The 142,287-nt window shown below is 44.6% G+C and overlaps 7 protein-coding genes and 1 pseudogene across 9 annotated transcripts in view; 1 reads left to right on the top strand and 7 right to left on the bottom strand.

Moving 5' to 3' along the window:
* LOC118077424 (keratin, type II cuticular Hb5-like) overlaps positions 1-10,930 on the bottom strand; it is a 19,023-nt gene extending 8,093 nt beyond the window's left edge. Inside the window, exons 1-5 of the mRNA XM_035101045.3 lie at positions 10,463-10,930; positions 3,827-4,035; positions 2,219-2,279; positions 1,471-1,566; positions 853-1,017 (exon numbers count right to left, since the gene is read on the bottom strand). Of these exons, the coding sequence (XP_034956936.3) occupies positions 853-1,017; positions 1,471-1,566; positions 2,219-2,279; positions 3,827-4,035; positions 10,463-10,930 (999 nt within the window). The remainder of the gene's footprint in view (positions 1-852; positions 1,018-1,470; positions 1,567-2,218; positions 2,280-3,826; positions 4,036-10,462) is intronic.
* An 18,071-nt stretch (positions 10,931-29,001) lies between these two features.
* On the bottom strand, positions 29,002-42,709 carry LOC118077375 (keratin, type II cytoskeletal cochleal-like). The gene is made up of 9 exons (XM_035101009.3): positions 42,239-42,709; positions 39,852-40,060; positions 37,379-37,439; positions 35,313-35,408; positions 33,277-33,441; positions 32,336-32,461; positions 30,873-31,093; positions 30,395-30,429; positions 29,002-30,293 (listed from the first exon to the last, which is right to left on the bottom strand). Exons 1-9 carry the CDS (start codon positions 42,707-42,709, stop codon positions 30,055-30,057), a joined length of 1,623 nt encoding a protein of 540 aa, XP_034956900.3. The 3' UTR covers positions 29,002-30,054.
* A 5,424-nt stretch (positions 42,710-48,133) lies between these two features.
* On the bottom strand, positions 48,134-58,457 carry LOC118077390 (keratin, type II cytoskeletal 75-like). Its single transcript, XM_088664379.1, is given in 9 exon segments — positions 48,134-48,360; positions 51,164-51,416; positions 51,657-51,782; positions 52,337-52,501; positions 54,399-54,494; positions 54,958-55,018; positions 56,565-56,773; positions 58,022-58,043; positions 58,045-58,457. Coding segments are annotated over 9 exon segments (1,572 nt in total).
* A 1,951-nt stretch (positions 58,458-60,408) lies between these two features.
* On the bottom strand, positions 60,409-74,964 carry LOC118077401 (keratin, type II cytoskeletal 75-like). The gene is made up of 9 exons (XM_035101026.3): positions 74,459-74,964; positions 71,099-71,307; positions 67,030-67,090; positions 66,471-66,566; positions 65,804-65,968; positions 65,123-65,248; positions 64,662-64,882; positions 63,018-63,052; positions 60,409-62,807 (listed from the first exon to the last, which is right to left on the bottom strand). Exons 1-9 carry the CDS (start codon positions 74,894-74,896, stop codon positions 62,581-62,583), a joined length of 1,578 nt encoding a protein of 525 aa, XP_034956917.2. The 5' UTR covers positions 74,897-74,964; the 3' UTR covers positions 60,409-62,580.
* Positions 74,965-80,775: 5,811 nt separating this feature from the next.
* Positions 80,776-93,362, top strand: ETAA1 (ETAA1 activator of ATR kinase). Of its 2 annotated transcripts, XM_035100938.3 has the most exons (6): positions 80,781-81,031; positions 83,959-84,096; positions 85,801-85,877; positions 87,757-87,875; positions 88,468-90,422; positions 92,595-93,362. In XM_035100938.3, exons 1-6 carry the CDS (start codon positions 80,869-80,871, stop codon positions 92,705-92,707), a joined length of 2,565 nt encoding a protein of 854 aa, XP_034956829.3. In that variant the 5' UTR covers positions 80,781-80,868; the 3' UTR covers positions 92,708-93,362. The 2 variants fall into 2 exon arrangements, with proteins under 2 accessions (XP_088517363.1, XP_034956829.3); XM_088661237.1 differs by lacking the exons at positions 87,757-87,875; positions 88,468-90,422; positions 92,595-93,362 and adding an exon at positions 86,638-87,686 and having other exon boundaries at positions 80,776-81,031.
* Positions 93,363-97,400: 4,038 nt separating this feature from the next.
* Positions 97,401-109,844, bottom strand: LOC118077358 (keratin, type II cytoskeletal 6A-like). The gene is made up of 9 exons (XM_035100989.3): positions 109,278-109,844; positions 105,153-105,367; positions 104,731-104,791; positions 104,106-104,201; positions 102,649-102,813; positions 101,668-101,793; positions 100,014-100,234; positions 98,953-98,987; positions 97,401-98,100 (listed from the first exon to the last, which is right to left on the bottom strand). Exons 1-9 carry the CDS (start codon positions 109,788-109,790, stop codon positions 97,808-97,810), a joined length of 1,725 nt encoding a protein of 574 aa, XP_034956880.2. The 5' UTR covers positions 109,791-109,844; the 3' UTR covers positions 97,401-97,807.
* Positions 109,845-120,370: 10,526 nt separating this feature from the next.
* Positions 120,371-123,754, bottom strand: LOC148686709 (uncharacterized; annotated as a pseudogene). Its single transcript, XR_015948610.1, has one exon. The product of XR_015948610.1 is annotated as an uncharacterized LOC148686709 (transcript).
* A 6,452-nt stretch (positions 123,755-130,206) lies between these two features.
* LOC148686708 (keratin, type II cytoskeletal cochleal-like) overlaps positions 130,207-142,287 on the bottom strand; it is a 17,529-nt gene continuing 5,448 nt past the window's right edge. Inside the window, exons 5-9 of the mRNA XM_088661238.1 lie at positions 138,588-138,752; positions 136,689-136,814; positions 134,207-134,427; positions 133,130-133,161; positions 130,207-131,466 (exon numbers count right to left, since the gene is read on the bottom strand). Of these exons, the coding sequence (XP_088517364.1) occupies positions 131,141-131,466; positions 133,130-133,161; positions 134,207-134,427; positions 136,689-136,814; positions 138,588-138,752 (870 nt within the window). The 3' untranslated portion in view covers positions 130,207-131,140. The remainder of the gene's footprint in view (positions 131,467-133,129; positions 133,162-134,206; positions 134,428-136,688; positions 136,815-138,587; positions 138,753-142,287) is intronic.

Below are 142,287 nucleotides of genomic sequence, written 5' to 3'. Positions count from 1 at the left end.
GAGCAAAATGCCAATACATCTGAAACCCATACGGATAAGTTGAACCTGCTTGCCAAACACATACTCTCTCACTGAGCTATAGATGCAGCCTATCACAGGCAAGTGTTCCTCTACACCCAGCTTCCTCCAACCTGAGGCCCTGTAGATGTTGCTGCGACTACAGCTCCCATCGTCCCTGACCATTGACCACATGGCTCAGGTTGAAGGGAGTTGGGGTCCAACAATATCTGATGGGCACCAGGCTGAGGAAGGCTGGCCTGCATTATGGAGCCAACGAGGAGAAGTTGACACAGGGGAGCTGTTTTAGGTGGTCATCCCATGGCATGCATACCAGGTGATTCCAGCCTTATTTTGTCTATCACCCAGAAAACTATTGTCGCTAGGTGACTAACACACCAATGTGGTGTAGTGGTTAAAGTGTCAGACTAGGACCTGGGTGGCCAAGATTAAAATCTCCACTCAACCACGAAGCTCATTGGGTGACCTCAGGCCAGTCACTGACTCTGCCTAACCTACCTCACAGAGTTATTGTGGGGAAGACCTTGGAGAAAATGCAACAAACAACCAGGAGGAGGAGGAGGAGGAGGAGGAGGAGCTGGCCCATCTAGTCCAGCATCCTCCTGTCATCGCAGTGGCCAACCAGAAGCCTTTGGGAAACCTACAAGCAGGATTTGATCACAAGAGTACTCTCCCTCTCCTATGTTTTCCAGCAACTGGTATTGAGAAGCATTGCTGCCTCCAGCTATTTAGGTGGAGCATAGTCATAATGGCTAGCATGGGGTACACACACACACACACACACACACACACACACACACACACAAAATATGGAGATCTTCAAGATCAATGAACCTGGCACTGGCACCAAGCCTCAGCCTCAGCTCGACTCCGGGAGGCAATGTCTTCGTACCGACGGTGGAACTCTTCAATGATGCAGCCCACATCCAGGCCTCGGCTGTTGTCCATTTTCACTGTGACACAAGTGTCTGAGATGCATGATTGCAACTCACATATTTCCTACGAATTACACAGAACACATTCAGCCTGTGGCTGTTGAATTTCCTTTTTTTTATGTCACAATCCTGAGTTGGATAGTAAATTGTTTTACTTGGGATAATTTTTTTTTTTAGTCTCAGAAAGAGATGCTTGTACCTAGACCTTAAACAGGTTTATGTCTACTTAAAGTGGTGTTCACACATAATATTCAACAAGTATACAATCTGAGTGCCTCTGTATACAAATAGTTGAGGTGTACATTTCGGTGTGACAATGACACTCTGTACCTGTGTACATATCAGTTGAGCTGTACAAGTCAAGAAGGGTACATTTATTTCCACTCATTTCAGGGGGTCTTAGGATGACAGGCTTCATCTTAAATAAGAGGGGCCTATGACCTTCCAGATGGGACCATGGGAACCATTTTGTGATGACAACCAAGCAGCATGATCAAATACAAACATTCCTTGTTACCTCTTCAAATGTATTTCTGTAAAAGCAGATGTCTTGCATTAAAGTTTCCACCTTTGCTTCTTTCTGTGACTTGTCCATGAAGACACAATCCACTTCCTAGGAGAAGGCAAAAAGGTACAGTGATGAAGCAGTGTTTCATCACAGCTCCTACTATCTGGGTTGCCTAGACAGCTAGTTGTTGTACATCACTTGCATGTTAGAAACTGATGTAACCGAGTGCTTTCTCAATAAAGAATTAAAAATCCAGTTGCTTATCCTCATTGTTCTGGTTGTGTTCAGGACATTTATGAATAATTTGCACTTTCTTAAAAGGTTTATCTAGCTGGTATACAACATGCAAAGCTATAATAAAATCAGCAAAAGCATCCATGAAGACATTATTAAAAATCAATAAAACATAAATAACTACTGATTTGCTTGAAGTGTTTCAAGTCAGGTCTCTTGAGTCTTCACCTAGATCAGGGAAGGAGAACCTAAGGCCTTTCAGATGTTGCTGGACTCTAGCTCCCATCAGCCCCAGTCAGCATGGACAATGGAGAAAGATGATGGAAATTGTAGTCGCTCGTCACATGGAAGGCCACCGATTAATCTCCTTTGGTCAAGTCACTACACTGCATTGGTTCTCCAGAACAAAGTGATCATATTCTTGTGATACTTCTTCTCTACATTTGATCCATTCTGATACCATACCAACAAACCACCAATAATTCTCTCAAGGTCTTAAGCAAAAATATGGCCCATCACTTGCCTTTTTAATTGCAACATATTCATTTTCAGCACAGGTCCTTCGACTGCATTCTTCCTCAAACCTGGGGAGGTTATAAAGACAGACTTTGTGCATTAGTGACTAATAATTAATATCACCATGTCGAACCACAAAGAAAGGAAGGCCTTTCTAAATAGAAGGTCATTATGTCCTCAAATGGCTAGCCCGATAGTGACTTGTTAAGGCTTGGGGTCTCATAGAAATAGTCCACTTATGGGTAGGCTGGACCACTTCCTAATAAAATATGCCCTAACATTAGGCAGAATGGTGGCAATGGCAAGGAGTGGCAACACGTTGTTGGAAGACAGAGCAGTGAGATTTGTGTGATCTGCCCTGCACTATCTAAGCTAGCCAGCTGTCCCATCACCAATGTTGAAATAAGATTCAACTGCCTGGCTGGCTGGTTTGTGTGCACAGAATGGTGGTGGTGTTGGGAAGCCACCATCATTCCTTTGCATCGGGCAGCAAAATGTATTGGGCAGGTCCTGTTGTTCATATTCCAGGCACAGGCCCCATGGTTCACATGACTCAAGGTGCCCCCATCACACAAAGGTCCCTGCATATAGAAAATGAGCAAGTTTTGACCATGCAGCCAGTTGGTGAAAAGTGGGAAATGAATGAATGAATGCCAGACAGAGGTTTGGGCCATTGGTCATCATGACCCACTACCAGGTTGTGGCCTGGTCTGATGTGGGTTGCAACAGCAGCACAGCCACCATACAAATATCTATTGGCACAACTAACCCAGAATGCGGCAGCTAGATTGGTGACTGGGAGCGGCCGCCGAGACCACATAACACCGGTCCTGAAAGACCTACATTGGCTCCCAGTACGTTTCCGAGCACAATTCAAAGTGTTGGTGTTGACCTTTAAAGCCCTAAACGGACTCAGTCCAGTATACCTGAAGGAGCGTCTCCACCCCCATCGTTCTGCCCGGACACTGAGGTCCAGCGCCGAGGGTCTTCTGGTGGTTCCCTCGCTACGAGAAGCCAAGTTACAGGGAACCAGGCAGAGGGCCTTCTCGGTAGTGGCACCCACCCTGTGAAATGCCCTCCCACCAGAGGTCAAAGAGAACAACAATTACCAGACCTTTAGAAGGCATCTCAAGGCAGCCCTGTTTAGGGAAACTTTTAATGTTTGATTTCTGTATTTTTATGTTTTGTTGGAAGCCACCCAGAGTGGCTGGGGAAACCTGGCCAGATGGGCGGGGTATAAATAATAAATTATTATTATTATTATTATTATTATTATTATTATTATTATTATTATTGGTGGGTGCTAGGTCTGAAAAAGTCGAAGGGTTCTCAATGTGAGCATGCAATCCTGCCAACACTCACCTGCTGCCAAGCAGTGCAACTCACACCACACGGCTTCCCACAAAGAATCAACCATCACATAGGTACAGTTCCCAGCACCCTTAACAAACTACCTCGAACCCAGATTTACCACTCTATTGAGGAAAACATGGTGGGCCTGATGCTATGGCTAACCCGCAGAGAATAACCCTGTTATTCAGCCATGCTGCTGTTGCGACCCACCTCAGACCAGGCCACTTAGAAGAAAAATGCTGAACCCAGCCCTGGAGGTCACCTCTTCTTGTTCCCTTCCATGCTTTCTCTCCAATTGTTCATTTCGACCTTCAGCTGATTCCTCTCCCATTCCAGGCACTCCAGCTCCTTCCTCAGCCTACTGATGTATTCGCTAAACAGGGGCTCCATGTGGCTTTTCTGGCGCTTCTTCTCCTTCAAGAAGTCCCACTTGGTCTTCAGCATCAGGTTGTGCTGCTCCAGGAACCGGACCTGAATGGAGAGCAAAAGCAGCTTAAGGAAGACCTTTTTAAAACAAACAAACAAAAGGGGTGTGTGTTGGTTGATCATGTTATTTATTCACATGCTATGTAAGAAACTAAACTGGAGAAAGAATGCTTGGCTGGAACATTCAACCATCCAAACCCCCATGCACTTTGAGCTGGTCCCCCATGTGCACTGTGATACAGACACAGGAAGGTCCTACATGTACTTCAGTTGAGAAGGCAGATATATGTGCAGATAAATGCTTCTGCTGATCTGCCTCCATACAATGTTGTTGTTGTTTAGTCGTTTAGTCGTGTGACCCCATGGACCAGAGCAAGACCAGGCACTCCTGTCTTCCACTGCCTCTTGCAGCTTGGTCAGACTCATGTTGGTAGCTTTGAGGACACTGTCCAACCATCTCATCCTCTGTCGTCCCCTTCTCCTAGTGCCCTCCATCTTTCCCAACATCAGGGTCTTTTCCAGGGAGTCTTCTCTCCTCATGAGGTGGCCAAAATATTGGAGCCTCAGCTTCAGGATCTGTCCTTCCAGTGAGCACTCAGGGCTGATTTCCTTCAGAATGGATAGGTTTGATCTTCTTGCAATCCATGGGACTCCCAAGAGTCTCCTCCAGCACCATAATTCAAAAGCATCAATTCTTCAGTGATCAGCCTTCTTTATGGTCCAGCTCTCACTTCCATACATCACTCCATACAATACAGAATGTCTATAAGGGCATAGATTGGGGATGAGGATTCCCATGTCCGGGGGGGGGGCACATGTGACCTTCTGGAGTTCCCTATCTGGCCCTTGACAGTCCCCCAGGTCACATCCAATTCTGAGCCACACCAGCCTTTCTTTGCACTTCCCTTGCATGTTTTTGCCTAGCTGGAATATGTTCTCGAACTCTGATAAAGCTGCTTGCTTGGCCGGGCAGAGGAAAGAGAGGGATGTGTGAGATATGAATAAACCAGGCTATGGCACAAAAGTCAAATTCCCATTCCTTGCTCTGCCCACTTTTGCTCTAACCTTCACTAACAGGTGACCCCTAGAACAGTGTTTCTCAACCGGTGTTCCGCGGCACACTACTGTGCCGCGAAACACTGGCTGGTGTGCCGCGACGAGAAGGGCGATTTGCACTGTCACGTCGCTGACCCGCCGGAAAGGAAGCCGGCCGGGTCACGACGCGAGGCGAGCGCCCGCGTCGTGACCCGGCCGGCTTCCTTTCCGGCGGGTCAGTGATGGTTATTGGCGGCCGCCAGGCACGTGACAATGCAAATCGCCCTCCTGGGGAGGAGGAGGCAGGCGGGGAAGGCTGTGCAGGGCTTCCTTTCGCCGGGCCAGAGCGGCGGCGGCTGCCTGGGGTGGCTGGGAGGGAGGCGGCGGCAGCTGCGTGCCCGTATCTGCCCGCCTGGGGTCTGTCCCCGCTCGCTCCGCAGGCTCTGTGCCTGGTGGGTCCGCCTGGCTACCGCGCAGCAGTTCTTCAGCGGCATGCTTTACCGGTACGTCTCCCCTCCAAACTAAACTAAATATAGGGCGGCACAGAGTTGGTGTGCTGCGGGATTTTTTTTCATAGAAAAGTGTGCCGTGGCCCAAAAAAGGTTGAGAAACACTGCCCTAGAAGGTTGCCAAGAAAGGAATGTCACCCTAGAGCTGAAAAAATGCCATCACCCCGAGATTATTGTTTCAGAGAGCATTATTTTCACTCTTTTTTTGTACCAGGTGACATAGAGGGCCACCCCTGACCATGCCTTTCTCCCATGTAGCTGATTTGGATGTATCCACGCGGAGGAAAACACATGCAAAGGGATTTCCCTGGGACTGAAACCCCCATATCAGTTTTGCAGAAAAGTTCTGCATGAGGACTAATGATCCTATCTGCCATTGCAACAGATCCTTACATATGTTGTCTCTGTATCCATTACAACAACCCTGTAAGGAAGGCAGATGAATATCCTTGTAGAGGGGAGCAGGGATTGACACTGAAAGAGCACTATCTCTAAGTTGAGAGAGGAACAGGGGGCATTTAAGTGCACAACGCCTATCCATTAGCTCCTGCCTGTAGCCAACAAGTGCCGTGCTAATGGAGTGATCCTGGGGGGAAAAAATCATTTTGTATTTTTATTTCTGGTGTCTGATTTCCCATTCACATTCTGCTACATGTATAAGTGTAAACATTAGTGCCAGGAACAGTATTTTGTGCTCTGGAAGAAGGAAAAGAAGGAAATTTCAAATAAACATTGACAGGGTTAATTTCTTCAGAACAGAATACATCAGAGGATCATTGTGCTTTTACAATAAGTAAAGTGGTATTGTTGCGAATGCATAGGGTATGTGACCAAGCATTATGGGAGAAAACAAAGAGCACCCATCTCTGCTTTCAAAAAGTGGGCAGTGCAGATTTAACATATAGAATAAGAGAACAAGAAGAATGTATGTTTAAAGAAGACTGGAAAATGTTTACTGAATATATGGGTGAAAATTGTGTTCATTGAAAAACGGTGGTAGCGTTAAGATAAATTCAACAGTGTAAATAAGTTTTGACAGATGTAACAATGGATTACTGAATGGTTTAGTTCATGTAAAATACGCAAGGATGTATGGTATGCAAAATGAACCACAGAAAGAGAAGAATGGAAGCCATTGATTTAAGGTTGTTTAAATGAATATTTTGAAATGTAAATTAGAAAATTTAATAAAAATTATATAAAAAACACACCAAAAAGTGGGCAGTGCTCTGATTTCACCCGATCTGCCAAGGCATCATCCTGCACCTGCTATCGGCTCCATGTAACCCCAATCTTCTCCTATCTGTCCCGCCCCACTTCCACTCATGGAAGCTTCTCTTCCTAGCCATGGCAGCGAAATGGAATTTCCATGCAGAGAGACAGTATACCTCTGAACATCAAGCGCTAAGGACAAATCAGGGAAATGCTTTCTGTACTTTCTTTTCTTTTCTTTTCTTTTCTGTACTGTACTTTCATGTGGTGTTTGCAGTAAGCTTCTCAAAAGCATCTCACAAGTTCACTGTTCAGGGACGATACTGGACAAGATGTGACTTGCCCAAGACAACAAACTGAATGCAAAGCAGATATGGGGGCTTATTCCCAAGCCTCACTTGATCCCCACAACCATTTCTGCTTCAGAAGGCAAATGTGTCAGACTTAGGAACAAGTGATTTGACTGAGACCACAAATTTCTAGCTTCTGCAAAACTAAACCATCGAGTTATTCAAATCCTGAAACATTGACTTCTAATAACCCAAGCCCCAAAACATTAATTTCCTTTCCATGTCTATCCAAAATCAATTCACCCCCCAATTTTCTCAACAACAACAGCAACAAAAAAAGTGTCGCCCCCCACCAAAAAAGAAGAAGACTGGTTTAGCTTCAGCAGGTTTTTAAATTGCTGCTGGAAGTGTTTTATTTCATTCCCTGGCATTTCCCCAACTGTTAATTTCCACATTATACTTGAGTATTCACATGATGTAAAAGCTGCTTCTGGAAAGCTAATGGAGTATAACTCATGTTTAGGGGTCATTTCTATGACATAATTTGGGGGTGGGGTGGAATCCCTATGCAGGCCCCTTAACCTGAAAAATTGTGAAAGTGGTGAAATTTGGGGCAGTATACCAGCATACAGCTGTTTCCATGCAAGGATCATGGGGAGACAAAATCAAACATGTGCAGAAATTGTGGGAGAGTAGTGTGTCACTGGTGATTTAATTCAACACACTGGTATATAAGCAGGGGGGAGGGAGACCACAGATCCATAATGCAACAGGCACTGAAGTGTGAAAGGAACATTAGCAAACATGAGAGAAGAACTAGCATTATAATCAGGAAAACCAACACAATATTCCACACTGAATTAACTCACTGTTGGCTCTTTTAAAACTGTTTTTATTGTATGCTGTGAATAGGTAAAGGTAAAGGGACCCTTGACCATTAGGTCCAGTCGTGACCGACTCTGGGGTTGCGTGCTCATCTCACATTATTGGCCAAGGGAGCCGGCGTATAGCTTCCAGGTCATGTGGCCAGCATGACAAAGCCGCTTCTGGCGAACCAGAGCAGCGCATGGAAACGCTGTTTACCTTCCCGCCGGAGTGGTCCCTATTTATCTACTTGCACTTTGATGTGCTTTCGAACTGCTAGGTGGGCAGGATCTGGGACCGAACAACAGGAGCTCACCCCATTGCAGGGATTTGAACCACCACCCTTCTGATCAGCAAGCCCTAGACTCTGTGGTTTAACCCACAGCACCACCTGGGTCAGCATTCTCTATCTACATACAAATACAGAACCAATGACCTGCAATTTTCACACTGTTAATGCTCGGGTCAAACAGAATTCCCCCTTTGTCTTCAACCACATACAATTATCTGACCACTGCTTGATTAGATAGAAAGCCCATTCAGCTCAGCATCCTGTGTCCATAGTGGCTAACCAGACACCTCTTAGAAGCCCACAAACACGCTATGAGTGCTACACCGCTCTCCTCCCTTGTTCTTCTGGACAATTTCTAATCTGGATTTTTCTGTTGGTATTGGCATGCTGAAAAAGTTGCTTCAGGTGCGCACAGGTCATTCTTGATGGTTTCCAGCGCCACAAATCCAATAAACTCTAAACAGACCAAAATCTAGTACAGTAGAGAGAGAAAAGAAAACTCCCAAACCTTTTGCTAATAAGCTATAGGAACTTGGGAAGCTGCCTTATGCTAAGTCAGACTCCTGGTCCATCTAGCTTAGTATTGTTTACACTAACCACCACTAACGCTCCTGGGTTTCAAGAAGGGGATGCTCCGAGTCCCATTTGGAGATGCCGGAGATTGAATTTGGGACCTTCTGCACACAAAGCAGATGCTCAACCAGTAAGCTGTGGCCCTTCCCATTTCATCCCCTTTTCTCCTTTCTGCATTTGATTCCTAGGGTAATCTGTTTCCACACACCCCAGGAACTGGCCATCAAAACAAGTAAGTTGAAAATGTGCTTCTCTTGCAGAGGGTGGTAGACCATTCAGCTTATTTGGTTATCAGTACCAGCTCCTGCATGGACTGAGTGTATCTCCCATAACCTTATGCAACTGCCCCTCTTTGTTTTCAAAACCCCAGCTTTCAAAATGTGTTTGGAACATGACTGAGTAACTTGCCAGTGAAGCCAAGAGAGCAGCTGGTGCCACTAGGGTAGGACTTCAGGGCAGAGGCCAAAGTGCCCATGCAGCAGAATGAACACACACTTTACATTGTGGGTGCCCTTTGCGGGATCGTGTGTGGTGCTACAATTCCCAGGAAACTTACTGGCAAACAGGGACTAGCCAGCCTCTCAGTGTTATTTTTTGGGATAAATGCCAAAGGCCTAAGCCAAGGTCTTCCTACATTTGGAAGTTTAATAAAGTTGTGGCCTAATTTTAATTCCATATAATGTTGTCAGAGTCTTTATTCCTTCCTTATGATCCCTGGGGGCTGTGGCTGTCGCTGCCTGGTAACACAATGACCAGGAGGGCTGTCAAATGCCTCAGGGGTGGCTTACCAGATTTCAAAGTAAGTGAAGTATTCCATGTTGCCATCTAAAGGGGTTGCAGAGGACAAGGCCATTAGGTCCAGAGTCTAAGATTATCTAATTTAGAGGATAATCTGGAGAGGAGAGGAGTCCGAATATGTACAAGAGAATCTCACACTAGATACTTCTTCTATATAATAGCCGTTGTTGTCCATGTGCTCTCAAAGTGAGTAAGGATGGGCAAACCAGTCCCTTCATGGTTTATGACACTTTTCCATGTGTTCAACCAGAAGTCTGCCCTGCCCTCTTTCCACATGCTCCCCCTGCCCCACAACAGCCACATGAAAACCCACATTTAAATATGTATTTAAAAAAACATTTTCTCTCCAAATATGCATCTCAAAACATTCTTTTCTTACAAAATACACATTTTTAAATGTATTCCAAAACTTTGTTTGCATAGAAAACTGGATCGGAACACTTGGGAAGTGTTGAAGCCAGTGGACAACAAAGTTCCAATCTGCACATTGGTCCAAGAGATGCAGATCAGTTTAGTGTCAGCTGGGAAGGGAGGGGGACAGAGAAAGGGCCTGTTCTCTCCTGAAGATGCCATTGCATTCACAGGAGAATTGGAAGCAGTTGCCATCTGTCTCTGGTCAGCAAAAGTCTCCCATCTCTGACATTTCCTTGCACAAGTTCATATTTTCCTATTTCATTTTGCTTTCTAGTATTTTTTTATGCAGTTGGAATTTAGGGGCTTTTAGGCAAATGACATGTAAATGATTGAACAGCAGGCTTTAAAGACACATGGTCAAAGCATCACATTGAATTTGTTGTTGTTTAGTCGTTTAGTCGTGTCCGACTCTTCGTGACCCCATGGACCATAGTACACCACATTGAATGCTGACCGCCACATTGAATGCTGACCTCTTAACTCACCTTGTCAATGAAACAGGCAAATTTGCTGTTCAGGCACTGGAGCTCGTTCTTCTCCTGGCATTTCATCGCTTGAGCCGCAGAGTTGATTTGCAGGTTGAGAGGTTGCAACAGAGACTCATTGCAAGTCACAGGAGTGATGAAGGGCGTCCCAGTTCCGCTGGCAATGGGTCGCCTAAACCCATATGAGCCATAAGGACTGTAACTGAATCCAGTGCCAGAATAGCCGACTCCCCGATAGCCATATCCATATCTAGCAGAGTGGTAGCCCCCACTGGAACTTCTGGATCCTCTTGAGCTGATGCCACCCAGACTTCTGCTGCTAAAGTAACCGGCTGCCCTGAACCCAGAGCTGGATCCCTTTGAAGGGCTGGGAGAGCTGATACGGTCTTTGCTCCCGATCGGCGGAAGGACAGCTGAGCAGGAAGTAAAGCTGCTGGGTCCGTTTCCAGGGCTCGGTGGAGAAGACATTGCTTCTGAAGTTAAATGCGTTCGGAAACTAGGAGAGTTAAAAAATTGCAGGAAGGGCCCACACAAACCAGCCTGATTCACTCTGAAAAGAGCTTGGCCTTTATATCTCTTTGGAGAACTGGGTTTGGCAGTCTCATAATGGGGAGATCAGAACGTTTCCAGCATTTATGAGCTTGGAATGCTGTGCTTAATTAAAAAAAGCAAAGTGTGGCTTATTGAGCCTATAAAATATACACAGCTACTAGTCATTGCCCAGAATGCACAACCTACAAAACTGTATTTTTCACTCTCCCTGGTTTCTGGTTTTTTAGATTGTTAATGGCAGGGGTGCCCACTTGAATAAAATATTGGGAGGGGGCAAGTAAGCCCCGCCTCATGTAACCAACCACAAGATGCTGCACTTACACTCCAAAATGCCCATCAACTTTGGGGGCAGCCCCCTTTCTTCTACACAAGTTGGAAAGCTAACGTTGATAGCTGTTGAAATGAAAAGTGCCATAACTATAAATAGGGCATATTCATTAATGTTAATGTTGTGTGTGTGTGTGTGTGTGTGTGTGTGTACCATACATTTTCCCCAACAAAGCATGTGCACAAAGCAGCTTATAAATAAAAAGCAAACATAAAACAATGATGAGCCAACCATTAAAAGACGACGACGACGACTATGACTAGTACTACTTTCAGTGATGGCTCCGACCTGGTGGAATGCTCTGTCCCACCAGACTAGGGCCCTGCAGGAATTGAGTTCCTTCCACTGGGCCTATAAGACAGAGCTATTCTGCCTCGCCTTCAATTTGAATTAGCCTGATCCTCTATTCCCTTTCCCCTTTCCTTTTTATGAAGAAACCCTTCTGGGACCCCACATTTAAGCTCATCCCTGGTCTCCTTGCTGGACTTGGCCAGTTAGCCCTGGTGATCACTTGATGTTTACTGACTGGGGTCCCCCCCCAAAAAAAATGATCCCTGAATTTTTGAATTTTATTGACATTGATGCTGCATTTATGTTATATTCTATGCTGTTTCTATGCTGTTTTTAAGTCACATTTTAATCAATGTTTTGTATTTGCTGTTAGCCACCCTGAGCCTGGTTTTTAAGCTGGGAAGGGTGGGGTATAAATAACACTTTATTACTATTTTTTATTATTATTATTATTATTATTATTAATAATAATAATAATAATAATAAGTCATACTCAGGATAGACCTATTGAAATCAATAGGCCAATATTTCAATGATCTATTCTGAGTATGACTAATTGAAAATAACAATAACAACCCAATAATAACAATAACAAAAACACATGATAATATTGTTAAAATATGCAATAGCTTGTACAATATTATTTCCTGATATACCTACTGAATGAGTGAAAGGTCTCTAGCATCTCAAGGAATGAAAATTTCAACTTACACATTTCTTCAAATATTTTCCAGAATTCAAATACAGGCAAACGCATCAATAAACACAGATAAAACTTGCATAGATTTAGATAGATTTCCATAAAAACATAAATTCACGTAAATTTATGCTCTTCCCTGAATTATGATCACAAGGGGAAAGTGGAATGGCTCAATGAGAATTAGCCAATCGGTTGTTTTCTGCTGCTCCAGAGAAGCGGACACGGAGCAATGGATTCAAACTACAAGAAAGAAGATTCCACTATTAGGAAGAACTTCCTGGGAGTAAGAGCTGTTCAACAGTGGAATTTGCTGCCAAGGAGTGTGGTGGAGTCTCCTTCTTTGGAGGTCTTTAAGCAGAGGCTTGACAGCCATATGTCAGGAATGCTTTGATGGTGTTTCCTGCTTGGCAGGGGGTTGGACTGGATGGCCCTTGTGGTCTCTTCCAACTCTATGATTCTATGGTGGCAGGCAGGGACACTATGCTGCATATCCAGCAGCAGCTGATGGATAGACCTGCAAATTTATCAGATAACAAAAGGAGGGAATGCTACGTGTGTTTTCTTTCACCCTTTTCTACTTTTTAAAAACCTTTTTTAGCATGCATATGACTAAGTGCATGCATGCATGTGTATCTCTTCCCTTACAATCACCCCTGCCATCGTAGCAACATCCCGTTCTGTAGCAAATTGGGTCATAAATTTTGGTGAAGGTACCGCCCCCTTCCCTCTTTCATCTGACTTTCACCACTATGGATCTTTCCTGACAACTGGTAGACAAATCTGTCGGTTTTGGTTTCTCTTAGTTTCTCACAAATTCAGTTCTCCACATTGCCACATCATTTTGCAATTGTTGTTGTTGTTGTGGTTGTGGTTGTTGTTGTTATTCAGATTCTGAAGCTGTGGCTCCAATACTTTGGCCACCTCATGAGAAGAGAAGACTCCCTGGAAAAGGAAAGGTGGAGGCCACAAGGAGAGGGGGACAACAGAGGACGAGATGGTTGGACAGTGTTCTCGAAGCTACTAACATGAGTTTGACCAAACTGCGGGAGGCGGTTGAAGACAGGAGTGCCTGGCGTGCTCTGGTCCATGGGGTCATGAAGAGTTGGACACAACTCAATGACTCATCATCATCATCATCATCATCATTAAAAGTCTTCTTGCAAATTCATCAGCATGCACATTTCTCCTAATATACCCTAATATACAAGTTGGTATGCAATTTTGCCTAACACAGAGACAGGGTTACAAAGCAAACACATTTTTCTTTTTGCTAATATATGAATTTATATGTACATTTTACCCCAGTGTATGCATTTTAGTAATTATTTCTTGGCAGAAGAACTGCATTACAAAATTCAGAGAAGTGTGAATTTTGAAGGACAGCTTGGCTTTGCTTCACATATCATTTCAGAAAGTGAAATAGATGAGCATGGGCAACTTTGGTTCATTAATTCCAGTGGGGCATCTCTGAGTAGCAGTTAGTTAAATTCAACCAGTTGTGACCCAGACATTTTCCTCTCTTTACAGGTGGGCTTAACTGACCCCGTCAGAAGACCCCCATAAATATATATTTTTTAAAAAAAATCAGGAGGGAGCTTGCCAAAGTCCCAGAAGTCTGGGTTCACTATAGACTCCCAGATACCCCAAACAAAACAGTAATATAGCTGCTATTTGTGGAGCAACCAGAGAAGAGAGAGAGACAAAGACAGAGAAACCCAAAGCTACTAATAATGGTTAAGCAAGCCTTCAAAAGGGTGGCAGCAACAGAACCTATAATCATAGTTTTTTATTGGTAGATGAAGCTGGGATGGCAACAAAAACACACGGTTAATTATGGCATCTGCTCGCTTCACTATCCCTCACAGGGGCCTAGATACTTGGCTTGAGCATCGTGATGGTCATCAGTGTGTAGTGTAGCCTGTTAAGCAAGCATCACGAAGCGTCCGCCACACTCAGGAATGTGCTTCTGGTGTGGTGATGTCATTTCTGCAAAAGCTTCCATGGTGGTTAATGAATGTTTAGTACTCAAGAGCCCTTCTTCCTGGATGTTTCCACTCACAATGAGCTAGTTAGCCAGCCTGCAGATTTTGTATTTAGGTTGCATGGAAAGGTTCAAAAATGCCCCCTTTTAGAAGGATGGGCAACTGGAGTGGCCCTGGCCTAATATTGTGTGACACAGATCCATGGCTGCTTTATACACTCAGAAGGGGAGCTGCCAGTGTTTTGCCTGGTTATTAAGCCCATCACATGAGAAGCCTATTGCCCCAAATTCCCAGCTCATAAATGCCTAGAAATTGCTATTCCTCCACAACGAAGCAGCCAAACCCAGCTTCCCAAAATGGATATAAAGGACGACTTGCCCTACTTAAACCCACAAAGCCTTTGCCTCTCCTCTCCCCCTCTCCTCCCCCCTGGTGTGCACATTTTGCAATTCCTTTCATCTGCTTTTTCTCCGGCTCCTCCAGGCAGCAATGTCTTCCCACTCTTATCACCCTGGTTCTGGATCTGATCCAAAAAATTACAGCTCTTATTCTGAGGTTCTGCCCACCAAAGGAAGCCAGGGCCTTATGAGCCAAACTCTTTGCCCTCCACTGGGTATTGGGATATATTATGGAGGAGCAGGTGGCTTTAGCAGCAAGAGTGTTGATGCTTATGGACCCAACCTTTCCACCAGTAGCAGAAGTGGCCGTCGTGGTGTTGTTGTTGAGCATAGCTATCATGGCACTGGATATAGCTGCAGCTTCATGGATACTGGAAGTACATCATGCACCATCGCTCCTGTGATTTGCAACAAGTCCTTGCTGCAACCTCTGAACCTGGGGATTGATTCCACAGCCCTAGCGGTGAAGTTTCAAGCAAAGAATGAGCTGCAGAGCCTCAATAGCAAATTGGCCTCTTTCATTGACAAGGTGAGTTGTGGGAGGGGTGCGGGGGAAATAGGTGTCAATCAGGATCCATGATCAGAGGAACACAGCTGAATGGTTATGGTGAAAGGGAGTCAGATTAGAATGAGATTCTTATGCCAAGTCTTAGGCAAAAGGCCTCGCAGAACAATCTGGAAGAGCTTGACATTCTTGACCTTACCCTTGCAAATACTACTGATGAAAAGGCTTTTATGTTCTCTCAGAGCAATTAAAAGGGAATTGGACAAATGTCTTGCACAAACATTGAACAAGGTTTCGTTATAGAAATGTTTGTCCCTAGACAGAAAAGGTGTTGACCTTTTTTTGGCCAAAGTTGTTGAGCGTTTCAGAGAGAAGTAGGCAAAAGTGACACTGCCAATATGGGCTGCCACACACCCGGATTTTCCCAGATATTTCTGCAATATTTCAGCCTGGACACTGCTTAGGGCTACAGTTTTCTGGATATGCTGGCAAATTCTGGATGTATGGCAACCCTATTTGGTTCATGTATGTGGCAAATGTACTGTACTGACCCTAGAGATAGCTGATGAGTGGGCCTTGAGCTACATAATCTCCTTTTCTGGGGTTGCAACAGCAAAACTGCCATGGGCACCTGCAATGCTCCTACACAGGCCTGACGCCCAAAATTGTCTAAGGGATAGGATAATCCCAATGGACCTATTTGAGACTAGAGGAAAATTCTGTTTGGGTATAAACTTTTTTCCAAGTGTGCCTCAAACTCATTTTCCATATGGCAATTGCCTACATGACTATCGCCTTCATGTAAGAGGTCAGCATGTGCAGGGCTGGCGCGTCCATTAAGGCAAACTAGGCAGTTGCCTAGGGCGCCAAAATGGAGGGGGCGCTGGCCAGCCTGCCCCCAGAGCCATCCTTCCCATTGGGTTTCAGGGTGCTGGGCACTGAAGGGCGCCCCAGCAAAACTGCGCTCGGGACCATGCTCAAAACCGCGCTCGGGACCCTGTCCCTCCCTCCCCTCAGCAACCGTCACTTTCCTGCCGTTGTCAGGCAGGGGAAGGCGAGCAAGCGGGCAAGGGATGTCGCCACCGCCGCCCGGCACTGGGTCCCTCCGCCGTGGCTCCCACTGCTGCCTCTGACCTCCTCTGGTTGTCTGCCTTCGTCTGCGTCTCTGGGGAGCCATTCTGGCACTGAAAAGGACCCGCTTGGCCGGGTGCGCCAGCCAGCCAGCCAGCTGTCTGCCCTTCTTAAGCCGCCTGAGAGCGATCGAGGAGGCGCCGCCATCCACTTTTGTTTCTTTCCCCCGCGTGCCCAGGAGAAGAGCTGGGAATGCCGAGCAGGCTGCAAAGGTGAGGGTGCGCCGCCTGCCTCTGCCCAGGCTGCCGTGTCCCCGCGCACCTTCTCCACTAGCTTGCCCGCCCCCCTAGTTTTGATCCTGGGTACACCCCTGTCTGTGTTTAAAATATGATTGGCCGGGGGGGCAGAAGGTGATCTAGCCTAGGGCGCAAAAAACCCTAGCACCGGCCCTGAGCATGTGGAGAACACTTGTTCACTACCATGATTCATGACAAATGCACACATGTCTATCCCACCTTTGACACATTCTATCAGCTCTATGAGAACTGCTTTGCCACGAGTTCACCCCAAAGCACTGCTATAGTGTTTAATGACCCACAACCACATGGGGAAAGCCATTCACATAGACCTTTCCCATGTAATTGACATCCTTCATCCCTTCAGAGTGCTGAGTCAATGGGTAAAGCACATATGAACAGTCTTGTTTTCATGGTTGCGAGCCTTTACTCATAGGATGAACACATGGTAGAGCAGCTCCCCCGTCACGGCTACTGTGTTTAACAAGTTTAACACAATGTATGTGCTATGTTTAGACACATTGAGCTACTGTGAGAAGTCATGAGGAAATGTTTTTTGTTTGCTTGTTCCATGTATTCATCATTCATCAATTCCACTGGGCATGCTACATTTAAATAAATAAAGCATCACCTAAAATACAAGTAATATTAATGATGCAGTAGTAGGATTGCAGGAGACCATCAATAGTGACTGGTGGAACATTGACTTGGCTCCCCACAAAAGGCTGTGGTTTTAGGCTTCACTGAGAAACAACAATGGTGCTTGCCTCATTTCAAGAAGGAGGGAATGCCATAACCAAGGTGCTACCACAGAGAAGGCTCTCTTTTGTGCCACCATGCCATGGGCCTCTCCTGGTGGTGGAACCACTAGGCAAGACTCTTCTACAAATATCAATGAATAGGCAGGCTGATATTGAACAACAGCTTGACACATGAGTAGTTGTCACATCTGTGACAGTGCACATGGTCTGCACACTAATCCACACAGGAAATTGTTGTGTGTGAAGTGCTGCTTAAGTCATTTACAGATAGTTTGGCTGGCAGTGCAAAATTATGGAATGTTTACTCTGGCCCTTGTTTCTTACATCACCATTGTGGCACACAGGCCTGTCGCCTCTGTCGTCCTACCCCATGGATTCTAGTAATGTCTGGATGGAGGTAGGGATGTCGGATAATTCTGAGGAAAATGGAAACGGCAGCAGGAATTGCTGGTGTTTGTTTATTTGTCCCATGTCTGGAAGAGCCACAAACATTTTCCTTTTGGGATTCAGGTCCGATTACTGGAGCAGCACAATCTGATGCTGAAGACTAAGTGGGATTTTGTGCAACAGAAGAAGCGTTGCAAGAGTAACATGGAGCCCCTCTTTAATGAACATGTTGGTCAATTCAAGAAGGAGCTGGAGTGTCTTGACCATGAGAGAGAGAAGCTGCAGGCTGAGCGCAACACTTTGGAGCACACTGTGGAGGGCTATAAAGCGAGGTGAGCTCTAAAGATGTCTCTAAAGATTTCAAATTCCATATTACGGTATATAGAGCACCTATAAAGAAATAAGAAGGTGTGCACGCACACACACACACACACACACCACTGAGAGGCATGGGAAAAACATTGTGGGGGAGAATTCAGATTTACTGTATAATGTAAAAATCACAACATGCACATGGATTTATACCCAGCTGAGGTCACAAGAAAGAATCGTCTAGTTACTCTAGTACAGGCATCCCCAAACTGCGGCCCTCCAGATGTTTTGGCCTACAACTCCCATGATCCCTAGCTAACAGGACCAGTGGTCGGGGAAGATGGGAATTGTAGTCCAAAACATCTGGAGGGCCGAAGTTTGGGGATGCCTGCTCTAGTACTCCCCTCATATTTCTGTAAGCCTCACAAGAATCCTCTAGCTTTCTCCCTCATCATATTACCCTTCCCCAAAATGATCTCCTTCAGATGTTAGAATCCAACTCCCATCAGCTCCAGACAACATGGCCAGTGGTCAGGGTTGATGACAATTGTTACCCCAAAATACCTGGAGGTTGCAGAAGACTGCCATGAAGTGTTGTATGGTTATAGATAGATTATATCCTTCGTAAAGCTTCTGTGTGGATTCTATAACTTCCCCTAAAAATGTATTTCCAATATCTAATTCTTTATGAATTGCTATTTTCTTTGATGTTTTGGTTTTAATGTTTTTCATTGATTAAAAAATATTTTCCCCTATTGGATTAGGTATGAAGAGGAATGCAACAGGCGAACGTCTACAGAGAATGAGTTTGTGCAACTGAAAAAGGTTATGTACAGCAACATTTTTGTCAGAAGTTGCAATTTTTATCTTACTGCCTATGTAATCACATTATTTAAAAACTCTGAAGTGTACTTATATAATCTCTGTGTTTGCCCTGAATTATTGAGGGTGATCTGGTTCATGATTATTTCACTTTTCCGATTGCACCATTAAGAAGGCATCTCAAGGCACACCAGGGATTCCCTAAGTTTCCAACTGGCCATTGCTATAAAAAACAAAATGCACAGCCATTCCTCTCAGGGAACAAAGCCAAGATAACTAGGGAAATGCCCAGAGTTCGTAACAGAAGCAGTGGATGTGTTGCGGGGGGATGGGGGGGACGGGACTTCTTTGTCACAGACAGGTCTAGCTTATAAAAACAGAGAAATATTTTCCGAGAGCACTCCAATTAAAAACTGTGCTTGTTTTCTTGTTTTTTACATGGATCTGTTTCAAGGGAGAGATCTCCATTGTATCACTGCAAATATGTGGGTGAGGGCAGAAGCATAGCTGCCAAGTTATCCCTTTTTTTAAGGGATTTTCCCTTATGCTGAATAGGCTTCCTCGCAAGAAAAGGGAAAACGTGGCAGCTATGGGCAGAAACTAATCCACACCAATGACTCTTGGGTTCCTTGGGGACCAATCACCACTTTTGCCTTTTGAGCTTCATGCCTCATCCCATTCCTTATCCCAGGTGGTAAATAAAATGTGGTACAAATCACTGTGGTTCCCTTTCTTTTGCAGGATTTGGACTGTGTCTATTCACACAAGGCAGAGCTAGAAGCCAAGGCAGAAAGTCATATGAAACAAATCAGCTTCTTGAAATGTGTATATAAACAGGTGATAAGATTTTCTGCTATTGTTGTGAAGCATTCTCACTCAGTTCTCTTAAAGAAAGGTCGAAAACAGTAAAACAGCAAGTTCTCTTGGCTCCCAGGATGTTACCAAGATACCTGCTATTGGAAGCAAAGGATGTGATGGTACCCCGTTCACCCATTCCAGAAGCTAATTGGACTGACAGGCCACATCTGCAGGGATAGATTTAAAGGACATATATATATATATATATATATATATATATATATATATATATATATATATGATTTCTGTATTTAAATATTTTGTTGGAAGCCGCCCAGAGTGGCAGGGGGAACCCGGCCAGATGGGTAGGGTATAAATAATATATTATTATTATTATTATTATTATTATTATTATTATTATTAAGCACTATTCCAGAACTTTAAAGGAAGGCCTAACATATTACAGAAGCTGTCTAGGCCTTGTGTTGTTTTGTGCCACTCCAGGCCCCTAAAATGCCCCTGCTTGCCTACCTACTAAATCTAATTTTGTTTGTTAGGTTAATGCCAGTATGATTTGTTAAAACCCAGGTTTGCTCAAAAGTTTCTAAACGTGAAGTTACTTCAGCACTTGTCTCAATTCCTGGTTACACATACATAACTGAGACATCACATTCTATGTCACTGCAGGAAATTTGTGAGCTCCAAAACTGCATTTCTGACACTTCTGTTATGGTGCGAATGGACAATAGTCGAGGCCTAGATATGGACCATGCGATTGAGGAGTTCCGGCGTCGATACGAAGCAATTGCTTCCAGAAGCCGAGCTGAGGCTGAGGCTTGGTTCCAGTGCAGGGTAAGGAATTGGACAGATTTGGTCCCAGTGAACCTTTCTCCTACATCAGTGGTGGGTAACCTGGAGCCCTTCAGATGTTGTTAGATTCCAGCTCCCATTAGCCCCAGCCAGCATGACCAACTGTCAGGGGTGAAAAGAATGATAGCCCTGCAACATCAGGAGAGCCACAGGTTCCTAACCCCTGTCCTTAGGAAACATGACAGAATTGTCGCCTGCTCCACTTCTTAACCAGTGATTTTGTTTTCCATGGTAGTATGACGAGCTCAGGACAACAGCAGCGAAACGCTGTGACGATCTGCATAATGTCAAGGAAGAACTTCAGGCTCTGACCCGTGTTGCGCACAGGCTGGAGTCAGAAATTGCAAGTGTCAAGGCTCAGGTGAGTTTAATGCAGGGACGGTGAATTTGTGGTCATCCAGGTATTGTTGGACTACAGCCCCATCGCCATCCCTGACCATTGGCCACATTGAATGGTGCTGGAGTTGGAGCCCAGGAACAACTGGAATGTGACAGGCTCTCCTCCTCTGGTCTATTGGTTTGTCCATTCAAAAGACAAGTTTGAGCAGCAAACCTGAATACCAAGTGCCACATAGAGGGGCATTTCTCAGGAAGCCCCTCACAAATTTCGAAAGGGCATGTACAAATGTTCCCCATGAAGATGTGTAAACTGTTCCCCTGTGATCCCTTCCCATTTCATCCCGATAACGTCTGGTTCCAGGAAACGTTGGGGTTGGATCCATACCTGCCAAGTTCCTCTCTGAAAAATAAGGGACTGGACCGAAAGTAGCATACCGGAAGTAGCTCGGTGGCCATTTTGAAACTGGGCGGAGCATGCTCAGAAGTGACTTTTGATGCTGCTGTGCCCAGTTCCAAAATGGCCACCGCACCAGAAGTCGCGCTGCAGCCATTTTGGAACTGGGCATAGCAGCATCAAAAGTCGCTTCTGAGCATGCTCCGCCCAGTTCCAAAATGGCCGCCGCGCCAGAATGAACCGGGCAGGAAAAAAACAAAAAAATCCGTTTTTTCGGCTGGGGACAGCTGGAAAAATGGGGGTTTCCCGGGGAAAATGGGCGACTTGGCAGCTATGGTTGGATCCACTTATTTTTTATTTGTTGCTTTCTTAAAAGCATTTCCTAAACCATTTAATATGTTACAAAATCTCAAAGTGGTGTACACTATGTACAATACAGAACAACACCCATGGAAACAAAAATGCAGCAAAAAAATGGTATAAAAAAGATAGAAAAGGAATTAATAAGCAAATGCCACCCTCTCTTACAGATGGCATTTCATTCACTTGCATGGGATCAGAACTTAAGGGATCATCTTACCTCATATGTTCTGACTTGATCACTTCAATCTGCAGAACTTGCACTTCTACGAGTGCCACACAATGTCTGTTTGCATTTCTGAGGAGGCGTACTTTGCAATTCCCGGACTGCTGGCAATAGGCAGGCACCATCACTGCATTATTTTAGATACCTGATGAAAATACTTCTGCTTCGGCAGACCTCTCCAGACACACGATTTGCTTATAATGTTTTATCGGGCATTTTTAATAGATGTTTTGAACAGTTTTGAAATGTATTTTAATGTGTTTTATTTTATCTGTAGTTTTAAAAAACTGAAGATATGTCTGCTGCCCTGAGGTTCTTTGGGAAGAAGGGAGGAGGAGGAGGAGGAGGAGGAGGAGGAAGAGGAGGAGGAGGAGGAGGAGGAGGAGGAGGAGGAGGAGGAGGAGGAGGAGGAGGAGGAGGAGGAGGAGGTTTCCCCAAAGTGTGTAGATTTAGATGAGGAAAATGACACTGGGAAAAGATTATCCCCTTTCTTCCCAGGGCAAATTTCCAAGTCAGCTCCTTTTTATTTATTATATTAATACCCCTCTGTTCAAATATGTCACCAGGGGAGCTTACAATAAAAGAATGCAAAACTCCATAAAACAGTACAGTGGTACCTCGGTTTACAAACACAACTGGTTCCGGAAGTCTGTACTTAACCTGAAGTGTACTTAACCTGAAGCGAACTTTCCCACTGAAAGTAATGGAAAGTGGATTAATCTGTTCCAGACGGGTCCGCGCAGTACTCAACCTGAAGCGTACTTAACCTGAGGTATTTGAGTGTAATTGGTTCCGGAAGTCTGTACTAACCTGAAGCGTACTTAACCTGAAGCGAACTTTCCCATTGAAAGTAATGGAAAGTGGATTAATCCATTCCAGACGGTCCGCGGAGTACTCAACCTGAAGCGTACTTAACCTGAGGTATGAGTGTAATTGGTTCTGGAAGTCCGTACTTAACCTGAAGCGTACTTAACCTGAAGCGAACTTTCCCATTGAAAGTAATGAAAAGTGGATTAATCCGTTCCAGACAGGTCTGCGGAGTACTTAAACTGAAAATACTCAAACCGAGGCGTACTTAAACCGAGATATGACTGTACATTGGAATCAGATACAAAGAACAAATCTCTTTACTCTGTGTATCTACGTAACTGCTTTTAAGTAGCAGTGAAGATGGCAGGAGATCTGATACAGTATATAGTCTGGCCCTGATTCGGAAGTTTTAGAAATAATAGCAATGCAGGATATTACAGCTCGCCAATGGCTCTCTTCATATGGAACAAAGGTTGACTTGGGTCAAACTTCCAAGCACACCAAGGAAGTACATAGGGAAATGTCCTGTGCATTCTGCATCGACAGCGTCGCAAACTGGAAGAGGAGGTGTCTGGAGCTGAAGAACGTGGGGAGATGGCGGTGAAGGATGCCAAATGCAAACTGGCAGATCTGGAGAAGGCCCTGCACAAAGCCAAACAGGACATGGCTTGCCAGCTACGGGAATACCATGAACTGATGAACATTAAGCTGGCTTTGGATATTGAGATTGCCACATACAGGAAGCTTCTAGAAGGAGAGGAAAGTTGGTGAGTGTAATTTAAGCTTGTTAAAAACATTCAGTGGGAAGAATCCCAAGCAATATGCCTTTTCCCAGTATGATTCCAACAAGGGCACTGGCTCCTGGTAGGCAGATTATTAATTTTTTTTAGGGGACTGGGCCCCCTCAGTGCTCAGAGGGCCCCCTGCATGATGTCAGGACATTGTGTCTGTTCTCCTCAATCCTCTGGAGAAGGTGGCACCTCTGCTTTCCAAACAATATGTTTGCTTTACCCCTTATGTTCAGATCAAAAATGAAGTTATTTGCACAAAATTCAACGTGTGGCAGGTTTCCAAGTCCGAAATAATTGGGTTCAGGCATTTGAATTTTGAAATATCAAAAGGAAAAGTTTCATTATGGAGATTAAAGTTAGGTGCTACAATATGAGGGCTGCTTGTTCTCTTACTAAAACAGACTCCCACTCCAGAATTCATCCAAGACAGGAGTCAGCAACGTTTTTCAGCAGGGGGCTGGTCCACTGTCCCCCAGACCATGTGGTGTACCAGACTGTAGTTTTTTTTTGGGGGGGATGAATGAATTCCTATGCCCCACAAATAACCCAGAGATGCATTCTAAATAAAAGCACACATTCTACTCATGTAAAAACACGCTGATTCCCGGACCGTCCGTGGGCTGGATTGAGAAGGCGATTGGGCCACATCTGGCCCCCAGGCCTTAGGTTGCCTACCCCTGATTTCAGGCTTTGAAATTGGACATTGAAATTTAGAATAGTTCCATTTTGAATGGTGCATCTTGACAAAATCTAGAGATAACATTTGAAAGGGGGAGGGATGCATTTATAACAAGTATTTCACTTCTGGTTTGACTTTTAGACCTTCGGGGTTTTTTCTTTTCTTTTTTTCTGGTATGGTACACATATTCTTTCATATGCTCGGAAACGGAACGGATTTTTAAGCAGTTTTAATACTTTAAAAGAAGCTGCAAAGGCTAATTCACATGTTGTCCACTCACTTATTGACTATAGTTATCAAGAAGTGACTTGTGTCTGTAAAACAGCCATCACAGGTAGGATATCTGCACAAGCTCATCGGGGGTGCCAACTTGAATAAAATATTGGGGGGCCAAGATGCACCCACACCATTTGAATGCCAATGTCCATCAACTTTGGGGAGGCCTGCCCCCCCTCAAATATTTTATTAGTGGGGGCATAGGAGTTGGCTCCCATGAAGCCCATTAGCAGCACCCAGCCTGGTAGGGCAGATGCTGTGGTCCATGGGCCCTGGACCACAGCTGGGGCTGGTCACTGGCTGCAGCCTCACTCAACTATTTGCTTAACAGTACCAGGCTGAGCACTAGTTACAGGTAGGTAGCCGTGTTGGTCTGAGTCGAAGCAAAATAGAAAAAAAATCCTTCAGTAGCACCTTAAAGACCAACTAAGTTTTTATTTTGGTATGAGCTTTCGTGTGCACTTGAAACAGAAGTGTCAGACCCTTATATATATACAGAGGGTGGTGGGAATGGATGATGGGCTGATGGGAGTGGTAAACCTGTAGATGGCTGTTAACGACTGCTGATGACTGCAATTAGTCCTGGGGGGGGGAGCAAGGGCTGAGGCGCTAAAGAAAGCTTGATCATGCATAATGAGATAAGAATCCGACAGGCTGAGCACTATCTGTCTCCTTAGTAAAAACAATTTTAAGGGATTACCAGCAAAGGGCCCACCAGAGTGTCATTGGGGTGGTCTGGAGGGTACCTTGCTCAGGGTCCCCCTCATTACCTGGCACCAGCCTTGCTTCCACATGATGGTTTTCAAAAGAGACATTTCAGTCATTTCACTGTGAGTCATCAAGTGACAGGTCATCAGGGATGACCACTGACACATCAGTGAGCCCTAAGAGGTGCCTCAAGCCAGCTGTTGAGCATAGACAGAGATCTGAAATGGTTCTCTTTTTTTTATTTCTCCCTAGGTTGAATGAAGGGGAGTGTGCTGTGAACATCTGTAAGTAGCTTATAAACTGAGATAACTATATGACTATGAGACTGTAGTCCACATCCTCTTGGTGCATACCTGCCAAGTCCCAGACTACAGAATCCGGGACCGGCAGCCGCGTGACACCGGATGTTGCGTAGACTCAATTTCCAGTGTCGCTTTGCCCATCTATGGGCACCCAAAATGGCCGGCGCCGACTTCGAAAGTCGCATCTACGCATGTCCGGAAGTGCGTAGGCGCAACTTCCGTTGTCGCTCTGACCATCTATGGGCACCAAAAATGGCCGCCGTCGACACCGGAAGTCGCATCTACGCACTTCTGGACATGTGTAGACGCGACTTTCGAAGCCGGTGCCGGCCATTTTCGGTGCCCATAGATGGGCAAATCAGAAAAGAAAAAAAAAGGCCGCCGGCAGGAGAATATTAGGGAGAATAATGGGAGACGAAGAGATATGGGGAACCGCCGGGAAACGGTATAAAAAAACGGGTTTCCCAGGGAAAACGGGGTACTTGGCAGCTATGTCTTGGTGGTTTAAAAAGGAGGGGTGCTACAGCACACACACACACAAATCCAGGGCTGTCTTACCCATAGGCGCGAGGGGTGCAGGGCACCAGGTGCTGGGCTCTCAGGGGAGCCAGCCCAAGAGTCCGGGCCCCGATAGTTGAGTCAGGGGAACAGCCTGTCTGTTGGTCAGAGCATCACGGCAGGCTCTTCTGCTGCTGGCGGCTCTTCACCGCGAGTTCCGTGGTGACCAAGCCAGCGAGAAGCTGAGGCGGCTGGCTGGCTCTGCCCTCCTATGTGTCTGGGACTGGACAACCTGGGGGGAGGGTGCGCCCGGGCCAATCTTTGCACCCCGGCACCTCATATACTTAAGACAGCCCTGCCCCAAATCCACATGTATTTGTAACCCAATCCTTTCCTGGACCCTCAAAATATCCTTCCCAGGGCTAAAATTTTGCTCAGTTGATTAATTAGATTATCGTCATCATCATCATCATCATTATCATTATAAATGTGCTGTTCTCTTTTCTTCCTCCTCAGCTGTTCAGAGAAGTGAGGGGGCAATAGTGAGTGATGGTGGCCCCCACCGTGGAGCAGGAGACACACATGGAAGCAGCCCTAGAAGTGAAGGTGTTTGCAGCCGTGATAGGGCCACCTCTGGCAGCGGCACAACCACAAGGAGCGTCCAGACAAGTGGTGGGGATGTTTCCGATTCTTCTTGCCCAGTGACACATGCCTCTGCTCAGGGCTTCAGTGGTGGAAGTACTAAGACCACCACATTGCGCTTTGTGTCTGCTAGTTACTTATGCGGGCCACCACATTGAAAATAAGGAGTAGAATGAAGCACAAATGTTTCTCAGCTCCTGAAATCAGAAAAAGAATGTCTGCTTCTGTCATTGCTGAGCAAGAAGCGGGGCCACTTGTTGATGATTTGGGGAACAATAACTGAGATATATAAATCTGCAAGTGGAAAAACACACACCTGTTTTCTCATTGTAGTCATTGTCTGATAAAAGGCCCTTTCTGATATCACCTCAGTAGGGTAGGAGGCTGCCGTCATCTGTCTCCCTCTGGGGCTGCTCTGATAACACTGGAAGCCCAAAATTATTTGGGAGGAATCTACAACACTTTCCCATAGCACCACTGCCTCAGCTTCTGACCAGAGAAGGTTTCATTTGTCATATTTATTCTTACATTTAGATCCCTCCACCTTTCCTCCAAGGCAGGGGTCAGCAAACTTTTTCAGCAGGGGGCCGGTCCACTGTCCCTCAGACCTTGTGGGTGGGCGGACTTTTTTGGGGGGGGGATTATGCAAGAGCACCACGAGCCCCGGTGGCTGCTTACCTGTGTCTTGTGAGCAGCAGGGGCTGGCAGCGGCGGAGGGACAATGAGCAGCACGCGAAAGGGCTCTGGAGAGGGGCTGCTAAAAATGGCAGCTGCTCGAGCACTGCTGCTGCCACCAACAAAGCCCAGCCCCTTTCTCCTCTAGGCAGGGCAGGGAGAAGCCAGGAGGAGGGAGGGAGGAGACACCGGCACCGTGTGAGGGAGAAGGAGGGAGAGGAAAAGAATGTTCACGCTGACGATCCACACGGCGATTCCCAGACCATCCTCGGGCCGGATCCAGAAGGCAATTGGGCCTGATCCGGCCCACGGGCCTTAGTTTGCCTACCCATGCTCCAAGGTGATTTACATGGTTCTTCTCCTTACTTCTTTATCCTCACACAACAACCCTCTGAGCTAGATTCAGCTGATAGACAGTGGCTGGCCCAGGGCCACGATGTGAACTTTATAGTTCATCTCCCAGGTCCTAGTCCAACAGTCCAACCACTATGGTACCTTGGCTTCAGCCACCTGGAGGCCTCTTGAGCTTCTCTTCATCTGGCAGGTGGTAAAGGGGCCTCACCTTATGGTTGTGGGGCTGGAAATGGGTCATGAGATCAGGTCCTTGGTAGGACTACCTGGTTTCCTCCTGGAGGGATCAGCACGTTGCCTCCTAACTTTGGCTGCTTCTCACCCATTCAGGACCTCAGCTTCCAGTACTCCATCCCTACCTTGTCACTCTGCTGTCCTTCCAGTGTTGGAAGAAATGGGCTGAGCTGTTACTTTTTGCATGCAAGACAAATAATCTACCATTGGCCTACAGACCCTCCCACAAGTGTGACTAGTGGCAAAGGCACGGGGAGAGTGGGGAGGGATGGCACACCTGGGCATGTGGGTTCTTGGACTTGGTTGTGGCACAGAATTGGATCCACCCACTTATCTGCCACCCAAAATTACTTCCCCCCCCCATGGGGGGGGGGGTAGTACCAGAAGCAAAACTATACCAGGCATGAGAGCAGCGAGAGGCTGCACACTAGTGTGACACTGTAGCCCCATAAAGACTGCCCTCCACTAAGCAGGTGTTTAGGGTTTTTTCTAGTACAGGAACATGATGCCAGCAGCCTTATAAGTAAGTGTTCATCAACTCTGAATTGTTGTAAGAAAGCAGCCAGTGACTAAAGAAAGGTGCACTCTGATCCTGAAAGGGTGTAGAAGATTGGCTGTGGTTACCTAAATTTGTGGGGAAAGAACTCTGCCTATCATGTGTTTTTAGACACAGAGGCATTTCACATATTCAAAGCTTTGAAAAAGGTTTGTGGATACTCTACTCGAAAGAGAATATGAAGAACCTACAACAAAATGTTGCAGTATGTTAGGCTCCTGTTCAGAATGCCACCCAGCAAGCCAAACTCTTTCCCCATGATTCTCCCATTCAATTCTCCCCTGCCCCTCCCCAACAGGCAGTCACCACTGCATACCCACTATGCATGCTCAGTCCTTACCAAAATGATTTTAGTCTCAACCCCCAGACTTGTTTTTCTGTACTTCTGCAAACCTTGGGATTTCCCCAAACTTGCAGATTACCTCCCTCTTGTGCATAGGTGGTGCTATTTTGGTTACATAAAGATTCACACCTTGAAGAATGACTTGCTATTAGTATATATTATAGGATCCGGCTGGGACTCGCATCACAAAAATATTATTATTATTATGGAGCCTTGCATCTTTTTCATAAAGCTAATATACCATCACACTGTAGGCCATGTGCTGCTGTATAGGTTTATTGGAAAATACAGAATTTAATCCAAGAGATACGCAAACCACGGGGACAGCAGGAGGAATATTCAGCAATGTCCCCACCTCTACTTGTACATTGAATAAAGGAATGCAGCTAGCTGACAGTGTGGCAAGCTAAAAAACGACAGTTTTTGCATGTGTGTAGTTGCTCCATTGGTGTGCATGAAATGATCTGAAGAAGTTAGCCACCACTTAGCATTCCTCTATCCAAGAGATCCCCACAAAATCAAATCCTTGCTTATTGCAAAGAACAATTGTTTTACATACTCTGCTCTTGAGGAACATCAGAGTTCCCCAGAAGCTTATCAAAAGCTCTCTTTTTTTAGCTGATTTGTAATGGTGGAAAACAGCTTGCCCACCAGGACCAAGTCAGCAAAGAAGTTTGGGGTGGGTATGTTCTGCATTATACTGTCAGTTGGGATCTTGTGAGTGGTAGTGGGGAAAGATGTGATTCCCTGCTGGAAGGCCAAAAAAAAAAAAAAGGGTGGAGTGCATAATACTACCACGCACTGTGCATATTTAACACAGTCCACATATATTTTGTAACTAGGTGATAGGGATAGGATCGTTTTGATTGGTCTCAGGTGTTCCCCCCCCCCTGCACCCAAAGTTCGTTCTTCCCATTTCTACACCACCAGTCTGCAACCCTTTTTAAAAAAACTAAACAAAAAAGACCTCCTGAAAATTAAGGTGCCTTTTCATCTGCATTTCACCTAATATATAACCCCAAGGAATGAAGTTTTGTGTGCACTTTCCCATAACACATGCTTTGTTGCATGCGCTGGAGAACAACATATCAAGACTCAGAGAAGTGCAGATTTTAAGGACAGCTGTGTTTCAATTCACATGTTGCTTCAAGAACTGTGAATTAGGTAGGTTTGCATTTTAATGTGAACGAATGTCTCACCCATCCCTACCAGGTGTGCATACCTGGCTAAAGAAAGGAGTATGCAGAGTAGCCCTAAATGCTCTTCTAGAAGGCTTAGGTGTCCCCGCTGAAGCACCGCGTTCCCCCTTCAGAATGCTCCTTTTTTGTTTTCGTTTTAATATTTTGTTCTAAAAGAAGTGGAAGTGGACACAAATTTGACATTAGAGCTTTTTGCACTTCCAGCACCGTGTGCCCCAACTGATAGGCAAGGGGCACCCAGTTCACTGCCACCAGCCATGATGCTTCTTCCAACAATCCCTCCTCCTCGGACTATGGTCCTGCTGCTGGAAGCATATCCCCCTCCGATACAAGGATCAGAATCATACGCAGCTCCTCCCTGGGTCCGACACACTGCTGCAACAATAACAAGGAAACACAACACAGACTTCGTTAGTTCAAAACTCGAGAGAGATCCACAACAAAAGTGAAAATATAGAAAGCAAGGTACAACTTACAAATATTCACGGGGCAGACCCCTTCACCACACAACCTGTTCAGAGAGAATGGGAAAGAATCATATTTCCATTGTATCATGGATGTTGAATTCTGAGCTGAAGTGATCCCCCCTTCTCTTGGTTCATGTGGCTCACCACATGTTGCAGTTGAAATCAGTTTCCAAATGGTGGCCCTCAAGAGTTGGTTCATGATGAGATAAGATCAGAACATGGGGTTCTCCAGATGTTGCTGGATTACAGCATCCAATCATCCCTGACCATTGGCCAGGCTTGCTGGGGATGGTGGATGTTGGAGCCCAGCAACATCCATAGGGCACCATGTTGGCTAGTCTGGCATAGACCTCAGGAAATCTATGGGACTTGTTACCGGTAGTAATGATTAGCAAAAGTCCCAGTGATTTCAGTGGGCCTATTCTACATGCGACGATCTCTGGATCCAACTCGGTGTGTGCACCTTGCATCGAAACAATCAACCCACCTGCTCTCCTCTCCTTCCAACAGCTTCCTGTAGGTGGCAATCTCAATATCCAGGGCCAACTTGACATTCATGAGCTCTTGGTATTCCCGCAGCTGTCGGGCCATGTCTCCTTTGGCCTTCATCAGGGCATCTTCTAGCTCTGTTAGCTTGCACTTAGCATCTTTGAGGGCCATCTCTCCACGATCTTCTGCTTCTGCAATGGCAGCCTCCAGTTTGCTGCGCTGCAGAGGCAAAACCCAGAGACATAATCCCGACACATTCTCATCCATTGGGCTGAACAATTTAAGCTACCGTGGATAAAGTTGACATTAGGGCTAAAGTTCTGAAGGAGACTTTTGCAGCCCAAGAACCACATCCCCTTCTGGGAAACAGTGGTGGATGGAGACAGAGGCAAAAGAAGGTTGTGCAAGGAGTGCAGATTTTATCTCTGTACAGTAGGGTAGTTTCTATGCACGTTTACACACCCTTCTGTATCCTCCATCCAGCCAACCAAGAGATCAAGGACACATTCAAGTCAGGCCAAAACAATCTTCAGCAGGATGCAAAGCATAGCCAGGGAGCAGATGTGGCCTGGGGAAAGTCCTGAGGGCCAGATGGAGAAGGCTGGATGGTCACTTTTGCCCCCCCCCAGGCCTGAGGTTCCCCATCCCTGCTCTAGAGGGACTGTAATGAGAGTGACTGATAGTGGAACCTAAAACTCTTCACATTGAAGTACTGGTATAGATATGAAATGAGTTCTGGAGATCCCAGAGAGGCAGCTATTGTATCATCTTTGCAAGAATTACTCAAGTCAAGTCAAGACTCTCTGTTGCGCCAGGCAGATTCCTCTTCATTTATACACTTTATAGCAGGAAACATGAAAATCCCCCCCCAAAAAAAATTCTTGCCTAGAGCAAAACTGGAAATTAATTCCGAGGATTCTGCTCAGGTGAAATATCTGTGGGAGGTTTCGGGGTAGTTAACAGAAAGTTGAACAGGCTTTTGCCAGGTTGTTTTTGTTTTTAATTAACCATATCTCTTCTTTCTGTCAATATAGTCCCAAATGTGTGATCTGAAAGCACGCGAAGCTGCAACTTTGCTGAAGTTAGGTAGCTCTGGAACTGCCCGGTGCCTGTTTATTAGCTAATAGACACTGTGGCTCCTATTCCTTCCGGTCCTCTTGCCTTCACCCTTTGCTTTCATCTATATATAAACAAACAATAGAGTTTCTTCAACATTAAGAGCTGGCTAAAAAAATTCCCAGAACATTATTTATTGAGAAACGAATATCACATCCCATGCCAACAATATTCAGCAAAGCACACCCCTCAATTTTCCTGCCCACGAATAGCATGGAGAATTGGAGGGTGAGGTTGCTCAGCCTTCATTTCTTCCCTCAGCTCACTGTGCATATCAGGAGTTTCTTCCAGGCACAAACTGGTATAACTGTGGCAGACACCCACACAAAAGTGGCCTAGAGTTACCTGCCCTTTGGCACTGTCAATTTCAGCCTTCAGTCTCTGCATCACGCGGTTCAACTCCATGATCTCGTTCTTTGTGTCACGTAGGTTGTCACAGTGCTTGCCAGCTGTTGCCCTCATCTCTTCATACTTAGAAAGAAAACATGACATGTGAAATACCTTCTGGAACAGTTAAAGGTAAAGGGTAAAGGGGCCCCTGACCATCAGGTCCAGTCGTGTCCGACTCTGGGGTTGTGGCGCTCATCTTGCTCTATAGGCCGAGGGAGCCGGCGTTTGTCCGCAGACAGCTTCCGGGTCATGTGGCCAGCATGACAAAGCTGCTTCTGGTGAACCAGAGCAGCGCACGGAAACGCCGTTTACCTTCCCGCCGGAGCGGTCCCTATTTATCTAATGCACTTGGATGTGCTTTCGAACTGCTAGGTGGGCAGGAGCTGGGACCAAGCAATGGAAGTTCACCCCATTGCAGGGATTCGAACCGCCGACCTTCTGATCAGCAAGCCCTAGGCTCTGTGGTTTAACCCACAGCGCCACCTGGGTCCTACCAAGTTAGACTTCATAATTATCCAAGCAACTCTTCCCTCTTAATAATCTATGGTTTACTAAAGTTCACTGAAGTTTCAGTAATGTTCATGTTAGGCAACAATTTACCACAGATGGCAACACATTTTTAAACACACCAATATTCCGATACATCTTAAAAATAAAATAAAAAAATAAAGCTTTATTAAAACATCATCTTAGAAAAAAGTTTTTATTTAAACATCAACAATGCAATCAGTATCTATCTGACTCTACCTGTGAACAGCATTCTCTTAGCCATCAAGACAGAAAATGTTTCAACAATGCTCCAGGAGCAGCTAGTGATTTCACTTGTGAACTTTCTCTGCTCACATATACAGTACAATATCATCTATCCTTTCCTCTCAGAGAAATCTAAATCTCACCTTGCACTGGTACCATGACTCTGCCTCAAAGCGGCTCCTGCTTGCGATGTCTTCATACTGGGCTTTGACCTCAGCAATAATGTCATCCAAATCTAGGGCTCGGCTGTTATCCATTTGCACAATAACAGAGGTATCTGAGATGCAGGCATGGAGTTCCTGGAGTTCCTGTAAGAAGCTAGGTATGAGATTCCTCTCCCACCTGTTATTACAGTCCCTCCGAGTGCCCCTAATTTCCTGGGACAGTCCCAGATTTGCAGAAGCTGTCCTGTTTTCTGATTTGACCCCAGAATGTCTCACTTTTCCTTAGGATGTCCCTATTGTCATTGGAGAAATGTTGGAGAGTATGGAGTTATCCAACCCCCAAGCCATCTAAAGGCAGCCCTGCATAGGGAAGGTTTTTTTTAATGGTCGATGTTTTGTTATGTTTTTATATATCTTGGAAGCCATCCAGAGTGACTGGTGAGTATTATTATTATTATTATTATTATTATTATTATTATTATTATTATTAAACAGGATGCTCCTATTTTCCTCAGAGAAATATTGGAGGATATGTTATTATTAGATGACCATTTTCTGTATTCTCAAGGCCCACTCTCTTATTCAGAAGCTGGGCCTGGGGGACTGGAACAAACCAGTCCCATCTTGGATTTCATTTGCATGACATAGCAGTATGGGATCCACATGTGTTGGGATGGTATAAGGTGGGGTGACTAACCCCCCAGGTCAAAGGCCTGGTGCACCCACCCATCCCCAATATACCACAATTTTTGCTGGCTGCAGAAAAAAAGGGGGAGGGGTGTTAAAGCAGACATAGTGGAGCCCAGAACCTTGATTCAGATCAAACATTTGATGAGTAGAGAGGGCAGTGATAGGCCTGCCTCCTCAGCTGTTCTGTATGAAATCAGCTGAGGATGGAAAGCTGCGTGCTTCTGTGTTTGTGTACATTTCTCTTTGTCTGTGTGTATCCTCTCTCTCTCTCTCTCTCTCTCTCTCTCTCTCTCTCTCTCTCTCTCTCTCTCTCTCTCTCTCTCTCTCTCTGTGTGTGTGTGTGTGTGTGTGTGCATGCAAGAAAATACATGTGGGCATGTGACGGGTACACCCCCTCTTGACCACACCAACTGCTGGCATGTGCCCATCCTGCCTGAAGTTTGGCCATGGGTGAATGTGGTCCTTGGTCCCAGTACATTTCCAAGCACAATTCAAAGTGTTGGTGCTGACCTTTAAATCCCTAAATGGCCTCGGCCTAGTATACCTGAAGGAGCGTCTCCACCCCCATCGTTCAGCCCAGACACTGAGGTCCAGCTCCGAGGGCCTTCTGGCGGTTCCCTCCCTGCGGGAAGTGAGGTTACAGGGAACCAGGCAGAGGGCCTTCTCAGTAGTGGAACGCCCTCCCATCAGATGTCAATGAAATAAACAACTATCTGACTTTTACAAGACATCTGAAGGCAGCCCTGTTTAGGGAAGTTTTTAAGCCTATCTTGGACTTCTTCCATGCTTGCCTGGGAGACTCCAGTAAGCTTCAGTCTCAAACAAGACAGACTGGATCTGGCCTGTGGGTTGCCAATTTTCACCATAGATGTGTGTGTGTGTGTGTGTGTGTGTGTGTGTGTGTGTGTGTGTGTGTGTGTAATCAGCTTCAGCTGCATAAGGTTGAATACTATGCATTGACTTAACATACCTGAAGTTTGGTCATGCTTCTGAAAAATCAAATGGGTTCATCAGACATATGTTAAAATGCATCTGTATAGTGCAGGCATCCCCAAACTGCGGCCCTCCAGATGTTTTGGCCTACAAGTCCCATGATCCCTAGCTAACAGGACCAGTGGTCAGGGATGATGGGAATTGTAGTCCAAAACATCTGGAGGGCCGAAGTTTGGGGATGCCTGGTATAGTGGCTAACTTAGACTTTCCCCCTCTTCTATTACCATACATTCTCATGGTTGCTGTTGCTGTTTAAAGGAATATAGACTTTACTAAATTAATCAATAAAAAGTGGGCTACAATGTGTATTGCAGATTAGGAAATGCCATTACCGCCTCGTACAAGCATCTCAGAAAGTTGATCTCCTCAATTAAGCTTTCCACTTTCGCTCCCAGGTCAGCCTTGTTCATGTATATGCAGTCAACATCCTAGGGACCAGTTAAACATATGGTAAGACAGGGTGTTTTTTTAAATTACAATTTCCCAGAACACAACAGTGGGCCATTGGTAGAGTACTTTGATAATGGCCCATACCCAGCATTTCATGCAGCAGAGCAGGAAGCCTGTTTGAAGCAGATACAAGTGGGACCTCCGACAGTGTAGAGTGCTTGTTGTTTAGGATTTCAGCCACTCCATTCCATTTCCCCCCCTTCAATACCCTATCAACATCCCATGGCCACTGAGCATGCTCAGTTCTCACTAGAGAATAGACCCTTGTTGGATCAGACCATTTTATGCAATTCAGTCTCCTCTTGTGCCATGGAGGGAACTGTCCTATCACCAGTGCTGAAGTCAGATACACCTGCCAATCTGGTTGGGTCCATGGGGAAGAACCACCTTGTTCTTCATTCTCAGGAAGCTTTGGCTCAGCCCTTGAGTATCATCTTCTGTCTGGAGAGGGCTAGAATTGTATTATCCTTCCGTGTCTCAACATGGCTTTGGTACCTCATTGGTTCCTTATGGCCTAGCTATGAATCATCACAGGTGAAGCCTGTTTTGTTTTTGTTTTTTAATCTGGGCAGCAGACTGTGTACCTCTTTAGATACTTCCCCGTTACCTGCACTTACCATCTTATTCTCCAATCTATTTGCCTGCCTGTATACTCAACATGTAATTCTGCTTCTCCCTCTGCTGTACCCCAGGACCATTAGACAGACCGAGGAAGCCACCTCATGAAGCAGGTCCTGAGCATCCCAACATTGCTGTGCCCACTGCTTTTTTTCTAAAAAAAAATAAATGTTTAGGGCTTACCTTCCAAGTCCCGGACTGCAGAATCCGGGACCGGCAGCCGTGTGACACTGGATGTTGCGTCGACGTAACTTCCGGTGTCACTTTGCCCTTCTACGGGCACCAAAAATGGCCGCCGGCGGCTTCAAAAGTCACTTCTACGCATGTCAGGAAGTGCGTCGGAGCAATTTCCGGTGTCGCTCTGCCCATCTATGGGCACCAAAAATGGCCGCCGCCGACACTGGAAGTAGCATCTATGCACTTCCGGACATGCGTAGATGCAACTTTTGAAGCCAGCGGTGGCCATTTTTGGTGCCCATAGAAGGGCAAATCAGAAAGAAAAAAAATGGCCGCCGGCAGGAGAAAATGACGGAGAAAAACAGGAGACGAAGTGATACGGGGGACCACTGGGAAAAGGTAAGTAAAAATGGGGGTTTCCCGGAGAAAACGGGGTACTTGGCAGCTATGGTTTAGGGGTACTCTCATTTTCCTACTCATATTGAAATACTGCCCCTCAATGAGGCCAAACTTAGATTCGCAAAAATGTTTAGGGCTATGCGTACCCCTGCGTACCCCCAGAAAAAAAGCACTGGCTGTGCCTGACTTATTCTTTCTCAAAAGCCTGCAAACCAATCTTTACAGCGTTGAAACTTGAAAAGAGGACCTCCAGTCACATTTCTGCCTTTAGATAAACCACTAGTAAATGGACACTTTTTACAGTGGTACCTCTACTTACAAATAACTCTACTTACGAATTTTTCTACTTACAAATGGAGCTCCGTCCGCCATCTTGGATGCGGTTTAGATAGGATTTTTTCTACTTACGAATTTTTAGATAGGGTTGCTTCGACTTACAAATTTTTTCTCCCAATGCATTCCTATGGGATTCGACTTACAAATTTTTTCGACTTACAAATGTGTGTTCGGAAGGCATTAAATTCGTAAGTAGAGGTACCACTGTATATCCAACACCAGAAAGAAGAGATGTCACTGGAGAAGGGCCATATCCACGGCATGATCTCAAGGTGGAGCTGGAAATGTCCTCTGCCTGCAACCCAAGGACAGCTGTTGCCAGTCAGTGTAGATGACATGGGCCAATGGTTTGACTTGGTACAAGGCAGCTTCCTCTGCCCCATGCTCATTTATTTCAATCAAGCTGTGCATCACTTACCTTTTTAAGTGTTACAAATTCGTTCTCAGCACGGGTTCGTCCGTTGCACTCCTCTTCATACCTGGAGAGAAAGTGGATCAGTTCTGGACAAGTGTACGGAGTATTCACCCTGATCTGATTGCACAAGATTTGCGCAGAGCTTATCCTATTTCCTACTGCGTATTGACATTCATTCTGAGTTGTTTGCACTGAGGGCATATGACATCACTCAACATTGTCTTCATCCCACCTTTCACAGTGCATTTTCCAATCGGTTTCCTTACTACATATTTTGTGTGAAGCAGATCCGTTGCCCAAGAGCACCAAATCCACTTTATTTGCGCAACTTGAATTTGCTGGCGCTTGATGGATTCATACTGCAAAATAGCAACGGTCCAAAACTGGCCCTATTCTTACACTGCAAAAAGGGTGTGACATTTGAACAGCACAGCAAATGGGTTTTTCCTATAGTTCAAAGAAGAGATATTGCGGGTTTGGTTCCAGACCACTGCAATACAGTGAATATCTCAACAAAGTCACACATTATATTTTTTGTTTCTCATTGCATATAAAAGTTATGTTTGCACTATACTGTAGTCTATTAAGTGGATGGCAGCTGCACCAGTGTCCTTGTAAGGTGCAGATCATGTCCTCGCTCAAAGAGGGCACGTGTTGTGGTGAGACCTGACAACCAAACCCTTGTGTTGTGGGTGGGTACAATTGGATAGCCACAACACCCGATTGGTAGGTCCCTTGTTGCCAGGTTTAATCTGACCAATGAGACACTAGCCAAATGGATCAAGGGACCTATATATGCCAATGCACATGACCCTGAGCTTTCTTTCTTGGTCAGTGCATCAGAACACACATACACCTCTCCCTATATTTAGGGTGTGCACACTTGACCTTGCTATGCCACCGTGTGCTGTCTGTCATTGGGACAGACGAACGGCAGGAATTTTCGCCACTTGGCTGATTGGCTGGTGCCATTTGGGTTTTGCCTGCCACATAGCAAATTGTCACAACTTGAAACGTTGCGATAGGCTCTGGTTCAGGTGATAGGGATGGGGGAACGCTCTCGCCATCCCTATGCGAAGGGTATTCCGTTAAAGGAATCCAGGGACTCAACTTGGTTTAGTCAACCCTGTGAGGGGGTTGTGCCCATGCCTGAATCCAGGGGGACAGCTGAGTGGTGGACATAACATGTCCCCAGCTTTCTACCATTCCAGGTGTTCATCCTTGGCTGACCTATGCTGGTGCCCTGGGTCAGCGCTACCTGCAATGGTGCAGGGAGCTAGTCGAACCAGAGCCTATGCAACCACTCACCTGATGTAATCAATAAAGTTGTGGCCTAAATTCTTCCAAAAACCGAACCAAAAATTTGAGTCTTGTGTGAATATATTTAAGGGGGAGGTTTAAAGGTCTGAACACGCAACAGGAGTAGCTGTGTGATGGGTACAGGTTCCTGCAGCCTTGTCTCCAACCCAGCAGCAACAGCTCTTCCAGTCCTTCAACTTGTAAAAGAACACCATTTCTGCAAAGTTCAGTAAATCAAGATGTACCAGTGCTATGTTCTTTGGCAGAGCTATCATCTAATTTCTTGTATGAGACTGGGAATGTAGCTTTGGCTAAGGGTTAGTTCTTTAATTTGGCGTGGGAATATGGATCCTTTTTAGACCAGGGGGGAAGAACCTGTGGCTCTCCAGAAGTAGCTGGACCACAGCTCCCACCATCCCTGACCATTGTCCATGCTGGAGTGCAACAGCAAGGACAAATGTTTCTCAAGTCAAGCTATCCCTATCGTAAAGACAGGAAGAGGATTACGCATGAAACGGGGGAATGGGCCTCCTGAACCTCCCATCAGAACACAGGAGCCAGGGAGAGGGATCTATCACACTTATGTATTTAGTTTTCTTATTATCCTGCTTTCCTTCCATCATGAGAACCCAAAGCAGCAGCGATGTGGTTTCCTGGTGGTCACCCAGACAGGTCTTAACTAGGCACAGACCTGCTCAGCTTCAGCAAGGTGGTGATCTCATGAACCTTCAGATCACACCCTGATATTAAATATACAGACCCAACAGATATCTATGCTGCACTGTATAAGCCTTGTGTGTCCTGGAGGGAAGGGTGAAGTCTTTGCAGGATAGCTTAATGCATTTGGCCTCACTCAGTGCATGTGGATCAATCAACTTTGCATGCAGAAACAGCGGCAAGTGGGGTTTATCTGGGCCTTTAAAATGGCTGCTTCTGAGGGAATACTTCACAGAAGCAACATCTTCAAACTTTGCATAAGCAAAATCTGTTGACTCAGAGTGGCAATAAAGAGATTTAATTCATTTCAATCAGCTATGTGTCACTAAACTTTGGAAGAGCTGCAAATATTAAGGGCCTGTTTGTAGGGTGTTCACATGTAGTAGAATACCCCACAAAAAATCTTTTTCTTCTTCAAATGAAGCTTATGCAACTTCAGAAAACATGCTGTCTCACTTACTTTCTCCTGTAATCTTCCAGTACATCTCTTGAGTTGGTCAGGTCAGTCTCCAGCTTACTTCGGTCGCATCCGAGGGCCTCCAGGTGCTTCCTCAGGTTATTGATAAAGGCATCAAACAAGGGCTCTATGTTGCTCCTTACTCGTTTCTGCTCTTGCAGTAAGCTCCATTTTGTCTCCAGCACCTTGTTTTGTTGCTCCAAGAAGCGCACCTAGCTCCCCCCCACCCACAAAACAACGGTTGTTATGATGAAACTTAGTAGACAAAAACCTGTGTATTTATTTGCACATGTCCTATTCCAACAGCCCTTCACCTTCCTACCACCTTAGGTATATCTCCCTCCAGCATGGAGACAGGATAATGGAGTATATGGAACACTCAAACCCTATCTACTCAAATTTGGCTTTGCAGCCACATCTCAAATAACTTTCTGTAGTTTGGTGTGTTGAGGTGCTGCTAGAGTGGTCTAATAATAAATCCCTCTTCCCAGGGAACTCTGGGAAATGTGAAGGGGAATAGGATTCTCCTTACAACTCTCAGCACCCCTAACAAACATTTTTAGAGGAAGCCATGACTGTTAAAGTGGTATAATAGTGCCCTAAATATATGGTATGGATGTGGCCGCAATGATCTATTTTCTAAGTTAAGCATACCTAACTCCTTCAACGTTTCCTCATAGGACTTGGTCTCCAGCATAGCTGCCAAGTTATCCCTTTTTTAAAGGGATTTTCCATTATGCTGAATAGGCTTCCTCGCGAGAAAAGGGAAAACGTGGCAGCTATGGTCTCCAGGCCCCATCCAAATGTTTCTTGCCCTCTCTTGGACATGTTCTAGTTTGTTAATGTCCTTAAACTGTGGTGCTCAGAACTATGCTGTATCATAGCTGAGTGGGATTTTGGACCCCTGGTCTTTGAGATCCTACCCTGACTATGTTTATAGTCTACTGCTTGGGCATATTAAATTGCTGCAAGCAATAAATAAATAAATATATTTTTTAATAAAAAAACTACTTCCCCTAATTCCTGATCTCCATGCCCAAAGCAATAGTTGCATGAGAACATTTCCCCCTCTTACAATGCTCTCTACCCACCAATCATATGGAAAAGTTCTGTGTCTACCCATGGGACAAAGTTGTACAGAATACTGGGATGTGTCCTCCAAATGTGTCAATTTGGGTGAGACATTTCCAGCTTTCTTCCAGTGATGTAGGACCTAATATTTTGGCCAGTGTGTACAGAAATCCAATGTTCTGAAATTGGGATTTGGATTTAAGTAGTAGAACCCATTCTACTACTTTGCGTACGGAAGACTCAAAGTTCAAGTTCCTCACATCTCTGCTCTTGTGAAAATGCCATAGCTTTATACTAAGGTTGTGTTATACCCTTTAGAGGGTGGATCAAGGTACTCCCTAGAACCATGGGCACTGGGAATACAGGTGTTAATTGCTTAGGTTTAACCTTTAGCAACCACTTGCACCCTAAGGCAATTGGGCTACAACTGCTGCCACATGCTAACCCACTGCCCTATCAGCACCAACATGGAATGGGTGGCAGAGAAGACCAAGAAGGCCATACCATAAAACTACAGAAAGTAGAGGAGAGAGACTGTAGCACAACAGAAAGTAACAGTGGATCGTAGCTCTGTAGTAGAGCAAGTGTTTTGTATCTGGCAGGCCCCAGGCTCAATTCCTGACATATCAATTTAAAGGATCACCCTCAGGTAAGCAAAGCGGGTAAAGAATTCTATCTGAGATCCTGGCAACACAGCAGGAACCTGTGGCCCTCCCTCCAGTTATTGTTGGACTACAACTCCCATTCATCCTTGACAATTGGTCTTGCTGGCTGGGGCTGAAGTCCAGCAGCCTCTGTTGGGTTCCACACCCCTGATTTAGATGGATGAGGCCACTTAATGTTCTTCCTCCCAAAGGTGCTTTGAGAGCTGTTATTGTTGTTGAAAAAAAGGCAGTCAGCGCCACTGGCTTCATGCCTTCTGTAGGGCAGTAGAATCAGAATCTGAAACCGCTGGAAGCATCTGGGGGATCCAAGCAATGTGTTGGTCGATAGAACCACTGAGCTAAGCTGGCTCACTTTGAGACTTTCAAAATAACCATCAGTCCAAAAGTAACATCCAATGTGTTTCGAGGTAGCAAGGCTCCTTACTAGGGAATTACGAATTACCCAAAATATTCCCATGTCAAAAAATTTCTGCTGTAAAACATGGTTTCATTCTCTTCTCCCCATTAGGACATGACTTGATGGTATTCAAATAAGTTTTCCTCAAAGTAGACCTGCTGAAATCAATAAGTCAGGTCCATTAACTTCATTGGGTATACTCCGAGTAAAACTTAGTTGAATACCACCAACCCCATGCTTTCTTGCTGATGACTCACCTTGTCAATGAATGAAGCAAACTTGTTGTTGAGGGTCTTCAGCTGCTCTTTCTCCTGTTGCTTCACCATTTGGACGCTGGGGTCAATGTCCAGGTGGAGAGGCTGGAGGAGGTGAGGGTTGACCGTGACAGGCGTGATGCCTGGTGAGCAAGTCCCGCTGACTCCGCCAACCCTGTAGCCAAAGCTGGAAGTACCATAGCCATATCCAAGACCAGGGGCCCCCAGACCGTATCCATATCTCACTGGGCGGTGGCTGCCAACAGCAATTCTGGGCCTGCAGGACGAAGCACCAGAAAGACTTCTGCTACCAAATCCTAGCCCTCGGGGGCCCACACTGCTGCCCCCTTTGTATGAGACGGTGCTAACGGCACTGTAGCGTTTCACGTTCCTTGGTACCACAGCTGAGGATGAGCTGTAATTCCTGACAGCACCACCCCCTCTAGTACTAGCACGGAATGACTGGCAAGACATAGCAGCTGTCGGATAGCGGAATGAAGGATGATGATGTGCCTTGTGTCTCTGTGTGCCGGAGCAGGCAGGGAAGTTATCCACAGGCGGTACCCTCAATCTGAAACCAGAATTGGAACTTTCCCCTCTTTTTATCTGTGCGGTGAGCAGCTCTCATCAGCCCTAAATCGCCATTTACACCCCGTTTATTAGCTTGGGGTGTTGCTTAACCAGTTCGCTTGCCCATTCTGCTGAGCAGAGATCTGAGCTATACTTAAAAGCACCTCTCCCGTAACTTCTAATTTAATGGCAGGGAAATCCAGTTTCATAAAAACTAGACTTGAAGGCCTCCCCTTTTTATAGTGATGATGAAAAGAGAAAAGCAAGAGAAAGGGACTCGTTTGATGTCCTCAGCATGTTCAGAGTTAGGAAAGAGGCGCTTGGTTCATTTTACAGGTGAGAAAAAGCAAACGTTGATACACAAGCCTGTGAGAATGCTTAGCTGGTGATGAACAGATGTGGTCAAAAATCTGAATTCAGATTATGCCAATGTAACTCTGGAGCTCCTTGTTGATTTACCTTGGGTCCAGGGCTTTTTTCAGGGGGAATTCACAGGAACTCAGTTCCAGCACTTCTCAGGTGGGTTCTGGCACCTCTCCATTGCCATTCTAAGAGAAAAAGAGAGAGTTCTGAGACCCCTTTTTCTAGAAAAACAACAACACTGCTTGGGTCCATTGAGCAAAGGCAGCATGGCTGGAACTAGATGTCTGGGTTGACAGCTGCACATGAACACTGACCCCATTGCACATCCTTGTCTATGTAATTTTTGATAGAGCCAAACACATGCTGTGCCATCAAGCTGAAATTCTGATCATCCCTGAAGTGGGAAGGGGGCTGAAAACTCACATTGCGATGGCATCATATTCTGATGGCATCATATTCTGTTCATTTATTTACTGGAAAGGTCTGTAAATTGCCTTTGGACCAAATGTCTCCAAGGTAGCTAACTTTCCGGCTTCTCTTTCCCCCAGTTATTTTTCTGTTTATTTTGCCACACTTCTGTTTTAGTTTATGATTAAAAACCTCACTGTAATTCATCAGAATTTTAGTGTTTATTTCTCCATCCTGAATCCCTGTTTTGCTCTTGGTTTTGCCAGCCATCACAAGATGAAAATGCAAGAGACCGGATAATATGCCCCCCTCGATGTTCTTTACCGAGAAGTCTTAACAATCCGAAACTAGGGTGGAACAGTAGGGCCTTTTAATGTTCCATCTGGCAACAGAACTGTGTTCATCACCATTCATTTCCTCAGCAGCCAACCCCAACTGTGGGGGTGCACATGTTGTCAAATGCCTATTTCTCATGGTGTCAAATGCCTATTTCTCATATTCCTACTTTACATTTTTAGGTGGACACTTTAACAAGAATCCTACATTATAGGTACAAAAGATAAAGTATGAAGAGGCCCCGAGTTGCATGGTCTGTAGAAAAGACAAATTCTGAAACACAAACATTTACATTTATGATGAATGGTTCCAAAAAAGATGTGCAAACTGATATGGAAATGTGGTGACCTGAACTTGAGATTGGAAAAATGAGAAACGGAGAGAAATTGAAATTTCGTACCACCTGGTACTTAACACTGGATAGACTGGCTAAAATAAATAAAACTAACCAAAACAAATGTTGGAGGTGCCAGAAACAGAAAGGAACATTTTACCATATGTGGTGGTCATGTCCGGAAATTGGAAAGTTTGGGGGCATGATACATGAAGAATTAAAGAAAATACTCAAGATTAATTATAGTAAAAGCCCAGAAATATTCTTATTGGGGAGAGTAAACAATGATATCCCAAAAGATAAAGTCAAAATTCTTTTATATGCAACAGCTGCGGCAAGAATATTGGTTGCGAAATTTTGGAAAGGGAAACAGATACCCACCAGAGAGGAATGGCTCCATAAAGTATGTGAATGTTTAGAATTAGCCAAATTAACAGATATAGTAAGACACAAACCTAAAAGCTTAGTGAAAAAAGAATGAGAATGTCTGAATGAGTACTTTAAGAAACAAGATTCAAAGCCGAGTATCTGGTTGAGTTTAGATTGAATTCATGAAGAGTCAAAAGGCTGAAGGATGATTTATGTTAAAATAAATTTAAGTAAAATATAGGGGGGGGGGCAGAAAACAGTTAGATGAACAAGATGGAAGTGAAGTGTTGTGCGGTTGGTGGAAGTCAATACAGTGGTACCTCTACTTACGAATGTTTCTACTTACGAATGGAGCTCCGTCCGCCATCTTGGATGCGGTTTAGATAGGATTTTTTCTACTTACGATTTTTTTCTCCCAATGCATTCCTACTTACAAATGTGCGTTTGGAACGCATTAAATTCGTAAGTAGAGGTACCACTGTACAGTATTTTGTTTGTATTTTTTGTATTGTGATAATGCAATGAGGATTACGGTGCTGTTTTGTTTTAAATTGTTTTATCTTTGCATTGTAAGATATATTAATTTTTTCCTTTCTTTTTTCTATCCTTTCTTTTCTCTTTTTTTCTTCTTTTGTCATCTTTTCTCTTGGTTTTGTGTACATGATTCAAAGTAGTTGAAATTGGAAATTTATTTTTTTAATTTGTTGTGATATTGTTTATTATAAATAAAGGCTTTTTAATTAAAAAGAAGAAGAAATCGACAGTTTGCTCATCCTTACTGTCTGAGTGGCGTGTGTAATGACATGGTGCAGATTTTGCAACTGAACCTTCCCACTTAATCAGAGGCAGATTTAGGGGAGCGCTAGCCGTTCGGTTGCACTGGGCGCAGAACTTCAGGGGCACTGGAACTATTCTTTAGAGTGGATTGTGAGAGGTACACCGAATTTTGGCATAGTACAAGGCACTGCTGAAATTTGAGAGCCCACTGACTTCATGCTTTCTGTAGCTGCTAGAATCAGAATTGGAGCTGCATTGTTTTAAATGATTTCTTTGCAGCTGGTTTTCTCAGAGCATATCAAAGCACTTTCAACTGGAGGCATGGCAGGGAGCATTAAATGCACGTTTGCATTCCATGTGCAGGTTTTGAAAATTGCATCAGGTGTAGGTGTATGCATGTGTGATGATAATTAGCGTGATCAGAACAGGCATGGAGGGGAAATTATTATTTTTTTCGCTGCTATTGAACCTTAGGAAAATTCCTCTTCAGTGCAGACAAAGGAAGGGCATTCTACGCATTCTCAAAGACATTTTTGAATAAACAAAGCTTACTACTCCAGTTCGCGCGGGGGCCATAGCTCTGCACTGAGGATCTGCTCTACATGCAGAAGATTCCAGGTTCAATTCTCAGCATCTCCCAGTAGGCCTGGTAAAGTCTCCTGCCCGAAGCTCTGCACAGCTGCTGCCAGCCAATGAGCTAGGTCAGGTATCTTCAGCCTTTTCAGACTCAGGACCAACATGCATTTGGGGACCCATATCTTTGTCTTTTACCAGAGGCAGATTTAGGGGAGTTTGGTCTCAATGGGCACGGAACTACAACTATGATTTAGAATGGAGTGTGAGAGGTGGAGGGGCACAAAAAATTGCTATTGTACATGGTGCTGTTGAAATGTGAGACCCTAAGGCCCATCACTGACCATATATTTGCATGGTATTGGTGCTCCTGTTGCAATTCATCTTGGATCAGGATGTGCCCCACTAGTAGGTTCTATCCCATCATTGAAAACCAGTGAGTTAGATGGACCAATGGTCTTAGTATGAGGCTGCTTCCTTTGGATGGTATTCAACTAAGTTTTACTCAGAGTAGACCCAGTGAAATTAATGAGCTTGACCAGGTTGGTTGAATACTATCTTATATTCCTAACGGTTCAGAGTTTAGCCTTCATGTTTCTTTTCCAAAGAGGTTGTAGAGCAGAACTTTGGTGAGCTCAAAGACTGATTAAGGTCTCTTGTGCAAATGAAATTCCGCCTTAAAGCAAATTGTATGAAAGGAGCCACACACAGTCAGAATCGATGCACACAGCTTAGATCAACAGCAGTTTTATTATGGAGATGGCATGAAATTGGAAAGACTTCAACATAAACACAAAAGTAACCCGGACAACACCATTACTGGCCCCCAACAACATCCAACATACCATCTCAGGACTATTTAATTGCTCATCTTCTAACATTGTGTATGCCATCAAATGCCAACAGTGCCATTCAGCTCTCTATATTGGACAAACAGGCCAAACCCTACGCCAAAGGATAAATGGACACAAATCTGACATCAGGAACCACAAGACAGAGAAACCAGTAGGAGAACACTTCAGTCTCCCAGGACATTCTATGCAAGATCTCAAAGCAGCTGTTTTATTACAGAAAAATTTCAGAAACAGACTGGAAAGAGAAGATGCTGAATTGCAACTCATTAGCAAGCTTAAAACCATGGATCCACCTGGAATGAACAAAGACATAGGATTCTTATCTCATTATACATGATCAAGCTTTCCTTAGCACCTCAGCCCTTGCTTCCCCCCCCCCCCGCAGTGTATCTGACGAAGTGTGCATGCACACGAAAGCTCATACCAAAATAAAAACTTAGTTGGTCTTTAAGGTGCTACTGAAGGATTTTTTTTTACAAAAGTAACAAGTAATTATTGCCAGAAATACATCTCCTTTCCTTACAAGGAGCCATTGGTCATGGAGCCAATAAACTGATATGACCCTTTTGCTTATTCCAGGTGATTCTGCTACATATTGATTATGCAAAGACCATTCTGGTGTTTATACTTGTTTCCAGACTCTTATACATAATGGCATAACATTCTGGGAATGTTACCCAAGGCCAGGATAAAACCAACTGAGCTGTAGATGTGTTGTTGTTTTAAAAACAGCAATGAATAACACAAAATAATGCTGCTATTTTTATTACAAACACTGAAACATTTTCTTTTTCTTTGTTACTGATTTCTGATTCCTAATCCCAAAGACTTTAGCTTGTTAGAAAACCCAGAATGTTCTCAATGAACCGCTGAAACATGTTTGTCTTTTGAAGAGCAATCAAATTTCCCGAATTTTAATTGGATAGGGTTTGTGTTTTCTGCATTATTCCAAAGAAAAACCTTCCAAGAAAAATGTTCATGGACCCAATATGTTTTATGGAAACCCAAATTACAAATGACAATTATTCTTTATTTCCTCTGGAAGATATTTCATATGGAAAGAATGAATGTCATCCCATGATGGTTGGCTTTTATGCAGCATTACCCAAACACTGCCATGCCTAGTTTGCTCCTGCAAGTCAGTATTGCCTAATTTGACTTCTTTCAGGGATGGGGAAACTGGTGGCCCTCCAGTTGTTGTCAGACTTCAACTCCCATGAACCCTCACTGCTGGCCATGCCAGATGGGAGTTGGGGTCTGGTGACACCTGGAGGACCACAGCTATCCCCACCCCTGACTTAGCCAAGGACACCTTTAGTTCTGGTAGCTCTTTCTGCTTGTGGAGGTTTTCGACACAATCTTCATACTGGAAATGCTCCCCCGGGCTGAACCAATGGTCCCAGATAGCGCCTTGCCACCAGCAGAGGTGAAACTGCTTCCTCCGGTGCTGAGGCCTCCTCTGTACCCAAGGCCAACACTGCCTGCAAGGCCCTTGGCACTTCCACCTCCGTAGCTCGTACCTCCAGATGAATGGACCACAGCTGCAAAGGGACCAGAGGAGAAGAGCAATCAAATTTCCCGAATTTTATATAGATAGGGTTCTTGGATTAACAGTCTTTGAGAAAAAGACTCAGTAATAACATGGGTAAAATGATAAGATGGGAGAGGGAGGGAAGATGGGAGGTACATGTCCACAGCTTTAGACTGTATGTATTATTAATCAATCAATCAATTAAATTTATATACCATCATTTATCTGCATATCTCAGGGCAGCTCACAGCATAAAAATACAAGATACAGTGGAACCTCAAAGGCCTCTGTAGTCAAACATTTCAGCTTTCAAATGCTGAAAACGTGGAAGTAACTGCTCCAGTTTTTGAACAATTTTCAGAAGCCGAACATGCTTCCGTTTTGAGTTTCCCTATTGTACTGAGTTTTTGGTTTTTTAATGTTTCGGAAGTCGAACGGTCTTCCGGAACGGATTACGTTTGAAAACCGAGGTTCCACTGTAGAAACATAACAAAAGCAAAACAAACCAATAGCATCTATGCATATGTAGGGGGGGGGCACTAAACTTCTTCCCCACACCTATCAACATACAACCCAATCCTCCACATGTTTACTCCCAAGTACATAATACTGCAACTATCCCACCCTGTCTTTGGGATTCCCTTCTAATTTCCTTCATCATCGGGGAGTCGCCGGGGATCAAGCGTGGGAGAAAGCAGTAGTGCTAAGGTCGTGTTGGTGGGCTCCTCAGAGGCATCTGGTTGGCCACTGTGGGAAGCAACCTTCTACATTAGATAGACCAGAGATGGGGGACCTGTGGCCCTTGAGATGTTCTTGGACTGCACCCTGACCATGTTGACTGAGGCTGATGAGAGCTAGAGCCCAACAACATCTGGAGGGCCACAGCTTCATTATCACTGAGACTGACCATTGGTCTGATCCAGCAGGCCTCTTCTTATTGCCATCTTGCCATCTTTTGGAGGCAGAGTGCTAGACTGGGTTGTACCTTTCTTATTTCTTTACCGCATTTCTAGTCCACCCTTTTCTCCAAGGACCTCAAGGTAGCATACATGGTTCTCCCATTTAATCCTTGCAGCAGGTCGGTGAGGTTGAGAGGCAGTGACTGGCCCAGGGTCACTCAGTGAGATTCATGGTCAAGTGGGGATTTGAACCCTGGTCTCCCAGTGCTCTAACAACTACACCGCACTGGCTCTGCTCACAATGGAACGTCTCTTCCCTGTCCTCTCCCTGCTCACACAGTATTCTCAAACCTGCCTACACAGCAGTGTGGACAAAGGCATGCAAGGGGAATGAGAATGAGGGATTCATTGTGCTAGCATCAGTCATTCTCCTAATGCAATGGTTTTGTTGAATTCAGCCCTGTGTTCTGACATCCTTAGGGCACCTGTGGAGGTTAGAGTGTCATTGAAATCTCACTTGAAGTGAAATGCTGAAGTGATTTTGTGGGTTCCTCTGCAGGGAAAATATTTCATGAAAGCAACAGGATTTCTGTGTACAAGTTAGGTTGGAATTTGATGTTACCTAAAGCAAAATGTGAAGTCTGAAACTCCCTCCGGCAAAATATCTCAGGTACATCAAAGAAGGCATACAGGATTCCACAACCTAATATTTCTGTATTGACACAATAACTATGCATTTCCTTGGGTATATTTTTTGCTGCTGAAAAATACTTTTGATCCTTTATTTCTTTAGATCAGTGGTATGAGATAATTCATTAGAGGATTGTGAGTTTCTGTGATTCACTTGTGTATTACTTACAGATATTTACGACACCAACTCCCTCTCCAGCAAGCCTTTTAAATGAGAGAGAGAGAACAAAGGAAGTCACTTTAATTGTTATGACCCAGCAGCTTGGGGAAAAAATAACAGTGGTTCAAATGCAATTCTGAAGAGCTAATAACTGCCAGTAAGATCACTGTTCTATTCAAGGGCATTAAGGCATTGGCAAGGCTTTAGTTTTCTGTGCATAGAGAAATCCCATTGGAAGCTGCAAACTTTTACTCATTTGCAACTTGCTATCCATGTGCAGGAAATGATCACTAGAATGAGGACAAGCAATCCTCTCTTCTTCCCCATCACCACCACCACAAAGTGATAGAGCAAAATGGTCTTTGGAGCTGTGGTATCCCAAGGGTTGTGTCCAGAGTCAAGGGGCTGTTTGGCAGAGAGTTGTCTGGTGGGGGCCCGAAAGCCATAGTTGTAGCTGTCATCTTTATTTTCCAAACTGCAGTGCCCAGGACATTGTGGGGTTTTTTTTTAAAAAAAAAAAACATGGCAGCTACCACGAACCCATGGCAGCATTCTTAGATTGAAACTGCAAACTCCACCCAGAACAGAGGCTTCAGCATCAGCAAGGGACCCAGTGACAGTGAGAGATTCCAGGTGGTAATGGTAGGCCTGGGTGCCCTCCTGCTAAACTTCTCCTCTTCCCAGAAGGCTGGCCAAAAAGTTTGCTTTAGCTTTCAGAGCCCATCAGCACAATGTAAACATTATGGCCAACAAAGGTCATAATTGACCACTGGTCAACAGAGGCCTATAGTAGATATGTGTGTTGTAGCCATGAACAGTTTTGACTGCTGTGGAGAGGCCCTCTAGATGTTGTTGAACTAAAACTCCCATCATCCTTGACCACTAGCCAATCTGGTGGGGACTGATGGCAATTGGAGTCCAATGACATCTGGAGGGCCACAGTTCCTCCATCCGTGGCGATATCTTGGTTGGCAAGAAGCCTGGTGGAGATCCAAGAGGAGGATGGGGTCTGTCCACACCAAGAGAGGGTGTTTTTCCACCGGCAGTCTAGCGGTGCATTTCACACTTCACCCCAGCCCACTTGGGTTCCACCAACCTGCTCTCCTCCCCTTCCAGCAGCTTCCTATAGGTGGCGATCTCAATATCCAGGGCCAGTTTGACGTTCATGAGCTCTTGGTAGTCCCGAAGCTGACGAGCCATGTCCGCCTTGGCCTTCATTAGAGCCTCCTCCAGTTCGGCCAACTTTATCCTGGCATCTTTAAGGGCAAGTTCTCCACGCTGTTCTGCATCGGCAATGGCTGCCTGCAGGCTGGCACACTAGGGGAGGGAGGGGAAGAAAAGGCAATGTTCTCAGCTCGGAGCAACTTAGGATAATTTAATTAGAATTAAGTAAAATATTTGTCATCAGCAAAACAGGTCATTTGAAGCCTAGTACAAAATAAAGTTTATGTTTCTTCCCTCTAGGTTCCCCCCCTACATAGCTCCCACTGCCCCTTGCCAGCTTTGCCATGAAATGCTCCTTTAGTTGAAATTTTCAGCAGCCCTGTGTGGCAATACCTGTTTTTTCACATTGTCGATCTCGGAATGGAGTCGTTGGATCATGCGGTTCAGCTCAGAGATCTCAGTCTTTGTATTGCGCAGATCATCTCCGTGCCTTCCAGCGGAAAGCTGCAATTCTTCATACTGAGAGGCAAAAAAGGGGCGAATTTATTTCGATTACTGAAGTGTAAACTTTGATGGAGGCAAACATAGGGTGGCCACTTTTAAATTGCCAAAAAGAGAGCAAATGCCTCACCCCTTCCTCAAAAAAAGAGAAAAAACTCCAAAGAGGAGAAAGGAGGACGCAGATTTGCATAAAATGTGCACATGCATATAGATGTAAATTTAGAAATAATTTATACAGCTCAAATAGGCACACAATACATCTCCCCATATTGGGAAGGCTGTGAGCAGGTGACCCTCATGCCTGCTCAGTCTGCAGCCCAGGTGCTCATTGGTGATGGGCAACTTCAAGATCCTCCATCTTTTCCTTTCTTAGGGTTCTTTATCTTTCAGGGGAGTTAGATCAGACAGCCTTTCAAACAGAGGATGCCTTGAGGTACAGGAATATCCTCCAACAGCTCTTCAAATAGGGACTGTCTTCTGCAAGTAAGATACACGGCCACTCTAGATACATGGCTTTGGAGCCCTGGCTCCTCCTTTCAAACCCATCTCCCCATCACTTAAGAACTGCTCACCTTGCTTTGATACCACGATTCTGCCTCAGACCTGCTTCTGTTGGCAATGTCTTCATACTGAGCCTTGACCTCGGCAATGATGCTGTTCAGGTCCAGGCTTCGGTTGTTGTCCATTTGGAGGACGACAGAGGTGTCAGAAATGTGGGCCTGCAACTGGGCTAATTCCTACAGAGGGGGAGGGTTAATGAAAGAGGGCTTACCGAGATGAACGACACCCACATCTCTACCACATTCAAGCACTAGTCCACACTGAGCAAGGAAACTTTGCAACATGAAGCTTATTTTAGAGATGGGGAACCTTTGGCTCTTCAGATGCTGCTGGACTCCAACTGCCATCATCCTAGCCGGCATGGCCAAGGGTCAGAGATTATGGGAGTGGTAGTCTAGCATCTCTACTATACTAGATGGAATAGTGAGTCCCTAGAACAGTCTACAACCCTGCTTGGAAAAAAACCCACGCCCAATTCTTGCTAATATTGAGGATGCAGTCACCTCAAGAGACTTCTTTGGGGCTTGGTTGGTTAGATCTCAGGCCTAACTCTTGGTATTTTGTCTATCCATTCATCTTTCAGTCCCGCTTGTATTTTATTATGGAATCTGAGCGACATATTAAGTAAGAAACAGTTTGAATTAAGCTGCATTCTGTTAACAGGTGCCAAGATTTCAGTAGTGAGCAAGAGGTATACTTCTGGGGCAGCTTCTCAAGCAGAACAGCCAAGATGCTGTTGGAAAAACTGCTGAAATGGCAGAACTGATTGAGCTGTGCAAGATTAAGCTCTGTGGCGACCGCATGGCAGTTGAAATTGCAGCCCAACCCTGTTGTGTGCATGCTCTAGTCTAGTGGGATAGCATTGAACTAGGAAAGCTTGATTTCAATTTTCATTCAAGATCCAATCAAGATAATTTTGATCCGTTTTTGCCGGACCCCCTAAAAGGCTTGGGGCCAATATGCCAATGCCAAACAGCCTATTTGGTACTCTAGCACTGTGATACAAAATAATAAAAGTCAGCAAAATACTGGGTATTTTGAAAGCCTATGGTTTCCTTCCATTAACTACTGGATTTCTTTTTTTAAAAAATGCATTCATAGAAAGAATGTTGGTGGAATTGTCTGGCTTTTACGTGATGGATTATTGCTTTTCTTTAAATCATGTTTGAAAAGTGTGTCTTTCTATGATAATATTTGCAACATTAATATCTTGAGATGTATATTATTATTACTTTTGTTCTTTTTAAAATTTGAATGTTTTCTAAAAAGGAGGAAAAATCAGAATCCAGACCTGATCCACATGTTAGCACAGGAGTGTGTGAACTGATTGCTTGTGCTCTTGTTTCAAGGCCTCCCAGTAATACAGTGGTACCTTGGTTTCCAAACGGCTTGGCTCCCAAACAACTCAGCTCCCGAACGTGGCAAAGTCAAAAGTAAGTGTTCTGGTTTGCGAACATTTTTTGGAAGTGAACATCCGACGTGGCTTCCGCGGCTTCCGCTTGAGTGCAGGAAGCTCCTGCAGCCAACCAGAAGCAGCTCCTTAGTTGTCAAACAGTTTCTGCAGTCAAACAGACTCCCAGAACGGATTAAGTTTGATAACCAAGGTCCCCCTGTATATGAAAAGAAGATCCATGCTAGTTTGAAAAATTATGCAATTCCTTCAAAGGCTAGTGTAGTCATGTGATGTTTGCATCCACTTTGCCGCACAGCTGCTTCCCTCTAGGATCAGGGCTGGGGAATCCTGTGGCTTTCCAGATAATGCTAGACTCCAGATGACATCAGTCACAGCCAGCATGGCCAATTGTGAGGGATGATGGAAGTTGTAGTCCAACAGTATCTGGAACGCCAGAGGTTTCTCATCCCTGATTTAGACTTCAGCAGGGTAGTGTGGGATTGAGCCACAAAGAGCTGGTTTCCTCTCTGTTAGGATGCGATATGAGTAGAGCCCTAGAGACTGAACTAATTGGTAGCAACCAATGCTTGAAGATGCAAAATGCAAACCAGAGCTGGTTTGGGCTCATGTTGCTAAATTCTTCTTTCTTTCTCCCTGAAAAGACTAGAAGGTGTTCTTACTTCTTCATAGATAGTTCTCAAAAAGTTGATTTCATCAGTCAGGGAATCTACTTCGGTTTGCAGCTCAACCTTGTTCATAAAGGAAGCATCCACATCCTGGAAAGAGAGAAAAAGATCAAAGACCTGAACCCCACAGCCAAAATGAAACCACAAGTTCCCCCTAAAAGTGCAAGGGTTAAAGCATGCATTCGTTTAAAGGGGTCGCCCCATCACTCTGTGCCGAATGTGCTGAAGTTACTGTTATGTATTCAGTGGTCTGTGTTTGCCTGACCTTGAGTCTGGACTAAGGATTCTGAGCTCCTATATCCTGATTTGATACAGGATGTCCAATCACAAAACATTTCAGGATTGGGGCCTCTGCCATTGAACTCTGTGTTGTGATTCGCAGCTTGGAAGTTTAGACAGCCAATCACGTTGGGAGTGGGAGTGGCCCAAGCTTTCAGAAATATATATAAGCAGTTGCTTTGCCCCTGTTTCCCAGTTATGTAGTTCAATAAAGGTTCTTGCTGTTATCTCTCTGTCTTGCCTCATGGAAACCCACCTACACTTCATTACTCACCTTCTTGAGCACCACAAAATCATTTTCTGCACCTGTGCGCTTGTTGATTTCCTCTTCATACCTGTCGGAGGAAGGGGGAAATTGAGTGACTCATTACCACTTGATGAGTGGTGAAAAAAGACCTTCGCATCAATTTCACAGAATTCTTTTAAAGTTTCCCATCGCCATCTGTCACCTGCCACAAAAATCTCCTGGTCTTTCACCAGACTAAAGTAGAAGGATGGAATCCATATGCAAAAAAGGAGGGACATCCCTGTTTGAAGACTGATATATGCTGAAGCTAAGAGTGATTATAATTCCTTTTATGGTTTATGGTTTGCAATGAACTTTTTTTTTGGTTAAAAACATTATTTTACTGGTTAAAGGTAAAAGTAAAGGGACCCCTGACCATTAGGTCCAGTTGTGACCGACTCTGGGGTTGCGGGGCTCATCTCGTGTTATTGGCCGAGGGAGCCGGCGTACAGCTTCCAGGTCATGTGGCCAGCATGACAAAGCCGCTTCTGGCAAACCAGAGCAGCACACGGAAACGCCGTTTACCTTCCCGCTGGAGCGGCACCTATTTATCTACTTGCACTTTGATGTGCTTTTGAACTGCTGGTTAGTATTCTTTTTATTTTGAATTGCACATGGTGGACACCATAATCTAAAGGTTTTAGGTTGGCCCTGGTAAGAACACTTTCCATGCCCTGCTCCCTCTCTCCATGAATCTACCTCCTCGCCATCTGTCACCATCTGCTCTTTCTTCTTCTCCATTGCTACCTACCACCCGCTTGCTTTCCAGGCGAAGAGCCAATGAGCAAGTAGACAGTGGAATCCACTGCTTCTATCTCTCAGCACCACCACCACTGTTTGCACCAGAGTGAAAGATGGGTGAATGCTGGCAGGTTGCAATGCGGAGGAGGAGGAGGAGGAGGAGGAGGAGGAGGAGGAGGAGGAGGAGGAGGAGGAGGAGGAGGAGGAGGAGGAGGAGGAGGAGGAGGTTCAGAGGCTTTTGTCATGGTTGGGGGCTGCTGGAGTTTGGGCCCTCAGCCCAAAGATGCCCAGCCAAGCTGAATTTTGACATTTGACCAAAAACCAATAAGATTTTCACCTGGCCGAGATTTGCTTCATATTTAGAGCATCAGCAGTCAGCCAAGGAGATCACTAGTAGAAGAAGACAGACAGACTCATTTTCATTTGTCTCTTTTGCACTCTTTTGCCTTCAATCAGATTGCTGCAGTACTTGAAGCAGGGGTTCCAGTGTGGCTGCCCCTGTTGTGGAAAAGCTTTCCTGTTGAAAGACACACACCACCTGCACTTTCCAGGAACAACTGTGTTCCAACAGACTTCCCTAACCGGATAAATGGGTCTTTCTCCTGAGTATCAAATCAGTATTGTCTTCTTTTAAATGAATCTCCTGTTGTTATGCTTTTAACTGGTTGGGGTTTTTTGTTTGCTGTTTTTAACTGCACACCGCCTTGAGAGGATTGTGCAGAAGTTGATTTATAAATTAATTCTGGTCATCATAGAATTGTACATGAGGAAGGGATCCCAAGGATCATCTAGTCCAACCCCCTACCATGCAACGATGATGATGATGATGATGATAATAATTTTACAGGACCCACCTTAACTTGAAGTCATCCACAGTATCCTGCATGTTCTTCAATTCCATGTCTAATTGTGGTCTCAGTCTCGTCATATCATCCACATTTTTTTTAAGAGTACTGATGTATCCCTCAAATAAAGGTTCAAGGTTAGGCCGGGTGGTCTTTTGCTCCTGCAAGAGGCTCCATTTGGTCTCCAGCACTTTGTTCTGCTGCTCCAGGAAACGGACCTGAATGAATCCCACCAAGAGAAAAATACGTTGAATGTTGGCGTTGTGTACAGACAAAACAGAATGCGGGTTGCTAACCTATACCACCATCAAAGGTGATGATATCTTAACATCTTTCCCTTCTATTTTTAAATAGATTGCAACAAATTGTCACAACAAATATTTATATAGAAATTGTGACAGGAAGCTAATGAGCTACTGTAGTATTAATAGCAGCTCAACGAGTGATTAGTATCAAATGATTCAGAAGGTCCAGGAACTTTGCAGATGGTGGATAAATGGAAAGATATAGGAATGAAACGGCGAAGTGTTATCTTTTGACACATGCATCTAATTGTGTCTATTAGTTGCTATTAAAAAAAAAAAACATGGTGAATTTTCTATGCATTCTGATACAGGATCAATTGTGACTTTTATTTTTTAAAAGCTTCTGGTAGGTACCAAGAAGTGGAGTCTGATATCTTGCATGGCTACCTGGTGTTCCAAGTACAACCTCCATCTTTATTCATCTTCTCATTTCTTCCTAGCAATCCCATGCTAAATTCTCCTTTAATCTCACAAATTGCATAAGTGGGTACAGCTATGAGCTATGAACTGGAAGCACCTTGTTGAAATTCCATCATCTCTAGGTCTTTCTCACAAGACAAGCAAAAGCTGAACTCTATGCCTACGCTCCGATGCCTCCCAGAGGCCAGGGAGCGCTTCCGCGGCTGCAGCCCAGTCGTGGAAGCGCTCCCCGGCCTCCGTGAAGGCATCGGAGCGAAGGCCCGGCCTCCGGAAGGCATCGGAGCCCGGCCTTCGTTCCGATGCCTCCCAGAGGCCGGGGAGTGCTTCCGCGGCTGGGCTGCAGCTGCGGAAGCGCTCCCTGGCCTCCACGAAGGCATAGGAGCAAAGCGGATTAATCTGTTCTAGACAAGGAAAAACACCTCCTAAAGCAGCAGGCCCTTCGCTCCGATGCCTTCACGGAGGCCAGGGGAGCTCCCCGGCCTCCGCAAAGGCATCGAAGCGAAGGCCCTGCTGCTTTAGGGGGTGTTTTTCCTCGTCTAGAACGGATTAATCAACTTTCTATTACTTTCAAAGGGAAAGTTCGCTTCGGTTTATGAACACTTCGGTTTATGAACAGGCTTCTGGAACCAATTGTGTTCGTAAACTGAGGATCCACTGTAGAGCTTGTTTAAACAGGAGCAGGCAGGAACATGTTTCAAAGTAGCGTAAAGTTTTTAGGATGGCATCCAGAGAGAAACTTACCTTATCAATGAAGGAGGCAAATGTTGTTGAGTGTCTTGATCTGCTCCTTCTCTTCCTTCCTCACCTTCTGGATGGTGGGGTCAATCTCCAAGTTCAGAGGCGCCAGGAGATTTGGGTTGACGGTAACCTCATGGATGCCACCAGCACCAGCTCTATAGCCATAGCCACCACCACCTACAATCCGGTACCCAACTCCTCCATGACCTAATCCATAACCATATCCAGATCTGGCAGTAGTACGGTAGCCACCCATGGAGATTCTTTTACTTGCTCCAAAGCCATGGAGGCTTCTGCTCCCAAAGCCACCACTGACCCGTCCAAAGCCTGCCCCACCTCCCCGCGAGACCGAAACCATGCTGAAGCTAGTTCGGCTCCCTGGGATAACAGCGGAAGAGGTGCTAAAATTCTTAGAGACTCTGACTGATTGTTGAGCCATTGTTCCTCCTCAGGGCAAGAAGGGGAAACAGAGAGAAACAGAGAGAGATGAGACAGGATTCCTGGACAGCAAAGGAGAAAGGATCCTCCGGGAAGCTCACACGTTCTCCCTTTTTATCTCATTGGAAAGCTGGGTTTGGGAGCTGGAGATCATAAGGTAATTGGCCTGAATTAATTTCTTTGGTATCTCTGGCATGAGGCCTTTTCCATTATTTTTATTACTTCATGTACCTAACGTAATGTTCTGTGAAACCAAGAGGACTTGCAAAACCAAGTGGAATTTTCTAATCCTGTGTCTTGCTCAATGCAAGACGGCTCTTTTAAAATTAGATTCAGATGCAATACAAAAACAAGTGGGTGAGATTACAGCTATTGTTCTGAACAGTAAGTAAAATAAACATTAGCAAGCAGCACTTAAATCTGCCAAATAAATGCCCTGAAGAAGTGGCAAAGCGAACCCCAGGTAGCCTTCGATGCATAGCATTGTGTTCAACGGTCTTTGCTGAACTTCTGAACTTCTATACTCCAAAACTAAATATTTTATAGATGCTGGCTCAGCTATGGAGCCACCCTGCCCTACATCAAAGACATTTATTGGCCAGTGCATGTTTTTAGCCATTTGCCAACAGACCACACACCAAAGGCAACCATCAAAGCCTTGTCACAAGGGATAGAATAGGGAGGTAGTAAACATAGATAAAGGGATGCGGGTGGCGCTGTGCTCTAAACCACTGAGCCTCTTGGGCTCGCCGATCGGAAGGTCGGTGGTTCGAATCCCCGGGATGGGGTGAGCTCCCGTTACTTGGCCCCAGCTCCTGCCAACCTAGCAGTTTGAAAGCACGTCAAAGTGCAAGTAGATTAATAGGTACCGCTCCGGCAGGAAGGTAAACAGCGTTTCCATGCGCTGCTCTGGTTCGCCAGAAGTGGCTTTGTCATGCTGGCCACATGACCTGGAAGCTGTCTGCTGACAAACGCCGGCTCCCTTAGCCAGTAAAGCGAGATGAGTTCTGCAACCCAAGAGTCGTCCACGACTGGACCTAATGATCGGGGGTCCCTTTACCTTTAAACGTAGATAAACATAGAGACAAACAGGAAGTGTTGACCATGTCAGATCATTATCTCCTTGGAATTAATCCAGAATAATTTCCCCATAGAAACCTGTAGTTTACAGTGCTGGAGTTTCCTAAAGGCTTTTAACTTCATATAAATTAACAAGTGACTTTAATCTTTGAACATTATGGGAATAGAGCATAGCTGTCAAGTTTTCCCTTTTCTCGTGAAGAAGCCTATTCAGCATAAGGGAATTTCCCTTTAAAAAAGGGAGAGCTTGACAACTATGGAATAGAGGCGGACATTTGAAGCTCAGCGAGAGCTGCTGAGGCAGCTCCCTTGAGAATGATTCTCAACTAAGCACATTTTCTTTCTTTCTTTCTTTTTGACATTCCTGTGGTCTTCCTTTGTGAGGTGCAACACCCATTGTGAAGTCAGTGATGCCACAAGTGAGGACCCATATACTCAAGTTTGTCATTGGGAGAAACAGGAGGTGCTCATATTGCAACGCGTTGACTACTGCAATGCGTTATACGTAGGGCTCCCTCTGAAGATGGTTTGGAAACTTCAGTTAGTGCAGAATTCAGCAGCCAGGTTGCTCACCGGGGCAAGACGGTTTGAGCATATTCCACCGATCCTGGTCTGACTACACTGGCTACCTAATAGTTTCCAGGCTCAATTCAAACTGCTGATATTGACCTATAAAGCCTTAAACTGCTCAGGACTGCAATACCTCAAGGTTTTGAGGTATACCGCCTCTCTGCATCTGAACCTACCTGGCCTCTGAGATCATCCTCTGAGGCCCTTCTTCATGTGCCTTTTCCATGAGAGCTTTGGAGGGCGGCAACAAAAGAACAGGCCTTAAAACAAGGTGTATGAAAGGAGCACCCAGACTCAGAATCGAAGCACACAGCTTTGATCAACAGAAGTTTTATTATGGAGATGGCATGAAATTGGAAAGACTTCAACATAAACACAAAAGTAACAAGTGCTGTGGTGGTTTGATTACAATTATAGCCAGAAATACATCCCCTTTCCTTACAAGGAGCCATCGGTCATGGAGCCAATAAACTGATATGACCCTTTTGCTTATTCCAGGTGATTCTGCTACATATTGATTATGCAACGACCATTCTGGGGTTTATACATGTTTCCAGACTCTTATACATAATATACATAACATTCTGGGAAAATTAATTCACCCAAAGCCAGGGTAAAGCCAGCTGAGCTGTAGACGTGTTATTGTTTTGAAAACAGCAACAAAAAACAAAAACAAAAAAAATGCTACTATTTTTGCTGCAAACACTAAAACAATTTCTTCATTTTTTTTACTGATTTCGGATTCCTAATCCCAAAGAGTTTAGCTCGTTCGAAAACCCAGGATGTTTTCAATGAACCGCTGAAACACATTTGTCTTTTGAAGAGCATTCAGATTTCCCAAATTTTATATAGATAGGGTTTGTGTATTCTGCATTATTTCAGAGAAAAACCTTCCAAGAAAAATGTTCAGGGACCCAATATGTTTTATGGAAACCCAAATTACAAATGACAGTTCTTCTTTATTTCTTTATTTCCTCCGGAAGGTATTTCACATGGTTGGCTTTTACAAAGCATTACCCAATCACTCTTAAGGGTAAAACAAAATATGAAAAGGGAAATCCACTACTTGATTTCCTGATTATATTTTAATGACTACATTGAGGGGGGGAACTGAATCAGGTTTACAGTGTTGAGGGAAGAGGTTTAAGCCTTTTGCCTTTAACATTTGCTCTGCAACTCTTCCCCCCCCCACCCGCAAGAAAGTATTATTAGCTATAGAAGGAAACAAGACCAAAGGCCCCCATCCTATTGAATTTGTTGGAAGAGACGTACATAACTCTTTTGCAGAAACCAACAGTGCCGAAATGCCTTTAATTTTGGCTGGATCATGCCCATCATTTCCAGAAAGTAATGAATTGCTTTTATTAGGGGACAATTAATGCATTTTAACTTCAATATGTACTTTATGGCAGATGTGAAAATTAAAAATGTACTTTAAAAACATATGGTTAGCCAATGGAAAGCATAGTAAATCGCAATGGCAGAACTGCATGATGCACAGTGAAATATATAGAACAGACAGTTGCCCTGTGTGTGTGTTCTCCAATCCTGATACCTATGGAGAACAGATCTCGCATCTTTTGATGGTCAGAGTGGGAGGAAGAGTAAATGGCAGAAGTATTACATAACTACATCAGTGCAATGCATGAGTGGTGATGAAGCAACTAAGAATATCAGTTATATTTTCATATCGCAAATCTGAATTGACTACTGCATGGCAACCCTAGCAGATGCCGCCCCATCTGTGCTATCCATTTAATCAGTGTTGTGCCACTGTAGATAGTCATGGCTTTCCCCTGGAAACTGAGAGTTTTTAGGAGACACCTATTCTCACAGATATACAATTACCAGAGGAGTTTAAGAAGCAATCCATCTTTCCAGGGAATTCAGGGAGGGCCACAGCTCAGTGGCAGAGAGCATCGCCTTTGCATGCAGAAGATACCAGTTTCAACCCAGATAGGGCTAGGTATATCTCCTAACAGAAACTCTGGAACTGTGGATGTAAAATTTGCCATTGAGAAACTGTTGATAAGCACTTTAGATCACCTGTACTGTCTGGTAAGAACTGCTGGATCAGGACGATTCCACAATGTAAATGCAAGCGGTGTTCTCATTACTTCATCTCTCATGCACTGCATTGATATACTTGCGTAGATCTCTCTCCTTTCTCTCTCCATCCCACTCTGTATTTCCCCCTACCAGCTTTTTCATGCTGTGCTTTAAACATGGCCCTGCCCCAGACCCACACTTAACAGAATTTGAGTGGGACCCAACACTCTTATGCCTAGTTTGCACCTGCGAGTCAGCCTTGCCTAATTTGACTACTTTCAGGGATGGGGAAACTGGTGGCCCTCCAGTTATTGGACTTCAACTCCCATCAACCCTCACTGCTGGCCATGCCGGATGGGAGTTGGAGTCTGGTGACACCTGGAGGACCACAGCTGTCTCCACCCCTGACTTAGCCAAGGACACCTTTAGTTCTGGTAGCTCTTTCTGCTTGTGGAGGTTTTCGACACAATCTTCATACTGGAACTGCTCCCCCGGGCTGAACTCATGGTCCCAGATAGGGCCTTGCCGCCAGCAGAGGTGAAACTGCTTCCTCCAGTGCTGAAGCCTCCTCCGTAGCCAAGGCCCATGCCGCCTGCAAGGCCCATGGCACTTCCACCTCCGTAGCTCGTGCCTCCAGATGAATGGACCACAGCTGCAAAGGGACCAGAGGAGAAGTTCAGGATTCATGGATTAATACATCTGAGGAACATCAAAGAAGGCATAAAGAATTCCACAACCTAATATTTCTGTATTGATACAATAACTAGGCATTTCCTTTGATCCTTTATTTCTTTAGATCAGTGGTATGAGATAATTCATTAGAGGATTGTGAGTTTCTGTGATTCACTTGTGTATTACTTACAGATATTTACGGCGCCAACTCCCTCTCCAGCAAGCCTGTTAAATGAGAGAGAGAGCAAAGGAAGTCACTTTATTTTATTTTTAAAAAATAATTTTTATTGAATTTTACATAGAGAAAAAATAAAAAATAAAAACAAAAGAAAAAGAATTTTTTAAAAGAGATACAAAAATACAAAATGCAAAAGAAAAAGACAATGTATATCCCCTTTTGCTTCTTCCAACATCTTCCCTTCCCCTTCTTACAATCCTTGTTTAAAATTAACTCTTACCATTTCCAAATCTCATCTAGATATCATAAAATTACATCTTATATCACATTTCATAACCTTATTTTTAAATCATTCTTATTCATTGTATATAAAAGAGTGAAGGAAAGATAGAGAGAGAAAAAAGACCCAAATTAAAAAAGGCATAAAACATTATCATATTCTCCCATTTCTAATCCAAATATTTCAGACTTCCTCATTTCCCCTTCTTGAGTTCCTTATCAATCACTAATTATTGCAGTTTCCAAATCTAAGATTACCTTCTTTCTTCCAATTTATAACTTCTTTTTAACCATTTACCAATCTTACTTCTCTTTACCTTTATTACCCAATATTCTCTAACGGAAGTCACTTTAATTGTTATGACCCAGCAGCTTGGGGAAAAATAGCAGTGGTTCAAATGTAATTCTGAAGAGCTAAAAAATGCCAGTAAGATCACTGTTCTATTCAAGGGCATTAAGGCATTGGCAAGGCTTTAGTATTCTGTGCATAGAGAAATCCCATTGGAAGCTGCAAACTTTTTCTCATTTACAACTTGCTATCCATGTGCAGGAAATGATCACTAGAATGAGGACAAGCAATCCTCTCTTCTTCCCCATCACCACCACCACAAAGTGATAGAGCAAAATGGTCTTTGGAGCTGTGGTATCCCAATGGTTGTGTCCAGAGTCAAGGGGCTGTTTGGCAGAGAGTTGTCTGGTGGGGGCCCAGAAGCAACAGTTGCAGCTGCCATCTTCATTTTCCAAACTTCAGTGCCCAGGAAGTTCCATTTTCCAATGGCATTGTGGGTTTTTTTAAAAAAAAAACATGGCAGCTACCACGAACCCATGGCAGCATTCTTAGATTGAAACTGCAAACCACCCAGAACGGAGGCCTCAGCATCAGCAAGGGACCCAGTGACAGTGAGAGATTCCAGGTGGTAGTGGTAGGCCAGGGTGCCTCCTGCTAAACTTCTCCTCTTCCCAGAAGGCTGGTCAAAAAGTTTGCTTTAGCTTTCAGAGCCCGTCAGCATAATGTAAACATTATGGCCAACAAAGGTCATAATTGACCACTGGTCAACAGAGGCCTATAGTAGATATGTGTGTTGTAGCCATGAACAGTTTTGACTGCTGTGGAGTGGCCCTTTAGATGTTGTTGAACTAAAACTCCCATCATCCTTGACCACTAGCCAATCTGGTGGGGACTGATGGGAATTGGAGTCCAATGACATCTGGAGGGCCACAGTTCCTCCATCCGTGGGCGATATCTTGGTTGGCAAGAAGCCTGGTGGAGATCCAAGAGGAGGATGGGGTCTGTCCACACCAAGAGAGGGTGTTTTTCCACCGGCAGTCTAGCGGTGCATTTCACACTTCACCCCAGCCCACTTGGGTTCCACCAACCTGCTCTCCTCCCCTTCCAGCAGCTTCCTATAGGTGGCGATCTCAATATCCAGGGCCAGTTTGACGTTCATGAGCTCTTGGTAGTCCCGAAGCTGACGAGCCATGTCCGCCTTGGCCTTCATTAGAGCCTCCTCCAGTTCGGCCAACTTTATCCTGGCATCTTTAAGGGCAAGTTCTCCACGCTGTTCTGCATCGGCAATGGCTGCCTGCAGGCTGGCACACTAGGGGAGGGAGGGGAAGAAAAGGCAATGTTCTCAGCTCAGAGCAACTTAGGATAATTTAATTAGAATTAAGTAAAATATTTGTCATCAGCAAAACAGGTCATTTGAAGCCTAGTACAAAATAAAGTTTATGTTTCTTCCCTCTAGGTTCCCCCCCTACATAGCTCCCACTGCCCCTTGCCAGCTTTGCCATGAAATGCTCCTTTAGTTGAAATTTTCAGCAGCCCTGCGTGGCAGTACCTGTTTTTTCACATTGTCGATCTCGGAATGGAGTCGTTGGATCATGCGGTTCAGCTCAGAGATCTCAGTCTTTGTATTGCGCAGATCATCTCCGTGCCTTCCAGCGGAAAGCTGCAATTCTTCATACTGAGAGGCAAAAAAGGGGCGAATTTATTTCGATTACTGAAGTGCAAACTTTGATGGAGGCAAACATAGGGTGGCCGCTTTTAAATTGCCAAAAAGAGAGCAAATGCGTCACTCCTTCCTCAAAATAAGAGAAAAAAACTCCAAAGAGGATAAAGGAGGATGCACATTTGCATAAAATGTGCACATGTAAACAGATGTAAATTTAGAAATAATTTTTACAGGTCAAATAGGCACACAATGCATCTCCCCATATTGGGAAGGCTGTGAGCAGGTGACCCTCATGCCTGCTCAGTCTGCAGCCCAGGTGCTCATTGGTGATGGGCAACTTCAAGATCCTCCATCTTTTCCTTTCTTAGGGTTCTTTATCTTTCAGTGGAGTTAGATCAGACAGCCTTTCAAACAGAGGACGCCTTGAGGTACAGGAATATCCTCCAACAGCTCTTCAAATAGGGACTGTCTTCTGCAAGTAAGATACATGGCCACTCTAGATACATGGCTTTGGAGCCCTGGCTCCTCATTTCAAACCCATCTCCCCATCACTTAAGAACTGCTCACCTTGCTTTGATACCACGATTCTGCCTCAGACCTGCTTCTGTTGGCAATGTCTTCATACTGAGCCTTGACCTCGGCAATGATGCTGTTCAGGTCCAGGCTTCGGTTGTTGTCCATTTGGAGGACGACAGAGGTGTCAGAAATGTGGGCCTGCAACTGGGCTAATTCCTACGGGGGGGGCGTTAAAGAAAGAGGGCTTACTGAGATGAACGACACCCACATCTCTAACACATTCAAGCACTAGTCCACACTGAGCAAGGAAACTTTGCAACATGTAGCTTATTTTAGAGATGGGGAACTTTGGCTCTTCAGATGCTGCTGGACTCCAACTGCCATCATCTTAGCCAGCATGGCCAAGGGTCAGAGATTATGGGAGTGGTAGTCTAGCAGCGTCTGGAGCGTTCACCCATCTCTACTATACTAGATGGGAAAGTGAGTCCCTAGAATAGTCTACAACCCTGCTTGGAAAAAGCCCATGCCCAATTCTTGCTAATATTGAGGATGCAGTCACCTCAAGAGACTTCTTTGGGGCTTGGTTGGTTAGATCTCAGGCCTAACTCTTGGTATTTTGTCTATCCATTCATCTTTCAGTCCCGCTTGTATTTTATTATGGCATCTGAGCGACATATTAAGTAAGAAACAATTTGAATTAAGTTGAAGGTGTTCTTACTTCTTCATAGAAAGCTCTCAAGAAGTTGATTTCATCAGCCAGGGAATCTACTCTGGCTTGCAGCTCAACCTTGTTCATAAAGGAAGCATCCACATCCTGGAAAGAGAGAAAAAGATCAAAGACCTGAATCCCACAGCCAAAATGAAACCACAAGTTCCCCCTAAAAGTGCAAGGGTTCAAGCATGCATTCGTTTAAAGGGGCCGTCCCATCACTCTGTGCCGAATGTGCTGAAGTTACTGTTATGTATTCAGTGGTCTGTGTTTGCCTGACCTTGAGTCTGGACTAAGGATTCTGAGCTCCTTTATTCTGATTTGATACAGGATGTCCAATCACAAAACATTTCAGGATTGGGGCCTCTGCCATTGAACTCTGAGTTGTGATTCGCAGCTTTGAAGTTAAGGCAGCCAATCACGTTGGGAGTGGGAGTGGCCCAAGCTTTCAGAAATATATATAAGCAGTTGCTTTGCCCCTGTTTCCCAGTTATGTAGTTCAATAAAGGTTCTTGCTGTTATCTCTATGTCTTGCCTCGTGGAAACCCACCTACACGTCATTACTCACCTTCTTGAGCACCACAAAATCATTTTCTGCACCTGTGCGCTTGTTGATTTCCTCTTCATACCTGTCGGAGGAAGGGAGAAATTGAGTGACTCATTCCCACTGGATGAGTGTCGGGAAAAGACCTTCCCACCTATTTCACAGAATTCTTTTAAAGTTTCCCATCGCCATCTGTCACCTGCCACAATAATCTTTGGGTCTTTCACCAGACTAAAGTAGAAGGATGGAACCCATGTGCAAAAAAGGAGGGACATCACTGTTTGAAGACTGATGTTTGCTGAAGCTAAGAGGAAAGTTTACACAAATTCCAAATTCAGCATAAGTCCTTAAGAGCCTTACTTGATCAGACCAGTGTCCAGATAGCACAGCATATGACTCCAGCAAGCCCACAAGAGCCCCCCTCAGTTCTTTGTCTCAAGCATTCCTGCTAAATAAGATATACTGCCTCTGAACGTGAAGGTTCCATTTAGGTATCATGCCTAATAGCATTTCATAAACTAATCTTCCTGTGCATTTGTTCACATCCTTTCAAAACATTTAAAGCTAGCAGCCATCAAAATGTTTGAATTCAAATTTTATTTTAGAATTTCACTTTGAAAATTAGGCTTTGAGGAATACTTGGTGTGAGGGGGGGGGGAATAATGCTTAACTGTCATTTATGAGCTTTAAGGCAATAATGTTAAGTATCAATTTATTGAGACAGTCATAGGAGTGGGGTTTTTCAGTGCTCTCTAAAACCCCAGATCCAACAGTTGGGAATGCAGGCTGGTGTGACTTCTCAGGCCCCATAGCCTAGAGAAAGGGGCTACTGGAGCGCCCCAGGGCTCAGAAGCAAGTGAGGCCCTAGCTCCAACCCCCCAATGACACAGGGACCAAGCTGAGCATCTATGGCAGCTCTGAGCATCTATGGCGGCTTTCTTGGGGTAGAACCCTAGTAAAGAGCAAATTCAGACAGAAGGCTTTGGGAAGCACAGGTTGAAGACTTTGGAAAGCACACAGGATGTGTGGGATGGTCTAGACCAGGCATCCCCAAACTTTGGCCCTCCAGATGTTTTGGACTACAATTCCCAGCATCCCTGACCACTGGTCCTCTTAGCTAGGGATCATGGGAGTTGTAGGCCAAAACATCTGGAGGGCCGCAGTTTGGGGATGCCTAGTCTAGACCTACAATGCCTGAGGAAGGGAGTGGGAGGCTGTAAGAAGAGCTAACACCACAATAAACCAGAATTACTCTCCTCTCATCAATCCTGGTGAAAAATGCAGCTCATGTTCAGGCCTATTCTCCATGCAACCCCAGATCAAGAGGTATTCAATGTGCTGTGCCCCCCTTACAAGCCCACAAAAATCACTAAGACTTGGCCTTAAAAACAGAGCATTGTGAGCCCTGAAGTGTCCTGGAGTTTTGGCTTTTGGCCTTGGTTGATGTTACAGTACGTATTTCTGAAGGAATTAAAAAATGAAAATGCCTGGACTTGTTTAATTGACTTTACTTTGAGGAGAGGCCAAGATCAGTCTGTCCTCACCGTTCTTTTCTTGAAATATTGCCAAATGCGAAGTGGCCAGAAGGTGCAGCAGAAACAGTCCCTTTCTGGAAATGCAGTTTTGGCATGTGGGTGGCTACCATGAAAACAGGACAAGATTGGCAGTGGGCCTGATCCAGCAGGCTCGTCTTATGACATTAGTTCCCTGGAACCAAGCAATGGAGAAAGGCCGTTTGACAACATCTAAACCCCCGTTAAAGAGGGGTGTGGGTGGTTGGGTGTCTGTTCATTCCATATTCATCTGAACACAGGCTGCACATTTTCAATTACTGTAATCTGGTTTATATAAAACTTGAGTGTGGCCTATAATTGTGCTCTTGCAAGTAGAGAAGCTGTGATTTAAGCCCATCTCTGGAGCCATGCAGAACTTTGGTGTACTTTAGTGGTTTTTGTAAAAGGATCACCCAGTATGTCTATTGTGAAACGAGTGTAAAGTTTGCATTTGATTTTTAGATTGTAAAAATGCCAAACAAAAATACTTTGGATGGTGCTGGAGATTTAAGAGATTCCTTTCAAAACAATTTCATGTTAAGGGTGCAACCTATATTGGGGGGCAGTTTCGAACCAATAGTGTGTGTGTGTGTGTGTGTGTGTGTGTGTGTGTGTGTGTGTGTATTTCGATATATAGTGATTATAATTCATTTTAAACCATTCTTAATGTTGTATTTTAAGCTGTTGTGGCTTGCCATGGGACGTTAGGGTGAAGAATCGGTAATAATAATCATCTTACAATTTTCCACTTTCCTTGGCCAACATGGCTTCCTTCTGAAGCTGCTGGAACTTGGGTGTTCAGCAATTTAATGATACACATATATAAAAGAATTTGGCATTTCAGGAAAAGGAAAATTCAGGAAAATTTGGCATTTCAAAGAAATCATCGTGGGCAAAGTCAGAACTTTGCTGCACTTCCTGTTCTCTCCACTCTTCTGCCATTTTCCTGTCCTCACCTAAACCAAGGGAGCTTCTACTAATGTAGATAAAAATATTGCAATGAAACTAGATCCTGTAATGGTTTGCAATGTTGGGCCTTGATGCTGCAAAACGTCTGTTTTCAGTTGGTTTGTCTTGCTGATAAAGGCCTGTTTTCAGTTCTGCTGAGGTCTTCAATACCTCTGCCGGATGTATGTATGTGAGTGGTGGATCTCGTGGTGGAGGTGGGGTTCGTGGGTGTGGTGTAGATTTCACAGGAAGGGAGGGGGTGTACTGTGGGAGGAAATGCACTTGAGGGCGCTGTTTTACTTTGTTGAAAAAGAGGTTTGTACCTGCGGAGGTGCGAGATGTGTGGGGTTTTTTTTCTAGGAACACTCGGGGAGTGGCCTGGATCGTTGTGTCAAAATTTCAGGACGATCGGTCAAGCAGTTACGGAGAAAAGTGGAGCCCACACTTTCATGATTTTTACATTTATATATATATATAGATTGCACATGGTGGACACCATAATCTTTTCAGTGTTTAGGGCATGGGTAGGGAAACTAAGGCCCGGGGGCCGGATCCGGCCCAATCACCTTCTCAATCCGGCCTGCAGACGGTCCGGGAATCAGCATGTTTTTACATGAGTAGAATGTGTGCTTTTATTTAAAATGCATCTCTGGGTTATTTGTGGGGGAGATGAATTCGTTCGTCGTCGTCCCCAATGGCCCCTGGTTTGGGGCCTCTAAACGCTGTCACCACCTGCTCTTTCTTCCTCCCCATCGCTACCTACCACCCGCTTGCTTTCCAGGCAAAGAGCCAATGAGCAAATAGACAGTGGAATCCACTGCTTCTCTCTCTCAGCACCACCACCACTGTTTGGGCCAGAGTGAAAGGTGGGTGAATGCTGGCAGGTTGCAATGAGGAGGAGGAGGAGGAGGAGGAGGAGGAGGAGGAGGAGGAGGAGGAGGAGGAGGAGGAGGAGGTTCAGAGGTTTTTGTCATGGTTGGGGGCTGCTGGAGTTTGGGCCCTCAGCCCAAAGATGCCCAGCCAGGCTGAATTTTGACATTTGACCAAAAACAAATAAGATTTTTCCCTGACCGAGATTTGCTTCATATTTAGAGCCTCAGCAGCCAGCCAAGGAGATCACTAGTAGAAGAAGAGAGACAGACTCATTTTCATTTGTCTCTTTTGCACTCTTTTGCCTTCAATCAGATTGCTGCAGTATGTGCCAGTAACTTGAAGCAGGGGTTCCAGTGTGGCTGCCCCTGTTGTGGAAAAGCTTTCCTGTTGAAAGACACCCACCACCTGCACTTTCTAGGAACAACTGTGTTCCAACAGACTTCCCTAACTGGATAAATGCTTCTTTGTCTTGATGGACTAATTTGTATTGTCTTCTTTTCAATGCATCTCCTGTTGTTATGCTTTTAACTGGTTGGGGTTTTTTCGTTTGCTGTTTTTAACTGCACACCGCCTTGAGACAATTGTGCAGAAGTTGATTTATAAATTAATTGTGGTTATCATAGAATTGTACATGTGGAAGGGATCCCAAGGATCATCTAGTCCAACCCCCTACCATGCAACGATGATGATGATGATAATAATAATTTTACAGTACCCACCTTCTCCTGAAGTCCTCCACAGTATCCTGCATGTTCTTCAATTCCATGTCTAATTGTGGTCTCTGTCCCATAATGTGATCCAGCTGATTTTTTAGATTACTGATGTATGACTCAAATAAAGGTTCAAGGTTACGCCGGGTGATCTTTTGCTCCTGCAAGAGGCTCCATTTGGTCTCCAGCACTTTGTTCTGTTGCTCCAGGAAACGGACCTGAATGAATCCCGCCAAGAGAAAAATATGTTGAATGTCGGCATTGTGTACAGACAAAACAGAATACGGGGTGCTAAGCTATAACACCTTCAAAGGTGATTATATCTTAACATCTTTCCCTTCTATTTTTAAATAGATTGCAAGAAATTGTCACAACAAATACTTTACATAGAAAATGTGACAGGAAGCTGGCAGGTTGTACCCAATGAGCTAGTATTAAAAGCAGCTGAAATAGTGGTCAGTCTCAAATGATTCAGAAGGTCCAGGAATTTTGCAGATGGTGGATAAATGGAAAGATATAGGAATGAAACCGGGAAGTGTTATCTTTTGACACATGCATCCAATTGTGTCTATTGGTTGCTTTTTTTAATAAAAAAAAGCATGGTGAATTTTCTATGGATTCTGATACAGGATCAATTGTGACTTTTATTTTTTAAAAGCTTCTGGTAGGTACCAAGAAGTGGAGTCTGATATCTTGCACGGCTAACTGGTGTTCCAAATACAACCTCCATCTTTATTCATGTCCTCATTTCTTCCTAACAATCCCATGCTAAATTCTCCTTTAATCTCACATATTGCATAGGTGGGTACAGCATTTTGAGACCTTGAGCTATGAACTGGAAGCACCTTGTTCAAATTTCATCATCTCTAGGTCTTTCTCACAAGACAAGCAAAAGCTGAACTCTATGCACGGTACACAAAGCTATCTAAACATTTTCCAATGACACTATGTGTTTTAGCTGAAGAACCAGACCTTAATTGTTAGATAATTTGATCTTGCATCATTTGCCAATGCAGTGCAGCAGGAGAATGAAACTGGATCCAAATACAGCAGGTGTAAGGAGCCTTTGGCATTTTGGAGGTTGCTGAAATACAATTCCCATGGTTGTGGCCATGAGCCATGCTTTCTGGGGCTTACGGGAGTTCAGCAACATCCAGAAGGCTCAAGGTTCTCCACACTTGAGCTACAGCAGACCCCTGAGAGCTAGGGAATCCTGCATCTAATACTTAAATGTCACCACAAGTCAAATATATGTAAGGACATGGGAGGCTAACTCAAAAACACTCAAATGCAATTATTTGAGGGTGGTTTGAATTCTCTCTATCCAGCCAATGAATGAAGGAAAGGGCTGGTGTGCAGGTATTCAATGTTATTTATTGAAATATAATAATAATAATAATAATAATAATAATAATAATAATAATAATAATAATATACTCCTATTGATGCAGCCCCGAATTGCATTGGCTTTTTTAGCTGCTGCATCACTCTGTTGACTCATGTCAAGTTTGTGGTCTACTTAGACTCCTAGATCCTTTTCACATGTACTGCTCTTAAGCCAGGTGTCTCCCATCCTGTATTTGTGCCTTATATATATATATATATATAAAATTGTGGGTTTTTTTGCCCAAGTGTAATGATCAACACAGGAATGAGGGACTCTTGTCAATTTCAGCTTCTCTCCGTTATTCCAAGCTTAAGTTCAAGTTCTACACATTTCTATATCATTTTGTGAATTTGTTTTTAAAAGTCCCTCTTTTTTGTCTGCGATTTCCCTTAACAGACACATTTTGCAAATCAATATGTATTTAAGTGCACATTTTTGTACACATTGGAGAACTGCGTTGCAAAATGTGAAGAGCAGCAGTGTTTCAGTTCATGCAACTGTTTCAGAAAGTGCAAATTAGGTACGTTTGCCATTAAATGCAAACTAAATTGAATTTCTTCACCCATCCCCATCAATTATCTGAAAACACAAAATGAAACAAATGTGCTTAGAGCAGGTGATGAAATATCAAGGTTGGTTCCACTATCCTAACAACCTTGGTTCTTGTTGAAACTAAATGAGTCGATCTGAGAATATCTGGCTTGTAACACCAAAGGGGCAAGGTTCTGACCTTTGAAAATACCCCACTTACTTTCCTGGTTCTAAGACTGAGGATCAAACGCCTTGGCGCAGAAACCTTGGTTTCTTTAGTCACACATTTTTAAGGTCAGTAAAATATAAACAAGTGAAATTTCTCTCAATCACCTAATGTTCTACCCCCTGATTTAGCTCCAACTATAGACTGGTCTTGGGACGCAGGTGGCACTGTAGTCTAAACCACGGAGCCTGGCTTCCTGGTCAGAAGGTCGCTGGTTCAAATCCCCGCGACGGGGTGAGCTCCCATTGGTCGGTCCTTGCTCCTGCCAACCTAGCAGTTTGAAAGCATGTCATAGTGCAAGTAGATATATAGGTACCACTCCGACGGGAAGGTAAAAGCATTTCCATGCGCTGCTCTGGTTCACCAGAAGTGGCTTTAGTCATGCTAGCCACATGACCCGGAAGCTGTCTGCGGACAAACGCCGGCTCCCTCGGCCAGTAAAGCGAGATGAGTGCCAAAACCCCAATCGTCCGAGACTGGACTTAACGGTCAGGGGTCCCTTTAACTTTACCTATTGACTGGTCTTAAGCACCCTTACTTGAAAAGACATTCTCATCAATGACAGAGGATTTACTCCTGTTTTAAGATGCTTAGTCATGCTGCTAAGTTGCACAAAACAGCTGAAATATGAAAGGAGATGCTCCTTTCCCAACCCAGTGTCCTCCTGATTTTTTGGACTACAGTTCCCATTAGACCCAGCTGCCATTGTTCATAACCAGGGGTAGTGGGAGTTGTAGTTCTCTCCCATCTCTAATTAACCATCAGGAAGTGATCCATGATGTGAGAGCAAGGATCCTCCACAAATACAGAGGTACCTCAGTTTTCGAACATAATCCATTCCGGAAGACCGTTCCAGTTCTGAAACGTTCGAAAACCAAAAAATCAATATGGAAGCTTCAATACGGAAAACTCAATATGGAAAACTCAATACGGAAGACACGTGGCATGTTCAACTTCCAAGACGTGTTCAAAAACCGAAGCATTCACTTCTTGGTTTACGGCATTCGAAAACCAACATTTTCATCAACAGAGACGTTTGAAAACCGAGGTACCACTGTACACGGCTGTGTCTATTTCTAGCGATGAAATGTTGGTAGGATATAGTAAGCAGGGAAAGAAAACAGCTGCCCTCTATTGTCAGTAGAGCTTGTTTAAACAGGAGCAGGCAGGAAGTTGTTTTAAAGTAGCGTAAAGTTTTTAGGATGGCATCCAGAGAGAAACTTACCTTATCAATGAAGGAGGCAAATTTGTTGTTGAGTGTCTTGATCTGCTCCTTCTCTTCCTTCCTCACCTTCTGGATGGTGGGGTCAATCTCCAAGTTCAGAGGAGCCAGGAGATTTGGGTTGACGGTAACTTCATGGATGCCGCCAGCGCCAGCTCCATAGCCATAGCCACCACCACCTACAATCCGGTACCCAACTCCTCCATGACCTAATCCATAACCATATCCAGATCTGGCAGTAGTACGGTAGCCACCCATGGAGATTCTTTTACTTGCTCCAAAGCCATGGAGGCTTCTGCTGCCAAAGCCACCACTGGCCCGTCCAAAGCCTGAACCACCTCCCCGGGAGACCGAAACCGTGCTGAAGCTACTTCGGCTCCCTGGGATAACAGCTGAAGAGGTGCTAAAATTCTTAGAGACTCTGACTGATTGTTGAGCCATTGTTCCTCCTCAGGGCAAGAAGGGGAAACAGAGAGAGACAGAGAGAGATGAGACAAGACTCCTGGACAGCAAAGGTGAAAGGATCCTCTGGGAAGCTCACACATTCTCCCTTTTTATCTCATTGGAGAGCTGGGTTTGGCAGCTGGAGATCACAGGTAATTGGCCTGAATTAATCTCTTTGGTATGTCTGGCATGAGGCCTTTTCCATTATGTTGTATCTAACGTAATGTCCTGACAACTTGTAAAACCAAGAGGACTTGTAAAACCTAGTGGAATTTTCTAACCCTGTAGTTTACAGTGCTGGAGTTTCCTAAAGGCATTGCTTTTAACTTCATATAAATTAACAAGTGACTTTTTATTCTTTGAACATGATGGGAATAGAATCGGCTATCTGAAGCTCAGCGAGAGCTGCTGAGGCAACTCCCTTGAGAATGATTCTCAACTAGGCACATTTTCTTTCTTTCTTTCTTTTTGACATTCCTGTGGTCTTCCTTTGTCAGGTGCAACACCCATTGTGAAGTCAGTGATGCCACAAGTGAGGACCCATATACTCAAATTTGCCATTGGGAGAAACAGGAGGTGCTCATATTGCAACGCGTTGACTACTGCAATGTGTTATACGTAGGGCTCCCTCTGAAGATGGTTTGGAAACTTCAGTTAGTGCAGAACTCAGCAGCCAGGTTGCTCACCGGGGCAAGACGGTTTGAGCATATTCCACCGATCCTGGTCTGACTGCACTGGCTACCAAATAGTTTCCAGGCTCAATTCAAACTGCTGATTTTGACCTATAAAGCCTTAAACTGCTCAAGGTATTGAGGTACTGCTTACCGCCTCTCTGCATCTGAACCTGCCTGGGCTCTGAGATCATCCTCTGAGGCCCTGCTTCATGTGCATTTTCAATGAGAGGTTTGGAGGGTTGCAACACAAGAACGGGCCTTTTCTGCAGTGGCTCCCCATTTATGGAATGCTCTCCCCTGGAAGGTTTGGCTGGCTCCTAGTTACACATGTTCATAGCCAGGCGAAAACATTCTTCTTTAATCAGGCTTTTGGCTGATTAAACATCTGATGCCCTTCTGGATGTGTTGTGGAAGGGGGGATTATTGGGTTGCCTTAGTTTTTGTTATGTAAGGTAAAGGTAAAGGGACCCCTAACCATTAGGTCCAGTCATGACCGACTCTGGGGTTGTGCGCTCATCTCGCATTATTGGCCGAGGGAGCCAGCGTATAGCTTCCAGGTCATGTGGCCAGCATGACAAAGCCGCTTCTGGCAAACCAGAGCAGCACATGGAAACGCCGTTTACCTTCCCGCTGTAGCGGTTCCTATTTATCTACTTGCATTTTGACGTGCTTTCGAACTGCTAGGTTGGCAGGAGCTGGGACCAAGCAATGGGAGCTCACCCCGTCACAGGGATTCGAACTGCCAACCTTCTGATCAGCAAGCCCTAGGCTCAGTGGTTTAACCACAGCGCTACCTGTATTCTGTAAATTTATGTTGTGACCCGCCCTGAGATCTACGGGTATAGGGGTATTGTTTCATATGTATAACCCAGTATACATGTGAAACAAACAAACAAATGGTAGCCCTGACCTGAAGATTTTCCCTGCAATACAGATGGGAACTTCTAAAACCCAGGGACCTTCTAAAACTATTATTGCAAGAAAGGGGGTTTCATTTAATTCAGCCACTGCTAAATGTTCCTATCTGCTGTGTGGCATTTGACCAGTGCACAGTAGCATGTGTATGCATCCGTAAAAATGTAGAATTCCTAAAGTATCAATCCCACTTCAGAAATGGGGAAATTCATCAGGAACTGCAAATGCTGGAGATCAGTTTGGATGAGAATTTTGGACACATCCCCAGGACTGTTTCACCAAACCACCATCAGGGGACTCTGTTCTTCTTTGGATTGAATGAATGCTGTCATTTAACAAAACATTTCCATTTCTTATGATGATGATCTTGTTGCTTTATATTTTATTAGGCCCTGCAGCAACTGTCTTTACAGTACAAAGCGAACAAGAACGGTTTCCAGGAGGAAACACCTCTGTTTCCCAGGATATAAGATTACTTTAATGGGATATAAGATGTAAGATTACTTTAATGGGAAGCTCCCGTACATGTCTACTCAGAAGCAAGTAAGTTCCATTGAGCTCCATGAGGCCGACTGTTACAAAACTAGGTATAGGATTATTTTAAGTACAGAAACCAAGATTATGGGTGGCCTCCATGAGCTCCTATATTTTGCTTATACATATACTGGTAAATAGGGACACCTCCTCTCCCCCCCCCAAAAAAATACCTGGAAAATAATAAATGGTAGGTTTTTGATTATTTGGAGTATTGAGGGGAAGACTGGAGGCCAGTTCAGGCTAAGCTTCCTTTCCAAGCCAGGGCCTCACCTGGTATAGAGGCGTTAGCATGACAAAAGGTTTTGATGGCCCATCTAGGGGGAATTTTGGACCTTGGCAGACAGAGGTTGCCAAGCTGATGGGGTGTATGTGAGAGGTTACAGGAAAAGAGTGTTTTTAGCAAGGTGTGCTGGGAAGGAGAACAAATAAACTTTCAGCTTCCAGGCTTCTAAGAGACATAAAAAAGGTGGCTATTCCAATTAATGTCTTTTTCTGGCAGCCAGATGGTGAGCTCAAGTATCATATACATACACAGACCAGAAGAAGCAAGAGATTCTCTGGCAAACTGTACACATTTTCACAATGGTGCTGTAATGATCCATCTTCACGAAATACTTCAGACACTTAACTGCAAAATTAGCAGAGCTTTTTTCTTCACTTCTGAGGGCGATGGATATATTTCAGTCACATTTTGGTATCACGTTATGCATTTCCTGTACCCATTAACCTGCTGTCTGTAGGGCAATCTGTAAAAATTAAGTGTCTCCTTCCCTGTTTAGGAGTAACAAAAGAAATTTTGAAAATCATGTCATTAACTGGAATTTTACATCGTGCTAGTAAAAGTACCATAATCATAGGAGGTGCTTTATGATCCCAGTGGTTATTTTAAGTTCCTCCTGTATGTACCCCTTAGAGATGACAACTGAACTTTATCAAGGGTCATTGCCCCTTGCTACCATGGTGGTCAGAACAGGGCCCTGTGCCTTTAATACAGGGATGTGGGAGCCTAGTGCCCACCAGGTATTTTTGGACTACAACTCCCATCATCCCTGATCACTGCTCATGCTGGTTGGGGCTGATAGAAGTTAGAACAGGCATCCCCAAACTGCGGCCCTCCAGATGTTTTGGCCTACAACTCCCATGATCCCTAGCTAAGAGAACCAGTGGTCAGGGATGATGGGAATTGTAGTCCAAAACATCTGGAGGGCCGAAGTTTGGGGATGCCTGAGTTAGAACCTAACAACATCAAGAGGGCTACAAGCCTTTCGTAATGTTAAGGAAAATTCTGGGCTGAGAGACTACTCAGCAGCCCAGCTTGTCGGGGTACAAGTCCCCCGCGGGTCAATGCGGTCAGTAAAAGAAGGAAATTCCAGCCAAGCAATTTGGAGCAAAACAGCTGTCATTAGACTTAGATCTTTTACTGTTGTGCAACAGGTTCAACAGCAGCGAATGAACCCAGAGCATGGGGCGACATTAACTTTTAAAACTTCCCACCATATCCCAGAATACAGTTCACACAGCATAATCAATACTTACATCATCTTTACATCACTGACATGTCACAAAAGAGGAGGGGTAGACAGGGGTTACACTAGTAGTTTAACCTTGGCAAACATCTCCAGGCAAGTCCTTGGTAGAAGATTAGCATAAGCATACATGTCGGGGCAAGATACAAAGGCAGATCCTTTCAAGCATCTTGTCCATGCTATTCGGCCTCGATAACGGAAACTGACCGCACATATCCAGACTTGATGGTGCTCTAGACATCTGCGGCAATAGTGGTTGTCAGGTTCAGCCCACATACCAGAAACATTGCTCCGTTGTTCCTATGGCCACAAGGCTACTCTTCATACAAAATATCAGGGCTACGTACGGCAAAACTTACATAAGGGAGAAAACACTACAGAAGAATCATATAAATGACTGGCTGAACTTAAAAGTTTAAACCACTGAACAGGCCTGTTTACAGCTAAGTGTGTCTGGCACGATTTGGAGGTTGGAGTTCTGGGAGGGTGGAAGGACATTCTGAAGTGAAGGGGAAGTTTTATGAGAAAGGACTGATTGGGTAGAGGGAAGATGGAGGATAAGCAGGGCCGTCTTAAGCGCCCCTGGCGCCGTTGGTGCGCCAGATCTCTCTGGCGTCCTCCCGCCCTGTTTCCCAGCGCAGTGGGCGGGTGGGCGCAGTGCGGCTGCCACAGGCGCTGCCGTGTGGCGGGCGGGCGGGCGGGCAGGCAGAGCGCGATCTCTCCAGCGCCCTTCCGCCCTGTTTCCCGGCGCAGTGGGTGGGTGGGCACAGCGCGGCTGCCACAGGCGCAGCTGCGCGGCGGACCGGCGGACCGGCGCAGCTTGCGGCGCCCTCCTGGCAGGCTGGCGCCGTGGTACCCTGCGCCACCCAGCCTGGCCGTAGGGCCGGCCCTGAAGATAAGGCCACTCGCCATGATGGTTGTGCTCCATCTCCAGGGTTGGAGGGGGCACGGGTCTGACCAAGAGGGTGCTACTGTACTCAGGTTCTGCTTGTGGGCTTCCCGTAGGTATCTGGTGCCAGGTATCTGTAAGAAGACTAGGTGGGTCTTTGGTCTGACCCAACAGAGCTCTTATTGTGTTCTTATGGAAGGGAAAGATAATAAAGAAATAATAATAATAATAAATTTTTATACCCCCCCCCCCAAATCTGGCTGGGTTTCCCCAGCCACTCTGGGCGGCTTCCAACAAAATATTAAAATACAATGGTCTGTTAAACATCAAAAGCTTCCCTAAACATGGCTGCCTTCATATGTCTTCTAAAAGTCTGGTAGTTGTTTTTCTCTTTGACATCTGGTGGGAGGGCGTTCCACAGGGCGGGTGCCACTACCGAGAAGGCCCTCTGCCTGGTTCCCTGTAACTTGGCTTCTCGCAGTGAGGGAACCGCCAGAAGGCCCTTGGCGCTGGACCTCAGTGTCCAGGCTGAACAGTGGGGGTGGAGACGCTCCTTCAGGTATACAGGACTGAGGCCATTTAGGGCTTTAAAGGTCAGCACCTTTGGAAATGCAGATGGAACTACAGCAGATGGAAAGACGGCATTTATTCTGGACTCCCCCCCCCCCAATTTTTTAAATACTATATCACCTCTTCCTTTGGAAAGATGTATTTTAAAAGTAAATATGTAATTAAAAATAAAGCCAGGTGAAGCTGGTCATTTAGTAGTGCAGGTGCAGTGAATAAGATGCACCTGCCTAAAGGTATATGAGTTATCGCTTCCTTAGCAAATCAGCTCATCTTCTTTCTATTGCCCACCTGCACTCCTCTCCTGGCTTGTTATTCATCTGGACATAGAATCATAGAACTGTAAAGTTGGAAGGGACTCCAAGAGTCATCTAGTCGAACCACTTGCAATGCAGGGATATGATCCCCCATTCAGTGTGAAACCATACTGACCCTGCTTCCTTTTGGAAATGTACCTGCAGTTTCATTGCTGCACCACCAGGAGGGCACGGTACACTGCAGTTGCACATGGAAGCTCCACTCCACCTGGCACCTATTAACCAGTGTCTGAGTCTCTCCATTAAAGCCTTTTAGGCTGACCCCACCCCAAGTCCCGCAGGGTTCGGTTAGAAGAGCGTGGCCCCTTTAAAAAAAGAGAGAGCTGCCTCCCTGCTGCACGCGACACTCGCCGCGCGCACATCCGAACGCTCGCTCGCTCCTCTTCCTCCAATCCCCTCTGCTTAAGTCCTGACCAATTGCGGCTCACGGAGAGCCGGCTTCGGCCAATCAGCGCCGGCTAATGACGCCGGCCAAAATGGCGCCGCTGTGAGTTTTGGGCGCGCTTCGCGGGTGGAAGCGCCGCCGCCGCCGCGGGGATCTTATATGGCGGCTAAGCGGCGGAAGGCGGCGGCCAGAGCGGGAGCCGGAGGGGAGGATTGTCGCCTCCGGAGCCCCGTAAAGCGGAGCAGCAACAGCAGCAGGCGGCGGAGACCCGCCGAGGGCGCTCAGGATGGAGAGAGTCCCCGCGGCCAGCGCGGCTCCGAGGGTGAGGCTCCGTGGGGGGAGGAGCGCCCCTTGTCCCCGCGGGTCCCCCGAGGCACCGGCCTCCTCGGCGCCTCCCGGGTCTGGGGCGGCGGGTCCCGCCTGCCTCGGCGTCACCTCCGTGCCCTCACAAAACGGCAGCCGCCTCTGATGGGCGTGCGAGCGCCCTTGGCTGAGCGAGAGTTTACTCCCGAGTAAGCAGCACTTGGCAGAGCATCCCCCGGAAGGGTCTCTTATGCTTACCCCGCCAAAGCCCCCGGTGCTACCCTGGCACGTGCTTTCCCACGGGCTGGGGGGAAATACTATCTTCCTTGTGTAATTCGGAGAGGGTGTTGTTTAAGGCGAAAGCGAGCAAGGGGCTTGTGCCATAAAAGACTTAACCTACATATACAGTATGTGTGTGGGTATGTATGTACACACACACACACACACACACACACACAGTGAGGGGGAAAGTATCTGATCCCCTGCTAAATTTGCCGGTTTGCCCTCTGACATAGAAATTACCTGACCATAATTTTAATGGTAGGTTTATTGTTGCTGTGAGAGACAGAATAACTGGAATAACCCCAGACACCCAGAAGACAAAAGTCAGAGATTGATGTGCATTATAATGAGTGAAAGAAGTATTTGATCCCCTATCAACCAGCCAGATGTCAGGCTACCTGGTATCTTCACTGTATGTAACTAGCTGATATTAGAAGCACCTGCTGTAAGGGAGAGGTCTCACCTGTAATCCCAGCTTGTTACAGTACCTGTACAAAAGAAGCAATCAATCCAGCAGATTCCAAAGTAGCTAGCATGACCAAGACCAAAGAGCTGTCCCAGGATATCAGGGATAAGATTGTAGACCTACACAAGGCTGGACTGGGCTACAAGACTATTGCCAAGCAGCTTGGTGAGAAGGTGACAACAGTTGGTGCAATAATTGGCAAATGGAAGAAACACTAAGTAACTGTCAACCTCCCTCAGTCTGGGGCTCCATGCAAGATCTCATCTCGTGGAGTTGCAATGATCAGGTGAACGGTGATGAAGCAGCCCAGAACTACATGGGGGGAACTTGTCAATGATCTCAGGGCAGCTGGGACCATAGTCACCATGAAAACAGTTGGTAACACACAACACCATGAAGGACTGAGATCTTGCTGAGCCCTTCACCAGCCGGGTGCCCTCCAGATGTTTTGGATTACACAAGGCCCCCAGTTTGCTTGCTGTTTGTAATGGAAGCAGGAGTCCGAAGCCAATGGAGATCACCTGGTTGCAAAAGGCTGGTCTGTGCTGCAGCAGTTTTGTAAGTCTTTTAAGAGGCTGCAGCACTCTTTGCCTGTTAATATGTAGAACCCATGCAGAAGAGGTTTTCAATATGTAGAACCCATGCAGAAGAGCCAATGTGCCTGACGGAAAGATCGCTTCCTGGCACCTAGAATATTAAAAATAAAAATCTCGTGCAAGTGCTAAGGGACACTCACAGATCAGTTTTGATTCAAAATTCATAGTTGCTTGTTGCTGCCCTCAACTGAAAGGTGCCCATTGACCCACAAATGCCTCTCTTGGGAAAGTGGCAGACCCTCCCAAGTTAAATAAAAAAATTCCTTCAGTAGCACCTTAAAGACCAACTAAGTTTTTATTTTGGTATGAGCTTTCGTGTGCATGCACACTTCTTCAGATGAGGATGTCAGTTTGTACCTGGGCAAGTTTCTTGGTGAGGTTGATGGACTTCCATTTCTGAAGAAGTGTGCATGCACACGAAAGCTCATACCAAAATAAAAACTTAGTTGGTCTTTAAGGTGCTACTGAAGGAATTTTTTTATTTTACTAAGATCCAGACCAACACGGCTACCTACCTGTAACCTCCCAAGTTAAGTTCATAAACATCTTGGTTATTAAAAACTGAAGCAAGCACTGAAGAACAAAAGGCTATAAAAATAGGAGTTGCATATGTGCTTTGATATACTGAACAAAAAATAGTTTCTTAGGTGGTTTTCCAAGACCCCCAGAAATTTTCAAGTGGTTCATGAAAAGCTTGAAAACAATTGTTTTAAAAAGAAAGCATTGTAATATGCTACAGTAAGAGGGGAGAGAAAAGAGAAGAATAGCTGGTGTCATATTGATTGATTGTGGCAGCTGTGTCGGTATATTGCCATTAGAATCCTTGCCCCCCCCCCCCCGCAATATTTGTCCATATTGCCATGGAGGTAAACACCAGTGTACTTGTCAAGAGACTACTTTCATCACATCCTCGTGCAAAGGTTGAGCCTTATCCTGTGAATTATCTTCCAATAATGTTACCAGACCTGCAGGATAATGCACTGGTTTTACGTGAATAGATTGCAGCCTGCTGTACAAACTTGCACATATTTTTGCCTCTGACCCAGCTTTCCACTCCCATGTAGTCCTTGGAAGGCTGTCCAACCTTGGGCAACCACTCCCCCACTGCCTGGTCTGCATTTTAGAATCGTAGAATTGTAGAGCTGGAAGTGTAGTATTCCTGGACTTGGGCCTAGAAAGTTAACATCTTAGAATCTGGGCTGCACTTTTGTTCTTTCAAAATGGCAAATAGCTTCTGCAATTCTGTAGAGCTCCAGAGAAGCCAAATGACTGGTCCTCAATCAAACATTTAGGATTGGGCAGAAGAAAACTGAACCCTACTGTAGCTCAGTGGTAGAACATCTGTATTGCTGAGCAAGAGGTCCCAGGTTCAGTCCCAGTATCTTCAGGTAGAACTGGAAAGACATGTGTCTGAAACCCTGGAGAGCTGGTGCTGGTCAGTGTCAGTACTCAGCTAGGTGGACCAGTGGTCTGACTTTATCTAAGACAGTTTCCTGTGTTGATAAATATTACCTGTATTGGTGAATCAGCTCCAAACAGTTTTACATCTTGAACTTGCTTATTTCTACAGAAGTGTTTTTGTTTGTGCATGTATTCACACAGAAACAAGTTCATATAAGACTCCGAAAAGAAAGCTGCTTGCCAGATCATGTTTGCCTGTATTTAGTTCTCCTTTAAATGAAACTGATGTACAGCAAGAAATCTTCTGGGATCCTCAGTCACCAAGTGCATATAAGCTAGGTATCATTCTTATTATCATTCTTATTTCATGCCTGCCTTATTTATAGGTAAAGGTAAAGGGGCCCCTGACCATCAGGTCCAGTCATGTCCGACTCTGGGGTTGCGACGCTCATCTCGCTCTATAGGCCGAGGGAGCCGGCGTTTGTCTGCAGACAGCTTCCGGGTCATGTGGCCAGCATGACAAAGCTGCTTCTGGTGAACCAGAACAGCGCAAGGAAACACCGTTTACCTTTCCGCTGGAGCGGTCCCTATTTATCTACTTGCACTTTGATGTGCTTTCAAACTGCTAGGGGAGCAGGAGCTGGGACCGAGCAACAGGAGCTCACCCCGTTGCAGGGATTCGAACCGCCGACCTTCTGATCAGCAAGCCCTAGACTCTGTGGTTTAACCCACAGCGCCACCTGGGTCCCTTTAAGTATTTAATCATTTGGGAATATATGGTGAGAGACTTAAATGGTCTAGTATCAGTTTGTAAGAAGGCCCACATGTTTCTCTTTGCACTTGTCTAATCATTAAAAACTTTAGACGAGGGCCTGCTGTTGGCACCCCTAACTTCAGAGAGGAAGTGAGTAGCATCAAGGAGTTGGGCTGTCTTTGTGCTGGTTCCCTGGTTGTAGAATTCACTCTGTAGGTTCTTTCACTAGGGTCCTATATGGCTGGTAAAGGTAAAGGGACCCCTGACCGTTAGGTACAGTCGTGGACGACTCTGGGGTTGCAGCGCTCATCTCGCTTTATTGGCTGAGGGAGCTAGTGTACAGCTTCCAGGTCATGTGGCCAGCATGACTAAGTCGCTTCTGGCGAAACCAGAGCAGCACACGGAAACACCGTTTACCTTCCCGCCGGAGCGGTACCTATTTATCTACTTGCACTTTGACGTGCTTTCGAACTGCTAGGTTGGCAGGAGCTGGGACCGAGCAATGGGAGCTCACCCCGTCGCGGGGATTCGAACCGCCGACCTTCTGATCAGTAAGCCCTAGGCTCAGTGGTTTAACCCACAGTGCCACCCACATCCTTCTTCCTTCCCGCTGTAGCGGTACCTATTTATCTACAGTACTTGCACTTTGGTACCTGGGTGCTAATTAAAAAACACACCATGTACTGCCAGTATCTTTCCCTCTTCAAGTATCTAGATACTAAAGTATCTAGGTACTTGATTTTTAGGAAATGCAAGTCGGACTGCAACAAAATGTTGCAGTGTATCCTCCCTCAGAATGTCTGTTGGTTTCCAGTTTACTTTCCAAACAGGGCATTCCACTCTCTCAATGCTGATTCTTGTCAAATGGCATTTTAATTGTGGATTGGATTGATATTTTGTATAGTATTTGTAAGCTGCCTTAGAGATCTTGTGACTGAAAAATGGGAGGGAAAATTTAACAACTTTGATTTAACCCTGGAGCACATTGTTTAATTTTTTTACTGCCATTACGCTATAAATTCTGTTATGTAGGAAGTCACACACTTAAATATTTACAGGGGCTACTCTGCTTCTAAGCTATGGAAATCTCCATCGTCTAGTGCAGGCATCCCCAAACTTCAGCCCTCCAGATGTTTTGGACTACAATTCCCATCTTCCCTGACCACTGGTCCTATTAGCTAGGAATCATGGGAGTTGTAGGCCAAAACATCTGGAAGGCCGCAGTTTGGGGATGCCTGGTCTAGTGATAAGCAGTTAGTTACTAGAAAGGTTTTTGTTTTGTTTTTCAGGCAATGGACAAAAGAAGCAGTTGGTTAGTGGGCATACGGTTGAGATTTCAGAAATTGTTAATCGGATTGCTCCCCATGTAAGTATTGCTTCCCAAGGTAAAGCTGCATAGTCCCAACCCATTTTCTTTCTTTTGCAGAAAAAACTTTCATTGTGAAAGGAGTTTCTTCTTGAGAAATTCTAATGTCTGTATAGTTAGAAAGGAAACTTGGATAAAAGTAAACCATATCTACAAATTCAAGTGGTGTAGAGTTATGATTAATATTAGCATGTACCTTTTCACTGTAGGAGATACAAGTGTGACCTGCAACCAACCATTGCAGTGCTTTTTCTTAACAAGGAGGAACTCTTGTTTGGAGTTCTAGCCAGCTATTCCCTCAAAACAGGCCATTAACAATCAGCATTCTGTGGTTACTGCTCATGCTTGGTTCTCAATTGGGCTTCTTCGGATGCGAGGTGCCGCCTTTGGTTTGTTTTTTCACCTTTGTTTCCCCCCTAAGTATAGTGTTTCTTTAACCCTGTCAGCAGCCACAACCTGACTTAAGTATTAAAGGGTGTGGGTTGTATCCGTCATTGGACATAGTCAGAGTAAAGCCATTGGAATTAATGGAAATCGCTAACTTGGATCCATTAATTTCACTGGGTTTACTCTGAGTAGAACTTAGTGGGATACAGCCCAATAGTACCAGCAGACTTCAAGAGAGGAGTTCCAGGAGTCATGAAACTTACCTGCCCTCTCTTCAAACTCAAATCTGCATAATTACCCAGAGCAAGAGTGCAAGGCAAGCAGAGGATGCTGTTCCACCTCCTCACTCTTGTCATTCCTTGCATGCTTATAGAAACAGGACGTGAACAGGCAGTAACAGCAAGGAGGAGAAGGACCAGAAGGCTCCAGAGAGTGGCACAAAGCTCTCTGCAGCGTTGTAGACCTTGGCATCAATGCCTACTCACAACACTTTGTGTTCAACAACTGGTGGCATTCTCTTCCTTCTCATCTACCCCAATTTCAGCCTGAAGTATAACAACATTTATTTATTTATTTCAACTATGGCTCCGAAGTTGTGCATCACCCTCCAAAGAGAGATCTACCTGTCCACGTCATTGCTTGGTTTTCAGCTGGCAGCGGAGATGCCGCTTTTTAAGGAGGGGTAGTTGAATCTCTGTTCTATGGACGTACTCTGCAATCGTTTTGAAATATTGTCCTTGGTATTTTTCTGTTGTTGGCTGTGTCTCTTGGTCTAGGATATTATTTGGAGGGCTTTGTTGGGGGTGGTTGTTGCTGTTGTCAGTATTAAGTTTTGTATGTTTACAGTGGTACCTCATGTTGCGAACGGGATCCGTTCGCAACATGAAAAGGCCGCAACATGAAGCCCTGCATCTGCACACACATGTGACGCAATGTAGTGCTTCTGCGCCTGCACAAAGCGCGATTTAGCGCTTCTGCGCATGCACGCAGGTTATGGACGCACTGAACCCAGAAGTAACCTATTCCGGGACTTCTGGGTTTGGCGCGTCCATAACCTGAAAAGACGCAACATGAAGCGGACGTATCCTGAGGTATGACTGTATTTTAGATCTTATTATGGTTTAAGTGGAAATTGTTTAATTTAGTTGTGTACCTTTGATGTTTTGATTATTTGTGACTACTTTTGTTATGTTTATAACTATGTAATTTTTTCCCATGTAAGCCATCTTGAGCATGGTTTGAACTATGAAAAGAAGGCATACAAATAAAATTACGTTTGTATTAACAGTATTGGTGGTAATGCCTGGATTATGTTAATAGTATTGGTATTATTATTACTGCTGTTACTATTGCTACTTTTTGATGAGAAAAGCAGGATATGAATGTTGTAATAAATAAATGCTTTTAAAAATAATTTTGAAAGCTGGTACAATTGATTGATACTCGTGTTTAATAACATCCAGGGTGTTCACATATTTGATTCTTACTGCAGGATGAAAAACCTTCCTGCTCTGAAGGATCTCTTCTTGGGTTTTGGATTGGTGATGATGCAATTCCATGTACTCCTGGAATGCCAAAAGTACGATGTAGAACAAAAGCAAATGGTGCAAGGTGTGTTTTATTCCAAAATGAATTCTTTCAGAATGGCAATTAAATCCACGAAATCCAAAGTTTGTAACCTAAAAGAGATTGCTTTCCCTCTTCACAATGGTAGCTCCATGATTATGAAACACTCTGCTGGTGAAAATCTACTGTCCTTCCTCTATATCTGGTATTAGACTGCAATTCAGTACATACTTAGTTAGGAGTAAGTCACATTGAACTTTATTGAGCTTCAAGCTTTTGGACAGTTAGTGAAAACCTTATAGTTTGAGGCCATTTTTAAGATAGAATGTAGGCTTGAAATTATCTTCTATTGGCTTTTAATTGTTGTTGCTGTCTTACTTTAATTACTTTCATTTGCTTATCTGATACTGTGGTTTTAGGTTGTTTGATGGTGATTTTTTGATTGATTTCGTTTTGTAATCCTGTGATTTGATTTGTAAGCTGCTTTGAATACCCTTAGCAAAGTGGGGTAAAATAATGAACTTAAAGAGTAAAAAAGTGTGCCTCATTTGAGTTATGCTGTGTGTTTTCTAACAAGTAAGCCATTTCAAAATGCATTGCGTTCCTAATGCATTTCACCTTCTGCTCATTCTCCTAGAGGACTTCGGTTGAGGAACAGAGAAGAGGAGCTTATGAAGTTGGCAAAGCAATTTGATAAAAGCATGACTGATGCAATCCAGGATCAAAGTGCTCCATGCCATAATAGCCATATTATATCAGAGACAATGATATCAGTTGAACATCAAGATGAAGCACAGGTGGAAAATCAGCAACACTTTCTCAGAGAGCATCCCCGAACTGATGATGCCTTGCCCTTTGGAGAAGTTAAGACGAGTGCTGGGACAGTTGAGCACTGTGAAAACAGCAGCCAGAAGTCCATAGATCTTGATGCCGAAGAAGCACTCAATGCCCTCTTTGACGGCCCTACCCAGCAGTGTAGTGGTCAGCTGAGCGAAGGCCTGTCAGATTTTTCCTTGAACGATAGTTTGCTGGAGGAAGGGTGCCCTTCAGATGAATTCACAACTGCTCCTGAATATGTGACTGAAGATGCACATCAGAGACAGGATTCATCACCTGCTATGAAATCTATGGAACACTTCCCTGCTGAAAAAGCTAAAATGGCTTCTGAACAAACTGTTCCAAGTGCAGACTCTTCTGAAATAGAATCTATTGATGGGATTGTTGGTGATGATTTTGATGACTGGGGTGCTGATTTGCTGCCAGATGATTCATTTCTAATGCAAATTACTCAGAACCCTGAAGTGATCGATGTTCCACAAAATACTTTAGCTCATACCTCTAATGAAACCAGTGAAGCAAAGGAAGGAACTATAGATTCTGAGAAACCCTGCAGTGCCCATTGTGCAGTTTTATATTCTTCTAACAGTGTTCCAGCCTCGCATGCTGTTGAAAAGCAAAGTGTTACGATAGGAAAGACAAAGGGTGTCCTGCATGATGATTGTAATTTAAAACCCAATAAACAAAATTCTATTTCTAAAAGTAAAAACAAAATTTCTGCTTCAGTGAAACCTGAAAAGGAGAGTATATGGGAAGGCTTTACTCAACTAAAACCTGCCACTGGCACCATCTCTTCTGGGAAAAAATCTGCTTTTTTGGTACATTCTGATGTCCCTGTATTACAGACTGAAAAATACAGAAATGGCATGCACAGTATATGCCATCAGTCATCTACGGTTTCTGCCAATACAAGGCCTCACAACCTAAAGAAAGGTCATCTAACGCAGATGGAAGTGCCAAAGAAGAGTGTGCTTTCATTTGATAATTGGAACGAGCCCAGGTTCTCGGATCAGGTTTTAGAATTGTTTTGTGAATCCAATAGTCTTTGGGGCACAAGTTGTGATGATGCCGATGACGACAACTTGCTTTATCAAGTCTGTGGGGATGTAGAAAAAACCAGCCTGAGCCAAGTTGCGGTGAAAGAGAACGAAGAAGCTAAATTGGTGATAGGAAAGGCTTCCAAGTTAGAGGTCGGTCCTTGCCTTTCAGGACCCACACAAGAACTTTCTAACGCCCCACAGCCTCAAAAGAGCCGCATGGGTAGGAAAACCTTCTCGTTCCATGCTCCTGTTACAGATACAACGCTACGTATGAACGAGAGCTGCTCAAATTCCTCTGACAAGCACAGGTGGGCACAGTTTAACAGCGTTCCAGGGAAACTCAGTAGGTCAAGTTCAGTGCCTGGAGACTGTTTCACTTCTGTAATTGACTCAACTACTCTCTCAAATATGTGCCTGAGTGTTAATAATATACAGTGGCAGAAGGACCTGTGCCACGCAAGCAAAGTACAAAATAGTGGCAGTATTAATCAAGTGCCAGCTGAGAAATCAGAATATGCGTTCAGGAAGACCAATAGTTCCCAAGACCCAGGGATGGACCATAAAAATGTAAATGCAGGCAACCTTTCAAGAACAAATGTAGCATTGGGGGAAAGCAAGAATCCAGCAAACGTCCTGCTGCAGACAGCGAAGCAGCTGAGCATAAAGCCAGGCTTTAAGAGGCACCTCTCTGAGTGTTTCTCCCAATCTGAAACAGGTAGGTTTTCAGAATAGCAAACTTCATTTTAAGCATAAATGTCTGGAAAGGTTTTCAGGGTCGGCTGATGTCTTTTTAGGCAGTCCTGAAAAACGAGATCTCAAAATTATTTCCTTATTCCTCTGCTCACATGTTGACATGTGGTATCCATCAAAGGGACGCAAGATTTCTGAAATTCCTTGGTTTTTTTAAACTCAGTGGCTTGGTTCACACAAAACATTAAGCCAACTATGGTTTGTTTGTATATCCAAACCTACCCCAGGCAACTTAACTATGGTTCATTTCTAGATAACAGATCAGAATATGAAGCAATAGTTTAAGTTGGCATACAGATCTCTGCTTGTGTTAACCATGGTTTCTCAGTAGGTCCAGACCTGCTCTCCTGACTTAATCCTGTGTTGTTGCAGAGCCACACCCTAGATATTTCCCCAGCTGCAGAAATGCAAGGCAAGAGCAGTTAAATAATAAAATCAACATTTGGTGAAATAATACGCCACGGTTACATTGCTGGACTTCCAACACCGATCCTGGTTTGTTCAGTAAACCATGGCTTAGTATTTTGTGTGAATGCAGTTCGTTAGAATGGAGAGTTCTTAGAAAATGGTAGGATGGAAAGGAATAAAATAAGTAGGAAACTAGAAAGGGGGAGGCCAGAAAGAACTACTCTGGCACAGCCACGAGGGCTAAAATTATTTTTGATTGAACACTGAGTCTGTGGAGATTTTTCACCTGCTCTTGGGAGGGTTTTTTTGCATTCTGCAATACTTCATGCTGTTTTAGGTATGAGTATTAGCTTATGAGTACAGTTCACACTCTTTTTGTAGCATTTGTTAATGACTATCAATTAAAATATCTGAAATATCTAGAAGAAATGTCACCAGAAATGTTTTTGTAACATGTAAATGGTGGCTTTAAAAATAATATTATTCGCCAAATTAAGATTATTTTAATAACAAGCATTGTTCTAGAAGAGGAAGATGTGAGCTATCGAGAGAGAGGTAGACTAGCAGGACCCACAACCTTTTGCCCTTGGTACTACTTGAAGCCCCTGTTTAAGGCCCATTTTAGTTCCTGAGCCTGGATTAGACGCTCCTAGACATAAGCACTTTGGATTAGTTTTTGTGCAATTGCATAGATCAAATTGCGCAGAAACTGCTTATGTGCATAGATCTTGATCTGCATGTTTGCTGGGGAAGCCACACTGTAGTAGCTATTAGGCACAGAAGCCTCACCTTCTGTTTTTTAGTCACTTGTTTAGTTTCAAAACACGTTTTAGTAATCATGTGGGTTAGAAACTTACCATAGAGTTGTAGAGTTGGAAGGGACCACAAGGGTCATCTAGTCCAACCCCCTGCAATGCAGGAATATTTCACCCAACGGGACTCAAACCCCTGTCACTTACGTAGATTAAAAGTCTTATGCTCCACTGATTGAGCTAACTTTCTTTTCTTTTAAAAGGAAAGCTGAGATTGTTAGGACTCTGGTTTAAGTCTCTCCCTCATTGGTGCATTACAAACTAACAGACAGATAAAACTACCTTGGCTGTAACACATTAAAGGGAACAAAATTTAGAATAATGCAACAGGCTTAATGTACTATTGTGGCTTACTGATGCAAATAAATGTTTTGCTACCGGTAGTTACTAGTCCTGTTATGTCCCAGTCTTGCAACTTCTGGTTATGTCTTCTCCCTCATCAACCTTTGTTATCATATTTGTTTAAAACTTACATTATACGTGATCCATACTATTGTAAAACCAAGATAAGTTTCTCTTCCTAATTTTAACTATTCCCTTTTCTGGTATTTGACAGTGCCTTGGAATCCGACTTGTCTCCTAATCGTTCAGTTGGTAGAGCATGAGAAGTAATATCAGGGTCATGGTTTTTGAGCCCCGCATTGGGCTCATCTAGTCTGACCCCCTGCAGTGCAGGAATCTCAGGGGGTCAGACTAGATGATCCTTGTGGTCCCTTCCAACTCTGTTACTATGATTTATGATCCAATTGAAGAGCTGACTTACAAATGTATTAGAACCATCAACCTTCACTTTGCTTGATGGACATCGATGCAATGGGTTTTGTATTTGTTGCATTAATGCATTGAAAGACAAACCTTACTACCTTCAGATCATGACACTTAATAATTTAGTTACTAATGCATGTCTACTTTTGCAGAGCAGAAAAGCAGAAAGTGTTCTCAGGAAGAAATTGCAAGGAAAAAGCAAGAAGCTCTTGAGCGGAGAAAATGTAAAATGCAAGCATTGCTCAAAAATACAGCACCTATCTGAGTTGGCAGATTTGGAAATGGAGGAGTTGTCAAAAGATGGGCAGGAGAATAATCAAAGACACTAAGCAGACATTATTCTGTCCTTCTAACCTATTTTTTTCACCTTGCTCTGTCTAGATTCTTAAATGAAACAGTGATACTGACAAGCAAGGAGCTGCTCTATTTTGTTTTGAGTTTTGAAACGCTATTGTTTACAGTTGTGAATGGTTTTTCTGGTAATCAGTTACTTTGCTTAACAAGAAGTTTGGCAACAAGTGTGCCATGTCGAAGATGTGACAGTTTTTATCTGGGAATATGTGAAAAGTCCAGTGTCTCAAGGTATTTGAATTTAATAGCAATCTTGTTGCGAACCCTTTCCCAATACAAAGCAACTCATATGTGATTTATTCTAGGGCTTTTGTTGGCATTGTTTCAAACGGAGCAGTTAGTGGCACGTAGCCATAGAATAAATACAAAACTGCCATGTTTAGCCTAGACATCTATTCACAGCTCAATACCATTTTTATTTTTGGGTTGCCACAGCAGTATAGGGGGAAAGTAATTTTTTATTTTGTGAACTCCAGACAGTTTAACGAAGGAAAGTTTTCTAAGATTTATTTATCTTTGTAAATTATGTATACTTTGTAAAATGTGATTAAAAATGGCAACTGCTTCTATCACGTTGCTCTTTTCAGATCCACAAGTGGGAAACGCTTCATATAAAGAAGCAGCAGCATATTCCGTGCCAGGAAGTTGTGCTACCTACATTATGTGGCAAGCTCGAATAGATGAACTCTTACAGCGCAGCTGGGGAAATGATGGGACTCCAGATGTTTTTGGACTACAACTCCCATCATCCCTGACCATCGGCCATGCTGCCTGGGAGTTGGAGCCCAACATCTGGAGGCCCATAGGTTCCCTATCGCCATAGTAAAGTCTGTTAGCAACAAAACGTTTTACAGTAGTAGTTGTAATTTTATTATTGGCACCCGGCCCATCTGACCGGGTTCCTCCAGCCACTCTGGGAGGCTTCCAAAATATTTAAAAATGTAATAAAACATTACACATTAAAAAGCTTCCCTATACAGGGCTGCCTTCAGATATCTTCTAAAGGTTATATAGTTATTCATCTCCTTGACATCTGATGGGAGGGCATTTCACAGGGAGGGTGCCACTGACGAGCAGGACCTCTGCCTGGTTCCCTGTGACTTTAATTCTCGCAGGGAGGGAACCGCCAGAAGGCCCTCGGCACTGGACCCCAGTGTCTGGGAAGAATGATAGGGGTGGAGACGCTCCTTCAGGTACACTGGACAGAGGCCGTTTAGGGCTTTAAAGGTCAGCACCAACACTTTGAATTGTGCTTGGAAACGTACTGGGAGCCAATGTGGAATGCCCTCCCATCAGATGTCAAAGAGCTAAACAACTACCTGACATTTAGAAAACATCTGAAGGCAGCCCTATTTAGGGAAGTTTTTAATGTGTGACATTTTAATGAATTTTAATCTTTGTTGGAAGCCGCCCAGAGTGGCTGGGGAAACCCAGCCGGAGGGGCGGGGTACAAATAATAAATTATTATTATTATTATTTCAAGACTGGTGTTATATGGTCCCAACAGCCACTTCCAGTCACCAGTCTAGCTGCCACATTCTGGATTAGTTTACAGTGGTACCTCGGGTTACAGATGCTTCAGGTTACAGACTCCGCTAACCCAGAAATAGTACCTCGGGTTAAGAACTTTGCTTCAGGGTGAGAACAGAAATCATGCGGCAGCAGCAGCAGCAGCAGGAGGAGGCCCTATTAGCTAAAGTGGCACCTCAGGTTAAGAACGGACCTCCAGAACGAATTAAGTTATTAACCCGAGGTACCACTGTAGTTTCCAAGTTACCTTCAAAGGTAGCCCCACGTGGAGCACATTGCAGTAGTCCCAAGTGGGAGATAACCCCCTCTGGTGAGACAGTGTGCAGGCAGGTAGGGTTTCAGCCAGCGTACCAGATGGAATTGGTAGACAGCCGCCTTGTAGACAGCTGCCCTGGACACAGAATTATCCTGCACCTCCATGGCTTTTTCATTGGCTTGTGTCAGATGTACAACATGTAGACCACAATTGACCAGTAGATCCTGGCATGAATTCTGGTCGATCACCACCCGCCTTCCATTGGAGATGTGCCTGAGCAGCAGCCACCACCTCCTCCAGAGCTCCTCTCGCAGGAGGGGCTGGTTTGGCACTGCATGCATGCCCATCCCTGTCCCGTAGGCACACGCTCGCCCACCCTGCAACCCACCCCTGCCCCATCGGAGGAAGTAGCCAGCGTCGGGGAAGCAGCCCCGTGCGCCCACCCTGCACCCATCCCTGTCGCCCCCTTGGGAAGCAGCCAGCGCCCGCTTGCCCACCCTGCACCCATCCCTGGGTGGTAGATCACTGCCAGTTTTTATATTGGATCATGGATCACAGTCAACTTCAAGTTGGACATGGCTGGCTTCTGTGATGTTGGCTTCACAAAGAAAGTATGGTGGTCTCATTTCATTTCCATGGGTTGAGTGGGGATGCAGAAGGCAGAGGATGTTGCAGGCCTCTTACCAATGCCATGTGGAGCTGAGACATAGAGTTGCCCTTTGCACGTGTCTTCTGAAGCTGAGCAGTGCCTACTCAGCCAATGCACTGGTGGGGAACCGGTGGCCCATTAGATGATGCTGGACTTCAGCACCCAGCATCCTTGACCATTGGCTGACTATCCCCTCACTAGCTGGGGCTGATGGGAGTTGGAGTCCACCAGCAGCTGGGGGGCCTCCAGGCTCCCTACCTGTGGTTTAGCACTTGTGAGTTCTAGCCTCTGGCTAATGATTTGCCCTGACCTGGAGCAAGCTGTTCTGCACATAGGAACCTAGCGTAGATGGGCGAGAAGAATCCTTAGTGGTCTCAAGCTCTACAGCAACAGGGTTCAAATTCATTAGTTAGGAATAATGTTGAGAGGTAAAAGAAATGGGGGGGGGAGCTTGTACCCTTTCAGGGATCCTTATATTCATAGTTTATCTTAAGGGCACATAGTTAGGTGGTTACAGAGTATGGCTTCTCTGCCATCTTCCTACTGCTACCGTTAGCTGGGGAAAGGATGCTTAAGATTACATATAAAGGTAAAGGGGCCCCTGACCATCAGGTCCAGTCGTGTCCGACTCTGGGGTTGTGGCACTCATCTCGCTCTATAGGCCGAGGGAGCCGGCGTTTGTCCGCAGACAGCTTCCGGGTCATGTGGCCAGCATGACAAAGCTGCTTCTGGCGAACCAGAACAGCGCAAGGAAACGCCGTTTACCTTCCCGTCGGAGCAGTCCCTATTTATCTACTTGCACTTTGATGTGCTTTCGAACTGCTAGGTGGGCAGGAGCTGGGACCAAGCAACGGGAGCTCACCCCGTTGCAGGGATTCGAACCGCCAACCTTCTGATCAGCAAGCCCTAGACTCTCTGGTTTAACCCACAGCGCCACCTGGGTCCCAAGATTACATATAGAAAACTCAAATCTGGAGTCCCACACACACACACCACCTAGAGCAGATTTATGGGGCTCATGGGGAGAGGAGACAGTGGGGATGTTTTGTGCAGGTAGAAGCCCTTGTGCGAATGGAACAACGTTTGGATACAACCCTAGTTTTTGACAATCTGTTGGCCAACTTGTATTCAAGAATTTTATTTAATGATGAATTAATTTTAAGGAAAATAATTTATGTGGCATTGCGAAGAAGCCTTCTGCTGCCTCAATCATTTTGCTCCATATGAAAATCCAGATGTAAATCTAAAAGATTTGGGTTGAAATTATAGGGCTGGTTACAGGTAGGTAGCCGTGTTGGTCTGGGTCGAAGTAAAATAAAAAAATTCCTTCAGTAGCACCTTAAAGACCAACTAAGTTTTTTTCGTGCATGCACACGAAAGCTCATACCAAAATAAAAACCTAGTTGGTCTTTAAGGTGCTACTGAAGGAATTTTTTTTATTATAGGGCTGGTTAGCCTAGCCTTTGCCAACTTTGTGACCTCCAGATGTTTTAGAGTAGACTATAACTCCTATCAACCGCATCCTGCATGGCCAATAGTCAGGAATGATGGGAGATGTAGTCCAACAGCACCTGGAGGCACCACATTGAAGAAAGTTGGCTTAGCAGCCAAAAGGAGCTAAAAATGAGGATGTCAGAACTCCAATGAAAATAGGAAAGGAAGTGAAAATGGTTGCAGTTTGTGTATTTGTGGTCAGGAAAAGAATAGTGAATATGATTGATATTCATTCATATCCTTTTTCTAAGCCCACAAATGATACATTGAATTTTTAATGCTGTTTTTGACATTTTCTTTACATTGGAGTAAGTTACATTAAATAGAAGACAGCGACAATGTAGCATTTAGTGGGAACTTAACTGCACGGGACTAGAAACTGTTGATTGTGATGAATACAGGTCGGAATGAAAATTACATTCATTCTAGGAAGCACCTAGTTAATTTTTTTTATAAACTCATCCAACAGATAGTCTTAGGCGAGACACTTTTGCCTCAGCCTTAAACCCACCCCCACCCCCCCAAAATACCAAGACCTGCAACATCTCTAATAGTGGCATCTTTCCCAGAACTGTTGTCCAGAATAGTGAGATAGAAAGCACTTTAGAAACTGTCAACCTGCTGTGCAAGTGCTAATTTATTTGAGATAACTGGTGTATATTCAAAAGGACTAGAAAATTTTATAAATTACAATATGCATTTTATTGAACACTAACACACAGACAGACAGACAGACACACGCACACAAAGTGAAGTCGGGCATCAAAGAATTAAAGCAAGAACCAACAAACGGTGATCTGGTTTATACAAAATTTGAAACTTCAGAATTCTGATTTGAAAGGATCATCAATGAAGTGGAAAGGTGAAGCAAGATTAAAAATTGGTGCAAACTGTCGATGGCAAAGAGCCCATTACAACACAGATCATCTGAAAAGGTAGAATTTTACATTTTCCCCAAATGTGATCAAACAAATGGATGGTATTGAACAAGCCCCTCACAATAAGAGTATGTAGAGGGAGGCCAAGGTGAGACATGGCTCACAAGTTACATTTTTGTTTTCAAAGGCTACAAGGAAGTCTGAGCTTTAGCATTTGTAGGATTTTTGAGAAGAGGAAACAAATTTCACGCTAGAGCTGCTGCTGCCGCCTCCGAGACACGCTCCTCCGAAGCCTCTTCCACTCCCTGAGCTGAAGCTGCTTCCTCCAGCACCAAGTCCACTCCCAAGGCCCACACAGCCTCCTCCTACTCCAAAACCGCTTCCTCCTCCCAGGCTGAGGCTGCTTCCACCTCCATAGCCAATGCTGCATCCACCTCCATAGCCAAGACCGCTGCCAACAGCAGCCCCACTGCTACGTCCGATGGTTGAAGAGACAACAGCTATGAAGGGGAAAGAACACATGATCAAGACTCATTGAGAGCACACCAGTCTGTCTGCATCTGGGTTGAATGAATGGGTAGGAATGGGCAAATCTGTCCGTTCTGGCTCTCTCATTTTCTCATCCTTCCAATTTTAAATTCACTACTCCACATTTCCACATCAGTTTGCATTTTAAAAAGTGCTAGTGAAAATGCACCAGCATTTCATTGTGAATTTCTCCACTTTCGCATGCAATTTTGCCTAATACTGGCATTTTTTGCAAAGCATATTTTCGCAACGGGATGCATTTCTGCATGCTACTTTCACTAGTATGTATATGCATTTCTGTGCACTCTTTCCCCCGGAATATGCATTTCTGCACATTACTTGGCTGGAGAACTACACTGCAAAAGTAGGAAAAGTACAGATTTTGAAAGATGACTGTGTTCTGCTTTGCATATTGTTCATAAAGTGTGAATTAGGTAGCTTCACCTTTAAATATTAATTGAATCGAGTTTCTTATCTATCCCTATGAATTGCTAACTTTCAGATGCACAAAATGAATAGGGCAGAAAACACTGAGTTGGATGCAATGTTTGAAAACAACCCGTTAAAGCAAAGCAGCTTGAGAGCTACAACATTGCACCAGCACAGAAAACCCAAGGTGTTGCATCAGAACAGCAACTGTGCAAATGGATAGGCCTAACTATTCAGGGCTTTACAGTATACAAATGTGGGCACAGAGGAGGCATGGCGGGATGGGTGAGTAGAAGCACTATGTGGAGCCCTCCGAGTGTGAACTGAAACAAGGCATCATTTATTTCATCCCTTCCCCAAAGTGCAAAGCTATAAACGCTCCCCAGGATACTTACAGATGTTCACTGTTCCCGCTCCATCATTAGCCAGGCTGTCAGAAAACAAAAAGAGGGTGGTAAGGATTCAAGCCCAGACAGAATGACTGGAAGCTAGTTCGAAAAGAAGCAGTCCTCATTTGAGCTCCACGACAGAAGAGAAGAGAAGAAGAGGAGTTTGGATCTGATATCCCCCGAAGGAGTCTCAAAGCGGTTAACATTCTCCTTTCCCTTCCTCCCCCATAACAAACACTCTGTGAGGTGAGTGGGGCTGAGAGACTTCAGAGAAGTGTGACTAGCCCAAGGTCACCCAGCTGCTGCATGTGGAGGAGCGGAGACGCAAACCCGGTTCACCAGATTACGAGTCTACCACTCTTAACCACTACACCACACTGGCTCTCCTAAGATTACTTGAGGGTATATTTAAAAACTTTTAATTATCTCACAACCAGAATGGTGTAATAGTAGGTCTGAAGTAGGAATTCCAATTCACTAGGGAACAACTTTCAGCTCTGTGTTCTGACAGAGGTGGTAGTTCTTCATTGAGACCAGGTGTAGGGAACCCTTGGCCTTCCAGATGTTGCTGAACTACTACCACACACACCCATCAGTCAATGAGCATGGCCAATGAGAAGGAATGATGGGAGCTGTAGTTCATCAACATCTGGATGGCCTAAGGTTCCCCACACTTGGTCTAGATCAGGGTTTCCAAAACTTAGGTCTCCAGCTGTTTTTGGACTACACTACCACCATCCCTAGCTAGCAGGACCAGTGGTCAAGGATGATGGGAACTATATTCCAAAAACAGCTGGAGACTCAAGTTTGGGAAGCCCTGGTTTAGATGAAGAACTATCACCTCTCCCTTCTCTACGCACTGATCATTAGCAGAAGTAGCCAGCGTGGTGCCCTTCCGATGTTGTCCAATTCCCATTAGTCCCTGCCTGCATGGCCAATGGTCAGGCTTGATGAGAATTGGAGTCCAGCAACATCTGGAATGCCCCACATTGGATATCTCATCTTAGATGTATCAACATTGGAGAAAGGATGGGATGTGTACAAGGTTGAGATTGTTTCTCACTGACCGGTATTCTTCTCCTTCCAGAAGCGTCCTGTAGGTGGCGATCTCAACATCTAGGGCTAGCTTGACATTCAGCAGTTCCTGGTAGTCCTTCAGCTGCTGAGCCATGTCTTGTTTGGCTCTCTGAAGAGCATCCTCAAGCCCAGCAAGCTTTTGCCTTGCATCCTTGAGAGCCAGCTCACCCCGCTCTTCTGCGTCCGCAATGGCTGCCTGAAGATTGGCACACTGTTTGCAGGTAGGGAGAGAAAAGACCAGTTAGCTTAAATGGTAAGCTCCTTGGAGCAAGAAAGACCTATTATTTCCTCATGTTGCTCCATAAACCACCATTGATACTGACTGCACTCTATAAATAATCACCCATTTTGCATGACCCTATGCTGAGATGTTGGTTGCAGGTGTGAGGGTGTTGGCGGGGAGCTGTTTGAGCTCAAGTGGCGGTTAGGCATTGGGTAAGCCTTTGTTTAAGGGAGGGGAGGTTGTAGCCTCTGCCTGCCCCTCCTCAATAAGGGTATCCTGTTAAAGGGATCCGGGGGTGTGGATCCTGTCCAAAGCCCAGGCGTGAGCTAGGACCATGTCATGACCCCAGTGGGGACCCCTTGGGGTACCCCTATTTGATGTAAGTCATAGGGCTCCCCCTTCTGGTGGTTTACCCTTCGTTTAACTCCCTGCAGACAGGCGGGAGTCAAGATATAGCCTGGCATCACCCAATGCCTAAGCCAAACTGCTCACATCTGTAACCAATAAGGTTGTGGCCTGTTTTAGCCCATAATCCTAAATACTTGTGTTGGTGTGTTTATTAATCAATGGGGAACTGCGGGGCATGTAGCCTTGGCACGCAAGCTCCTTGGAGCAAGTAAGACCTATTGTTTCCTTGTGTTATTCCATAAATGTTATGTACTGAGCTGAATCATAGACCAATAGGATCCAGAATCAGCAGTCTGATTGGTCCGCAGGAGCCACCCAATCCAACTCCAGGTGGAAGTGAATCCGCAACCTGATTGGCCTGCAGGAGCAGCTAATCAGGCTGCTGGCAGAAGTCAATCCACAAACTGATTGGCCCACAGGTGTAGCCTTGAAGTAGCCAATCAGGCAAAGCCCATTGTGTAAATAATGTATATAAGCAGATGGTTTTGGGAAAAGGGCTATTCTTCTCTTCTTCTCCTTGGTGACTACGAGCTGAATAAAGAGCATGAAATTCACTCTCGACTCCGAGTATATTTCAATAAACCACCACTGATACTGACTGCACTAAATAAATAACCAGCCATTTTGCATACGCTGAGATGATATTGAGCAACTCTCCTCCCTTTTTTAATTTATTTACTTAAAAGCATACCCACACCACTTAATATTTAAAAATCTCCAAGCAATATGCACAAATGTAACATAAAGACTACAAAACAGTATTATAAAAAAGAGAGATAAAACACAAGCAATGTAAAATTGTATTATAAAAGCAGATAAATACAGGAATTGAGTAACAAGATCCAATCTTATGAGTCAGGGAAACCTAGGTAAAAAGTTATGCATTGGACCAAAGTTCTCCTATGGAAATACTCTCTTATCCCTCGGAGGAAGAGCCCCCAACACATTTAAGGTTCTCCTTTAAAGAATTCTAAACACATTTTCATATTTCATATTTTCCAGCAAGACCATACCTGCTTCTTCACATTGTCAATTTCAATGCGCAGCCTCTGTATTTGTCGGTTGAGTTCAGAAATCTCCTGCTTGGTGTTGCGAAGGTCATCACCATGTCTTCCGGCAGTAGCCTGGAGTTCCTCATACTAATAGAGGCAGAAAGCAAACACAGCAACATTATGTCAATTCCATTTCGAGCAACCATTCTTATTTTCTATACATATGGGGTGCTTTTTTATTTTTTTAAAAAATCAGGTGCCGGTACTCAAATATTGATAAAAATGCTCTGAGGACACGGAGCAATGGATTCAAACTTCAAGAAAGAAGATTCCACCTAAACATTAGGAAGAACTTCCTGACAGTAAGAGCAGTGGAATTTGCTACCAAGGAGTGTGGTGGAGTCTCCTTCTTTGGAGGTCTTTAAGCAGATGCTTGACAGGCATATGTCAAGAATGCTTTGATGGTGTTTCCTGCTTGGCAGGGGGTTGGACTGGATGGCCCTTGTGGTCTCTTCCAACTCTATGATTCTATGAGTACCAGCATAAAATGGCTGTGATGGGCAGCAAAAAAAAAAGTGGTGTTAGTACCTTGTAATGGTGAGTACTGTCACAAAAAAGCCCGGTGCATGAGTATATGCTGGAAATGCTATCACTGCAATACTCAATGGGTAAAATACATTTCCATGGGTCATGTTGGCGTTTCTTTCTGGCATTCTACCAGCACACTGAAGAAGGGAGGGGGAGATCAGCTCTCCCTCCTTCCCATTTCCCAAGGCCTGAGTATGCTGTTGGTTCCCTGGCCAAGTAAATCTAGTTTAAAGGAAAGGGGAGGAGTTTGGGATACTAGTGGGGAAGAAGGGTGGTTAGGAAGCAATTTTTCAGTGGCTTTTGAAAATAAGCCAAGTCATTTCAGAAGTGAGGGGAAGAAGCAACTTGGCTTATTTTCCAAGCCATGAACCAACAGGAAAGCCACCCTTCTCTAGTTCCTTTATGATGATTTACCTTGCTTTGGTACCAAGTTTGAGCCTCCACCCTGCTCCTGTTTGCAATGTCTTCATACTGAGCTTTGACTTCAGCAATGATGCTGTCAAGATCCAGGCTGCGGTTGTTGTCCATTGAAAGAATCACGGAAGTGTCAGAGATTTGTGTCTGCATCTGTGCAAGTTCCTGTAGTTGAGGCAGCAACATCTCAATCAAAGCCATATAATACTGAATTCTGCATCCTCTGCAAATTCCCAGCCCAAACTCTGCACCAAGAGACTCCTTCAACTGTAAGGGGTTACGCAAGCAAGCAAGCAAGCAAGCAAACTTGTGTACACGTAACTCATTCTGCTTCCAAAACACCTGTTTCCTTTTCCTTTTTAATAATGAAAATAGGTTTTTAAAACATAAGAAGATAGAGCACACATGAATTGCAGGGATCGGAGTCATGATTATTCATAGGCAATTAAAAGAAGGCACTGTACAGGACACTCAAACCCCACCCTATAATTCCTGGACTTTCAACTTAGCTCTCTCTGTTCCCTTGAAACTCCATTACCCATTCAAACTTAGCAGGACAGACTAGTGCTATGGTATGCTGGGAAGAAGAATAGTTTCTCATGGAATTCACAAAGGATCATAACATCAGCATGCATTTCTTGCCAAGAAGTGAAGCACCATGTGCACAATTACTCTGGGTTCATGTGTTCTGCATGATTAATGGTGCACTTGCCCTGCCATTGTATCTCCTAGATGACAATGTGATCCAGCACTCCAAGTTCTGGCTCATGGGGACTCCCTATGTGTTTTCAGACATCCCCTCTTCAGATCTTCCCTCAATGTGTGAGTAATGTTGAGGCAGGGCTGGGAGGACGCACCCCCATGCCATTGGGGCGTGGGGCTAAAGGTGTGATCCTATAGTCCCAACATTTTTTTGCCCTTTCACAGGAGTAATACTTTTATCTCTAGCATATAAAGATGTTGGAAAGAGGGGTGCTCAGGATCCTTTGAGAAATTCACTCTCATCTTTTCTTTTTGAAACTTGTAATTTTCCAGAAAAATACCACCAGGCGTTTATTTTAGTTTTTTACCTTAGCAGTTGAAGCCTAATAGCAAGTTATGGATGTAGAGGTAAATCTCATTCCTTATGATAAACTTTGCTAGTATTCCCTTTCTCTCTCTTTTTGCTTCCTTTGAGATTGCTTTATTTTTCCAAAGTTGTTTTTCACCCAACCATAATCTTTAGAGTTTGCTTCAAAATTACACTTTAGGCAAAATTGATGGCAGCTCTAGTTGAGAGACAACAAAAGCCCATGTATAAACCTTCATTTTGTCATTATCCATGGGAGATTCTGAAACAGGGCTCTTTTTCTAGCCGAATAGCAAGGCAGATGGCTAGAATGGCCTCTTTGGTAGTCCACGTTTAATAACCGTACAGCACAGAACACTTCAGCTAAAGTGAATGGGGTGATCCTTACCGCTTCATACAGTGCTCTGAGGAAGTTGAGTTCGTCATTGAAGGAATCTGCCTTGGCTTGCAGCTCTACTTTGTTCATGTAGGCGGTATCCACATCCTGAAAAAAAGAAGATATTGTTGAACTAGACAGTCTAAAGCAGGCATCCCCAAACTGCGGCCCTCCAGATGTTTTGGCCTACAACCCTCCCATGATCCCTAGCTAACAGGACCAGTGGTTGGGGAAGATGGGAATTGTAGTCCAAAACATCTGGAGGGCCGAAGTTTGGGGATGCCTGGTCTAAAGTTATAGCATAAGAGAGGGTGATCCAGCTCCTAAATTGATTACTTACTACCATGAGTGTGCTCTGTGGGGTACAGATGCATGACTGTGGTGGGCACCTATTGGCTAATGCCAGTTACATCACTAATAATGGGTGATATCTCCATTTTGTGAACAACAACACACTCACACATCTCTTAAAAACAGAGGACTGTGGCCCAGCAACTGTGAATGATTACAGCTTGCTTTGTAGAAATATATTTTAAACTTACTGTAGTTGTCTGCAGGGTTTGTGGGACACGATAGCAAAGGATTACGACCCCTCACAGCAAAACTATTTCCCCATGAGCTATCTACAGACACTCACCTTCTTGAGGGTTACAAACTCATTTTCTGCAGTTGTACGCCTGTTGATCTCATCTTCGTATCTGTTTGGTCAGGGCAGAGAGGAAAAACAATTAAGAGATGGCTGCAATGCTTAAAGAAGTTTGGAATGGCACTGATGGTATCTAAGAGGTTATTCTTGATCACAAAGGGCCAATCTGCACACAACTGGCGAAGAAAAGACCTGCGTGGCCTGTAAACCAAGCTTGTTGAAATCCACCATGTGGTCAAACCACATGGCAGATGTTATGATGTGCATGCGCAGACTGCCACATGGTGTGTGTTGCTTTTGAAGTTGCTGTTAAGCTGTTTGCTTGTGTGAATCATGGCTTTAGCAGAAAGGGGAGGAGATGTAGAAGAGAAGGAAGACATAGAAAACAAACTGAGAGGAAGAGAGAGGTTTACTTGTGCTTGAATTCCTCAACTAGGTTCTGCATGTTGCTCAGTTCTCCAGCCAGTCTTGCTTTGTTACTGTCCAGGCAGCTCAGCTCTTTCCTCAGATTGTTGATGTAAGCTTCGAAAAGGGGCTCAATGTTGCTTCGGATCGTTTTCTGGCCCTGCTCCTGAAGCAAAGTCCATTTTGTTTCCAGAACTTTGTTCTGTTGTTCAAGGAAACGCACCTGGAAGCAGAAAGACCTACGGCATCATTAACCATTTCTAAAAGTCACACCACAATGGGGATGCTAAGCAATAATAATAATAATAATAATAATAATAATAATAATAATAATAATTTATTATTTATACCCTGCCCATCTGGCTGGGTTTCCGCAGCCACTCTGGGCGGCTTCCAACAGAAAAATAAAACACAGTAATCTATTAAACATTAAAAGCCTCCCTGAACAGGGCTGCCTTCAGATGTCTTCTAAAAATCTGGTAGTTGTTTTCCTCTTTGACATCTGTTGGGAGGGCGTTCCACAGGGCAGGCGCCACCACCGAGAAGGCCCTCTGCCTAGTTCCCTGCAACTTGGCTTCTCGCAACGAGGGAACCGCCAGAAGGCCCTCGGCGCTGGACCTCAGTGTCTGGGCAGAATGATGGAGGTGGAGACACTCCTTCAGGTATACTGGACCGAGGCCATTTAGGGCTTTAAAGGTCAGCACCAACACTTTGAATTTTGCTCGGAAACGTACTGGGAGCCAATGTAGATCTTTCAAGTGCTTCACAAACTGGCAAGGGCCATCGCTCTGTGGCTGAGTAACTGCTCTGCATGCAGATGGTTGCTGGTTCAATCCCTGGCATCCTAAGGTGGGAAAGGGCATGCCCTTCATCTGATACCCCAGGGAGCCACTGCCAGTCAGTGTAGACAATACTAAGCTAGGTGGACCACTGGCCCGACACAATACAAGGCAGCTTCCTATTTTCCTAAGTGTGAGTCTCTCCTTACAGGTGAGTCCTGACATATTATTGGGTTAGTACAGGCATGGGCAAACTCGGCCCTCCAGCTGCTTTGGGACTACAACTCCCATCATCCCTAGCTAACAGGGCCAGTGGTCAGGGATGATGGGAACTGTAGTCCCAAAACATCTGGAGAGTTTGCCCATGCCTGGGTTAGTTTCATAATGAGGACCTTCCTTCCTTCCTTCCTTCCTTCCTTCCTTCCTTCCTTCCTTCCTTCCTTCCTTCCTTCTTTCCTTCCTTCCTTCCTTCCTTTTTACCAAGCCAGCAACACACCATTGAAGGACCCTCAAAGGAACAGATTCCCACACTCCCCTTCTAAACGCCTGTTTTCCCTTCCTATATCTCTTTTAAAAATTCTATTATTGCCTAGGTATATTAACATTAAGAATGGAAAAGAAAACATATGTTTTGTTCAGTGTTGGTGTTTGTGGGTTTCTGCTGCTGAGGAGGAAAGGAGGGCTGGGAAGATCTCATTAGTTTGGGCCATTAATTTCAACAGTTTGGGTCCCACTTGAAAAGCATTATTCTAAGCCTAAATACTGGAGATATTTACTGCAGTTGATCCTAGATCATCCTAGATCAGGCATCCCCAAACTTCAGCCCTCTAGATGTTTTGGACTACAATTCCCATCATCCCTGACCACTGGTCCTCTTAGCTAGAGATCATGGGAGTTGTAGGCCAAAACATCTGGAGGGCCGCAGTTTGGGGATGCCTGTCCTAGATCATGCACAATAGCAGGAGCTGCAAGCTAGTTTCCTGCAAATCGTTCAGGTAACAAGACATGTTCTATGCTATTTATGTTGTTCATTTGTCTGTTTCTTAAGTTGCCTTACAGGACGATGGAATTTCTAGGAAACTTACAAACGTATGGCAGATAAAGCAACCAATTCCAAGATAGAAACAAAAAAAAGTCAGTTAAGTACGAATTAGGTAACTCTTAAAGGATGTTACAGGTAGGTAGCTGTGTTGGTCTGCCGTAGTCAAAACAAAATTAAAAAAATCCTTCCAGTAGCACCTTAGAGACCAACTAAGTTTGCCATTGGTATGAGCTTTTGTATGCATGCACACATCTTAAAGCAGGCATCCCCAAACTTTGGCCCTCCAGATGTTTTGGACTACAATTCCCATCTTCCCTGACCACTGGTCCTGTTAGCTAGGGATCATGGGAGTTGTAGGCCAAAACATCTGGAGGGCCGCAGTTTGGGGGTGCCTGTCTTAAAAGATGTTTAGCCTAGCATAAAAATAACCACAAAGCTCTATAAACTAAAACCAATGCTCTAGAATCCAGCAGTGGCATGAATGAAACTATCTTAGTTTATCCTCAAGGCCTTTTTAAAGACTGGTACACATCCCTTAAAAATAAATTCCATAAGCCAGGGCTGTACTGACCCTGTCTTTGGTGCCTGCCAGTCTATTTATCTTAATGGCAAGGCTTCTAAAGCTGGTCTTAGGCCACAGTTAATATGACCACTAGTTGTATTAAGGTTTTTTTTAGCAATACACAGAGTCAAGTGTTAACAAGACACATAGGAAAATTCCACACTGTGGAGTCTAACCCTAAGCACACATATAGGCTGGGTTGAAATAACTCTCTCTCTCTCTCTACATTATATATATATATATATATATATATATATATATATATATACACACACGCAGAGATAACTCAGATTTTGCATCAATTTACGTAATACAAATTAAGAAAGCCTTTTAAGTTTTGAGTTATTTGAGTTATTTGAAGCCTCCAACACAGCAATGGAACCCCTTTTCCATCCCTCATCAAACTTCATCTGTGCTCAGGATTGAGCATCTTTTAATGGAGCTTGGTTGTCGCCATTAGGATATGTACTAAGACTGGAAATTCAAATCCCTTCTCAGCCATGAAGCTCACTGCGTGACCATGGATCCAATCACTCTCTCTCTCAGTCTGATCTACCTCAAAGGGCTGTTGTGAAGATAAAATAGGATTGCTGATCTATGCATTTCACCTTGAGCTACTTGCAGGAAAAGTAGGGTAAAATTGCAAGGATGTACAGTAAAGCAAATAACATTATTTTTGCATTGTGTTTTAATTGATTTGATTTGGTTTAACTTTTAATGAGGCTTTTAAGGCTGCAGTGCTGAGCATATTTACCTGTGAGTCCCACTGAACACTGACATTTATTTCAAAGCAAGCTTGCATGGGATCAGGCTGTTAATACAATCACTCTTTATTTATTATTACCGGCACTCAAACTTTGGGAGAAGGCAAATTACGAATGTGAGCAAATGAATGAATGAGCAACATGAACCACTCAAGGCTCATCTTGCAAGCATCTTCAGTGCTATTTGACTCTCCCCTATCCATCACTGGTATTCACCATGAGTCACCTCTCCCTCCAGCCCTGCTTTCTGCATCAAATGCAAACCCTCTGGGGTAGAATTGCTTCACCCCTCCATGTTTCTGGACTGTGCTTGCCAACTTAGTTTACCAGCCCTGGACAAGTGCCTAACATTTCTTACTGAAATTACGGAGTGCTCAGATGCTCCTCCTGAGAAAGAATCTGCAAATTTGCCTTGAAGCCATGTTAATTTCAGGCATAATACAATAGCAGCTGTAGAAGGTTTCCTAATCACTTTAGTCCAGGGGCCAGCAAACTTTTTCAGCAGGGGGCCGGTCCACTGTGCCTCAGACTTTGTGGGGGGCCGGACTATATTTTGAAAAAAAATATGAATGAATTCCTATGCCTCACAAATAACCCAGAGATGCATTTTAAATAAAAGGACACATTCTACTCATGTAAAAACATGCTGATTACTGGACCATCTGCGGGCCGGATTTAGAAGGCGATTGGGCCGCATCCGGCCCCCGGGCCTTAGTTTGGGGCCTCCTGCTTTAGTCCATGGCAAAACAAACCAAAAAGGATTGGCTGCAAATTTTTTGCAGAAAGTGCTGCTCTCAGAATCAAAAGCACGGCCAATAAAAAGTTGACAGCTCTGTGCCACTGAGCATATGGCTGGTCGTGCCTGTGTTAAATGGTGATAGTGGCCTGAGCTGCAATGAAGGAGAGTAGCAGAAATAAAGCCACTGAATGGTTTGAAACAACTCAAGGGTCGCAGGATAAGGCATTCATGAAATCTGACTTCTCACCTTATCGATGAAGGATGCAAATTTGTTGTTGAGCGTCTTGATCTGCTCCCCCTCCTCTCTGCGGACTCTCTGTATGTTGGGGTCAATCTCCAAGTTGAGAGGTGCCAGCAGGTACTGATTGATGGTCACTTCTTGGATCCCGCCAGGTGGGCAAACAGGGAAGCCAAGGCCGCCTCTCCCACCGCCAAAGCCAGCTCCAACCAGCCCATACCTGCCACCTGCTCCACCACCAAGCCCAAATCCACTGCCAAGGCCACCACAACCGTAACCGTAACCGATGCTGGAAGCACCACCAGCCACTGCGACCCTCTTAAATCCACCAAGACTGCAGAGGCTTCGGCTGCCAAAGCCGCCGCCACCACCGACCCTACCGAAACTAGCACCACCAACACCACAACTTCCACCTCTGGTTACAGTGCGTGAAGTGAAGCTGGTGCGGCTGCAGCCAGGCACGATGGCAGAGGTGTTGCTGAACCCTCTCCTCTGGATCTTTACTGAAGTTTGGCGAGACATTTTGACTGGCGTGGAGAGAGGAAAAGAGAGCACAGGTGGCCGATGAGACGGAGGCGGATGCACTTGCTTTCCCTGGGACTTAAAGGCTCTTCTTTTCATTTATATTCTGGAGGAAGTGGGATTGGTCGCATGATTTAAGATGGATCATCTTTCTGATTAATGGGGCTGGGCGTGCCCTGCGGCTTTTATGGGCGGTGACATCACCCTGCCGTGCCACACACACCCATACACAAAAGGATGAACGGAAGTACAAGAGTCTCAGCAAGGCAGTGCTAATGAGCTCAATTTGTACTTGAGCTGGGGAACGAGAAGAAAGCAGGCCGGTGCCATATCTCATGGCAAAAACCACTTGCTCAATTCTGTGAAGATGACAGCCTAGTCTTCACTGTCCTCCCTAAAATTGAAGGCAGGGATGGGCACACCTAAGCGTCAGAAAGTGTGGCCAAAAGCTGGTAACTTTCCCAAGCATCAGCAATTCTGCAGAGCTTGAATGCATGATTTTGTGTAGGCTGCCAGGGTTAGATAAACTGACCATTGTAAGACCCATTAGTAAAAGAGAACTGGTGAGGGGAGCTGAATCTGTAAGACTGATCTTATCTCTAGTGGCTTTCCTGGAAACTCAAGATGCTGGGGTTCTGGGGGTTGAGCAGTCTCCTAAATGATGAGGGAAAGCTTATGCTAAAGCCCTATGGACAGCTGTTCCATGCCCTGTTCTCCACATATACAGAGCCGAGGAATTTACTTCTTAGTTTTAAAGATTTTAAATTGCACCTTTGGGGTCCAGGCCCCACCATAGCTGTGGTCCCTCAGGTAACTTTTCCCAAGATCAGTCCACCAGCAAAAGGTTGTTCATGGTAACCTTCTGGCAATATGACAGTTAGCTAAATCCCAAACTGCACCTGGCTGACTTGTGGTGGTGATCGGGCTTGGCCTGTTGGGGGCATTCTGTTGCAGGTGGTCTTGGGTTGGTTCTGGCCACCCATAGCAATCTGGTTGGTTCTGGCCACCCATAGCAATCTGGGACTGTCGTGGGGGGGGGGAGGTTAGTTGGGCAGGAAGCTGGAACAAAGGTTGGTTGGAGAAGAAGGGCAGGATGGTCAGGCTTTGCAAGGGTCTTCCCTGAAGCTTATGCCATAATAATAATAATATATTATTATTATTATTATTATTATTATTATTATTATTATTATTATTATTATTATTATACCCCGCCCATCTGGCTGCCCCCCCCCCGCCACTCTGGGCGACTTCCAACACACATTAAAATACATTAAAATATCTCAGATAAAAAAAACTTCCCTTAACAGGGCTGCCTTTAGGTATTTTCTAAATGTCAGGTAGTTCTTTATCTCTCTGACCTCTGATGGGAGGGCGTTCCACAGGGCGGGTGCCACTACTGAGAAGGCCCTCTGCCTGGTTCCCTGTAGCTTTGCTTCTCGCAGTGAGGGAACCGCCAGAAGGCCCTCAGCGCTGGACCTCAGTGTTCAGGCAGAACGATGGGGGTGGAGACGCTCCTTCAGGTATACAGGACCGAGGCCGTTTAGGGCTTTAAAGGTCAGCACCAACACTTTGAATTGTTTGAAATGTGAAACTAACTAGGTGTTGGCTTGATCAGGGCCAGGACTGATTTCTTTTTTTTTACTGGGATTTGTAGACAGCTTAGAGCAGGGGTCTTAGCAAACTTTTTCAGCAGGGGGCCGCTCCACTGTCTCTCAGACCTTGGGGGGGCGGCGGACTATTTTTTTTGGGGGGGGAACCCAACAAATTCCTATGCCCCACAAATAACCCAGAGATGCATTTTAAATAAAAAGCACACATTCTACTCATGTACAAACACACTGATTCCTGGACATAGCTGCCAAGTTATCCCTTATTTTAAGGGATTTTCCCTTATGCTGAATAGGCTTCCTCGCGAGAAAAGGGAAAACTTGGCAGCTATGTTTCCGGACCGTCTGCGGGCTGGATTTAGAAGGCGATTTAGAAGGCCCCTGGGCCTTAGTTTGCCTACCCATGGCTTAGAGATTTCTGTTAAATGATAAAGTGGTATATAAATTAAATAAATAAATAAATAGGTAAAGCGAATACTATAACTTGATAGTTATTAATGATAATGGGGTGGTGTGTTGTTGTTTTTTTTGCAAGAGGGGGAAGGTGGAATCCAGCAAGGCTTGATTGGCACACCAAATCATGTGCTAGAGTTGGAGTCACTGACAGTGTGTTTCAGCAATGAATCCTGGTTACAGAGCAATGGTGGTAAAAGCAATCAGGGAGAAGAAGGGGCAAGCAATATGAGACGACCCCTTTTGCCACCCAGCGTGCTAGCCAGGTACAGCCCTGGTTTGCAGTTACCCACATTTCAATCTCAAGACTCAGCCGGATGATCATTCCTCCCCAGTTTGTTTGGTTTTTTTGACAAGTTCCAGCATGCATTTCCTTAGAACCCTCCAGAATGGAAGAACAATGTACAAAAGGAAAAGAAATGACCACAGTGAGGATGTTCAATTATTTGAACGGAGCAAAGTGTGTGGTAGGGAGGCCCTAGCAGAAGGGTGGGAACCCCAGCTCCTCCCTGCCTAGGGAAAGCTCAGGTCACCTTAACCTTAACCACAAAGGCATGCATGTGCAAGAAAGGACTCTAGTTTTTTATGGTATGGGAAAACAACACCACCACCACTGATACTTAGAAAGCTCAGAGTGGCTTATATGGAGCACCCAGTGGTTTCTCATCCTCGCCTCAATCAATTCCACACCTAGGTAGTTTCGACAAAGCTACAGCATTGTCTGCTCCCACACTTGAGAGACACATTTCACCGGACTCATGTCGTCTCAGAACTGGGCCATACCATACCTGCCAAGTTGCTGTTAAGGGACCGGGCGGAAGTAGCAGACCGGAAGTCGCACTGCAGCCATTTTGGAACTGGGCAGAGCAGCATCAAAAGTCGCTTCTGAGCATGCTCCGCCCAGTTCCAAAATGGCTGCTGCGCCAGAATAAACCGAAAAAAAACAAAAAAATCCATTTTTTCAGCTAGGAACAGCTGGAAAAACGGGGATTTCCCGGGGAATACGGGAGACTTGGCAGCTATGGGCCATACACAAAAAAGTAGAAATGGTTTTATGTTTGCACAGGTCCAGTAGAGCCCCAAAGGGCCATTGGACACTTCATGAAATGAGACTATCTGGTTTTCCACTATGCTCTCCACTGTGTGGGAAAAGCACCACTGCAGTGGTGCCAAAATCATGAATATGTCTTCTTATACCATTAATAGGGAAACTATGCCCTCCATGTGTTGGACCACAACGCCTATCAGTCCTAGCCAGCATGGCTGATGGTCAGAAATGATGAGAACTGCTGTCCAGTGTAGTGCAAAGTCCACTACCATATGATGCCAGTTGAGAACATTGATCCAACTAGCCCAGTGCTATGATCTCTGGTTAATCTGGTTAATCTCTTATATCTTAGGCAGAGGTCTTCCTCCAGTCCTCCTCTCAGACCATTTAACTGGAAATGCAGGAGATTGAACTTGTGTTCTTATATATACATACCCTCCAACATTTATCCAATGAAAATAGGGACATCACATTCCATAATGGTAATTTTACAATTTATACCCCAAACATCTTACTGGGTTGCCCCAGCCACTCTGGGCAGCTTCCAACACATATAAAAACACAATAAAACATAAAAAAACCCTCCCCTATACAGGACTGCCTTCAGACAGCTTGGGGGTCAGATAACTCCATACCCTCCAATGTTTCTCCAATGTTAATAGGGACATCCTAAGGAAAAGTGGGACATTACACAATCAAATCAGAAACCGGGATCGCTTCTCTAAATCAGGGACGTTCCCAGAGAAAAGAGACACTTGGAGGGTCTGCATATATAGCCAAATATGTGTGATACCACTAAGAGTGAAGATCTGATAGGTAGGTAGGATCAGGGTTCTAGGAAACTGCCTTACGGAAGCTATTGGTCCATCAGTACTGCTTAAGACAATGTGGTAAGCACCAGATATTGTTAGACTCCAACTCCCACCAGCGCCAGTCAGCATGGCCAATGGTTAGGGAGTTGCAGTTCATCAACATCTGGAGGGCATTACATTGCCTACTCTTGGTCTACAACAGCTGGCAGGCTTCAGGCAAGATTCATTCACAGCCCCACCTGGAGATGCCAGGGATTGAACCTGAGGCCTTTATTCATGCAAAGCATGTGTTCTTCCACTGAACTCTGATAGGACAAGATACACATATGCACACCATACAACCATTGGAACTACCTATTACAGCTACAGTGGTGCAAGGCACATTCTGAAAGCAGAAAGCACTTACTGTATTTTCTCTTACTCTCTATCCTGTAAGGAACAATGTGTAACATGATGCATATATCAAAGAAAAGCACCTATAAAATGCACATACTAGTGAAAATAGCATACAAAAATGCATTATACTACTGAAAATTGTAGTTTGGGCTCATTTCTTTACTGCAAAAAGTCTGGTTATCATTTTTTAAAAAATGGAATTGTTGTTGTGCTAGGGCACTTTAATCCATTCTTAATTGTGTAAACCTAAATTTTCAGGAATCATTTTCAGGACATGAGGAATCACAAGACAGAGAAACACTTCAATCTCCCAGGACATTCTATACAAGATCTCAAAGTAGCTGTCATATTACAAAATAATTTCAGAAATAGACTGGAAAGAGATGTTGCTGAATTGCAACTTATTACCAAACTTAAAACCATGGAGAGACCTGTTCTGAACAGAGACATTTGATTCTTATCTCATTATACATGATAAAGCCATCTCACCCCTTGCTTTTTCCTGTAAGACCAATTGCAGTCGTTAACAGTCGTCAACAGGTTTACCACACCTATCAGCCAATCACCCATTCCCACCACCCTTCTGAGTAATACCCCTCCCCACCCTCTCACTATATATAAGGGTCTGGTGACTTTTGTTTCAGTGTATCTGAAGAAGTGTGCATGCACACGAAAACTCTTACCAATAACAAACTTGTTGTTGTTTAGTCGTTTAGTCGTGTCTGACTCTTCATGACCCCATGGACCAGAGCACGCCAGGCACTCCTGTCTTCCAATGCCTCCCACAGTTTGGTAAAACTCATGTTCATAGCTTCGAGAACACTGTCCAACCATCTCGTCCTATGTCGTCCCCTTCTCCTAGTGCCCTCAATCTTTCCCAACACCAGGGTCTTTTCCAGGGAGTCTTCTCTTCTCATGAGGTGGCCAAAGTATTGGAGCCTCAGCTTCACGATCTGTCCTTCCAGTGAGCACTCAGGGCTGATCTCCTTCAAAATGGATAGGTTTGATCTTCTTGCAGTCCATGGGACTCTCAAGAGTCTCCTCCAGCACCATAATTCAAAAGCATCAATTCTTCGGCGATCAGCCTTCTTTATGGTCCATACATCACTACTGGGAAAACCATAGCGTTAACTATACGGACCTTTGTTGGCAAGGTGATGTCTCTGCTTTTTAAGATGCTGTCTAGGTTTTGTCATTGCTTTTCTCCCAAGAAGCAGGCATCTTTTAATTTCGTGACTGCTGTCACCATCTGCAGTGATCAAGGAGCCCAAGAAAGTAAAAATCTCTCACTGCCTCCATTTCTTCCCCTTCTATAACAAACTTAGTTGATCTCTAAGGTGCTACTGGAAGGAATTTTTTTTATTTTATTTCGACTACAGCAAACCAACACAGCTACCTACCTGTAACTAATTTTTCTGGTTTGTGATCTAATCACTCCCAGAAAATGGAGTCTGGAGGGCACCGAGGTGAATTTATGGTCCTGACATTAGGGAACATTCTTTTTTCTTAATCAGCATATTCTCAATCCATTGAAATTTACAGCCAAGTAAGTGTAGCTCTCATCCTTAGACACTTTGTCTGTAGGCAAAGGAAATACAAACAGTACATATAACCTCAGCTGCTTGACTTTTATCCTTAGTCCTTAAAAGGTTTCGACTTTTACATCTGGATTCTAGGCAATCAGGAAACTGAAATACCTAAAGAACAGATAATTCAGGGTATATTTAGAGGGTGGGTCTTCTTTTACCTTGCATCTACCGCTCTACATCTTCCCAGCCTATTCAGGGAAGAGGTGATTCATGCCAAAATCTGTTTATACAAGCAGTCTCTCAGACACATACCACACTGCAATCCCCATTGTTCAAATATCTGAGTGTCTGCAGGTTGCAAGAATGGGATGGCATAATGTTGAGGTTGCTTTCTTATGCTCCTTTGTCTGCTGTTGCCTGAAGACTTTGGCCTAACCCTTTAGCCTTCCCCATCCCCAGCTGAAACAAAGCCTAGGTACCTGTGATTCTGCTCATATCCATCTATTTGTTAACCTTCCCTCTGCTGCTGTGTGTGGAATGAACTTTTTTGGTTTAATCAAGTTTACTGCATTAGTTCAAAAGTCTGAACCACACCTGAAAGCAAGTCCCATACAGTGGTACCTCTAGTTATGAACTTAATTCGTTCCGGAGGTCCGTTCTTAACCTGAAACTGTTCTTAACTAGAACTAATGGGACCTCTTGCTGCCGCTGCGCCACCGGCACAGAATTTCCGTTCTCATCCTCGGGCAAAGTTCTCAACTCAAGGTAACTCTTCCAGGTTAGAGGAGTTTGTAACCTGAGGCGTTTGTAACTTGAGGTACCACTGTAATTGCTGGGTGAACTGAACATGAATTAAGTTTGTTATGCAGTAGGGACTTTGAACAATTTCTAGTTCATCATCAAGTCCATTCTCTTAAATGTATGTGTGCTGTGGTTCCCCCCTCCATTTTTCTTGACAACAGTGCTGACCTCAAAGCGGCTCAAAATAAGAGCAATTATGTTCAGTGCCATTTTTCTAGAAAAAGAGATGCTGGAACAGAGTTCTGGTGAGTTCCGGATGAAGAAAAGCTCTGATCAGATTAAAAATTAGCAAATGTTAGCAAAATTAGCAAGCATTACGATAATTGTAATCATACCAAAAGCACAATTGGCTGCATAGGAGCAAATTCAACAACCAGTTAATGCAATTCAAAACAAACTCATAGTTACTCAAAATAACTGAAATGGGTGCACCAGGCCTGTATCGGTGGGCATGCTCTCTCTGGTAAGGGGCTTCCTCACTTAGCACAGCACCAGAACCCTCATAGGCAAAAAGATCACCCCCAAGTTGTTTGTCTTGAGAGTTCTTCTGCACATCAAAGAAAAAAAAAGATTACAATTTCTATGTTGCATTTGGAGGGGTGGGGCACAGGTTTCATAGAAGATTCACATTGTCTGTGATATCTTTTCTCCATGTGGAAAATTCCTTTTCACGGTCCCTTTGCCGGAGTGCAATGACCTCTTTTTCTCTTTGTGTGTGCAGAGACATGAACAAGACTCCTGGAGCTTTTGCCCTTTGGGTCTGGCAAGGCATGAGCTTTTGAAGCTACCTGGAAGGAAGGAGAACATACAGCCCCCCAGGTGGAAACACACCTATGCAGACCCCCAACAATCACCTTTGTAATTGTTGAAGAAAAGAATCTACATTCCACATTTCACTCTGTGTATTGAAGAAAGTGCTTCAATACTTTCTTAAGTGTATTTCATGCTTCAACACAGCAGCTTGTAACATTCTGAATTTAGTTAGGGGGATTGTTGAGGGTCGTTCAGATCAACTTGCACTGTGAAGTAGGGTTGGCTCAAGACATTTTGCTGCCCGAGGCCAGTGGCGAAGCTGCATGCTCCAGCACCGGGGGCGGAGAGCAGGCAGGGGTGTGGCTGGCACGCGCCCCCGGGAGCACGGTGCACATCCTGGGGGCGTGGCACATCACCTGTGGGGGAGTGGCACGCTGCCGGGGGCGTGATGGCATGTTGTGGCGCCCAGAGAGGTGGGGGGTTCGTGGCGCGTGTCTGGGGGGGCTCCCGTGATGGCACCCCCCTCCCCGATGGTGCTGGGGGTGGTGCGCTCCCCCTACCCCCAGTTCCTCTGCCAGTGCCTGAGGTGAAGGACAAGATGGCGCCCTCGCCCAAGGAACAGACAGAAGCCAATTGGATTGGTAGCTGAATCTTACTCCCCTACTGGTGAAAGGACAATGTCTTTCACTGCACTTGAGAGCAGCAGGCTAACATAAGGGGCACAGAGAAGTCTACATGGTACTCATAGCCCTGCTTCTTGAGGCAGCTGCCTCATTCTGCCTCATTGCAGGGCTGGCCCTGCTGTGAACTGAGCTCATCCATTTTGTAAAGGAATAGATGCAATGCAAAATAAGTTCCTTTGAGGACATGTTGAACATAAACTAGTTTCCGTTTAAAATGTACTTTCTAAGCTCTGGAATGTAGTGGAATACCCTGGCAGAGACTGACTGACTGGCATGGGACTGGAACATCCGACAGCGTACGCAGGTGCCATTTGTCAATGTACTCTTGCAAAAATCTCTTGTTCATACCAAAATCGTCTAGCCTCGTTACTCAAGAGTATCACTTGGCTCAATAATAAGGGAGTAAAATTTCAGAAACTACAGGAACTGATTTTTAAAAATATTATAGGATTAAAAAACCACGACCCAGGAACTCTTAAAAATGGACTTCTTTTATATTATGTGCAGGTCAGACACTCTTATCATAAGCATGAAATTTTGTGTGTATATATATATATTTCTGCAAGCTGTAAAAGTGATAATGAAGAAACTACAGCAAAGAATTTGTGTTTGAAGAAAGAAAGAAAGCAGACTCTTCATTCTGCACTTAATGGAGGGCGTGCATGGCACAGGTCTTATTCATCAGAAAGGAAAATGTAATGACACAAGGCAAAACTATGCATAAGGAGATGTACTTACAGGTTGGGGAGTGACTGATGATGAGAGCAGAGCTCCCACCCTCAATTTCAGTTTAGAGACAATTCAGTTCTTAACACTATGCCCATTTGCTATATACACACACAGAGGGGTGTGTGTGTTTGTGTGGGCAGATACACTAGGCACTATAGGCAGTGATCAAGACCTGCTGGTACACTCACAGCCCCTCAGCAGTTTTGCATTTCATCCATGGGCATAGGCAGGGGGAGCAGGAGGGGGCAGCTGCCCCCCCAGAAGCAAAAAAATAATGTATTTTACAGACCATAACCAGCACTTTTCCCCTCCAAAAACTGAAGTGGAAAGGGCTTTGCTTTAGCAAGAGCAGCTAAGTCTCCGCTTGCTGGGGGGGCGGGGCACAGCTATAACAAAAACACATCAAATAAATAAAGCAAAGTGGCAACCTAGCGATTGCTTGCAAAAATAAGCTCATATTGCACGAGGAATGCCTTATCCATAAATTACGATAAAACGCAGGTCATTGTATTTGGGAAGCGCCCTAAAAAGCATGTTTGGCACCTGGACAAACACATCATAAACCAAGTAAAGACGTTCAAATACCTGGGATTGGTTTATTCAGAAATGGCATCTTGGAATGCACAGCTGTCCAATATTAAATTGCAAGCCTTTAAATCGGTAAAAGCTATTTTGAAATTTGTTGCTTGCAATGGGGGGAACCTAGTCAATCCAGCTCTATCGGTGTACAAAGCAAAATCAATGGCCCAGATTTTAAATGGTGCAGAGGTTTGGGGCACTTCAAACGTTTCTGGTCTGGAACCCCCACAGAACTATTTTTTATTATTTAATGTTTCAACTGGTATATTAAAGTGTTTCCATAGCTTTGTGCTAGGTCATGTTTTGATAATGTAAATGTCCTAAGTTTTCTACCAAATTTGTATATATTTTACTGAATTACATTGTATACATTGCAGCAGCCTTTGGCTATAAGCAATAAACTTGATACCTACAGCAACCATTGGAGGGGCCGGCACAGCCAATCCTGGCCCCTCCACCAACCAATTTATTAACCAATGCCTAACTGCAACCTTACAAGTTGTGACGAATTGTAGGCGCAGTAGGTGCAGTAGGCGAAAACCAAATGGCACCAACCAATCAGCCAAATGGAAAAATTCCTACCAGGCCCCTGCCCCAAAAGCAGACGGCCCCATGGCAGGCAGGCATAGCAAGGTCAAACGCAACAGCTTAAATAAAAACCCAGAGCTGGAGCAAGAAGGAATCTTCAAATATTAAATAAAGGCAAGGAGTGAGTTCCCAGGAATTGCAAGCCCCCTGGTGATGAATCAACCATATATTAAATCAATGCAAGGAGTGAAACACCATTTTCAGAACCAAGGTGTCCGTGATTTAAAATCGCTTTTGAGTGTAGAGGTCTCCAAAACACCCCCCCCAATAAAGCACACTTCAACAGAAATGTAAGTTTGAGGGTTTTGGCATAATTTTGGCCACAAGTTTATTTAAAATACAAAATGTGAGTGGTTGCTTAGGAAATGAAAGCGCTGATAAAAAAAATGTAAATCTATGAGTAGACACAGGAAAGATATCCAGAAGAGGAGGAAGCTAATGGGAACAAGGACACAAATGCTAGAAAACACATAAAAGAGGCCTCCATGTGACTCCCTGCAACAGGGAATAGTAAACTTTCAGATCCAGGTCCACGCAGATCTCTACACCCACCCAATGGAGTGTGGGGGGGGGGAGCGATCTGTGTGGATCTGGATCTGATGCTATTCCATGTTGCAGGGAGTCACATGTATATTAGTATGTTTTGGAACTTCAGGTGGGCTTGGAGATGCACAGCTTTCCTCTATATCCACGACGCAGGATATGTTTCGAATGTCAAGATCTTGTAGATGGCTTTCCGGTATATCCACGATGCAGGATTCGTTTCGAGTGTCAAGATCTTCTGACTGGCTTTCCGGTATATCCATGATGCAGGATTCGTTTTGAATGTCAAGATCTTCTGACTGGCTTTCCGGTATATCCACTATGCAGGATTGGTTTCGAGTGTCAAGATCTAGTAGATGGCTTTCCGGTATCTCTACGATGCAGGATTGGTTTCGAGTGTCAAGATCTAGTAGATGGCTTTCCGGTATCTCTACGATGCAGGATTGGTTTCGAGTGTCAAGATCTTCTGCCTGGCTTTCCTGTATCTCAACTGTGGAGGATTTCTCTTTAATTATCAGATCCAGCAGAGAACCACACTTTGAACAAGGAGTTAGACTCTTGCTTTTTGCTGAATTTCTTGGCGTAATCACCGCTGCAATTTCTATTCGATATGGATCTGTTGTGGTGGTCCTGATGCAAAATCTCTCCATCCCAACCAATGCTGCACTCAGCAGCTGGAAACCCGCAGCGATATAGCCAAGATATATAGAAGGTCCAATATGCTGCTGGCTGGGAATTGGAGGCAATTCAAAAGTTTCTGGGAAGTCAATTTTCCCATTCTGCAAGACAGAAGACATGTTCCATATCACAGAAATCAGGACAAGGATCCCTGCAGGTATGTTCAGGAACGCTCCGAGCCTAAAAAAGGTTAAGAGGAAATCCTCGTGTTTTCCGGGCTCGAACACATTGCACAAGGCAAATGAGATTAATACTAGGGCGGCTGAACTCATAGTGGAAGCTAAGGCCATTAAGTCCTGAGCAATAAAAATTTCCCTTGGGAGGGTTTGATATCGCTCAGTGAGACCTTCACAATGCCAAAAAGAGTTGCCGTCGTCAGAAGGGTTTCTCCAAAAACAGACATTCCAGATTCCAATCCAGGTGTTTCCAGAGCCGTTCTCTCCACGCCACACTCTCCAGTTGGTACTGGCTGTGGTTGCAATGCACAGAATGCAGGCCAAAATACTCACCAAGAACCCACAGAGCTGGAGGCAAGAAACTACGCTCAGCAATCTCCCCACTAGGGAGCCTTCTCTCACCCGCAGGGGGGGGGTTTGGAGAATAGAGGACCCAGGGAGACTTTGGCAGACATCCTGGAAACAAAAGAGAAGACAACATACAGTGAGGGAGGGAATAACAAGCATGTCTAGTCATTGAAGGACATCCACCCTCCTCGCCAGAAAGAAGCAGCAAAAGAAAGAGTTCCCCTGCTCTCTCCCACCCCCTGGTTAGGTACAGACATCTGATCCAGAGAAGCCGACACACATACTTTCTTCCAGCACACTGCTCCTGATTGAATATACTGTTGCATTGTTCCTGTGAAAATGGCCCTAACCTCAGTAACCTGTTGTGGATGGGAATCTGCTCATGATTTCGCTGTTTTGCTATCTGCTACTGCAGCTATCCTTTCCCACAGAGCAGAAACACACCTGATGGCATAGTGAGGAATGTTTAATCCCTACACTTACATGAAATGCGTTCCTCAGCTAGAGTCTGGCGGGCCAGGAATAGAGCAGGTATTCGCTAGGTGCTCCTGAGCCTCAAAAAGACTCAGCTGCTGGCCACTGGGCTGACGTTCACCTGAGCAGCCGGCCCCAGCACCAACTGCTCTGCAGAATTCTTAGGTCAGTTACAGTCCAGTTAGAATCCTGACAGCAAGACAAATCATAACTCCAGGGTACTGGTCATTTGGAACAGCAGGAAAGTGGGAAATGGGAGGGAACTCAGTTCCCTTCTTTCCGAATGCAGAGTGTCTATTCCAGGACACTGTGCAGTTCAAACACGTTCTTCCTGAAGTCAGATTCAGAGCAGTTCCAGGAGTAAAAATGGTGATTGGTGTATCTCAGTACAGATTTGCTTGATGGTCCTGCATGCATTTCATAAAGGATCTCCATTTACAAGAGAGGCTAATAGCATTAGGCCCTGAACAATCAGAATTTCCTTGGCAAAATTATTGAAGACTCCTTACAAACCTATCATTCTTCTTGGCTGTCACAACTTGTTCGGACATTATAGTAAGGGACAAGATCTTAGCTCTCTTCCTTTGCACTGGGACCACATGAAATTTGTGTCATGGGACCCCATCACTCACACCAATACAGGCAACACCATTTTCAGAACCAAGGTGTCCGTGATTTAAAATTGATTTTGCGTGTAGAGGTCTCCAAAACACCCCCCAATAAATCACACTTCACACAGAAATTTAAGTTTGAGGTTTTGGGCAAAATTTTGGCCACAACTTTATTTCAAATACAAAATGTGAGTGGTTGCTTAGGCATGGGTTACGACTATCTGACATCCGCCTGCCTGTGGAAGTCAGGGTGAGGAATAGAAATTGAGGAGAGAATGGAGACGGGGGTCAGAGACTCTCCTCTCCTCAGCTGCTCCCAGGGGCTCTTCCGTGGCCCTAGCGCCTTGTAGGGGGTACGGACGAAAGCATGGCCAGCCCCAGAATTCCTTTAACGGAATTCCCCGCGCAGCAGCAGCATTGTAGGGTCAGGCACGGCCAACCATTTCCCCTACAGCAACCGAGACACCTTTAGGATAATTCCCAGAGCTGAAAGTGACCACTTCCCACTTGAGTTATCTCTGATATCATTCGTTTCTCCTGCTTTTCCTAAATGATTGGATGAAACGGAATATCTGATACTTGGAAATAAGAGTTGAAAATGGAATGCACAGGTCCAAAATAATAATAATAATGATTCAGATCCTGGATTCCCATGAATTTGTTTCATTAAAGGGGGAATTGTACTTAGAAACAGGAAACGTAATTGGTCTGTATGAGAACATAATTAACAGAATGCGCCCATTGATGACCACAACTAGTATGACAAAAAATAAAAAGTTTAAAAGACATACCTGGTTTGATAAGGAGTGTCAGAATAGTAAAAAAAAAGCTTATCTGGGGAACACAGAAAATTGAAGTTAAAACATGATAAGCACAATCTTGTTATACAAGCTGAGGTAGCCCAATTACGTTATGATTATAAATTAGTACTTATAAGCAAGAAACAAATATATTATGAGCAACAGTGGAAAGCATTGGGAGATGCAGCACTTCAAAAGTATTCACGGAAATTTTGGCATCTGGTCACCCGAGGTACAAACGGGCTGGGCTACTCGCTAGAAGCATCAGTCCAAGGAAAGGATTGGGTTACATATTTTACAGGAATATATGGCCCCCGATCCGACTCACCCTCACAAGTTGACCACATTCAGTTATCAGAACTGCCAGAATGGCCAGACATCACGCCCAACGCTGCTAGCCCCAAAAGCACAAGGAGGTCGCAGCTGCTGCCGCCGCCGCTGCCGCCATGATGTCCTCGGGCCCGCTGGCCCTGTAGCCCCGCCCACATTCCCAATTTGTGGCCCCTCCCCTCCCATGCCTTGGCCCCACCCCTGAACGACCATGGCTCCCCCCTCCTGTTTTGATCCTGGCTACGCCCCTGATTTCATCCTGAAAACAAAACATAGTTCAACTCCCTTACATTCTGCTGTTGTGCATGGTATTTGTGACTAATGCTTCCCCTAGTGGTTGAGGTTAGCATTTGCAGTTGATGGACTCAGAATTTTTCACCCACATACTCATGGAAGTCTTTCTCACCCCAACCTGCCCTGCCACAATTCCCTCATGAACTTCCTAGGATTTGGAAGTTTCTGATAGGTAGCTGCTGGGACTTCTGAAGAGCCTACCTGAGTAACTTTTGAATCATAATGAAACCATGCCGGCAAGGCTGCACATAGCAGTTCTGCAGAGTGTTGGAGAAAATTGGGTTCAAATCCCACAATCAGCCATGAGACTTACAGAGTGGAGTGATTCTGGGACAATAGCTGCCACCTCTCAGCCTAGCCTACCCCTGTCAGATGTGCCAGGTTGCCCCCAAGTTTGAGGGCCCCCAGTGTGACATCACACACGTGTGTCATCATAAGCATCATGTGTGCAATGTTGTGTCGTCTGGAGCAGGCCAAGATCTCTGGAGGAGCCAGCCACTGAAACTACACCACATGCTTCACCACAACATTGAGAGGGCCTGGCCCCCTTCTAACAAAGGTTGGAAATGGCATGCCTGCTACCTGTCATTGGCTCGTGTACTGTTGGCCTCCTTGCTTGCTTCTCTTTCAGTTCCAATGGGCACCAACCACCATGATTCTCCTAGGCCAGAAAACTTATCTCAGAGAAAGGCTATTGGGCTACTAATCCTCTCAATGTGCTTGCTAACTCCAGGTGCCACCTGGTACTTGGAATTTGAGTCCCTGCAGGGCTATATATCTTTCATCGCACAAAATATAGGCCATCACTGATAACCAAGCTCAGTGTGTCACAATGTACCAAGCTAATGTATTTTATGAGTAAGAGCTGCTCGACAGTGGAATTTGCTGCCAAGGAGTGTGGTGGAGTCTCCTTCTTTGGAGGTCTTTAAGCAGAGGCTTGACAGCCATCTGTCAGGAACGCTTTGATGGTGTTTCCTGCTTGGCAGGGGGTTGGACTGGATGGCCCTTGTGGTCTCTTCCAACTCTATGATTCTATGATTCTCTGTTCCCACAACGTTTCTCATGTTCTGCTGTTCCTCTGCAAATATGCCCTATGCCCCTCTCTGACACATTTCCTATTGCTTTCCCAGGACCTGGGCGGTGAAGAAGATCTTGTTAGCCTGGGGGCCTGTCTCTCTCTCTCTCTCTCTCTCTCTCTCTCTCTCTCTCTCTCTCTCTCTCTCTCTCTCACACACACACACACACACACACAGACAGCTCTTTGAACTGAAAGCAAGACTAGCTTTGAACCATGGGGCACTTCAGGAGATCTTTCTGCTCTACCAGGTAAATACATTTCCCCTGAATGCATATTGTATACTGCTCTATGTTGAATCACAGATGTCTCCCTGGGCTGCCCAGAAAACAACCACAGGCAGCTCTGCTGTCAGTCTGAACTGTCTACACTGACAGCTGCCCTTTGTGGCACTTGTAATTTTTAAATCTTGTTTCATTATCACATTACTTCCACCACCACCAAGTCAACTCTTCCTTTGAACTCGTTAAGGAGTGGCCCTAATGCTCTCATTAACTGTCTGGTTCCCTTGAGGCTGCGAAATGCAAATGGGATGCCACTCTGAGTCTCAAGACATTTCAACAACATTTCAGTGCCTGCAACTGTAGCTCCAGGTCCCTCTGCTAAAAGATACGTCACTCCTTTCAGGCAGCTACAAGTTATCAAGGTTATTCTGAGGGTTCCTGGACCCAAAACCTCTTTCAGAGTGAGTTGTTTGACTTGGTCCAAGAAAGACAGCTATAAGGTTGTGACTACAGTACAGTGGTACCTCGACTTACAAGTGCCTCAACTTACTAAGGTGTCGGCTTCCGAAGTCCGCTAACCCAGAAGTATTTTCGCTGTGCGTGTGTTCTGTGCATGCGCAGAAGCGGCGCACACAGTTTGCACATGCACAAAATGGACACTTCGACTTCCAAAGGTTTCGACTTCCGAAGAGCGCCACGGAATGGATTGCCTTCGGAAGTCGAAGTACCACTGTAGTTCCTTTACTTCAGGTGGTCAGCCATAACATGCTACAACAGAAGCATGCAAGGAAGGGAAAATGATATAAACTGAGAACTCAGGAAGGCCCCCATAAACATTAATCCATTATTGCCTTTTCCTTCTCAATAGTTGCACTGAGGTTCTGCTTGTTGGTTTCCCACAGGCATCTGGTTGGCCACTGATATTATCTTATGATATCACAAATTATTAGGGCTATATGCAATGAGTTATGTGTGACCAACTCAGACCAACACGGCTACCTACCTGTAACTTGAGTTATGTGTGGTTATACTAGATGTGAGGAACCTTTGGCCATCCAGTTGTTGCTGAAATACAACTTCCATCACCCCCAGCAAGCATGGTCCTGTCAGGCTTCCTCCCTTCCTTTGACCTTCCTTTGACCATGAATAAGCAGAACAAAGCAAAAGGAGCCTCTTACCATTTAAAGAGATTTTAATTATCATTGCAACAGAACAAAGAGTCCATCCTCGGAGTAATGGTGCTCCCAATTAAGGTTTCCACCCACTTCCCGCCGATTCACCCTTGTCACTTCCTTGCCTTGCAACCTGATCTCGCAACCACTGCTCCAAATCTATACTGCTCCACTGCTCCTGGGAGGTTTAGGATCCTGGACTTGAGCAGGGGGAGAGAGAGAGGGAGAGGGAGGCTCCCACCATTCCTCATCAGAGAAGCACTCCTCAGCCTGGTCTCTGACAGGTCCAGATTTTCCTTATTCAAAGTCTCCCCTCGTAGTCTAAGTATTATATGGGCAATGGAGAAGTAACAGAGATATAAGAAGCTTAAATAATGGAACCTTCAGCATTCTGTGTGCACTATTCCATGTTCCCAAAAGTGCTGGGGTATGAGTAATAAGCTTTGTGATTAGGTACATTTTGTGATTTAGGTACATTTTATTTTTTTAAAAAAATACCCTCTCCCAAAATTGTGCCACTAACCGGCACCCATGCCACTCTCCTTTTTAATCATCAAACACTGAGTAAATTTTTATTTATAGAAGATAACATTACAGAGGTATAATGCTACTTAAATACTGTTTTTAAGATAGATAAAGTTCAACTTTTCCACTGTCTTGGGACTATTTTGGGAATATGTCCCACCTGCCCTGCAAATGCTATCAACTATATATAATAGAAGGGTGTCTAAACCACAGAGCCTAGGGCTTGACAATCGGAAGGTCGGCAGTTTGAATCCCCACGATGGAGTGAGCTCCCGTTGTTCGGTCCCAGCTCCTGCCAACCTAGCAGTTCGAAAGCACGTCAAAGTGCAAGTAGATAAAGAGGTACCGGTGGGAAGGTAAATGGCGTTTCCGTGCACTGTTCTGGTTTTGCCAGAAGCAGCTTAGTCATGCTGGCCACATGACCTGTCTCCTGACCCATGACAATGGCAGACCTTGGGGTCTCAAGTTTCAGCGGTGCTGTGTGATGCCAAAATTTGGCACCCTCCCGCCTCTTGCCTTACATTCTGCATCATAGTTGTGGCACCCCCTGCAGCGCCCCCGAGGCTCGACAACCAGTGCAACTTAACAGAGCTGCGCTCCCCTTAATCCACCTCTGCAATGTGCTTGAACAGGTGTGTGCTTCCGCACCTGTATGGTTTTGCAAAGCAGGTTAATTTCTCAAATGCTCAACATGTCTTTTTCAGTCACACTGCTATGAAAATAGTTTTCTTTCTTCCTCATAAAAACCAACACTTTGGCCTACAAAGGTTTCTTGATTTGTTTTCCTTGTTACTGAACAGTCAGATTGGCTTTCATATTTCCCCCCTCACCTCTTCTTGAAGCTTATCCAAATAATCTGGACCCTCAAAGTGTCAAGCAGGATGTCCATGTGGGAGTGAGAGATATGATGAGAGAGGTCTATAAACTCCTCTCTTTAGCCATGCTTTTGTGGTTCAGCTCAATTTGTTCTGTAAAGTCTGCCATCGTTTGGTAAAATAGGCCAGAGTTATTATGCCTGTATCACAGGTGTGGGCCTGAGACAGGGAAAGAACAGTAGCCATCTAGTGGAGTTCATGGGATGTAACTTAATCATTAAAATCCTTTTCATGATTGGCTTCCGATTTCACTGCGAAGGGAAATGGCGGTGCGGAGCGGGTCGTCCGACTAAGGCACAACCGCTACCGGGATTTTTAAGCGACAGGGGAGAGTGTCAGGGTTAGATTTGAATGGATAGCATTCAAGGGAGTTATATTCAGAGTGCAGCCATTGGGATCACTCCTGTCCATTAATTTCGGTGGATCTCTTCTGAGTATTGGATATGACCCAAGCTATGAAATCCTACATTACAAACAAGGTGGAAATGAAGGGCCTTCTCAGTAGTGGCGCCCGCCCTGTGGAATGCCCTCCCATCAGATGTCAAGGAAATAAACAACTATCTGACGTTTTAGAAGACATCTGAAGGCAAATGTTTAGGGAAGTTTTTAATGCTTGAAGTTTTATTTTATTTTTAGTGTTCTGTTGGGAGCTGCCCAGAGTGGCTGCGGAAACCTAGCCAGATGGGTGGGGTATAAATACTAAAATAATAAAAATTATTATTATTATTATTATTATTATTATTATTATTATTATTATTATTAAGACTTCCTACACATACCATGTCAGATCCCTCTCTGTGTGTTGGAAAAGTGGGAGGATGTAACCAAATGGGAGAAGGAAACAAAGATTTCCAGGAGAGCTGATGTGGCTACAATTTTATACCTCAGAATAACTAAAGCAAGGTCATCAATAGGGCGCCTTCACTCTCCTAAAAACCAAATCAAAGAGCGTTTGCATTTTCTTGCTGCCGTTGTCGCATAGGAAAACAATTTGTTATCTTGTCTATTAATATCCTATGAATATCCTTACCCACAATACCCAGTAAAAATGCTTTTTTATGAATGTGTATTTCAACATCTTTTTCATCTCATTATATATCATTTCCCAGAAGCTTTGGAACAGAAATGGAAGCAAGAAGAATTACTGATGAAAGATGGGTGGCAAATGAAATGAATGCACTATGCAGAACTGGATAAGATGAAAGGGAGAATTTGAAACCGGTGAGATCAGAAATCCTTAGAAGATGGGAGTAAATATATGAACTATTTGAAAACCAATTAACTACACTTGTAGGACTGCAAGAAGTTTTGTAAGGAGAATTATATGAAATATTGCAGGGAAAATTTATGAGATTGATTGTAAGCTATGGACTATTAAAAGTACCGTGATAGTGAAAACAATGAAATGCAAGGCTAAGTGATGAAGATTGAAAATCATTAGACGTGATTGATGGAAGTCCTAGGCTTATAGCCAAAATGTTGTATAAGATAAGAAGAGATGTTATGTTTTGTTTGGAAAATGTATATAAAATGATAAAAAATATAAAAGAAGAAGAAGAGTGTTTGCATTTTGCTATGAACACCTCATATGTAAGTTCCATTATTCTCTACAGTGATGCATATGGTAATGTGTATTGGTGCTTTCAGAAAATAATTACATGTGGTCTGAAGTCACTTTTACAAAGAGCATGGCTTTCCCCAAGTAATCTTGGAGAGTGTAGTTTAGCCTTCACACAATTACAATTCCCAGCACCCTTAATAAACTATGGTTCCCATGATTTTTTGGGGAAAGCTGTGTGCCTTAAATCTGCATTGAATGCACTTTAAATGTATGGTGTGGCCCTCAGACATGAAGACGAGAGGTGAGACGCTCCCTTTGCTACCCTTAAATTATACCCATGTCTCCATGACTGAGCATCTCAGATTAAACCCACCATTATGTAGGGAGAACAGAGCATATGCTTTTCATGTAGGAGGCCCTAGGTTCATTCACTGGCATTTCCAAGTAGAAGCCACCTGCTTCTCAAGGCTCCAGAGAGCTGCTGCTAGCCAGCGTCAACAATACGGCACCATATGGTCCAATGGTCTAATTAAGAACAAGGCAACTTCATAAGCTCATGCCCTCATCCAGCCTGAGGACTAGTGAAATGATTCAAAAAGACTGAAAAGGGATGTCTGAATTCCAGAGAAAGGCCAGTATGAATTGTGGAAACAGTTTTAGCAGACTGGCAATGCACATAACACCTGTGGGGCTGTGTGTGTTTGTGTGTGTTTGTGTGTGTGTAGGAAAAGAAGACAATGAGAACAGCAGGCTTAAAAATGACAGTTGCTCTTTATTTGTCATGCAGCCATGCATGGGTCCATAGCCATTAGAATCAAGCATTAGAATTCAGTGTTACAGTTCATAAAACAGCAGCAGCAGAATAAGCAATCACCTTTTCCAATTTTGATTTCACTTCAAAGAAGGCACCAAATACAATTTTGCTGTTAAAAAATAAGCTCTGTGCATGTTACAACACAGGGTGAGAACAAGATCTTATCACTGGTGTCTCAAAACTATTTCCTTTTGGCAAGATCTGATGACTTTACGGGACTACGGCTTTCCACTGTCTCCATTTGAAATTACAAAGAACATGCCCAAACAGGAGAGAGATTTCAGAAAGTGTGTGTGCAGGCTGATTCGTGCTGCCTGTCTACCTGGAAGTTCCCATAAGCTTTGATGTTAGCTGTCTATTAAGCATAGCACTGAAAGCTGTTAATTCAACCAAGAACTTAACTTTAAGTACAAGCTTAAATCCGATTGCCATCCAAAGGACCTAAGGATGTATTTAAGGTTAACCATCTACTGCACGAACTTTTCTAAAATGGTATTCCCTTTTTTTACACACACCTAGGAGAAATCATGCAATCACTGAACAGTGAGACCCTGTTGCTTAGTAGAGAATTTTGAGATGTTTGTTTAAAGAGCTCTACGGATGGCTCACTTGATTTGTCAGCACAGGAGCTCACTGCCCACTGGCTGCAGCTAATCCAGGTGCAAAAATCTGCGATCCGAGTCAGCAGTGCTGGATCAGGGTGCAAATGTCTGGATCCACATTGCAGGCAAACTCAAATGGAAAAGGTGACAGTATCAGAGGGGAAGAGCTTTGCTGAGCTATTTACACAGTGGGCTGAAGAGCTTCGATTTGCAGGTGGCAACGCTCATTGCCATTTCAGAAGTGGTTGTGGTTGTGGTGAGTTAACACTTTTAATAGACACTTTTCTTGCTCGAAGTGGTTTTTGATACAATTTTCACACTGGAGCTTCCTCCTCCTGCACTTGAGGAGACCCGGCCCCCGCCAGAACTGTAGCTGCTACCCATACTGGCTCCGCCGCCGAACCCGCTGCCGCCGCCGAAGCCACTGCCGCCGCCGAAGCCGCTGCCACCGCCGAAGCCGCTTCCACCACCTCCAACTGCATAGCCACCACCTCCTCCGAGTCCAAAGCCTCCTCCCATGCCACCACCGTGTCCTCCTCCTAACGCAAGGCCACTTCCGCCGCCGTAGCCAGAGGTTGTGGTGCTGCTGACCACAGCTGGAAAATATTAACAACGGAAAGTTAAGTTCCTTGTGTCTCTTTGAAAGAGCCATGATTTCAATAGAATCTCGTTGAACCTATATTTCTCAAACTTGGGTCTCCATCACCCCCAGCAAGCAGGACCAGTGGCCAGGGATGATGGGAGTTGCAGTCCAACAACAGCTGGGGACCCCAGTTTGAGAAACACTGCCTTAAGCAAACAAAAACCAGTACAGTGGTACCTCTACTTATAACTCTACTTACGAACGTTTCCACTTACGAACGGAGCTCCGTCCGCCATCTTGGATGCGGTTTAGATAGGATTTTTTCTACTTACGAATTTTTAGATAGGGTTGCTTCGACTTATGAATTTTTTCTCCCAATGCATTCCTACGGGATTCGACTTGCAATTTTTTTCAACTTACAAATGTGCGTTCGGAACGCATTAAATTCGTAAGTAGAGGTACCACTGTAGCTCACTTTTATTTTTAGAATGGTAACCAATTTATACCACCTGCTATTCAAATTTTTCAAGCTAAAGTGTCGTCCCAGCTACTCTTTTGGATCCCAATATGGATACAAGCAGATAATAGTGATTTAGATAAGATACACTCAAGTTTCTTGAGACGTATCCTCTTTAGGGAAGTTTTTAATGACTGAAGTTTTAATTTATTTTTAATATTTTGTTGGAAGCTGCCCAGAGTGGCTGGGGAAACCCTGACAGATGGGCGGAGTATAAACAATAAATTAAGCATCCTTCTCCTCCTCCTCCTCCTCCTCCTGGGGCTCCCAAGTTCAATCAAGTATAAGATGATGTGTGCAGAACTAGGTATACACACGATGGAATATTGGTTGTGGGCTACCGGTAGCACTATAAAATACTGGTTGTGTTGCCATTGGCAACCTTTGAGTCTGCTTTCTGACTTATTTAAGGACTCTTAGAAATCCAGGTGGTTCCAACTCTTACATAGCAAAATCAGATTCATTGGTATTGACTTGGAACTCTTGTATAATTCAAGTGAGCAATATATTTATCGTAATATTCAAATCAGATTACGGGACATGGAAAAACAAAACATCAAGTCAGCTGGAAATGAAATTTGCTCCCCAAGTTCTATGGTTTAAGTACAACAGATAACAGGGTCACTTGTATTTCAAAATTAATAATTCCAGTCCAAAGCAGAGCCTTCTATGTTAGCCCAACTGAATGTTTTCCCCTCAGCTTTTGTCAAGGACAGATATTTAAACATCCCCAGAAACGACAGACATTGCAGATGTTCTTTGAATGTGCCAGATACAGTAGAACACAGTCTTTTCTACTGTCCATGGTGCAACCGGCTATGCAAATGTGTGCTGTTTTGGGTGTCTAACATCACGGCACAAGGAAAATATCAGATTCTATCTGTCTGATATTAACTCGGAATTAACTGCAATGGTGGCTGAGTTTTTATCAACAGTATCTCATAGAGTGGTGAATGGCACTATTTTGCGGGAAGAAATTCCAATGAAAATCCCTCATTACATATTTTTACATGGCTGTTTATTGGTATATATTTTAAAATTTTATATAGGGATGTTTTATGATGGCCTATATTTGTAATGCCTATTAAAGGTTTGGCGAAGTAAGTACTGTAAATACACAAAAACAGAAAGCAAATCCAGAAACAGAGATGGTACTTACAGTAGCTCACATTTCCAGGGCCTTCAGACAACCTAGGAAGATGAAAGGAGGACATAATTGGTATAATTAATTCGGTGGATTACTCAGCTTGTAGTAAACTAGGTCCCACATATTAATCTAATCAAGGAGCTATTGTGAAGGTAGAACTCTTGAGGAGTCATCTGTTCCTTAAAAGTGCATATTCACACAGCTCTTTTTTTAAAAAAACAAAGACAAAAAACAAACAAACCCCTCCATAGAAAAGTCAGCTCATTCTCCTTTTTTTGGTCATATTGCCAATTGCTTTAGGAATGCATATGTGCACAATTCTGTATGTTTAATTGATTGATTTATTGATTGATTAAGCATTTATTTGCTTTCCCTCTATTCTAAGCAGCTAAGGACAGGTAATTTAAAGCAAGCAGTCATCAGTTTTGAAAGAGAGAGAGAGAGAGAGAGATTAAAAGTAACAATAAAATAGGCAACAGGAGCGTAACCCCCACAATAATCACAGTAAGAGAAAGTCACCCACCAACATTCTCAAAAGACCTTCGCAAAGAGCTACAGTTAAACCAAACAGTGGTTATTGCATATATAATGATGGGACCAGATGGCCCCGCTGGAAAAGGCAAATGTCTCCTTAAACCAGGCAAAGGGGATCTGTGGCTCTTCAAATGTAACTGAACTCCAATTCCCATCCTCCCCAGCTAGCATGAGCAATGATCAGGGGGTATGAGAGCTACAGTCCAAAATCTTTCAAAGGATCATAGGCTGTTATACTTCCTTGCTATACTGTACAAGTATTCTTTCCCCATCACATTCCAACAAATGCTGAGGGTAGCCCCGACTAAGTGCCTAAACACAACTGCACAAGGACATGATATTGAGGTTGGATTGCCAAGAACCTTACTGGCACTACAAGCAAATCCATCAGTACCGTCTTTTAGCTTCAGGGTGTGATTTTTTGCCTAGAATTGAGATGATCTCAGAATGTTCTCTTTGGAGAAATTTAAAATGAATATCGACGGATTCTATTAAAAGGGGGAGATAACCATCAAGGGCATTTTTGCTAGAGATTTGTTGCTGCTGCCGGCCTACCTGATTTCCTCTCCTTCTAGCAGCTTCCTGTAGGTGGCGATTTCAATGTCCAGGGCCAGTTTGACATTCATCAGCTCCTGGTACTCCTTGAGCTGCCGAGCCAGGTCCTGCTTCGTTCTTTGCAGGCATTCCTCCAACTCATTCAGTTTATGCCTGGCATCCTTGAGGGCGAGCTCCCCACGGTCCTCAGCTTCAGCAATGGCAGCCTGTAGATTGGCACACTGCATACAAGGAGATTTATTTATTAATGATATGGGTGGCGCTGTGGTCTAAACCATAGAATCTAGGGCTTGCCAATCGGAAGGTTGGCGGTTCGAATCCCTGCAATGGGGTGAGCTCCCGTTGCTCGGTCCTTGCTCCTGCCAACCTAGCAGTTCAAAAGCACATCAAAGTGCAAGTAGAAAAATAGGTACCACTCCAGCGGGAAGGTAAACGGCGCTTCCATGCGCTGCTCTGGTTTCGCCAGAAGCGGCTTAGTCATGCTGGCCACATGACCTGGAAAAACTGTATGTGGACAAACGCCGGCTCCCTCGGCCTATAGAGCGCTGCAACCCCAGAGTCGTCCTCAACTGGACCTAATGGTCAGGGGTCCCTTTACCTTTAATAATAAGTAACTGCAATGTCTGGACAGTTTTTGGGACCATCACCAATAAATAATAATTGCAACTTCTGGGCATTATCACTATGGTCCAATCTTCCCTCTTCCCTGCACCAGAAGAAAATTGCTTCACCCAGTTAGCTTCTAAAGTTTTTGATTCTCCTGCATCAATCAGGACAAAGCAGGAACAGTGGCTCCAGATATTCCAGCCAATAGCCAATGTTGTGCAAGGATTAAAGCGGAGGATTTGTGCAATCAAAGATCTGGATGTTTTCTTTCACCAAATCTGCCAATGGGACTAATGGAATCCATGGAGTGCTTTACAAATAAAGTTTGACTGCAGCTCCTGGGGAGCACTTTCGGAATGGTTGCTGTGTGTGTGGCTGGGGGACGGGGGGACGGGGACGGGACGACTTCTGCATGAAAACTGTTACAATTGATGTTTTAGGGGAAATGCTCCTTCCAGCCCTTAATGATTCATGAGTAATCCCAGGAAAGTCCAATGGACAATGAATTCTGATGCAAGCCCTGAAATGGCCATGCTCACATGCAACAAGATGCTCCGTGCAGCTTGTGCTACCTGCAGAGGTAACCAAGAGGTATGGACACTGCGTGCACAATTGCATCTCCTACCAAGATACTGGTGAAAAGGTGTAGATCTAAAACCATAATAATAACTAGATTGACTCATTGTAGACACATGCTAGGGGTGCCTTATCAAGCACCCGAGCATGTGTGTGTGTGTGGGGGTGTTGTTGTTCATTTTGCCCATTTTCTGCAGTGCTAGAAATAAACCTACATTTGATGAGGGCAGATCTGTCCCCAAGCAGTGAGGCTGAGTGCAACTTTTTGCATGTAAGAAATATGATGCTTCAGCACAGCCTCCACTATACACTGTATTAATTCCCCGCTCCCCACATGCATGCCTCCATGTGCATACCTGCAGTAATTCCAAAAGCAATGCTCAGATTGTAAGCATTTTCAAATATCTATACCCCATGTCTTCTGTGCATTTATATATATTTATACATATTTACATATGGTTTTTTGTGTGCTGTTGTTCCTTTTTTTTTGCTTTGCAGTGCCCATCCCCTAAGAGTGGGTTAAAAGGCAAGTGATCAATATAAATAATAATTAGGTTTTCTTTTCTTTTCTTGACAATAAAGGAAATATATCAACACACACCTATTGTGAACTTTGTAGGGTGTGGACTCTTTCAGTACACTGTCTACCTGTGTGGTACCTAGGGAAATGTGGAGGAGGAGATTCCTCCTCGCCTTGGCAATGCCTGGGAGATACTGTAAAACAACTAATTTATGGTTTGTTCCACTCTCTTGCATAGACTCCCTGTAGCATTTGTGCAATGAGAGCTGTATTATTATCCATGATATCTATCAGCACAGTGAAACGGACTGATAGTGATGATTAAACCTCTGTTACAAACAGCACCAACAATAGCAACCAACACCATTTCTAAAGCCAGTTTCAGAGGAGGAGAAGGAGCCGGGCAAATTAGTACTCCCAGACCCTATTTCCATTCCTTGCCTGCTGCTTCTGTACCCACTTTGCTTGCCTTTCTTGTTTTGCCACTGCTAATGCAGCGACAGCGTACCTCCCCATCCTTCGCCACTCAACTGCACTCTGAGGAAGGGAAGGAGCTTCTTTCTCAGAGCAAGACATTCTGGGAGAGGTGGCCTGGGAGAGTGCCTTCACTGCCACATTGGGCTCACCTTGGCTAGTGCCCTGTCTTGTGCTTGCCCTGGTATGACCTTGATGAGGGAGACTTGGTTTGCCCAAAGTGAGTTAGCAGCTACACAATTACTATTCTGTGAAACAGAAGCAGCTACTGGTCTGCCCTGCATGCCAAACATAAAAAGATTGTACCTGTTTCTTCAAGGCATCAATTTCACTTCGCAGCCTCTGGATCATCCGGTTAAGCTCAGAAATTTCTTGCTTGGTGTTGCGAAGGTCATCACCGTGGCGTCCGGCAGAGACCTGTAGCTCTTCATACTAATATTCAGAGGAAAAGGAGGAAGGATTAGAATCCTATCCATTATATATGGTTGTCGCCCCCACAACACAGCTGGGAAATCAGGTGGGAGCAGGAACTAAATGTAGCCCCAAAAGGAGCACCAGATTGAGGGAGGCTGGGACACTGACTTTCAGATGATAGATAAATAAGAGTCGTAAGGTTTCAGTGTGATCAATTGTCATTGCATATGTCTTTTGCTGGAACGCGGGTGGCGCTGTGGTCTAAACCACAGAGCCGAGGGTTTGCCGATCAGAAGGTCGGCCGTTCGAATCCCTGCGACAGGGTGAGCTCCTGTTGCTTGGTCCCAGCTCCTGGCAACCTAGCAGTTCGAAAGCACGTCAAAGTGCAAGTAGATAAATAGGTACTGCTCAGGCGGGGAGGTAAACGGCATTTCCGTGTGCTGCTCTGGTTCGCCAGAAGCGGCTTAGTCATGCTGGCCACATGGCCTGGAAGCTGTACACCGGCTCCCTCGGCCTGTAAAGCGAGATGAGCCCTGCAACCCCAGAGTCGCCCACGACTGGACTTAATGGTCAGGGGTCCCTTTACCTTTACCTATGTCTTTTGCTAACCCTTTGAGGCAGCCACAACTGAGAAAGGGAATTAGCTAGCAATCTCAGGGTGTTCCATACATCTCTGTCTTGCATCAAATGACACAGTTTTGAAAAGCAAATCTGAGAAGTGAGGGCTCAGCTTTTGCAGGAGGCCTGCAGAGTCACCAGGCCAGATGTATCAGTCAAGCATTACTTCTGGATGAAGCTGCACCTATGATAGGGCTGGTGGATGAACCTCAACCTGCCCTCTACAAACAAGAGATCCGCTTGCCATTTAGGAGTAGGGCTGGCCAGAGATATTTTGAATTCTGAAGTGGAAAATCTAAATGGTTCTTCTCCTCTTCTAGTAAAAAAAAATTTTTTAATAAACGAAGTAACTTGCTCCATTTCAATGACACTCAGAATCTGCTGCCTGAGGCAGCTGCCTACTTAATAGTAGGGCCAGCTCAACCACAGAGGAAGAAAGCTGCCAAGATGTTACGGGGGAGGATTTGCTAAGTTTTATTTGCTAAGCCACTCTTCATTCAGGTCTCCTTTCCATTAATACTTTAGGAATGGAATCTCATTGCCACACCTTTTACTTTGCTCTGCCTAGACTGTCAAGATACATTCAAGTTCCTATTTGCTTTTTGTATCTGTGTTGCCGTGGTTTATAATTCCAGCTATTTATTTCTAGCTTGGCTTGTTCAGCAGCAGGACAACAAAGGGGGGCACATTTCCACCCCAATCTCAACCGTTTCACTCTCCTAGCCTTTGACACTTCTTTTAAGTGTTGCGAATATACAGTATACATGTTGCAAATCTTTTGAAGTTCCTTAGAGCATCTGACTGATGTATCTCCTGAGGAAGACGCTTCACATTTGCTTCAAATTTGACTTTAAGTTGAACCCAAGAGCATCTCTGAGTATTTCCAGCCTGTCTGGTTTATCATGTCAATGAGTTAGGAGGTAAAATCTGGCTGAGGTGGCAGACCAGGTGTCACCAGTGTGGTGTCCTCTAGGTGTTGTAGTCTCCAACTCCCATCATCCCTGATCTTTGACCATGCCACTGGGGCTGGTGAGAGCTGGAGTCTAACAACAGCAACATTGACTATCCATGTACTGCTTTAGCTTGCAGTTGGGTGATGCCATTTTGGAATGTTCCTTTATCAAAAACTTGCTTAGCTTAGCGGTAACTCCTAGTCCTTGAGTGGCCACTCACCTTGCTTTGATACCAGCTTTCAGCCTCGGTTCGGCTCCTGTTGGCAATGTCTTCATACTGCGCCTTGACTTCAGCAATGATGCTGTTCAAGTCCAGGCTTCTGTTGTTGTCCATTGACAGCACAACAGAGGTATCTGATACCTGCTGCTGCATATTAGCTAGTTCCTGCAAAGATTTAAATAAATAAATAAATGTGTCTGATTGTATGAAGCAATGGAACATGACAGTTTTGAATGTAGAAAATAAAAAACCTTCTGTAAATCCTCCAAGCCTGAATTTCTTTTTGCAAACATGTTCATTTATACTCTGATTTGAATGGCTTCTACTTTTCACCCTCCAGTGTTCCCTATGGTGGATTTTGTTGCATTCTGGAATGTATTGAAAGAAGGCAATATAAATGTATTTAGTAAATTGCCTACTTAACATGGTTGTTATCTAGGTAATTGTACTGACTGACCCAGGTGGCGCTGTGGGTTAAACCACTGAGCCTAGTCTCAAAACATCTGGAGGCCCAAGGTTGAGGACCACTGGTCTAAACCACAGAGCCGAGGGCTTGCCGATCAGAAGATCGGCCGTTTGAATCCCTGCGACAGGGTGAGCTCCCGTTGCTCGGTCCCAGCTCCTGCCCACCTAGCAGTTTGAAAGCACGTCAAAGTGTAAGTAGATAAATAGGAACCGCTACAGCGGGAAGGTAAACGGCGTTTCCGTGTGCTGCTCTGGTTTGCCAGAAGTGGCTTTGTCATGCTGGCCATATGACCTGGAAGCTATATGCCGGCTCCCTCGGCCAATAATGCGAGATGAGCGCGCAACCCCAGAGTCGATCACGACTGGACCTAATGGTCAGGGGTCCCTTTACCTTTACCTTTATCTAGGTAATTGTACTGACTGAGCAAGGAGATCCCCACATTGAACCCATTTTTTATGTGGATAGCCAGTGCAGATATATATATACCGTATATGCATCTTCAACCCCTGTAACATTGTGATGCTCATCAAAGCCCAATGAACCAACTGCTTTTTGATCGGCATCTCCAGCCGGTACCACCAATGCTTAAACATAACAAATTGTCTGTGGCATCAGGACCAAACACTTTCGCATTCTTTCAGACATGGGTGCAAACTAAACAGGACAACGTGCCAGTTCTACTAACACAGTATTATGAAAACTTTGGTTTATGAAAAAGCTGGCCTCCTGTAAGGAAGCTGTTGTTTTGATGGTGACCAAAGTGCACATGAAAAACTGGAAACTCTGGAAGATTTTTTTTTGCCCAATGGCATAGTCAGTGCAGGGACAGATACCTGGGGTCCCACTCGCCAGAATGTGCCGGAGGACCCCAAATATAGCAAGACCATCTTACACACCACTGTCTAGAGGACTCACTCCCAATAACGCCACTCAGCACAGAAAGTCTAAAATTACCAAACTGCATCACTGTCCCCCACTTTGCTTGAATTTTGACACTTTGAACTGCAGCATGAATGAAATAACTCTGCAGTTACCAAATCTTCCCCTTTTGAGACATAAACCTTCCATATACCATGTTTCTCACAAAATAAGACGCGCCTATAAAATAAGCCATGGCACGATTTTCTGGAGGCAATAAAATATAAGACATACCCCAAAAATAAGACGTACTGGGGTATTGTTAGTGGTGGGAGCAGGTCTGCATGGTGCTTCTGCAGCACGCACCTCGCCGAGTCCCGACTGAGCGGGACCCGGCAAGGTCAGCAGCACACGGGTCTCTCCTGGGTTCCGCTGGGTCGGGACTCGGCGCGGCGCACGCTGCTGTCTTTGCCGGGTCCCGCTGGGTCGGGACTCGGCACGGCATGTGCTGCTGCCCTTGCTGGGTCCCGCTCAGTCGGGGCTCGGCACAGTGTGCGCTGCGCCAAGCCCCGACTGAGCAGGACCTGGCAAGGGCAGCAGCGCGCGCCGCACGGAGCCCCGACCCAGCAAAACTCTCTGAAAGCTTAATACCGGTAAAAAATAAAAAAGCTTAACCAAAAAAAAAAGACATCCCCTGAAAATAAGCCGTGGTGTGGTTTTTGGAGGAAGAATAAATATAAGACGGTGTCTTATTTTGTGAGGAACACTGGTATGTTTTGAAAATTGCAGTCTGATCCTCAGCTCGGCTATACATTGACACACACAGAACAGACAGGACAAGCCAAAGTACTATTTCTGTTTGCTCTTTCTAAAGGCTAAGAACATAAGAAGAGCCCCGCTGGATCAGGCCCAATTTTTAAAGGCCCACCTATTCCAGCATCCTGTTCTCACAGTGGCCAACCAGATACCTATAGGAAGCCTGCAAAATGCATCTCAGTACAACATCACTCTTACCACCCATAATTCCCAGTAATAAATAATAATACTGGGGGTAGGGGCATTGCTTTTGTTTGTTACTGTGCTATGTATTTTTGTGTTTTATATTGTGTTTTTATATTGTAAACTGTGATCCTGAGATGGAGAGCAGTATGGAAACTTAATAAAGAAGAATAAAAAGAATGCCCTCCAGAGACATGCAACTTCTGACAGTGGAGGTTAAATGGGGATAGAAAAAAACTTGTGGTTTTGTATCACCACTGCTGAATTCTAATGTGTGGCTTATCAGTTTATTATAACCACCATTATCATTATCATCTTCCTTCCGAACTGCCGGGAGCTGAACTCAAATTGCATTGAATAAGCTTCAGTTTTAAAAAAATTAAAAAAAGTTTCCTAATCAAAGTGATTAATATGACTTGGATCTTGAGCCAAGAGCAGAGGTGGATTTTCCAAGGCTTGCAAACATCAAGCCCAGACTAGACACTTTCCCCAAGGGAGAAGCGTTATTCAAATACAGCTCCCTGTCTTGTTCCAGTAAGAGCTGGAGGAAAGTATTCATACATTGCACAAGATGTGATAATTGATGCCAAGTTAAGTCTCTGCTTGCTTTAAAATCTATTCAAATGCATCAGCAAAGATAGGTGGGGACAAAAAAAAATAATAATCCCCAAAACCTCCTTGAGAAATGTAACGTTCCCAGCAGAAAATGCAACATGAAATCTTCCACAGTGGAGTATCTAAATGAGTGATGCGTTTATACAAGCTTCAACAAACCCATGTGATTTGCATGTCTCAGGAGTTCCCTCCCATACCCTCCTTTTGCTTTTCCATTAGCATTTTGTTTTTTAGATGGCCCTCTTTATGTTGTGTAAAGAGGTAATGTTAACTTAGAATGGTTTTGTTGCTGTTGTTGAAAGGGAAATGTAGTTTCAAGATGAAGGTCCAAATCTGAATTCATTTTCCTTCTAAAATGTTCTGCTGCAACTAGTGGAACAGCTTCCTAGCCCTATGATCATATTTATATATATACCTTCATCTGCCTGAGCTACAATAAAACATGTCTCTACACACACCACACACACACACACACACACACACACACACACACACAGTTTGAAAATGTGTCTGTTTCCAGTGAACTTTTCCGTAATTCCAGCTTTCCAATATTGTTCCTGCCTGCTTGAGGATGCATACAAATTAGAGAAGCCAGAATTCTGCTTGAAGTTCCCAGCACCTACTGGCTCAGTGCTTCTATGTTTTGTGGAGGGAGGATAGCACAGGGGTAGAGCACAGGCCTTCCATGCAGAAGGTCCCCAGTTCAGTTCCTGGTATCTCCAACTGGCAGGACCTGGAAAGCACCTGGCAGACATACCGCCA

The sequence above is a fragment of the Zootoca vivipara genome, chromosome 2 (assembly GCF_965207765.1).
Source record: "Zootoca vivipara chromosome 2, rZooViv2.hap1.1, whole genome shotgun sequence".
Taxonomy (NCBI): Eukaryota; Metazoa; Chordata; class Lepidosauria; order Squamata; family Lacertidae; genus Zootoca; species Zootoca vivipara.
The sequence above is the reverse complement of the archived record's forward strand: the minus strand, read 5'-3'. Positions and strand labels throughout refer to the sequence as shown.

Excerpts from the sequence above, each read along its gene's own strand:
- LOC118077375 (XM_035101009.3), bottom strand. The coding sequence starts at position 42,709 with ATGTCTTGCCAGTCATTCCGTGCTAGTACTAGAGGGGGTGGTGCTGTC. Across the intron at positions 31,094-32,335 it reads TTGACAGTGCCAAAGGGCAG|CGCAGCAAACTGGAGGCTGC; the intron begins GTAACTCTAGGC and ends TTGCCTCTGCAG. Across the intron at positions 30,430-30,872 it reads TTGGAAGGAGAGGAGAGCAG|GTTGTGTGGTGAAGGGGTCT; the intron begins GTGGGTTGATTG and ends CTCTCTGAACAG.
- LOC118077401 (XM_035101026.3), bottom strand. The coding sequence starts at position 74,896 with ATGGCTCAACAATCAGTCAGAGTCTCTAAGAATTTTAGCACCTCTTCA. Across the intron at positions 67,091-71,098 it reads GTGGAGGACTTCAGGAGAAG|GTATGAAGAGGAAATCAACA; the intron begins GTGGGTACTGTA and ends TTCCTCCGACAG. Across the intron at positions 62,808-63,017 it reads AGTTGGCGCCGTAAATATCT|CTGTGGTCCATTCATCTGGA; the intron begins GTAAGTAATACA and ends GTCCCTTTGCAG.
- ETAA1 (XM_035100938.3), top strand. The coding sequence starts at position 80,869 with ATGGCGGCTAAGCGGCGGAAGGCGGCGGCCAGAGCGGGAGCCGGAGGG. Across the intron at positions 87,876-88,467 it reads ACAAAAGCAAATGGTGCAAG|AGGACTTCGGTTGAGGAACA; the intron begins GTGTGTTTTATT and ends TCATTCTCCTAG. Across the intron at positions 90,423-92,594 it reads TTTCTCCCAATCTGAAACAG|AGCAGAAAAGCAGAAAGTGT; the intron begins GTAGGTTTTCAG and ends CTACTTTTGCAG.
- LOC118077358 (XM_035100989.3), bottom strand. The coding sequence starts at position 109,790 with ATGTCTCGCCAAACTTCAGTAAAGATCCAGAGGAGAGGGTTCAGCAAC. Across the intron at positions 104,792-105,152 it reads GTTGAGGAATTCAAGCACAA|ATACGAAGATGAGATCAACA; the intron begins GTAAACCTCTCT and ends CTGACCAAACAG. Across the intron at positions 100,235-101,667 it reads TTGACAATGTGAAGAAGCAG|TGTGCCAATCTTCAGGCAGC; the intron begins GTATGGTCTTGC and ends ACCTGCAAACAG.